At 40.1% G+C, this 134,891-nt stretch overlaps 1 protein-coding gene across 4 annotated transcripts; it reads right to left on the bottom strand.

The window, feature by feature from the left end:
- Positions 1 to 14,900: 14,900 nt before the first annotated feature.
- Positions 14,901 to 66,730, bottom strand: pcdh19 (protocadherin 19). 4 transcript variants are annotated; one of them, XM_085433564.1, is made up of 5 exons: positions 63,429 to 66,730; positions 60,571 to 60,919; positions 38,965 to 39,023; positions 37,019 to 37,191; positions 14,901 to 17,617 (listed from the first exon to the last, which is right to left on the bottom strand). In XM_085433564.1, exons 1-5 carry the CDS (start codon positions 65,573 to 65,575, stop codon positions 17,058 to 17,060), a joined length of 3,288 nt encoding a protein of 1,095 aa, XP_085289690.1. In that variant the 5' UTR covers positions 65,576 to 66,730; the 3' UTR covers positions 14,901 to 17,057. The 4 variants fall into 4 exon arrangements, with proteins under 4 accessions (XP_085289690.1, XP_085289692.1, XP_085289691.1 ...); XM_085433566.1 differs by having other exon boundaries at positions 60,787 to 60,919; XM_085433565.1 differs by having other exon boundaries at positions 60,571 to 60,901.
- Positions 66,731 to 134,891: the final 68,161 nt, after the last annotated feature.

The raw sequence follows: 134,891 nt of genomic DNA, 5'->3' as shown, positions 1-134,891 counted from the left end.
ATTAGATTTATACAAATGACACCTATAAAACACAGTAGTTGTTTCCTTGTTTTCTTGATATAAGTTTTATGTCCTAACTGTTTTGAATTCAACAGATCAGAATTTGAAAATGCAAATGTAGAACTCAGAAAATGGAATCCTTTGGTTTTGGGTAAAAGGTCCCTTTGACTAATCAGTTAAGGAAGTCTCAAAATTACCAATGTATTCTTCAAATCTACTGATGAATAAAATTTGTTATGTGAAAAGCATTCGAATATTATTAAAAAGTTAATCTGAAAAGAGAGGATCGTCTTTTATCACAGTTGTGAATCATTCTGACAGCAGTAGAATAGAAAAAGTCTGAATATACATAGTATTGTTACATAATCAACTATAAACACCTCATTGAGGCAGAGTGAAGAGACTGTCCCAACCTACTAATGTGTCAGTCTCTCAGTAGACTGCTATCTGTTAGCAATGATCTGATGAATTATTAATTATAGAATACATAGAATTCTCACCAGGGAGCTACTCAGTATCCTCACAGCAGACAACCACAGAGGGACATCCAAGGTCAAATAAAATAGGTTTCTTTGCCAAATGTATAAGGATAAAGACATTGGAAAATACCTGTAATTGGTTTAAAACACTGCAATGTGGAAGGCTCCCTGCCAGCCCTGCGGTCATATTGGCTGCTTTTCCAGTTGAATTTCAGTAGCATTAATAAAACTTCAATTAACCATCAGGGGTCCGTCTTCCAGCTCACCTTCCTAATCTAGTTTGATGGAAGCAGTTAAAGCATCAGTAGAGCCTATTTGTGCTTCTTCCACCTTAGCAGTGAGTAGCAGATACTTGTAGTTATATGGTCGACACTGCTTCCAAGCTTTCAAATGTGGAAGGCTGCATCATGTAGTGTCAAACTTTCTTAACCTTTATTCTCTTTAGCTTTTCTAAATAGTTTGGAGCTCTATAAAAACTGCCAGTGTAGACCTGGTGTCAAACTGGTTTATAGGATCTCACCCCTGATGGTTAAATTATTTAGGTGCTTTGAAGAGAGGAACCCAACAAGCCTCCCTAATTGATATACCCGCACACAAACACTGACACTGCTGTGAAAGGGTGTGCAGGTCCTCAGCACTGCAGATGCCTTTTGGGCCTATTTTCATTGTTCTTTCAGCAAATGGGAGGTTTTTAATGAGCGACCACCCTGTTTCTGCAACATTGTCTACAGAACAGCTACCCACAGCTGGACTTTGGAGTCTGGAAGACCATTATGCTTCCTCAGTAAATGAGATGAACTGCAGTAATAGGTTTTCTTTCTGTGCCAGATCAGTTCTCAATTATAGTTTCCTCGTAGTTCTTTTCACACACCATTTGCATCAGTAACAGCACTTTGCTACTCCGCAGTAATGTTTTGTGAAATTATCCTGAAAAAAAAAAAGCTAATTATATTTGTTAAAGAGTATATTATTGATTGCAGTATTAATTATTTTATTCATTTTTTTTCACTCTCTAGCTTTTCTGAGTTAACATTGCATTCAGCATTTTATTTCTTATTTTTGGTAAGAGAAGCAATTGCACTGGTCTCCTTGTTCAAATATAGAGCTGTGTTGAAGCCCAGCTGTGCCGAGTTTGAATCTTAACTCGACGAAAATACAGTTCATATACTGTTTATGTTTTCTTACTTTTCCATCATCATTATGATTTTAGCAAAATAAGAGTTGTACAGTTTCTCTAAAAGTAATTTTGGAAAAACAGGATGTTTACACGTTAGCAGTGGCTGGACAGCGCTATTCAACATATGAATATTAGCTACCTGTGTACACGCAATATAAGCATTTCAGCAGTCAAGAAAATTCAAAAGGAATATCTGTTAGTATTACAGTGTACCTGGTTCTGTTTTTTTCCTACATATTTTATATTTAACCCCAATTAGCTTTCCAGCAGACTCCCAGGAGTTAGCTTCTTTAACGTTTTAATGCTCTCCTTTAAACAAAGAGAAGCAAATTGCCACTTTGGGATCCAAATCACAAAGAGTAATTGATATAAGTTTTCAAACTTATCTCAGTATTTGCAGCACAAGTGAATGCATACAATATGATTAAATTTAAACCAATTATAAAGTAATTTATGTGGTTTGTTTAATGGTAAAAGCTATATCCATTTGCTAATGCTAACTACCAAGTCTATCATTACTTAGCAATAAAAGCTGCTGGTCAACACAGCACTCTAAATCTTGAGACTGGCTAAAAGAAGTTTAATTTATTGCTCTCGGTGGTAATTGTCATGTTTTTATGTCAGATAATTAATTAATTTTTTAATGGAAACACTCCCTGTCAGTATGTGCATGGAGATAGGAAGTGGGTCTTGCAGATGCCAGTTTGTCAAGTGAGGTAAGGCTGATTTAATGCTCCTTCCATATGCTTAATCATGTAAAACACACAAACACGGTGGTGATTTGTTGGCTGCCAGTCTTCCCCACATTTAGGGTGAGCCAGTGGATAGATCTAGCCAACTGGATGTTCCAACTCTGCGTTCCCTTTAAAGCTATTAATCCAGGCCAGTCTTCATGCCTTTGCTTTGCAGTTGTTGATGGTAATAATAATGATAATATTCCAGTTTTTCAATTATTTTTTAGTTAATTTGGCAGTGTCCAAACATTTTAGTGTGTGTAATTACATAGATTAAATCAAATCAAATCAAATCAATATACACCATGTAATGTCCATGAATTGCAGTTTTGAATTTACAATTCTGGATCCCTAACAAGTGTAAATGTGTATGCGTTATGCACTCAAACTCCATTCTTGTTCACTTATGTAAAGTGCTGTGAAGAGCTGGGTTCAAGAGCCACATATATTCAAGGTATATTTAGAGACAGAGTATGGCCATGTGGGTGAACCTCTGTTTGTTGTATGTGTCCTAGCTGTCTCTCAGCGATGTATTTATGTCAAAATATATTTTAAAAAGAAACCCAAGCATAATGCACTGCTACTAACTACATTGTGAGCTTAATTAACATAATTCATGTGTGTGTGTGTGTGTGTGTGTGTGTGTGTGTGTGTGTGTGTGTGTGTGTGTGTGTGTTTAGACTGGAGAAGGAGTATTTAAGCCATTTATTCCAAGATTTGAAAAGGTTAAATTTTCTGGGATGTGGGTCTAACAAATATCAAACACAGGAAATGTCAAAGTTGGTACCCCTGATCAAATGAAATGTCAGAGACAATACCTCAGCTCAAGCCTTTCCTCACTTGGCCCATCATTCTCACATCATTATATTTTTAGTCAGGTATAAGAGGACTTTCTAAATAGGCTTTCTTTCAATGATCACACCTATTAGCACCATATTGTTTGTACTCCTGAATAAAACGGGCTGGGGTCCTTTAGCCCACAGCTAAGTTAAGGTCATAAAGTAAAATTCTCTTGTACTTTTCTCCGTCCTTTGGCTGCCAGCTCGGCTTTCTCCCGTTTCCTCTGCCTGGCACAGAGCCTTGATTCATCCCAGTGTGGACATTCTCCCATGCAGCAACTCTGACTATCAAAACAACAGTCATTAGGCAAATTTGGTTTGGTGCAGGATTACGTTAATTATCATGGAATTATCACTTCATTAAAGCAGGCAGAGATAAATTATCTCTGATGAAACGAATGCAAAATGAGGAAATAATGATCAGGCCCACCAAAAAAAGAGAAAAAAATTAAGAGACTACTTGTCGAAAGAAATCAAGTCGTTGTGTTGCAGAGCGTTGATCCCTAAGAGGAATTGCAGCACAGCACAACATCACAGAGAAAGTGGGGTTTCACAGAGAGGAGCAAGGACCACCCACCCCTTTACCCACTGCAGACACATTTCTCTGTTCAGACCTCAACAGAGCCTGCACTTTTCCTTGCAAATTGCAAGTATCATTAATCATGCCAAATACCAGTTTTAATGAATGCCTGCATAAACCCAGTAACATTCTTTGTTTCCGAGGAAAGTCTTTACTTTATTTTGCTGGAACAGGACCAAGATGTGATTTTACATTTATATATTTTATGTGATTTTATAAAATATAATGACTTTGGTTTTTCTTACATAGCATTTTCAACCCTGGTCAACCACTTTCATATCATTTATTTGCTCACAAAGCAAATTTTAATGTTAGATTAACAAATGTCTGTAATCTTCATTCTTTTTTTTAATACATTTTTTTTACCGATAGGTATTTTTTAAACCAGTCCCGAGTATTTTTCTTAAGAACCCTGTTTTTCCATTTTGCAAGACCAGAGTGGTAAACAAAAAGATAAATAAGATCTAAAGCATTGAATTGTCTTGTGTTAAATTGCGTTTGTAATATAGCCAATTACCTGCTTGTTTGAATTAAATTATTATTTCCACCATGCTCTTTGTAAATAGGAAAAAGCTGATTTTTTGTTATCCCAGTATTGATGTAAATCACTGCAGCACAAAGACACTGGTCTCTGATTTATAATCATGACAACAATCATATTTCTATGGCAGCGTTATGCCAGGAGCCCTGTCATTCCATTGCTTACCAATATCCACTGTGTAAGAAATAAAGTGTCCTATTAAAGCTGGTTGAGAGGAATAATGTGTGAGAATAATAAAAGAAAGCATTGCCTTAAATTATGTTTGACCTTTTATCTCTTGTTTAATTTATTTGTTCAGCCAGTCATTGTTATGCAGGTAAAACAATAGTGATTGCCATTTGTGATGCAGCAGATTTCATTATTCATTTGTTTCTGTGAGAGCATTTTGATTGATTGCTGCTCTACAAGGTGGTTTACTTGTTGTCAGGAGACAGAAAGAGCAAGACTTTCTTATAATCCTGCCACAGTTACTGTCTCTAAATGCACTGAAAAACATTCAATAGGCCATTTCCTTCAAAATGTCTGTGTTAGTGAATGTAGACCCTTGTATAAGAACAATGGCCTAACCTTTGGTTGTGTTTCAATAAACATTAGCTATATCCTAATTCCCACTTCCACTGCTCTCTTATATACTTTGCTGATCAAAGGTCTTGATGAACTGCACCACTTAAGCTGTGATATAGACTTCCCTTAATCCCTTAAGGAGTTCTTAGACTAGAAGTTCTTATAATGGTGGCACATTGTTCCATGAAAATGCTAGTTTGCGTTGGAAATTGGGGTCCAGGTTTATTAGAATCCATCCTGTTGAGTCTGAGAACAAGTTCCCAAGTGAGTTAGAGAGAGAGGCTAAAGGATCCAGATATTAAGGAGTGGAATTTCTAATACTCACACTTTGTCAAACTGAATCCCTGGAAGCCTTTACTGCCCTCACACTCCTGCAGTGTTATCACCCAGGCCTTCTATTGTTGAAGCATTTTGGGGGTAAAAACTCACACAGGCTACTTATTCTTCATGGGGTCACATTAAACAAAGACACATACTCCCTGGGGTTTTCTGTGACTTCTAAAAGCATTGCATTGAGCTGCATTGGTGAGATGAGGTTGAATAGCATTTTCCAAAATGGAAAGTGTGTAATGAACACTGAACTGTGAAAACTGAAGCTCATACACTTAAATGATGCTGCCATTAAGCATGGTGTTTGACAACAAATATATAACAAGTATAATACTGGACATGAACGAGTCTTACAAGAATATTAAACCCAAAGAGGGATCACAGGTGTTGATAAAGCTCCAGTTATTGTATGCGCTACCAGAGAATTGTACCAATACAATACAATCACAGCATGAGATATACACTCTGCTGTGCTGACTATCTTGGTGTCGAGTAGCAAATTACATAAACCACCCACAAGAAATCTGTGAAGATGTATTTGTGATGATACAGCCACAATGGCCAGATCAGAGCACACTTTTTCAAGTTTAATATTTCATTCCAGCCTATATTCTTCTTCTTCTTTAATGTTGAGGACAATTCTGCATCAGACAAATGTACAATAGGCAAAAAAAAAAAGGTCCAGTTTCTTCCAGCAGCTGCCTGGAAGCTGCACGTGTCTGTCGTTGAAGCTGCGAGCTATCCATTTACTTTTGTTGAGAGATTTAAGTAAAACAGAGAACAATAAGTAGCATGCACTCTACACACCGTTCCAATTTCAGCTCTCGGAGTAATCTCTCATTCTTCTCTTCAAAATGGTGAGATCCATTCAGCCATTTTTTGACTACCTAATGGCATTTATTTGCAGAAGCCCTGTGCAAATGTTATGCATATATGTTGTATGCATAACATTTGCATAGTAATAGTAATTCATGTGCATGTTTTTTATTTGTTAATAATTTCCTTTAATCTTTTAGTTGTTGTGAGAAAGACCATTATCGGCATTATCAGCCAGAAGTCCAACATTCTATATTTGCAATAAAAAGAATGAGTCACTCGTGTATCAGACTTGATATATTTTCATCCTTTAGTGGAACTCAGAAAGAAAAAAAAAGTCACAATGTGTGTTAAAGCAGAATTATTCAGGTGGTATATAATGCAAAACAGTGGTTCTTAAATTTCAGCTACCAGGCATTTATCTTTAGTGCTGTTTAATATGTCGCTTTATTTATTTATTAGCCAGAAACTTGGCATTTCTCATCATGGTGTACTGCGTGTCCTTAAAAATGTGAGGAAACTGGACAAGTGGAGGAGAAAAGAGTAAGTAGCTGCTTTTAAATAAGCTATCAACAGCAGCAAATTACAAATAAACTGGACTGAAAATATGTGGCACGAGGTCTGACAGAGTGATGTATCCAGATTTTTGGTTCAAATCGTCATCAATATGTACAGAGAAGGTCAGGAGAGTAGTCCAACAGTGAGTGCTTACACCCATCTGTAAAGCACAATAGCGACATGGTTTGAGACTGCATTTCAGCCAATGGTACTGAGGTTTGAAAAGGTTTTTGTTACATTGTTAATAAGTACAGATTGATTCTTGTCATGGTCCGGGTGTGTGCCAGTGTGTCTCCCTCCGAGCCGGCGTCTCCACCCCTGGGAGGGGCCTCAGTGTTTTTGCTGATCGCTTACATCTGTGGGTAATTAGCCGGGGACTCATAAGGCCAGCGTTCTCAATCTCTCTTTGCCAGATTCTCTGCTAAACATCAGTCAGTGCAGGCCACCACCATAAATTCCCTACGTGTTTTTTTGAATCACCTTGCCTCACTGTATGTTTGTTTTTTGTGCGCCTCCTTTTTCAGCTACACCTAACTGTCAACCCCTGGCGAAGAGCTTCTACTTGGATGCTGGACCTTCTGGCAGTCCCTCAGGCTATTACCAAAATTACCTACCTGCCTCTCTGCCTCCACGCCAGGAGTTTTTGGATTTACACACCCGGACTACTCACCCCTCTATGTCATCTCCGACTTCCGTTGGCAAGTACGCAGTACGAAGGAGGATTCTGAGCCAAACAACATATTCATATGCCTCCTTATCTATGTTTGAACATCTGCATTCTGTTACAGTGACCCCGACCTTTTCCTGGACCCTTTGTGACTTGCTTTCCAGTCCAATCCCCGGAATAGCTGTCCTCTCTGACCCGGACCAGATCGTTATTTAGTTTAACGTCTACGCTCACCTTTTGTTTATGAATATTTTGTGTAAACATTAAACATTATTCTTAAAATATACTTACGAGCTGTTCGGCATCTTGCGTTTGAGTCCTGTCACTCGTCTGAAACTGTCTCGGCCGTAACAATTCTGAGAAATTTCATTTCTATCCGTCCATTCAAAAATTGTTATAATTCTCAAAAGCATATAATTGGTACAAAAGGAATAGTAGCTCACAAAAGAGATAAACAAGGTTATAGTAGAGGAAACAACAGCAACAAACAATAAAGGTTCTGCATTATAAAATATAATATTTGTCTTTATCCTTGAAAGATTTTATTCCCCATTAAGCAGCTCCAGTGTTTTGTTATGAAAGAAATAAGAGTGCATTCCATGCAGTGTCCATTCATTTAGAGTGATTTTCATTTTACCGCCGAGGAGGCCTTGAAATATATGTTATGTTAATTTCTAGACCTTCCAAAATTAAACTTCTTTGACCAAAGTTATTCAACTTGGGGCACTGATGTATTTTGATAATGGCCAATTTTAAGAGCTTTATTTAATCCCCAAAGATGCACGGGTCTAGTACACAACATGTGCATATACAACATGTTTATCTCCTGGCTGATAAAAAGAAATCTCTCTAATGAGTAAATCACAATTAAAAACTCACAGTGTCAAAGACAGAAATGAACGAACAGCTCCGCTTCGAAAAAGCGGAGCTGTTCGTTCTTGCCTTGTGCTCAAGAAATAACTGTCAGCTAAATGGTCAAGAAATTCCCACTGGGCTGGTTTTCAGAAAATAATTCTTTCCTTGTACCGACACAAAAGAAAAGGCAGAAGGACAAACACAGAGAAATGACACTGAATGAATGTTCAAGATCTTTTCAGCTCTCTTTCTCATCACCTGACACTTTAGTTTGCATTTTGTAACCAACCCAAAGGTGTCAGAAGAGCTCCAACTCAAAGTGTTGGGTATACTGCAAAACCTAATGTGCGTTCTCATAGTCATTCCCCTTTAGCTTGGTGACTGATAAAGAATACAGAGTTTTTCAGGCATGCCCGACGCAAAGATTTATGTGCACACAATGGATGCACTGTTTCCCCCAGTGATAAAACCATGCATTGTTTGTCTAATATGCTGTGTTGCGCATTTGCTCAGGGAAAAAAAAAAGTATAAAATCAATATGCCATCAGCTATTTAGTAAATTATCAATAAAACAATTCGAACAGCATTGCAATATGAGTCACAACAAGATAAAAAGAAAGTGCTGAAAACACTCATTTTATATTTTGTGTAGTTTGTTGTCAAAAGATCACAAGAAACACAGCACGTAAAATAACAAAGACCTTTTCACTCCTGCAGAGGTTTTTGAAGATATTGCATATATTTGAAAACTAATCTCTTGTCTGCAAGCAAGCAGACAAGAGAATAGTTTTAACCAGGGGAGCTGACATTTGAAGTGACATGCTCCTTTGGTTTTAGCTTTTCACAGCACATTTTGGTCTCACGCTGGACTGCAATCCATCTTTCTGAATTACAGCACCGGAACAATTGATCCAGTCTTTTTAGTTCCCAGTATATTCCTGTAAAAAGCATCATTCCACAGAGACAGAAAACAGATTGAGATGGACTAAAGAAATGGATTCTCAGTTCTTCTTTTAAAATGCGTACGGTGTTTATACCGCTTATGAGCCAATATTCAAAAAACCTGACATTTTCTGTCACTCCAAGAGGACAGAGAGGTCAGAGAATGTACCTGTGCCAGGGTAAAATAAATCATTGCCAAGCAGAGAGTTTAGGTCAAACAATCACCCCTCTGATAATGCATGTCCATGGAGAGGCTGGCGAGATTCATTGCTGTGCTCCCTCTGACAATAATAGAGGCTTTCAAAGGCCACAGTCTTTAATTTCTAGTCCCTGCTATCAGGGATTTTACCCTCTAGAGAGGGGGAGGTCAACTGCCCCAGTTCCACAGCCCTAGAGCCGACATCCTGGGCATTAAGGGCTGAGAGAGGTGACTAAGGTCAGGCTGTGATTGCTGCTGGAGATGGCATGCTGTCGGGTCCAGGGGCTCATTGGACCCTTTTTTTTTGGGACAAAGAAGCTTTATAGAGCAGCTCCTTGGTCAGTCTTATCAGGCCATCACTAATGGTTATGATATGATCTGTCTAGCATCACTTCCAATTAAAGCTTGCTGGGGGAATGTGGCAGACACTGCTTCCCATGTCAGTGAGGGCTCAGTAGCGCTCTCTGACTGTAGACTATTGTTTGAGCCGCTCATTTCAGTGGTGATCAGAGTTTTGTTGTGACTACCACAAAAGGAAATGGCCACTGGCCAACCCTGTTAGATGTGGTTGTGGTGGGGAGATGGAGAGGGTAATCAGTCTTCTTATTGATACCATGACCGGCCGGCTTCTCATTACGACAAAGGCTAACCTCTCCTATACAATATGAAGCTATAGCAAGAGGTTGTTCTTTTTGTGCAGATAGCAGTACCTTCTGACTAGAAAAATACGTCTCTGAGACTACTTATAATTTCTAAAAACTTTCTGGCCTCACACTATAGCCTCTGAGCTGATATCCCATTCTTGGAGCTTGCCACTTTCAAATGACTGTGACTGCAGCAATCCTTAACGGTGGCAAAGGCTGAACTTTAGATCCACAGTGCAGTGCAAGCCAGAATCCATCAAGGACCTCTTATCTACATCCAGGCCTAGGTTGGAAGTTGTGCAGACTTGGTGTGATGACACATATGAGGCTAGATGAACTCGGCTCTGTGCTGATATGAATTTGCTCAGGTGTGGACCTGGGAAACAAACCATCATCTGTTTGGCAAATGGCCTAGAGAGGATATAAAAATACCCAATTGAGAAAATGCCTAAATACTAATAAAAAAAAGTAGCACTTTCCTTATTATCCATTAATAGTTTTACATAAATTAAGGTGAAAAAGCTTTTTTTCTATCTTGTGACTAAAAAGTCTTAACCAGCTCACCTGCTTTTCAGTGGTAGAAACATTAGAGAAAAGATGTTAACCTTGTGATGTGAATTTTAGTTACATGCCTGATTTAGAAATCTCTTGGCACACTGCAGTGGACAAAAATGAGTGGATTTTCTAATATGCAGACACAATATTTGTGGATGAAGTTACTGAACTAACAAACAAATGGCACCAGTGTTTACATTTTAAGGCATTAAACATCACATTTGATTAATGTTTTCTTTCTATATATTTTTTTTTCATCAATTTTCTGGTGTTTAAAGATTGCAACAGGTTTCAATATGAGATTTAGCACGTTACCTCAAACATGTTGTCGGCTGTCACCTACTTCAATGGTGAACCTCCACCAGAGGTTAGTGAATGGAATAGATGGTCGTAATGAGGCAAGAGCAGCTGCGAGCCCTTTTGATAGAATGAGGTCACTAGAGCGTGAGCTATCAGTGAGCCTGAATGGGGGTTGGTCAGGGGTGTGTCTCACTCAAAAGAACCGGCGACAAACTATTTTGTATTGAAGGAATGTGAGGCTGCAGGCACTCCTTCTGCTCTTTTTCAACGGATGCCTGTGTTCAAAATAAATCATTTTAATTGATCTCAGATTCCCCCTCTCACCATTTTGCTAAATGATAATTGAAACATTAATAGGATGTTAATAGGATGTGTGTCCTAGTAACCTTTTATATAAATCTTACCCTAATGGAGAATATTCTCCATGACCACCATGAATCAAGAGTAATTAAATATGCATGGAAAAACACTAGTTTGGGAATTTCCTGCATTGCAAATAAGGTTTGACTGAGTGGGATTGATGCAGGAGACAAACGTGCTACATGTATTTGTTAGAAAATAAAAAAGGATTACTGCAGTATTGTGGCACCGAGTCTGTTTTTCAGGTTAATGCTAATGAGACTGGGTTCTCTAATATGGATTTTAAAATGCATACTTTGCCCTTCAGTTGGAGGCAGGACTGTACCTTTGGTTCAGGCAAGTTTGTTATGGGGACCCAAGGGTCTAAACACTGCTGAAAGGGCATGAGTAATTCATATGAGTGAGGCAGGGCTAGAATAGTGGTTTTGCCCATGAGGAGAGACTTTAGCTGGAAGAAACAAGATCCTCCTTATAGACTAATGGATGTGTTAGCAAGTGTGCTTTCAGACCAGCTTTCATGTTGGCTCCACCAGGGGGTATAGAGGGAATGGCAAATTAATTATAGAAATGAAGCCAACCTCTTTTCTTATCATAGAGGGCAGCTGTGTGGCATGTGTGTTTCCTCTTGCTTGTTTGCTTCGTTCAGTCGCTACAGTGGCAAAAAGTGTCCTGCTCTGTATCTAATCTCTGCTTCCCTTTATCAATCCATACCGCCTTACTCGTGAGAAAGACCTGCTGTCTGCGAGGGAGGTGAAGAGTGGAGCCTTTATTGAGTGAAAATTTCATATAAAGTGTTTCAGACTTGCTGAGAAAGAATCCAGCTTTGTCTTGCTTTTCAACTTATTTCATAGCTTTTACAACCTTCCACTCAAAGTCGACTAATAAATCAATGTTTCAAGTGGGATCTAGTGTTTCAGTGACATCATACTGTTGGCTGTGAAAGCACATTACCCACCAGTGGAATGTGAGTCTCGATGACAGCCTTCGTGCTCCTGATCAGTGTCTACGTTGTAGTTTTTTTGAGAGACATTTACAGTGTTAAATCTCCTAAAAGTGGCATGTTTGACCCACTGTTGCGGATGAAGGCGCTCTGTCTGAAAGAGACACTAGCACACACACACACACACACACACACACACACACTAGCCTCACTTTCTGAAAGATTCCCAAAGGTCTGCTTTGGAAATAATGGGAAAGAACAACAGTGAATGCATGGAATATTAATGAAGGCTTTAAGCCAGCCTCAGCAAAAACTCTTAATATCAAACAGATATCACATATCAAGCAGAAAGGACATGTGCTGATGTGTTATCGTGCTGTTTTCAAGAACAGCGTGCTGAAATTCACTTTGTAATACAAAATGTTAATGTATTGTGGAAAGACTGAATTGTCTCATAATAAAGAGCCTGTTGCATTCTCCACTCACCTCCTACACCGGCTTACTTATTACTGATATATTGCTGCATGTTGAACATCAGCGTCAAGGATGAACTGAAATTACAACAATTCCTGGCTGAGAAATATCTTCACATGTCTCCGTTTTTTGTTTCAGTCTGAATGTGAGAAAAGTGTTGCGCCACCACTCATTTGTTTGTATTTTGATTCCAAGGACACAGACTTCCTTTGAAATTTTTAAGTCATCCTGGGCAATAGTTTTCCAGGCTTTCCAAAAGAATTTTGTTTTTCTGTGGACACTGACCAGCAGAGATGGGCAGTAACGCGTTACTTGTAACGCGTTACTGTAATCTGATTACTTTTTTCAAGTAACGAGTAAAGTAAGGGATTACTATTGCAAAACCGGTAATTAGATTACCGTTACTTTCCCGTAGGAACGCTGCGTTACTGCGTTACTAAAACCGTGATTTTTTTTGCGAGAATGTCTCATGACAGTGACGTAAGCAAGTGCGACGTTGGTGACAGCAGCTGTGTGCAGATCAACAATGGATCACATATCGAGTGCGGGAGAGAGTATGAGCGTGCAGCGTTTAAAGCGTGGAAGTACTGACCTTACTTTGAGTTTGATTCCATAAAAAGTGACAAAAACATTAGCGTCCATCGTGCGTGGGAAGAAAACTTCTTTTTACAGCGAAAAAACCCCCTAAACTTCCGAGCAAGCACCGAGTAGCTACGACGTGATGGGAAACTCACAGAGACACTCGCGCGGATTCTTCAACTGACCGCAGCACACCTACACCAGGGTAACCCTCCGCCTACCCTGCTCCTGCTTTACAGGTGAAAATAGAGCAACAGGACCGCTGAGTCTTTGACTTTATTTATTTTCTGCTGTGTTTTACTTGCATCTATTTGAAAGAGTGAGTGAAAACACAAAAAATATTTTATTTTATGTGCTGGAATGTGCAGAAAATAGGTTTAAATGTTAAACTAATTTATTCAAGTCAGAGAATGTTGCATATAATAAAATTTTTGCTTGATGCATAAAGTTAAAAGATTAAAACTGATAAAACAAGTTAAAAAAAGAGACTTTTCCATTTGATTACATTTTGTATGATGGATTATGTAGAAAAAGTAGAATTGGGCTGAAAGATCTATCACTTTATCACCTCTTCAGGTTGTAAATCGTGTTTTTAAAAAGTAACTAAGTAACTAAGTAATTAATTACTTTTGAAAATAAGTAATCAGTAAAGTAACGGGATTACTTTTTGGGGGGAGTAATCAGTAATTAGTTACTGATTACTTTTTTCAAGTAACTTGACCAACACTGCTGACCAGTTTGACATATGAATCATTCAAGCATAAAAAAGAAACCTAAATAGAAAAGACGACCAGTGGTATGTCCACACATTTCAGACTAACTAGCAAAGAACCTATTTTAAATAGATTCTTTAGGTCATTTGTTTCTATCAAAAACTACTGCAAAAACAGAATTTCTTCTCATTTCTTCAGCTGAATCTATGAAAAATGCCAAAAATATCACAGTTTTACAAAAAGCTATTAGCTGAAAACTTGGCACATGTTGGCATGTCCAGTGTGTCCTTAAACCAACTGGGGAAACAGGGCAAGTGGATGACAAAAGAAGAAGTAGCAGGGCTAAAAAGTATCTACAGCAGTATCTGAGAGAGTGACACAGGCCCTGAGAAATGCATCTGGCTCTTCAGTCGAGAAGGGCCAGATGGTCTCGGAAATGGTCTCAGTGGAAGCGCGGCTGTCAAGAAGCCGTTCTTAAGAAAGGGAAACAGGAGAACAGGGCGCGGTACACGTACAGTGGAAGCTCTGTCATGGTATTGGGGATCTTGTCAAAATTGATGGAATTCTGAACATAAAGAAGTACTGTCAAATTTGGATCCACCATGCAATACCACCTGGAAAGTTTCTGATTGACAGTGGCTTCATTTTTCAGCATGACAATGATACTGAACACACTGCTGCCAGTGCAGTGAATGTATACCTGGATAGAAAAACACACAATGGAACACTATCAGTCACGGCCTGGCCTCAGAGCCTAGACCTCAACATTATTGAAGCGGTATGGTGTAATCTTGACACAGAAGGAAACAAAAGAAAAAACTATTCCCAAAGACGACCTAAAGAAGTAATGAGAAAGCTCAGCAAAATAAAAAAGGGGAAGTGGCTCAATCCTTTTGCACAGTACTATACTTGCAGCACTGTGATGGATAAAGTTCAGCTGAGAACTTCTTTCAGTACACAAAGACACAATGGTTGTTAAGAAGCAGTGGATTCAAATTTCAGTTCAACCCGAAATTTCACCGGTGTCGAGTAAAAACAAGAAAACAAAGCAGAGAACATTTAATAGTTTAATTATAAGCTGCTGTATACATTCAGTGATTATTCCGATTTTCATGTTGCCAGAAGCCATGGGTGAGACCAGCAAAACATTCAGCTACAGAGATCTAGTTTGTTGTATGCAATTTGTCCATTTTCATTCATATTTTTCCACATTGTACATAGTTTACTGCAAAGCAACATAAAACCACATTGCTGATGTGCAACACGGTTCTTCCAAGACCTTAGTTCCCTCTCGCATGATTCCACCCAGTCTGTTGTGTGGTGCTCATAGTAAGGGAGAGCCCTGCTTATGCCACTGTGGTCTCAACCTTAGCTTTGAGATCAGGAGAACACAGATGGTACAGGGTGACAGCAGTGCTGAGTAAAGCTAATCTGCACATCACAATGCCCTCATCTGAAGTTGGAAAAGTCTTTTTTTCCCCACGTGATTGGGCCATATAGGAAAGCCAACCTATTACACAGATAAAATAGGTGGAACCTCGTTGCAGCCTGGAGAACACTGGAAGCTGTTCTTCCTCCTTTGATACTGAGATGAAGCAACATCCTGCAATCATTAAGGTTGTGTTTGCATCTTTTTTGGTTTCTTTTGCTATCTCACTCTAAGCTCATTGAACTGACACACTAATGTTGGTGCTGAAATCGCTTTTTTTTTTTGTCGTTGTTGTTTTATGTAATTTTTTTTGTCTTTTTACATTTTCTGGTAGCCCACACAGAAACTGGATGGCACAAGAACTGACCAATAAGAAACTCTTTACAACAAGGTAGACTGCAAGTCAACAGTTGCCAGGGATCACACAGTAAACAAAAAAAAAATCCAAGTTTTGAACATAAACAACAAAAAAAAACCCCAAAACAAATCCGGTTCAATATAAAAGCAAAAGACAAATGAACGAAAAGCAAGTTAATTTCAAGTATAACTTACTGATAAAATAACTACACAGCATTAAATATTCTCATTATACATTTTAAATTATTTATAAAATATATTTTGGCATATATGTTTTTTTTTATTTTTGTGTTTGTGTAACAAACGCTACTGTAGCTTCAGTTGAACACCAATGTTTATTCATTTTTTTTCTCTTGAAACAAAACATTAAAGGGATTGTCACATAACAACAGGTTATTAAAAATGATAATAGTAAACCCTATACAGAGTTTCACATAGCAAGACATGAGTGACGATCCCTTCTATCCTAGCCCCATAGTCAAAAGTCAAAAAAAGTACAAGACCAAAGCACAAAGTTCTAATTTGTGCTCCACTGGCTACAATCAAGGTTGGGCACAGGAGATTTCAAAAGCAGAAAGTCTTTTTTTTGTTTCATACAACGCAATTTGATCACAAGTATCTGTCTGTCCCCACCTCCTGCAGTCAGAGCGGCTTGGCAGACAACGAGAGTTCAATCAGCTCCATCCGTGATAAAATATAAATACTGTAAGGACCTCACAGTCTGATGACACGAGGATGTCCTCAGGGACATGCAGAGAAAGTTTCTCTTATTTGTCAGGGACAGGAAGACATGAGACCGGGAGGCCTCACCTTCCTTCTCCTGAATGCACTGCAAACTTCTGAAGGAGTAAATTGATGATATTTTTGGATGAATCCTGTGTGTATTTGTTTTTGTTTATTACAGTGACAGAACTCTATACAAAGGAACAAAGAGCGATTTTGGCAGCTAAAACAGACTGCAAAACCAAAGAAGGCAAATATCAGTTCGTGATACAAAAGTAGTTCAAAAGGCATAACTGTACGTATGAACTGGCACCTCAGGTGTCCAAACATGTAAAGTCCTGCTTTGGGTCGAGGGCTGGAGAGCTCCACTGGCCGTGTCCATGCAGTCGGCAGTAACCTGCCTGTCCACTCATCGCAGGCTGATAGAAAGAAATCTGAACAAAAAGCAAACAAGGAAAAAGTACTGCGACTACAACGAAGCCACATCCACTACCTGGGCCTGAGCACACAACTAGCTGCAGCATACGTCAGTTTATCTTCAGCCCAGGCTGGTTTTTCAATTTTGTATACTGCAAATGGGTGTGTCTCTCTACTGCCACAGCCAGATTTTCTTCTGTGTATACACAGCTATTGCGGGGTATATATATGTGAGTTTACACTGGATGTGTGTATACATGTTGGTGTGTGTCACAGAGAAGCTTGCTAAAGCACAATGTCCTTCAGGCGCTTGCTGCTGGGGGATTCCTTGTCTCGGCCGTCGTGGAGAAGCGTGTTGATCTCCCTTACAGCCGGCTCACTGTCCTTCCCCTCCGGCTGCCGCAGCAGGCTGTGGTTGGCGATTCGCTCTGCGTCACGACATTTAAGCGTGTTGTAGGCAGATGACGGCTTGCACATTGGGCTCTTCAGGTGCACAGGGGAAGTGATGGGACTGGCCGCCTCCCGCCCATTGCCAGCTTCACGAACAGCCCCTCCATTGGCCTTGGGGCTACACACCTGAGACTCCTGAGTCCGCTTTCCCTTTATGTCTCCTCGTTCCACATCTTCAGACCCATCCTTGCCAAAGGTGGCAAAAGTCCTCTTTGTTGTGCCATCCTCATAGTGTGGCACGTCCACCGTGGTGGCCTCGATAGACAAAGCGATGACGTTGCGAGCGTGCTCGGGTGACTTGGCGCGTGCTGGGACTGTAACGCGAGGCATCCAGCAGCGGTCAGAGTGGCCTAGGATCCGACACTCATCCTGGCAGTGAAAGCCCTCACTGGGATCTGTGGGGAAATAAAGAGACAACCTAATTGTTATATTTGTTCTTAAAGTTAATTGATTTTCGTCTTTATTCTGATAATCCCCTCACGATTTAAGTATGTCAGAATTGACTTGAAAAACACATGAAAACTCAGTTAAGCATTACTAAATGATTTTTTTGCAATCTACATGAGCGCAATATTGCACTCCCTTTAACACTACTCCATGATAACTAGGGCTGGATGTTAGGGGCACGTCTAATATGCCAATTAAATTATGAATTGTTAAATCAAAAGTCCATTTGCAGCTGTTGTATAATTGAGTTTTCTGTAGCAACATTAGATGAAAGGCAGGTTTAAACATTGCAATCAGATATCTCACAAAGACACCAGACGAGTTGCGGTGCCGCTGCACGGTTCATATCTCTCTCCCTCTTTGTTTCTGTCATCTGGCGCCGGGTTATAAATATGTAATGATGTTTAACGCTGAAGTGAAAAAAAGATTTGTCTGAGTCTGTATAACTGCGTCTTCTGCATTTTGTTGTGTTGAGGGAAAAACATTTAAGAACATTTCTGCATCATTATAACAACAAAAGGAGCCGAAGTCTCTCAAACTCAAATGCTTTAATTCTTGTTTGTTCTTTAACAGTCCAAAGAGCAGTACTCAGAAATCTCATGTACACATAATTTTGTTTGTCCTCTGTCAATTTCATTTAGAAAATGTTCACGGTGTCACATTTCTAGCTTTAGCAGCAGAACGTTGATATTTTTTGGAAAATTTCAAACAAAACTCATTTTTCCTAAACCTCGATATGAAACCGAACCCCCCACCTGCTTCTTAGGAAGAAACCTGCCACACACATGCACAGTGACATATTTCTTTTCTCCCCTACTGCTTGTTTTACTCTAAGCAAGAGCCATCCTACTTTTCAGAGGCCCAAGGTGACAAGAAGGGATCGTGAGAGGGATTGCGATCGACCCAAATGCATACACTTACATCTGGCAATCGCAGCTTGACAGATCACCTAATTAAAATCACTAATGATCTGTTTTTCTCTCTTCTTTTCTGTACTCATGAGAGGCACCTCTGCTAAGGCCCCGGGGATCGATATTTAAAGACTGGAGACAGGCTTTTCAGGAGCAGATATGCCAGAGTTGTCTCTCATAAAGTATAATCTGATGAGACTGACAGATATGACCGGTTACCATGTCATGGAATAACTGAATGAGTATGTTAGGGATATCACGAGCTGTCTTAAAATTGTGAAGGAATCATCGCCTATGGGCACCGAAATCGCAAGCCATGAGTTACCAATGTCCATATGACAGAAGAGGATTTCTCTCATCATGTCTGTCTAATTGTGCACAGGCTGACATGCACTGACATGACATTCTCTCTCAAATGAATGTGGATGAAGAAATCCCGTTGTCTTTGAAGCATCTGAACTATACTTCACAGTAACAATTTAAGTACACACAATTTAATAATATGTAAAATGCATTTTTGAATTATTATCACCCAATACTATCCAAATTATACGTAACAGGCATAACGAGGCTGCTTTATTTAATTACCATACATTTAAGCTCATTTGATGAGGCCAAGAAGCAATAATGTGTGAAAACTGAATATTTCCCACTAGTTATAGTCCTGCATCTATGGAAATGACAATGAATGCTGATTGGTCCACGAAACTGCAATGGCAGCAATCAGGGAGACAAAAGGCATTGAGTTGGGGGTTTTGTTTAAACATTTCCAATCAGGATGTAATAATGCAATCACAACAGAAAGTAATTTTTTCCAGGTACCAAGAACATAATAGAGGATGATGAATAGAAAAATAAATAAACATAAAAAAGCACAATTTCAAAGCCTTTTTAACCCCGCGTAACTGCTTTACCTGTAACGGCACTTTAAAACGCATTTTTTTAAATATAAACTCGAAGAGGCAATGTAAAGATAATTGTTCACATGAGCATTTAGTGCTCTTATTGAAAACTTTTGTTTTACATTCATTCAAAAGTTGAGCTCTATATTTAGCAATCTGAAATCTCACCAAAATTCTTGTTTGGCATGTTTGACAAAGTAGATCTTTTGCTGCACTGATTAAAAATTTACAAGCATCTCGGTAATGAATTCAATTTCCTCTAAACACTTTGGCTTATTTCTATAGCCTAAAGCACTTTCTAAGGCGTGAAAAGCCTTGAGGCACAAAGAAACATACACAAGTTGTATGCTCTCTACTGCGCCGTGCGTGCAAATGCAGTGAATGCCATTTCTCTCCTTTCCTTTAGGGGTCTATGAGCGAGCAACTGGGTTGTAAATGACATTGTTATGAAAGCCAAGTGCTATTAACACTCACACATCCTGCCTTTCCTTGCAGCTTCATAAAACGCAGATGTTGCTCTAAAAGGCCCCAAAAACTGGAGGAGACAAAATTTAAATGAAAAAAGTGACAGGCCATCGACCTTTAACAAAACGTAATCTCCTCCCATTAAAAGATAAGAGAAAAACAAGCTTGTGTAAGGCAGGAGATGAATTAAAGGCCTTTACAGCACTGCTTAGATTTAGAAGTCAACAAGTACAGAATAGAAGACAGTAAAGGCCCTCCTGCTGTGCATGTGTATTCAAAGTTATCAGGAAAATAAGCTTGCCAATCAGCTCCAGGAACAGATTTAGAGTACGGAACAGAGAAGGATGTCATTGGGAGCATTTCCGATCCACAAAATTAATTACGAAGGGAGCTCCACCAGGAGGTACAGGCTGGGCTGCAGATTTTGTGTGTGTGTGTGTGTCTGATTTGTTCATTTAAAATATTGTGCAATATAATGGTAATAAAGTACAACTCTAATCATGTATCAAGATCACAACACTACTATTATATCAAACATGCTGCACTCTAATGTTGACTCCAAGGTAGTAGAAAGGACTTTATATATAGGATTGAAAATATGAAATTAAAAAAATAAAACATGTGCAAAAGCTAAAGTCTCCTGATAGGACTCCATGTTTTTTCTGTTTGTAGTTATAGCACCAATTTGCATCAACACAGGGTGAAAAACCCATGCTTCCTTCCATCTCATCTTGCATCTGTTACCTGCCGGCAGCCGATTCTGTCCTGTCTATTTGACTCAATCAGATGAAGGTGTCTGAACTTCAGCTTACAGCAGACAGATCTTCAGTTTCAGCGAGGGAATCCCACATCCTGACAAGCTCGTTGCTCAGTTTACCCTTGTGCACTGCGTATAATGATCCCTTCATGTTATGCAGCTGCAGGTGCTATTTGTTTGTTGCTAATGTAGCAAGAAAAGAAGAATCAGCAAAAAGACTAAAATCCACTGACACAAAAGGGAAGGGATGCGTTCACTGAGCGAGACGCCTCCCCGTATAATTCCCTGAGCTTTCGCCAGCTATTCTGCGTCCTGTTTGCCTGACTCGGAAAACGCAAACGCTTATCCCTCCAAAAGTAGCGCACACAGCCTGAAGGTAGAAAATAATGATGTAATCCTGTAAAATCAGCGGCAAAACAGAGAATACCAGTTTGGAGGGGCAGAGACAGGGTTGAGTAGATATGAACCAGATTCAGGTGACAAAATCATAATTCTGTATGTCTTAGTTTGACTACCACAAGACAACTGGGAACTGCAGTATGACACGATGCAGTCAGTTTGGTTTTACAGGATGATAAACCCTAAAAAGAATTATGAACAGCAGTGCAGGAACAGCAGTACGGTATGATAAATCATCTTACTAAGAGTGCCACTTGTGGCTTAAACTACTTTTGTTTGTACTTCCTCTATATGTGACATTTTTGATGCAGAAGAAACAATGCATTTCAACTGATGGTCTTATGAAAACAGATGCTACTCAACAGACATCCAGACAGCATCACAGCTTCCTGTGATGGAACTGTTATGAAAGGAAATAATGTAGACTAATTTAAACCTCGCTATGCTTTACTTATGGCCTCCACAGACTTTACCAATTCCCTTTGATTTCTTTTGCTTGTTTTTCTGTTGTTACCTTATTGTCTTTGATATTAATCCCCATTAAATATTCAGTAACAACGCTACCAAATAGTCTGAAAAGATCAAACAGCACACAACAACACTGCCATTATGCTACGTGCCCCTTTTCATTGGTTGGGAGTACAGGTGTAAAATCCAAAAATCGACTCATAAGTTATAAACACGGTCGAAGGCCTAAGGAGTCAAAATTTCTTGTCGTGTGTGTGTGTTTTCATTTAAAGCTTTTCATTTGCAGCTAAAATGTCCACTTTTCTGGTCTCATCTTGGTATGCCACAGTATCTTTAACAATGAGAGGGCTGTTTTCTAATTGCTACTCCATATTAATTTTCCATCCTGGCAGTCACATGGCAAAGCATGATTAAATCTAAATTGTTACTACAGAGTCTTGATGGAGCCTGTAATGCAAAAGCTGATGAAAGCGTCACAAGGGAGAGAAAAAATACTGCACGAACAGAAAAGACGGTGCCTGTCTGTGGTTGGTTAGAGTTCAAAATATGCTCAAGAACTAACAGGTTTGGTCCTCTCCGATCCTAACACAACAAATAGAGCTTAACATCTAGTCTGTCCTAACTACAGCAAAGGACAGTTCTACGGCCAGCTGAGGCTGAGGCTTGGCCAAGCAGCCTCCTACACTACTCACAAGGGAGAGTCCAAGCACTGCTGTCATCCCAGCCAGCCAATTCAGTCTGTGGGCCATAAATCAGCCTTGAGGCTTGGCTCCTGCGGGAGCAGCAAGATGGAGTGTGATGGTCTTGTTTTTACAAACAGTAGAGGGGCACCCTTACTGCGCCACGTAAGCCATCATTCTCTGCACAGCATCGAGTCCTCTCCTTCTCCCTACAGCATCTGGTTCAGTCACATCAAGCTATCCCCCCCACCCCCCGAAACGTCTAATTCATCCCTCACAGCTCCCTGCACAAGGCCATCCTTTATGCGTCCCCTCCTTTTGTCTTGCTCCTTCATCTAATCAGTTCTACTGTCTCATATACGTTGATGTAATTAAATGAATCCTTCACCCAAAAACCTTCTCTAATTTCTGCCTATCTGTTCAGAATTCCTTCAGTTCTGCCGGTCAAATATTAATTGTCAAGAAAATTAGACACACTGTGTGGCCTCGTTAGTACTGTCTTATGACTGTTAAAGCCGGGGGTTCATAGGGCCGTCGTTCTATTTCTGAGCATTAGTAGCAGTCAATTTATCAAGAACACATTCACTGCCTAATACATCCCGCGCTGCACTGAGTGTCTGACAGCTTGTCACTACTACCAGGCCTACTTATGTCTTTCCGAAAACCTGATGTAAGATGGCAAGTTAACTTCATTTTGAGCCAGTCTTACGCTTTCTGTTCTTTGGAAATGCTTGTCAATAATTGTTCTAAATGCTAGCAACAGTACGTGCCAAATTCTGCAAATTTTTACTTCCACCGTATGCTCGCTTCCCTTGCTGCTGGCCCATCCAGCAACGCTAGAGCTTTCTATAATGGGTCTGGGTATAAAGAATGAATTTCCAAAGTGGTGTTGACAAACAATGCACTTGCCTCTAAATTGGTACAAACGGCATCTGTTTAACAGCTGTGTAACAGCAGCGGGATGAAAAAAGTGATCGCTATGCTGTTTTATAAATCACTATGTCATCGCAGAGCAGTGTTTTGTTCAAAAGCAGGACCACTAGCCAATGGACTGCTTGATGTAGTGGAAACGATGTGAACTGGTTGTCATTATGACATACGTGGGTGGGCTGGTTTCCATTGTCTCACCTTATTGTGGCCTACTCCTACCATAGCTGGCTCCTAGAGGTTGCAGTGTCTCAGGAACAGTTTTAAAGGCTCTAAAAGTATTACCCTCGGCTCGGGTCATGACATAAAGAACATTTGAAGGGGCATGATTTACAGTGTTCAGGTCTTGTTTGAACAGACATCAGAATTTATGCCCTGGTTTTCATATAGTACATCAGCCAGTGACCATTTAACTCTCTCCACAGGCACTCTGGACTAGATTTAACCCAGACAGAAGCGCATAAAGAGCTAAGCCCAGTTGTACACAGCTGTACTGTGTTAAAGAGGCAGTAAAAAGGTTCTTAACACAGGCTCCATCACCAGAACAATACACTTACATGTTCACAGAATTCCATAAAAATAAGGCCAGGATCGTGTCTGGCAGAAAAGTACCCCACGCTTCAGCCACAGTGCCAATTCATACAACATGTGATGACACTAAGTGGACACTAAAATTCATATCATTATGATATCCATATCCCACAATTATTCTGTTCAGGTTTTGCTGTTGTAATCAAACCACCATCCTTAGGGCTAATTGGCATTATTGTTAAAGAACTATATAAATAAATAAATAAATAAATACAGCACTTGGACTTTAAAATTCCAGTTGCATTTCAGATACTGAAAGGTTACTGAAAGCAGATTGGATTTTAATTATATATTTCCCTAATTCTGTACAGTGAATAGACGATAAAAAAATCTGTACTGTACACGTGGTTCTTCTTCTGCGAGATAATGATGCCAACTGCAACACTGTCATAGGAAAAAAGAAATCAGCTTAATAACTTTACTGAACTAAATTGGATAATTTTGTGGACATATAACTTTCCTGAGGAAAAAAAACAGAAAAACTAATCAGGGATATAATTTGGTGATGAATTTCATCAGATAAATTTCATCTCTGGATTGGAAGTGTTTTAAATGGATGATTATTTTAAAATATATAATATGCAATTAAAGTCGAAATTAATCTTAAACTTGGGCTCATCTCATTCACATAATTTGATGTATTTCCAATTGAAAAAGCATTTGGTGGCAGGGGGGAGCTCATGCATGAAGGAATCTTTCAAAGGTGCCAGCAACAAAACTGCAGTTTTCCTAATTGGAAAAGCACTGTAAAGCATTTAAAAAGCTTTGCTTTATTATTACCATATTTTTCTATTATCAAGACAAATTGTAAGAATTGTTAGTGTGTACTATTCTCAGTTCTCTTGGATCCCGACTTTCAAAAAGCAGGTAGCATGTTTCAGAATTACAATATTTGCGTTTGGTTTTTTTAACCTACAAACAAGAAGCAACACAATCCCAATGAGTGATTTAAAGATCTCTTTGTAAAGCGACTGCATCGGCAAGTGTATGCATTTAAATAGAGTGTTTTACCATGACGTGATGCACTTTGCAAAAATCGCACGGTGAATTTTGGCCTTGTAAAGTCTGAGCAGCTAAATTGCCCTTCTAATGACGAGCTTCAAATTAACCTGTACTCAGGCGCTGAATGCCCCCAACAACAATATAATACGCCCCTCAAACTCAGCACAGCAGGCTGCCGGCGTCCCTGTTGCAAACTGCCCACTCCACAATGCCAGCCAGCCAGACCGCCTGCCTGCCTGCCTCTGTCTGCTTGGCTCGTTTCCCCTACAATGCATCTGCAGAGGACATCTTTAAATACACTGGAACAAATGCAGCATTTCTGTGTTTAAGCTTGACCGAGCTAGCGAGCTAATTTGCTCCTAAACCCTTGAGTCTGGGAGAAGCAAAGGGGCACACTCTTAAATTACATCAATGAATGGGGTTGGAGCATAGATGAAAGCTACTGTACGTGGTGAGTGGGGATGGAGAGAAAAAGAGCCGGAGAGTCGGCTTAAGGATAGAAGCACTATGGACTATTGTTATATTTTGTCCAATCTGTAAGGTAAAAACAGATGTCACTGCGATCTATGGCTGACAATTAAATATTCTTCAAGGAAACCAAAATATAAGTCTAATAAAAAAGTAATGGTTCCACATAAGAGAAAAGATAAAGCGCTAATGTCAAGGTAATAGCACACTGCAACACAGAAAACATTGCTTTGAGTGCTATGGGGCTTTTAGTGAATAGGAAGTCCAATTCATTGCTTTATTCACAAATATCAAGGATTCTAACTCTATTTTTATTTATTTATTATTCTTATTCTTGGTGCAAACATTTCTCACAGTGAGAAAAGATTACTTTTTCACCTCTTAAGTGTTATTTCTTTTAGCCATCTGAAATGCCCACTTGTATCCAAACAACTGGGGATGGCACACCGGGCAGAAAACCAATATCTTGGATTTCCTCTCCCTCTGTGAGCTTCTGCTTTGCCTCAAAAGACTGGCCTTACATAATTAATATAAAGTGAACTTGACTGAATGTGAAGCCACATTATGCTAGCCAGGACTGTTTTATATTCCATTTTATCTTGTCATAGAAGTACCAGCATGACTCCTGCTCTCTCGTGTTCTTGTGTTTTCAAATTTTTCCTTCCTTTAAAAAAAAAAGGAAGAAAGAAAAGAAACACATTTTGCAAAATAGGACAGTATGCGTTATGGGCAGGTTATTAATACAGTAAGAGGAGGTGGGTCACCACGGAGAAAAGCGGGTCACGGCTTGGGAAAAAAAACAAATGAAAAAAATAATTACACAGTTTTCTCCACCTGAATAGTCAACATCACTTAGCAGCAAATAAAAGAAATCAGACAAACACAGCAAGGTCTCCACTGTGTTGAGATGCATTAGATTTCCACCTACTGGGTAGAAGAAATGCACGAAGGAGGCCTTCCAACACTTTCTAATGCTCTTCCATTTCTCTGTCACAAAGGCCAATCTGTTTGGCATCTGGGAGGCATTCTGATCCTCTCCCAGGTTCTCCATTATCCACCGCAGTGAGCTTTGCACCATGATACCACTTAATATAAGACAGTCAGAACCAATGTCTGTAGCATTAGCCACCCACCCAGTGCTACACTGTATAGAGGAGTGACACTGGTGAGGCTACAGCTTGTATCTAAGACACAGATCGAAATGGAGGTGGAAGACTGGCCTGAAGAAAAGAGAAAGAGCTAATAAGCACATCTTTTCTGATTTAAGGAACATGACTATAGCATACATAAGGATGATAGCAGGGGCCTGACACAGTGCTAGTAATTGGATTTCTCAGCCCCTGTGCCCACTCGTGATAACATGCTGAGCTGTGACATGAAAAGTCCTTATGTGTGGCAAGAGAGCAAGGTGCAGCAGAGTGGAAGTGACAGGTGTCAAAGATCCAATTCCCCTGCTCCTCTCCATCTTTGAGTTCCTTTTCTCTAGAGACAGCTGAGGAACAACTTGCCCTGTGGTAAAGCCAAACACAAGCTTGACATTCAGTTGCAAATCCAAGGTAGTTAAACCTATGTAAAGTGGAACAGAGGGGGAGGAGGGGGAGGAAGGGTGGTATTAGTGGGGGGTCTCTAAGCACTGTGGGTATAAGAGGTCATGGCCTGATTGCTTGCTTTATTTATTTTCTGATGCTGATGTGAGCTGAATACAGACGAGCACTGGATTTCTAAGATGAGCTGGAGAACACACAAAGGAGCCTGAGACCCCCCGCTGCATCTCGGGGGGTCGTGCAGGATACGGCCGCGGTCCCCTCGCTGTCCTCTCCGTGCATTTGGAACTCATCCTTAACGAGGACTGCACGAGAAGAGGCACATCATTAAAAAAAGCCATTCTGGGACATTCCTGTCCGCCACGTAACAACCGACCTCTCTCATTATCTTTTATCCTCCCCTTTAAAGAGGTGGGGTACAGAGTGGTATAAAAACTCAAATTTGGCTGCCAAGATGCAGCGAATTCTCTCTCTCGTTCAATTATACATAAAAGGAACAACATAAAAAAACCTCCTGGAATTTATCACAAGCATTTTTCTTTATATTATAAACCCTATCTCTGAAACTAAGCAGATTAATGTTAACAGTTACTCCAGTATTTACATGTTTCGCGCTAACCTGATTTTACATAATATACTAATGTGAAATGATAATTAGGTTAATGCCCAGAAAGATATGTGGTAGCCTTAAGCAAATATCTTATTAGCGGCATAATACCAAAATAGAGGGCCTTTGTGAATATTCTTTTTTTAATGCTGATAAATTTACTTAATTTGATTATCCACCACCGCCAGATACACCACAACGGAGAAACACCGCTCTGAGTCAGTTCAGTTCTTGACCTTTCTCACCAGTGAACTAAGTCCAAGCAGAGTGAATCCAGGGTGTGCATGCCAGAGTAGCTCAGATTAAATTCAATGTGATGTTCAGGTTATGTGCTCTAAAATCTGATCCTCACTCAGCGCAGAAGACCCCTTTAAGATAAGCAGTAATATATGCTTTTTTAATCTGAACGACTAAAATTACTAAGGTGCGCATTAATTCACTAAGTCAGAAATAAACAGAGCACAGAGGATTATGAAGACGTGTCGAAAGACAAAATGCCTGCAAGGCATTGTGGAACCTGGTGGCCAAGAACGGGCTGGGGGATGCTATCTGCATCCACACATATCTCAGCAGCTTCCCCCTCTCCATTACTCTGATCTCCCTCTTTCATCAATAGTTTATATTCTGGGCTACTAGCAGCCGCACAGTACCTACCACTGTTGAGGCTGACTCAAAATGTTCAATTACAACACACTGAGCTCATCTCTGCAAGGTCATCTCAGGGACAGAGAGGGGAACACTGACACTAATTGGTAAATGAAAGATAGTAATGATAGTGCTGGTTTTCTATGACTTCCCTTTAACCTCTGCTTAACTACTTTTAGAGTACAAATCCAGTGCGCACAAGCTTCCGTGTTGTTTTACAGCATATGCAAAGTCTCGAGAAGAGAAATCCTGCATTTCTAAAAGTAAAATGTTACAGAATAAATCATTCTCGCTGAATATACATGAGGAGAGCAAACTATGGAAATATTATGGCACTCTGCCTGAGGTAGTAACCTTTTTGTTGCCACGACGGAGAAGGACGACATAACTTTACATATTACCGCTACATATTCCATCTGAGCTATAATGTTGTCAGGAGAAAGAAGGTGATGAGAACTAAGATAAAAATCAGGATGGAGAAGACAAAGGCATCGGGGGTAGACAGTGAAACGAAAGGAAAAATAAAACAGATGAAATCTCAAATGGATTAAGGAGGATGGGAGTGCTGTGTTTTTTTCCCACAGAAAGGAAGTAATAGGGGTTAAAAAAAGAAATGCACATCGCTGCAGCACAGGAGACCCCCCCCTCTCTCTCTTCCTCCCTTACCCCAGCTGCAGTGATAAATGTCTCTTTGTATTCTGGACAGAAAACTGCAGGCTACAATGTACTTGTCAAAAGACAGCTGATTTTCCCCTTAAACAGAGCAGAATATATTCTTAATCTTTCCTTTCACACGGGGAGAAGATAAAAGAAAGGCCTCGTGCCAAGACACTTAAAGCCCAGGAAATCTCCCTCCATTCACTACACGTTTGTGTGGCGCGCAGTTATGAATGTGTTCCTGTGTGTACAATATACGTGTTTGCAGCAGCAGGTGTAGATATAGCATGTGCAACTGCATGCTGTTTGTACTTTTCCTAAATTTCTCAGCATCCTTAATCCCCGCAGTGAAGCCATAGTTCCACTATGAGGGCTCCTAAATGGAAGTCAGTGCTACAGGTAATGGAGCTGATTATAGCTATCTGGGCTGTGGGCCAGCTGCCAGACTCTGCCCTGCCTGGAGGGAGCACAGGCCGCCTGGTGTCTGATATCCTGGGATCCCTGTAATACAAGCCTTGCTTTGGCAGTCACTCTGTGACTATCCTGCCCACTTCCAGCCACACATCAAGGCTCCTTTGAGTTTGTCTATGTGTATAGTATGTCCTCATCAGGCTGTTTACTCAACAAAGTATCAGACTGGAGTCGTACAATTTCAGCAGCAAAGCTGTGGTAAGTCATGCTTTCAAAGGACTCTTGTGGGCTCGTGATAGGACCTCATGTTGTCAACAGAGGATCAGGCTCTGCTGCAGAATTATAGTATCAGCTGTTTTCTAAACAAAGTGTAGAATGCTTCTGGTGGCGAACTTACTCAAACAAACTGCATTCCCGACACAACACACAACAATGGCTAATCAGCTGGGAATGCATCCCCCCCCAACATAAACCTTTCAGCTGACCAGCAGCCAGTAGGGTTAACACAGTAATCCCCCGCCCTTATTTCCACTAAATTTCACAATAAGGATATTTACCGCAGTGCTGGGCATCAAGTGTTAAAACATGGTATGCTAGTCCCATTAATTTATCGTTGCAGGTGGGACAGCACGGTGCAACAGGTCCTTACATTTAAGTAAATGAAAAAAACATCAGTGATCACAACAAAAGACTATAAATGCTTAAAGTCCCTTAAGTATAAAACATACTCTGTAATACTATGAGTGGTATAAACGGAGGTCCACTTCTATTTTATGACATGACAGCGCCATGATTAAGACTTGGTTAATCAAAAATGTGACTTGTGACAAATGCCTTGGTATTTCTTTGTGATGCTCTTTGTGATCTTTGTCTTGAAAGGTGCTGTAGAAATAAACTTTTACTTTACTTTACTAGGGGAGGTTTAGTCATGAAATCCCTGGGGGGCACTTTGTCGTAATGTCTTTACGTGTACCACAACAATCTTTTGGAATTTTTTAAAAAAAAGGCCTCTTTGTTAAATATTGATATTAACAGCTCTACTCTCTACAGATTTTGCTGCTCTAAATAAAATCGCTTATTTTCCTGACAAATTTCCATAACATCTCGAGAGCTTTGTCCGCGGTCAGTTGTTGAAATGTCACCGTCGCCCTTGTGAAGAAGTGACAATAACTTTTACTTTGCAGGTAACAAAAACACGCAGCAACCATGGAAATTGGAAACTGAGTACATTTAAAGGAGATGTAAATGAGTGCATTTCAAGGAGAAATTACATTTTGCATTTGCTGCATTATACTGTGGCGGGGGTTGTGGGTGAAACGTGCAAATAGGGCTCTTTGTTTTGCTGAGTCGACTTTACGTGAAAATAAGGTGAGATAGTGATCTCCCAACCCCTCGGGAGAAAATCACAAAAACGTGTCAAAATAAAGATACAACAATAAGCTAAAACATCAAAAAAGCTCCAAAGCCCTCTGTTTTTATGTAAAAATTAAATGCCTTTATTCTCAAGGCCTTAGAGGGTTTTTTTTATTTTAGCTCATGTGCCCCTTACAAAGAGCACCACAAATGGATGTTTTTTAAATCCAGGAAGGATTCAATTCAATTCTGAAGATACTGAAAAAGATAAATGAAAAAAAGGGTGTTATCTTAATTTTTAATATCATTATTACATCGTAGAAACAACAAAAAGTGAAGTAATGAGCGGCGTGCTGATGTCACCCTCCAGAAAGATCGAAGGTGTAAAATGTTTTAATTCTAGTTATATAATTACAAAATGATTCATCGTACTTAATAACATCAAATCGATCAATTGGCAATTGATTTTTTACAATTTCATTTTAGCACAAATGAGGCTGCAGTTGTTTAGTCATACAGCCCCTGTTTTAACACCGTGTTTAAAATGGCTTGCGGTGCAGGAGAGGTTATGGCATGTGGTGATCTCAGAGAATTATAAGGACAATATCGCGGCTGTAAAAATGGCTGCTGCCTCGGTTCCTCAAACGAGGACCAGAATCAGTCAGAGCCACAAAAAAGCAGGTAGACTGGAGACACGCACACCACAGCTCGGCATCTTGCAATTCACTCTATTTCCCCCAAACCTCTAGTATTTCACTCTTGTGCCATCTCTTTATCTTTCTCCCTCCTCTCCCTCTCTCTCGTTCCCATTCTTTCCCTGATTAACCTTTAAAGACACACACTTGCAGCCTCACACACACTCAACACGCTGTGCACACACTCTCGAACAGGTTTAAAATTCAGGTACTCTCTCCTCTCTCTTTATTACACACTCGGCCCCCATCAACTTCTGCACATTACCTGTTCTTAATCTCCCTCCCTCTGTCTGGGATCATCCTGATCCCCCTGTTTTCCCATCTGCTGTCGATTGGGGCCCAGCTTTGCTAGGTGTTCAACAAACTTGGTTTCTGCGGAGATTATTAACACACCTAGCATGCCACAGCATCATGAATAAGCAATGGAGATCCGGAGCCCTATTTTCTCTCTGCCTCTGTGTTTCCTCCCTCTCTCTCCCCCCTCTCTCTCTTGCCCTGCCGCGTTGTGAACTGAATGCCAGGATTGTCTAGAAAATGAGCTGTCAGTGGAGGGCCTGCAATGAGATACATCAGGCTCATTGTGAGCCCTAGAAAATAATGAACTATTCCCATTTCTCTCTCTGATATGTTCAATACGCTATCCATGACAAGTGCAAAGAGATAAACAGTCCCCTCTTGAGCTGATTAAATACACTGGGTATATTCAGGAGAGCTTTGGCAGAGTGTAGGTTCAGGGGATGCCATTATAGAATTATAACATTACTATATGTTTGCAGTTGATGGTGGAAATTAAGATCCTTTGCATGCCCTTTTTGTGTGTGTCTGCAGTAGCTGAGAAAGAGCAGCTAGAGGTAATGTTGCTCGCAGAAATTTAACAAAAAGCACCACGTTTTCTTAAATTCCTCTTTGGGTGTCTTTGCTGTTTGTATATAAATTGTTGGAGTGGTTTAGGCCTCAGGATTTCTTTTAAATTAGAGGACAAATAAGAGCAGTGTTTTCAGTACAGATTTAGACTCTTCTTCACAGTGTGACACAGAAAGAAAATCCTCAGACCTTTTTTTAACAACACGCAAAAATTAGGCAGCTGTTTTACATTATTAGGTGTAATTTCAATGTGACAGAGCCAAGACTTCACAGTCACCGAATTTTATTCAGCGACGTAAACAAGATTAAAAAAAAAATAGAAAGAAATTGAAGCCCAGACGGACACAGCATGAAATTACATCTTTTTTCTTTAATTCTCCGCAGCTCGGAGGCAAAAATCTACATCCAGGTTGTTCATTACAGAGTTCACTACACCTGCTTGCAAGCACTCTCTGGTGTGCTTGAGCATGCAGTGTGTTTGTACTCTATCTTCCTTAATGCTTGTAATGCTCTGAGCTCTTTGTCACTGTCAGCCATTTTACCTCCACTGGTTCCACATTAGATTAGACAAATCCAAATCAAAATGGATGGTCCCAGCATAGAGTTTATATGTTAATCTGATCGTAAAGTATCATAACGCAACACGTGTCATTGCCAGCCTGAATTACAACAAGGATTTTGATGCTTAATTCAATCAAATGTTGTTTGAGAATCAGTCAAACCCTCTAGCACGTTACCTCTGAGTGAGAGAAAGGGAAAAAAATCATTCCCACCTGTCACAGAGATTGTTTCTTCTTTTCCTCTTTTTATTTTCTCTCGCTAAGACTGCTTACTAGACTCTCAGCTCATCTCTCAATCTCTGTCTCCCTCACACACAGACTCTGGCTCGCTCTCCCCTTCTCGTGTTGTCAGCACAGCCCTGTTCCTGTTGCCTTCCTGATTCTGACACCTGTCAGCATTTTCGTTAGTAGATCAGAGAACTGCAAACTAGAAATGTTCCCGTGGTGAATTTAGGGCAAGTTTGCAGCAGGAACATGTGAGATGCCTTTACTCTTTCTTTAATTCAACAGGGAAAGGGAACTGCTTGACTGGCACAAAGTTGGGAGATGTGGGCTGGAGATGTTTGCAGTCAGTAGATGGAAACAGAAGAGAAAATAAAGATGGAGAGACATATGGAGGGAGAGAGAAAAAGCGAAAGAAAATCAATTAGGAACAGTGAAACCCTGTGGATCTGCTGATGGAAGAAGGGAATACGGAGAATTTTGCAGCCCACGGAGGGGGCTTCCATTCCTGGGTTCCAGCTTCAGGCACACCCCCACAGGGAGCTAACAGATAGATGAGAGATATTCTCTGGAGGTGGAGGCCAAGAAATAAAAGAGGCCTGTTCCCTGCTCTGGCTAATTGAGCAGTCTTAGATCCCTTTGAGTTTAATAAGCCAAGAGAAAGTGATTTTATTTGAAGAACACTTACACGTTGACCTGGATACAATTCCAAAAGTGAGATCACAAAAATCTAAAGCCACAGATCGGACACTGTAAAATGACATCGTGCCCCCACCATTCCCCCCCGCAGAGATAACTCGAGCGATTTAGCGTTACATGAATCTTAATCCTTGAAATCCACGGCTCATCCATATCCATGTGAATTAAAATGTGAGCTATGACAATCAAAGGATGTCAAAAAAATAGATTAAGCCCCCTCTGTCACAGCTCCTTTAGAGTCGTCTCCTTTGCTTCTCCCTTGACACTAATAGTTCTACAGAGCTAAAGCTAGCATGTCGCACATTTCAACCAAATCCCCCCAACTTCACAGACATGCCTATAAAGATAACGAAGAATTCATTTTATATAGCTGCTCTTCTCAATTTATAGTTGCAGCGATATCATTCATTTCTATTCTGTTGGCAGATACGAGGGGGGCCATTACATGTTAAAGATATCTCTTCCTTTATAGATTTTAAGAGATTTAATGTAATTTGTTCTTCAGATACTTCCTTAATCTAATCCACTGGGTAAGGATAGTTAAGGTCAGGTTTTCAAAAAGAGTACATACACACGTCTTTTTAGATTCTTGGCAGCGATTCAGCAAATTCACTCAGATTTAAGTCGAAAGTCTCTTCACAAGCACTTTGCTCAAAGTTACCTTGGTATTTGCTCGTGCAGGAACAATGAATAATGTTGTTGAAAAGGCATTACTGACAAAAAAGGCATACAACAGATGGACAAAAGCCAAATATGAAACTCCTAAATTGCTTTAGGTGGGGAAAATGCCCGCGTTGATATGGTGCCGGGCTAGTTAGCAGCTGAATCTCATCACGCGAATGGATTCCCGCATGAAAGTCAACAAGATGACATGGATGCAGGGCCGTTGTGTAACCGTAACAGATTGTCTCCTGGGCAAACAACATCTTTACATGACACTGGGAATAGTAAACATTTGCACTGTAAAAGCCCGAGAGTTTAACCCTACCTCCCTTCCCGTTTCGGCTTCCTTTTGTTCTCAGTGCTTATCAACACAAGAAAACAGAACAATAAAAAACACACAAAAAACAAGCTTCTTCTTTCCTCAGCTTGTGCGTGTTGTTGTCCTTTGGCAATTGTAGTCTCTCAACATGTTTTGTGCTTTTGCTGGCAGGAGAGGTGCACTATACAACACAGTTACTCCCAGAAGACATCTAAACAGCGGGGTGTTTAGTGAACATGCCTATTTGTTTTCTGAAAATTCCCTCCACTCAATCACCAGAACTGGCAGAACTGGTAGAAACCTTTCTGCCTTTGTACTCAAGACACTTTAAGCAGAAGGGCAGAAAAAAAGCGTGAAAACGAAAAAGCTGGCCTTCTCCTGAGAAACAACAACAACAAAAAAGAAGAGGATATTGTCAAATCCTGATACGCCAGGAGACAGGACCATGCATCATGGCGAACCAGCCCATAATGTCATCCTACCATGCCCTTTACCCATGTAATTAGACCGTTGAGATTGCAATAGAAAGATGATTTCATTTGGAATGTCATTACATTTCCGCATGCGATCTTTGCCCAATTTATTTAATAGTTATAACCGCCCTCTCATTACTTTGTGGTGTGACCACTGCTGCAGAATGACTACCAAAAGCAACGGGAAAATAGATTCCACTGAGGTATTTTGTTGTCGCTAAAGAAAAATCAGAGACCAAACGTGAGTCTGGAGCTAAAAGCGATTAAATTAATAATAAAATAAAGAAAAACCAAACCATCAAATTGTAATTCCAAACAGCAACCTCATTATCATCTATTTGTTCTGGTCAAAGGAAAGGACAGACACTGTGAAATAGCCTGTTGTTCTGTTTACCGGCTATGTGGTGCTGCATTACAAATTCAGGAGGCATGCATCCATTTGGCTGAAACAGATACAATCATTGGTGGTGTTAATGAAAAAAGATCTGCCTCAGAGAGCTCTCCCCACTCGTAATATTCTTCATGTACATTACTTCTAATTGTCTCCAATAATGAGATCCCACTACTAGAAGCATTTTTTAGAGACCCAGGAATTTTTTGCAGGTTCTGAAGTAATTACAGCTGACAACCACTAGTCAGCAGATTCGCTTTTCACTGTTCATTATCGTCTGATGCCACCAGGGTAACACCCAGCACAAGCTGATTCTCTGGTCGTCATACTTCCTGACCCTATGTATTTCTCGGCTAAGTCATTACAAGGTGTGAACTACCAGCCAGGAAGGCATATCCACATGCACGACTCCATTCTTGAACAACGTAAAATGTGGGCTGACTAATGTTATTATTACCCAGTCGAACAATATCAACAGTGAAACTCGTTAGTTAGATATGCCAGGAACCGACAGGAAAGAGCCTACAGATATCCATTGCCGCCTTTTCAACCACACCCACACACTTCACAGTCCACTGACAAAAATAGACAGAATAGATAAAGAATTTATTAAAAAAATCACATAATCTTCATTTCTTTGCGCTTTTTTTTTTTATAAAGTCGTATTCCTTTTCGTTATCTCTTGCTCATTAAAATTTTTTCACTATATGAAGCTACGAAAGAAGAAAGTAGAGTAGTGAGAAAGTACACAGCCTTAGTAGGACAGTGTTAGAAAAAAAAGGAACTAAAAATATGTCAACGTTAAATGAGGAAGGAAAACCTAAATTTGGCATCAGTTTCCAAATTGGGGCAAACGTAAAGTTCCGATGCAAAGGATATCCATAAGAGTGTCCTCAAACGTCCACGCTTTCCTCCTCACTATGAATGAAATTCCTAATGGGGCTATCCTAAAATATCTGCAGCGTTTCACACACTGACTCTTGCGCTGCCATTGCACCTGTGCGTGTAGTGCTTCCTTTAGGACTTAAATACCCTCAGGTGCATATAGTAACATCCTGGACTCCCAGACAGCTATATCCTGCTTTTTTCCCCTCTATCTCCCTCTAACTGACCCACTCTCTACTTCAGTCTGACTGGCAGTAGTTAAGAATGAACATGACCCTTACACTGACTTCTGCCAACCAAGCGGATGTCTTTTTAAATGAATGAAACATCAACATTAATTCCCTGCTAAATGATCCAATTGAATAATGGATGAGGGCACATGGAGATATGTAGATTTCCACCTTCTACCTTTATGAGCCTAATTGCTGCCATTCAAGCACATCTGAAGTCAGCTCATCCTCAACAGCAGACATGGCTACTATCAGTCAATAACGTTGGCTAAGCCTGTATCAAAGGGTAGCCTTCGCCGTCACAGATCCCTCATATTAGCTGTACTAACATCAAAGACAAAAAAACCTGTGATGTTATTCATATACTTGCACATTTGGGACTTCCAATGGGTAAATGCATCTTAAAAGATGCTCCGGTAGCATAAAAACAGTCTCAGTGGCACACAAAAATACACATTGGTCTTATCTTGAAACTTGAAACACATCCCAAACGATGTAGCGATCCTCTAAACACACACGGTGCGCACACACATAAACACAAACAGACACAGATTTTCTTACCTTGGTCTGGCAGCTGGCAAACATTAGGAGGAACAGTCATGTTCAGCACGTCATTGACAGCCGTGTCAACATAGTGTCCCCTCTGGACATCATGTTCGCTGTCGGTCTGGTCGCTCTCCTCATGGCCGCTGTCCTTCAGACTGTTCCCCTCCAGGTCCTTGAATGTCGATGTGCTACATGGGGGCCAGGAGGGAGGAAAGGGAAATGTTGATTAACTGTCACCTCACCTAAAAACATGCTCTTTTTCATCCATCTCTAATGTGATGGTTTGTGACGACTTGTCTATCTTTCGCTTCGTGTCCCTTTTTGTGCTTTTTGTTGCTTTCTTTAACCTGGTGCATTTCCATCAATTTAAAGTGGATGAATACTAATTTACACTGGCTCTAAGTCTAAGTTAAGCACCACACCTTTTCAAAGAACAAAACCTCTTTCCAGCTTCTGTTTGCACTTCCATGTAATAAGAAGGGCGTTTAAATCTCCTGACAGCCTTCTTGGATTAAGTGGACATTTTTCAACTTCATAGATAGCAAACCAGCCACAGGATGTTTCAGCCAGGGACATTTTGGATGGATGCACTGACTTCAAGGACATCGCATTGAACAAACAGGAGGCACTCACTCACTACAATCAAACAAATACTGCAGTAATCAGGAATTCCTGGAAGGAAGATGGATGTAGAAAATGCTGGAAGCATACAAACTGAGCATCTGCCTTGTTTGGGGCTCACAGTCAATAAAGAGGGTGGGGTGTGGGGGCACAATCAACAGCTGCGCAGTAACAGCGTGATTTCCCTTCACTTGATTTCCATCCCACTGGAACAAATTCTGCTTTACAAACAACACTAAATAGGGGTGAATATATGAACACGTGTTCATGCACGAGAGAGAGACAGAGGGGAAAAAACATGAATGAGTTTATGTAAAGACAGACGAGGGTGTTAGAGGTTAGAGGGGAGGAAGAAGACAGACTGAGGAGAAAATGAAAGTAAACAAATGTGCACAAAAAGTGTAAAGGAAGCAAAGGACAGTGCAAGGTAGCTGCATTCCATAGTGCGAGCCTCACATTCTCCAGTGTGGGAGAGAGGACTGCAGTGGAGGTAATGCTGGCTCTCTGATGTTATCACTGTAATTGCACCTGTCCCAGACCAGAGGCTCCCTGGCTCCTGAGGGGATTTCTTTGTAGTATGCTGCAGAGGCCCACACTTGAATGCTCTTTGTTTACATTAATGCAGGGATTCTTTTGGGGAGAAATTGCCATAATGGGTTTTCAAAAGGCTGGGATGGCCTCAAACAAAAGGAAGCCTGGAATGTTCTATAGCTGCAGGTAAGAAGGGAGAACTATAGTTTACAAAGTGAGACTGCTTACAAAACCCTCTTTGGCTTGAGGGAATTGTGAAACCCATCCCAGTCTCCAGTCCTGAATTCCTCAAACCCTAGCCAAGATCTTGGTTTGGGTGAGCTGAATAACAATGCACAATGAAAACATTTATCCTTCTTTCCCTGACAAACGGGAAAAAAGGAGGCAATTATGGTTTTCTTTAAAAAAATATATTTTAAACATAATATGACGATTAGGTAGTTGTTTCTTTTTTCCGTTTACCTGATAAAATTCAAGTTTATGTGTAATTAATGAAGCAAAGTGCATAAGTGTATCACACTTATCTGCAAATATGAAAATCATTACTTGCAGATTCTGCTGCCCTGTGTAATTTAATAATCCGAAAGTATGACTTTGTGCCTCATCCCAACAAGTGTCTACTAAACGCATTATTTTAGAGTAATACTATTTATCCTAAAATCTTATCCTCCCCTTGCAATTATACAGAATGAAGAACATGCAGGAACACATGAAAACTACTGCAACAGTAGCTGTGCACTCATTAGATAAAACAATTACAGATAACAATGGTAATGAGGTGCTGGTAACAATTCCTAATCAAGACATACCTTTTAATGAGGTGGGCTCTGCTGTTCACGTAACTGGAGTCAATGGAATAATTCTCCGTCTGTAAGAGAGTGATGGCGGAGCAGGTGGGGTGGGGGTTGTGGTGGAGGGATGATGGGGGCAACAGAGAGAGGTACTTTTAATAATGGAAGCAACCAAAATAATGTTAGCAGTAATTGGCTTTCAGTAGAGATGTTATTTTACACAAAGGCCCTGGTGAGCAGCCTCGGCTTTCAAAGGGCTGAATCCTATTCTCTTTCAAAGCACACACACAGAGGGGCTGACTGGGAGTTGAGAGCTGAGGAGAGTGCTGCAGTGAGCGCAGCCTCTCTTCTCCTGTTCACCCTCCCTGCTCTCGATCCCTTGCTCCCTCCCTCCACTGCCGGTCAGCCCACTGTCTTTAAAATGGAGTCATAAGGGAGGACAGACTATCATGCAGACAGAGGGAGAAGAAAAGTTTCCCTCTGAACTCTTCACTTTTACCATGTTTGAGAAGACATTAATGTGGATATATTAAATAAATAACTGCGAGAGAAGTAGATGAAATTAAGAATGTACCAGGGGAATCTTAACTTTGCAATTGCAGATGAAAAGGCTTTCAGAATATGCATGCGATAGATCTCTGACCCACATTAGAGAATGCAGTTCAAAGAGATCTTACATTCATTTTTTTTCTTCCCAACATTTATTTAGCAAGGATAATGTCTGACGAGAAGAGCACACGGGCAGAGAAACTAGTGTAAACTAAGCAAGTAGACCCTCCCTGCATCTGCCAAGCGTCTACTTACACAAGGTAAGATGCCAGAAGGCCATAGGATATCAAATCCTCTCAAAGGACACGCTCAGTCCTGCAAAAAGCCGGGACGTGACCCTTTTGACAAGGTTTGATAAGATGCAGGTATTTTCTCCTAAAAGAAAGCGAGGCCCTTCACTTAAAATTCCATTGTGCAGATACTGTATCCTGATAACAGCTGAGTCCATGGCTGGCTTCCGAGGAAAGTCTACAGTGTACCGATATCAAAGCCCCGTTGAAAAAAGTCACCCTGATGGTAAGAAAGGTTAATGCTGGCACCGGAGCGGAGTTGCTTATTATCAAGTGAGCTGCACATTTGACAGAAGCCTGCTGTTGAGGTAGCAGTGGCCCTGCAGCTGTCATACGTGGTGACCAGACAGATTTGGATTAAAACTCAGTGTGCAACTGTGCGAACACTCTCCTTATTAGATGTTAATGGGGTTGAACATTTTGAACTTTTTCAACGTCTGAGTGGAAGTGAAACCCCAATGCAGATGAGTCTGTGCGGTGAGGTTGGGAGGGGCAGAGGAAATGTCAAACATCAGTCCCAGTTTTCTTGGATTTTTTTTTTCTCCCAATAAATAAATAAAAATAAATAAATAAAAGCGATGCTGGAAGATCACAGCGTTTACCCCTGGCGAACGGCTCCTGTGACCTATTTGCAGTTAATGTTAATTTGTTCAGATTGATGCCATTCTCACCTGGCTTTAATAACAAAGTGTGCCGTCGTTATTTGTCAGAGTCTGACACACGTCGTGTCCCTACAGTGGATAAAAACGTTTCTATAGCACAAGCCTGTTTATCTTTAAATAGTCTGACGTGCACTACGTCTGTCTTAAATAAGCACAAGAGCTCCTGCTTGCCTTCTCACCTCCTTTATGCCTCATTATTTTTTTTTTTGCAGGAAAAATGCATGATAATAAGCAACAGTGCAACGTGGGCTTCTGATTGGGGTTTGTTAAATTATGATGCAATATATTTATGCACTGAAGGTTAACATCATTCCTTTTCCCTTTTACCATTTACCCCTAATTAAACTTTAACTCATTAAAATGGGGAAGATAATTCATTAAAAAAAGGAATTTAATTAACATTTTATTATTATCCCATAATTTGAAGCACGCAGTGTTTGTTCCTTTGTATTACCCCTGACTCCTTTTGTTCCTGATCAGCTTGAGTCTTTTTTATATCAAAGGTAACCTGTAAACCAAATAAATCAATAATTAAAGATTTTAAAGTATGCTATTTTTCACGGATATCTGCGTAGTGCTCTATCAGATTGTCTCTGCGCATTGCTGTAACGATTCCAGTGCAGATACTTGATCTGCTACTGCGTTACATTATTACCTACGCTGCATTTTGATCGCAGTGTACACGCATTAAACTGCTTCATCTGCTATAGCGGCTGTGCATCCAGGAAAACAGAAATGAAAATGCAAGGCGTGAGTAACAAGGAGAAAACTTAATTTAAACGACAAGATAGAAAATTTTCTTGTAAATGTCACCCTGGCTGCCGCCTGTAATTGGTGTGGTTAACATGTTCTATGTGAGCATGCCTTAGAGAGGAGTGTATGCCGCTGCTCTCACGCTGTCCCTGTACTGAAAATGAACTGTATTTTTGATAATGCAAATATCAGATAATGATTTTACATCAAGCTCTTTCAAGAGTGTACAACGCAAAGAGATTCCTCATAATATTCTAGTCGATAGTGTTGCATCACCATCTCTTCCACATCAGCTCTTCATCCACTTTACAGCTCCCCATTAACCAAGAATGTGGTTTATTTTCTCCACTTATCAAATTGTTAGTGGAATTAGGCGAACGCCTATCATGTGAAGGCTTATTCTTGTCCACTGATGAGTCAGTTGGTAGTGCCTATTCTGAGGAATAATAGCTTGAACTTCCTGTAAAGAAATGTAATGTCTTCCCCCACATTTCTAACCAACCTCAAATTGGAGGACATGTCAATATATCTTGCTGGGAGGTCAGGTTTCAGGCAAGAGGATGAGGACTGCTTAACTACAGCGAGGATGCCACAAATGGCTACTTAATCAGGTTGGACAATGTGTTGTTGTGATTTGAGCGGCCCCAGTTTGGCGGCCAGAGCCACTCTATCCCCATAATTATTGTTCCGTTTCATCTGGAGGGCTGGAGGCAGGAATGTAGTCCCTGGTGTCGCCGGGTGACTGATAGGTAGTGTCAGCATGAGTGGGGAGCGGAGTGAAAAGAGAGTAGAGAGGAGCGAGAGACGGTGAAGATGGGAGGAAATGGGTGAGACTTGACCTCTGGGAGACTTGCTGTCCAGTTGCTGCAGCCCAATAGCTTTCCCCTTTTCACCCCTTGCTTCTTTCTCTCCAGCAAAACCCGAAGCACAGGGACGGTGGACTTGCTTCTCTGCAGCTGAGAGGAAAAGCAATCTCCTCGCCTAGTTGCTGCCGTAAGATTTGATTTGCCTTCCTCCCAGCGTGACAATTGGTTCTGCAGTCTGGATGCAAGTGTATTCATTGTGTGGGGGCATGGGAAGCACCAGAGAGAAGAGGAGGAGTGGGGGAGTGAAGACACCAGTTGTTACACCAGTAAACACCCGACAAGTTCAGCAGATGTCACACAGATAGGAGAGAAAAAGAGAGAAAAAAAAATGTCACACAGCTGCCCTACTGTATGTATTATTGAGGCTGATATGGCACAGAGTAACATTTAAACAAGGAAAAAACATCATGCACTAATGACATGCTATTTAAAAAAGATGCTGCTAACAGCTATTTGCTTTATACTTAAATTGGTTTTCCATTACAATCTAAAGAAAACAAGTGGAATGAAACATGATATATATCATATATATATACATATCATATATATATGTGTGTGTGTTAAAAATTAAAAATGCAAAAGATTAAGTTTCACTTTAATACCAGAGTAATCAACCTTTTTCTGAAATACAGCAAGAATGACACATGTCCTTGAAGACATTTGGGTGACGGGGGCTTTAAAAAGGCTACGCATCTAAAAGTAAGACAACATGGTTACAGATATGAGCGATTCGCATCTGTCATGGATGCAACTCTAAAATGTCATCAATTTAGCTGACAAAAAACATCCAGCCGTACTCCATGTGGACACAAAATGCTCTTACTGCCACACTGAAATGCACAGTTTAAAGATAAAGAAAAACAGACCAGAGAGAATCTATTACAACTGTCAGATTAAATTTTGCATTTGAGCAGACCTCCACTTTGTGTTTGAGCAGTCTGTGGTTGTGCCTTTGTTTATCAAGGACTCCCTTTGGCCTCACAAGGAAATGTTAAACATAATGTTCCCTGTTATTGATATCCCATTGCTAAAGCAAGGGATGAGAGGGAAGCAATCCGGGCAGGTTAAAGGAAAAACCAGCTGCAATTAGGGAAGAAAGAATGGGTTCATTATCCCTCTAGGTTCAACTAAAAGAGTTGAAAAAAGTAAGAAAGCGAGGAAATTAAAGAAAAGAATAAAAGTTTATGAAAGTGACTGTTAACACATATATAAATTTGGGGTTTTTTAAGTTTATTTATAAAACCCCATATATGTCATATTGACACCGACAGTTTCATATTCCTTTTTTATTTCTTAATACTCTTTTCTAAATGTACACTGCGAATATGAGCTTTCATCCTCTCGCACATACACACCCTCTATCTGCACTTCCCTACAAAAGCACTGCTCCAGCAATCCCTGACTTGCAGGTCTGTGCTGGCGCCCGCTGTCCTCGTCTTTAGGTCTGCACCCAGAAACGTCTCTAAGCAGCTCAGACTCAGTCTGCTTCTTATATTGTTTACCGTGTAAGAAAAAAAAGGAAAGTTTTTCGGCTCCTGAGATGCAATAACCCTCACTAGCTTCCAAACCTTTGCCCTCTAACCCAGTGACCACCATCACCACTTTCTTCCTGATTATAAAATTTCCCATAGACCCTCTGCCATCTGCTAGATTATAGATTTCCCTCTTCCTTTAGAGAGGCCCCGGCCCCTGAGGGAGGATCAGCGGTAAAAAGGGTGAAAGAGTGCCTGAGGCACAGCCGTGGTCCTGGATGAGATTACGTTTTCTATTTCTGCCTGCTTAAAGGGGTCTGCTGTGATGAATACAGAGTTGTTACTATTTAATATTAACTGACTCTCCTGTAAACTCAAATTATACACAATCAATTGTGATAGAGGGGAGCACGTGTGACAAATAACCTGCCACATTGTCTGCATCATTTCACTTCATCAGCCATCAATTCACCCCAAACCCAGAAGCCCATTTGAAAATCAATCATGTCACGAAACTGAGTGATTCTGTGGAGAAAGGTTTTTAAGACTTCCTCTCGCCCAGCTGTAGTTCGTGCATGTCTACACTCTCTGTAACTGGAAAAAAAAGGGTGAAATAAATGCTGTTGCGAGGTCACTTGTATCCATCAACACATTTGTTAAGTGTTCATTATTGTCACAGCAAACTAAATAACAGCTTTTCTGAAAAACAATGACACAGATACGTAACTACGACAGCCCTTCCTGCCTGTGTTTCCTCGTCTTCCCGTGTGAAATTGAGCAAATATTTGCCCATTCAAAACAACACAATCCCCGTCAACCCGTCCGCGTAAAGGACGGGGAAAACGGCCAGAGTCCAATTCTATTGCTTCCTCCACCTGTGTATATAACATCTAAAGAAAACTGCAGACCGCGTGGCCGTCTTCTATTCTGAAACAGAGACAATAGCCCAGACCAGTCTCCATGTCACTCAGGACTACAGGCTCCACACAAGTCCAGTTAGTAGAGATGTGATTAATTATACATACATTGATAGAAACAGCATTCATTATTCATGAGCTGCTCAACGTCAAAGATATTTCCCTCCCTTTCAGCATGATGAAAAGATTTTAAATAATAGCCCCCATTTGCAGATGTCTGCATTCCAGCGGAGTCGGCTGACGCTAAAGAGGCTTAAGTCAGAGCTGTTGTCTTACAGGGAATCACTGCTTGGGCCCAACATGTTTCAAACTGTTGGTGGCTGTTTGGTTTCCTGGGGGGGTGCTTTTGTTTTGCTTTTGTCTGCTGCTTTTAAGGCTTTCCGATGGAATTATAGCTTCCAATTAGAGCGAATAGGTGTCTACTGCCTCAACCAGCCACATAAAAGTGGATAAGGTTTCATTCAACACCTGTTCAGCGTTCAGGGCTGTTCAAGCTACGTGCATGTCACAAAGAAAACCTGTGCTTCTCCATGACATTAGGATCCATGGTTTTACATAGTAAATAAGGGGGAGGAAAGAAAAAGCCTCGACTATCAATGCTGTTTCCTCAAAGAAATCGGCTTACTTTTCTTAAAGCCTGTGGAGCCCAATCAAACTCAAATGGCAGGAACTTCCCCTTTAGGCAAGTCTTGAGGGATTTTCTTTAATTTGGATGTCAGACTGAAAAGTTTTCTCACTCCTCTCATCCCAAAATCCGTTAATGTGTGTATGGCGCCGCATGAGAAAGGTAGGTGGTGATTTTCTGAATAGACTCCGCGAACATCAATGAGAACATCTAATCCAGGTAGACTTTATGGTTTCCGGCCCTCTAGGAATAAGCATTACAAACACATGTTTTAAGCAGTCATTTAGTTTCTCTGAGAGAATTACTAGATAGCAATTTCACTGCTCAGTTGTGGCCTACATTAGCCAGTGTTGAGTTAGTTTGGGTGGAGGGGAGGCGGCTGAATTAGAGCACAAGATATCCCCAAAGGTTCTCCCCACCTCCCCTGGGCTGGGCCTTAAAAAGAAACACTCAGAAACACTGCAGATTATGTAAACACATTCTGCTTAAATGCTTACGTGAGAGCAGTGACTGAATAAACAGCATAACTTTCAGTCACTTTCAAAATCAGTAAACTTGGAATTCATTTTTGAATAACTTGATGCACATGACGACAGAAGTCTATCAATGTGCGTGGCGAGCGGATCAACTTGAACTCTTGCACAATCTCACTTAGCGGCATAAAGGCGGCTGCCAGTCACATCGGTGCTGCTGTAACCTCTCTTGTTCGTGTTCTCGCTCTCTCTTTTTTTGTCTTGCTCACTGTGACAAGGCATCTTTGCAGACATTTTAGTTGGATGGAGATTTGCAGCAGCTCATTACAGACTGGGAGGCTCTGTGAGCGGATGCAGTCACTCGGAGATGGATTGAGTGGGTCTGTTTATTGACATGCCTTAATCTGACACTGGGTAAAGGGAATGAGTCACCGCCTCCAGACACAATACCACATCACAGCCACTCCAGCAAATAGGGAGGCAGCACCTAGGATACAAGTGGAACTTCATCAGTGCTCATTAATCCAACAACCCCAGGCCACTCGCTCAAACAAACCATGTTTACACTGCATGTTGGCTGGATGGAGGGGTGATGGAGCTTTTCAAAGGGCATGTGTGCAGGTGCTGAGAACTGCACACACAAATGCGAATACTGTTGCTACACGTACACATATGCACAAACACACGTACAAACAGGTACTCTAGCCTCAAGCTCATGAAAAACGTTCCCGCCCTCATAACCCACAAGCCCCCAAACACATTATCTGTGTAGACCAGCTGCTAAAACTCACTTGATGCACTTTGTCTCGCACATCAGAGCTGGCGCTCAGATCAGGGGTTACTGATTGGGCTTGATGCCAAAGTATGTAGAGCAAAAAGGGGCTTTTATTTAACGGATCTTTTAGCTTTTGTCAGAGATGGGCCACTCCTATCAGCGATTCGGCCACGGAGGCCTAGTTAGCATTTTGATCCTATTTGCTGGTGCTCCAGTGTGACTCACATCTGGTGATAATATTTGGGATGAATCCTTCTAGACAGCTATCGGTGCTGGGATTGACAGCAGAGTATTAGCCGCACGCACATCTCCGCTGCATCTGTAAATCCAGCTTGTTAACAGGACTGTGACAGACTGCCATCAGGACGGAGACGGAACAAAAACAACAACTAATGCTTTGTGACGACACCAGTGCTTGTTTTCCATTTCACCACTAATGTTCAGTACAATGTCTAAATGTGAATTCTTTGTCTTTTATATTTGAATATAAATTTATGAAAAAAGTTTAAAAAGGAGTAAACAAGGAGCGCGTGTGAAACGCATAAGCTAGTAACTAAAATAAACCTTTTTTTGAAGAAACACACAGGCGCACAGGGAAAGCAGGCAAAGGGGAATAAATACTATGTGAGTCAGAAAGAGAATTGCACGACACGGATTTACATTAAAACACTTTGTTTTTCATGCAGAAACACACACACTCACACGCACACAGAGTCGCAGTGGGGCAGAAAGTCTGAGCGGGGCCTGATGTCTGCTCCACTGGGGACTGGGAGCGCAGCAGCTTGAGAGCAGGGCCAGTGGATAGGAGTCCAGATGTAGCAGCCTTGACCCACTCATTTGTAAGGGAGGGGTAGAGTTAGGATGGGGGGTATTTCAGCAGCTGAAACACACAGGGATTAGCCACAGTGACTTCATTTAATTTAATTTGTATTAGGGCCGTCTTTGGGGGCAAACATCGTTTTTAACTGCGAGGGGACATACGGGGTCATGGAAAACAGCAACAGACGGTGGATCTCTGCCTCCTACCCCCGCAGTGCATCAACAGGGGAACGGGACGCACTGTATTCTCAGACGTACAGACACACACACACACACACACACACACACACGTACACACGATTACACACACATGCACCTGAGCAAATGACTTGTTTCCCTCAAATTATGACTATATTATCAAGTCAAATCTCTCAAACTGACATGCATCTTAAACCTTGCATCAACCTTTCCATAGCTCAATTTCTTGAAATGAAGGCCTTTAATCCTTTTGTTCTGCCACCATGAACAACATGTAGTAATTTTCGTTGCTTATCAAAGCTCCGCTCTGTGCAGTTCTGTGCTTGTGTTTGTGTGTGTTGCAAACACTAAGCTGTTATCTACCAAGAACATATCTTAGGGGTGGATGTTTATCTGTGCTGATGCAGATTGGAGGAGTTCTCTTTGTCTCAGTGCAGTGGTACATAACATTATTTGTCTTTTGTTTTTTCATCGTTTATTTCTCCAAGGCTGATATAGTTTGATGTCCTATAGTGGAGAAATCCTTTTAGTTACCCCCAGGCATCTAATGTGCTTTTACTTGTAATCTGGGAAAGGCTGAGGGGGAAAATCTGTGCACAATCAAATAATTTAACTCCCTTTTGTATTCAGTGCAACATGACTTACAATGCAAAGTAGAAGAGGAAAACAAATCCAGTAAGTGAGTGAGTACCCAAGATTCCTCCTTACAATTTACACTAGCTCTGTGGAAAAATATGGCACCGATCAGCTATCAAGTCTGCTGTAGCCAAAGCCTGCGGTCATGCAAAAGCTTCCTCTCAGTCTTGCGCAGGTGATGTAGTCAGAGAAAAAGCTAATGTACCATGCACTGGGAGAAGAAATTTTATTACAAACACCGTCAAAAGAAAGAAAGTATATCGCCTTGTCTGTGTGAGACAGAAAGGACTGTACTGCTGGAGCCTGTTCAAGACTATCAGGCACTCGTTTTTCCTCTCTCCCCCAGCCCCTATCAAAAGATGTTACTGTGTAAAATGTCAAAGAAAAAAGAAGCAAGAGAAGTAATCTCCGTCTCCTTTTTGATCGCAAGTGGAATAATTGGAACCCTCTTAGGCTCATTACAAGAGTTGCCCGCCAGCCAAAAGACGGCTCCAACTGCCCCTCTTCATTCATGTTAGAGCTTTGAAAAATATTGCTTCCTCTAGTAACAACTCTTTATGAGATGCAATGACTAGAGGTCCTGGTACCTACATTAACGAATAATCCCACAATGCCTTTGAAAATATATCTTTCAACTTCTACTGTCAAACATCAATTCTGAGCAATGGGAGGGAAACAGCAACAATCTGGCTCTGTAATAATGTCATTATGCATATTGCACAGCACTTCTCACCATTACCCTTTTTTTTTTTGGCAGTGCTGTTCTTCTCAATTACATAAGTTATTCCATATGTATCCCTATAACTGATAGGCTGGTCTTCATTGTTATTACAACTATGCTTGTAATTATCGTGACTCTAATTACTATTACTGTATTACCCAAATTAACCTTATTCTGGGTTTAGATCACCCGCGCTGACGCTAGCCAAGACATGCCTATGAAGAATGGCACCAATGCCCCTTCAGATAAATCCAGTATAATTAGCTGTGTGCCTTACAGGGCCTGTGTGATGGTAATAATTAGAGCTACTGTAGCAAAGGTCATGCAAAACAATTTAGAGAGGATGCTGGCTGCTTGTGTAATGGGAGGAGGAAGGCGGAGCTCCTATTCTGTCTTTCAGAGATCGAAAACGTATAGCTGTTACTTTACCTCTGCATTTGCTCCGTTTTTAACCAATGCTCTCAAAATAATAAAAATTGAAACCCCATTTTAATGGCAAGTAGACTTCCAGCTAACACAGTTTAAATGGATCCATGATTAGATTCGAGGAAAGTGCTACAGGGTGTATCTGTTAACTGGTATCAGCGGAAATCGATTCGCTGCCTTAGAGGTGTGATAGCCGCCCCATCGCACTGTTGTTGCATCTGTTCATTAGTTTGAGTTTAATGTGTTTATGCTTACCCTTAGTTATCACTATTAATTGTGGAAGAGAGGGAGACGGCGAGAGATGTTCTGATCTACCCAAGTGCACAGGTTAATGAGCTGAGTCAAAAATGTTGACACAGAGGTAAACAAGTACTCACACCGAAGGTTCTTCTATTTCTATGCTCCCCCCATGTGGCTTGGCTCTCTCTGCAATTCCCAGATTGCTCCTAAGCTGAGAGCTCAGGGTTCTCAGTCTTGATCCATCAGGAATTCACTCTGCTCCCTCACCTCGCCACCATCACACCCCGATGAGATAAGTAACAGCCTCGTACTCAAAAATAGCATCTCAAACAACACATATGCTTATGTGTGCTAGATTGGTCTCCATCCCCTGCTGCAAAACACACACCTCCTCGTACTCCCACAAGTCTCAACAACACTTCTTTAGCAAAGAGGGATGCAAAACAGCCCTAAAGTGGTAGTATAAGACTTTTGCTGCAGCTACTGTCTGTCACCTGAACTATCACTGTTTTGAAGTTGATTTATTACAGCAAAGTGCCTCACATTACTGTCGACAAAACTGGGATGTTTTTAAATTTTGGCATGCTTTACCTAGCTTTTTAAGAGCTCGTGATTTGCATTAATTTGCACACAGCACTTAGCTAATAGTTCAGAATTTTGAAAATTACCCTAATTTGCTTTCTAGATAAATTAGATGATTTGAAAACTACACTCGCTCGATAAGCATGAAGCTCAAGTAGAAGACAGGTAGCTAAGCTTGCCATTAAGACTGCAAACAATAGGATCTGTCCAAAGGGAAGCCACACACGCTTCGAAAACATACAAATCAACATCTTAGTGTTTGCTTCTACAGGAAGTTGTGAGCTCATATTTTTCCTTCACACATTGCCTTACTTCCTAGCTTTCCTCTATGTATGCCAATCAGATATATAGTGATATCAAAACAAATAATTTAATTAATAATAAATGCAGAAAAAAAACTAATCCATCAATAAATATTATTACAGGAGCAAATATTAAACACTATACACCAGGTGGGAGAATTAAAGCTTTCTGCAATCAAGTACCATTTTAAATTAATAGTGAAACTACAGGAAAACTCACACAATCCTTTTATTTGTCACCTCGATCATTTTATCCTGATATACGTTCGGATGATTTCTGAGGCAGTCTTGAATCCACATTTTTCAGCAACAGCGACTGAAGCCATTGTGTCATATAGTTAATAAATGTGTGTGTAAAAGTACTTGACTGCAATACAAACTGCACTCATCAACTGTTGTTGGATGTCGAATTAATTATTATTATTATTTTTAGTTTTTTATATATTTTTTTAAATTAGAGTCCACACACTAATGGAATTCATGCAGTGGAAGAAGAGGCATACACCAGGATCCATATGTCTTTGTGACAGCAGGGATTTAAAAACTGTAAATTGTGATTATCATTGATCTCATTCATCAGATGCCTAATCTCTATGACTCACATCCACACTGGCCCCACTGGGTGACGATGAACTGTCCACCCCCACATCTGAAGTCCAAAAAAAAAAGTGTTGAGGAAAGCAGCGATAAGCGGGGCCTTATCCTTTTAAAGACACTCCCGTAATCCATCAGCGGTGGGAGGAGGGGGGGGGGAGGCTTCAGCTTTAAGGGACTTAGTCTGGATTATAGCTAGTCCTCCAAATTAAACCAAAAGTCAGCTTTCTGCAGTTGCTCATGCAAGCTGGCAACTGGCTTGTTACCAGCTCTACAAACATGGCAAATGATGAAGGTCTATAATTAGAACATTTTCTCACTTAGCCACCAGATAAACTAACAAAAGTAGCACAGCAACAAAGCCTGACCCATTCCCCACTAAAGTGACTATTCTATCTTTCTGTCTCTGACCTCCTGTGATTTGACTCGTACCTGACTCTGGTTGCCGGCCAGCTTAACTACAGACAAGCTTCTCAACCAGGGCAGGGCTGTTACGTCCCCATTGATGCCACTTCCCACAGCAAAACAAGGCCAAATCTGAGGCTTAGAGGCTAAAATAATCATTACTGGGTTGCAAACAAATGAAAAGTCAGAACACTACTCCCATGTCTGCCTCCCTCTGACATTCTTTTGGATTGATTTTTGTCAGATATACAAATTCATGCTGCAGTAATTTATAGGAATATTTTAACATGTTGGGAAATATGCTCATATGTTTTTTTTACTGGGACTCAAGATCATCGATACCATTCTCATGCTAGTGCTTCCCAGATGAAGTTAAAGCAAGCAACTGATATGCTACCTGGAAACAGGGAGCCTAGTTCTATGCAAATGTAATAAAATGTGTATGCCACCAATGACAAACCTCAGAAAGCAATGTGTTATATCTTGTTAGGTCCATTTACTGAAGGAAAAAATGCAAGCAGTGGTAAAATGACAGTCGTAATCTGCCTTTGGCTAAATCTTAACATGGAGCAAATATATATTAGAGTAGTTTTTCTTTATTTTCAAAGATCCAACAGTCAATTTTGTCAAAAGATTTTGCAAACTGATTCTTTTAAGGAGACTATTTCACCAAACTGGGAGGACAAATGTTTCCCTCTGTTTACAGAGCGAACATGTTGTGTTCATCTCTGTGCATGCACCTACATGCATTGTGTTGATACATCAGAGTCTGCTTTGATGTAATAGTCCCCAAACTTGATAAGAGCACTTGAATTTACCTCCACGGTGACCTTCCTGCTTTATTCCCCCAAGGAGGAGTCAGTCTGTCATTAAAGCACAGAAATTATAAACAATCTTTAATTTAACAAGTGCAGACATGCTGGCTTCTCCGTTCACTAGCTTCCCATAAAACTGAACTAGGAACAGCTAATCTTGAACTAAGGAGGTTACTGGGGAACATGCTGCTCTCGGAGCAGTCTGACAGAGGCCAAGTGCTTTTCATTCATCTACTTGGCTGCCTGTGCTGTGGTATGTCAAATCATGGACGTGAGGGGAAAGTCAAAACTGTTGTCCTATTGTGCTCCACGGCCAGACGGCTGAACCCTGAACATTGTTTTATAATGCCAAAAGAGAGACCCGAGATGGGGGTAAAGTTGTTACCAACTCCCATGGAAGACAATAATAAATATCAGTGGTACTGTTTTCATCTTCCACACTCAGCCCAGAGTAGATATCTAATTTATTCCCAAGCATTTTTGCCTTTATAACTTGACCTAATCTCACTCAAGCAAAGAAATGGATTCCCATCTTCTCTAGAAAATGGATATGGGTGTAAATAATATGCCTGGACACTTTCTGAAAAGCCTTAATCCCAAGAAAACAAACCTGATTGAAGCAGGCCCACCTGATTTGCGTTCAGGAAAACTAGATAATCAAAATGCAAAACAGCCTTTGATAGAAAAATTAGCCAAGTTCTAACATCAAATCCCCTACAAACAACATCAGCATATTCGCCTCCTGAACTTTTATTTGTATTCAGTGTTTGGGTTTTTAATGTAATCACAGTGCATTCGGGGCTCCATCAATGAGCTATTCTGATTTGCGTCAGGCTGAATCACACTAACTGCTTAGAGGTCTGCAGACATCATGAATGAGAAAAGGACCCACACACTGAACACATTAGGGGTCCTACCATCGCCTTAGACAGAGGTACAATGGGTAAGGGAGGCGAGATAAAGGAAGGGGATAACAGGGGTGAATGAATTGCTGACGTTGATCAGGCAGAGAAGAAGGGCAGAGTGGGAGAAAAGAAAAGAGGAGGCCCAAGACACTGGCCACACAGGGCATGAGGGAATGGGGGGCTTTGAGAGGCCTACACTCGGTCATAGCCCATTAGCCCGGTTGGGTGAAAATGCTACAGCTCATTACATGCTCTGCCTCTGTTGTGTGGATGAACAATGCACAATTACGCTACCCTGCTGCTTCTCTAGCCATACTGCTGCATGCCTCTGAGGCGGCTGATATTGCTGCTATAGCGGCTCGCTTGCCAACAGCCCCCGTGCTCATCAAACATCCCATACATGGACTCCCTAACGCAAATTCAGGTTTATGTGTAGAAACAAAAGTGCTGTTTGAATGTGCTAAAATAAAAAGGGGAGAAGCAGGAAGGTCTACTCACCATCGGTGTGCACAAAACAATGGCACAATGCAGCATTTGTGTGAGTAATATAATGACTAATGTCTAATCCACCTTCCTTAAATTGTATTAAATGCCAGACAAGCGACAAATGGATAATTCTTTTCTTTTCTTTTCACAAAGTGTAAGACTTATCGCGAATCCAGGTGCAGTCTGAAAATATAGATCCAAGTGTAAGAAAACTAGAGTCCCTGAAACTGCTGTGACAATATCTGCAATGCAGTGAATAAGTGAGCCCAGGATTCATCTATCCACCAGCAAATTGGTTCACTTCAAGTCTTGCTCCTTTCCACTCTACAATTATGCATGCAGAAGTTGACATTTAATCTGATGGGGGAAATGCTACATAAGATCCTCCTGCTCCCTCTTTGTTTTAGGCAAAAAACAGGACACTTGGAAAGGTCATTCTTCCCTGGTGTCAGAGCTGGCTGCTTGGAAAAGTTTCTGTTCACAGCGACTATTGTTATGTTTCACAGAATCCCTCCCCCATTTCCCTGTCATTCAAAAGGCACAACATCAGCACTCAAGAGAAAGCCCTGGGAACTCTTTTAACAATGTGGTAACAAGTCTGACAACCCACAGTTCAACTAAAACAGGACAAGGGGAAAATTAGAAGCCCGATATCTATGAATTTGAATTAATACCTTTTCTCTGTGCATTTGGATAAAATTAGTTTTTGGCACACGTAACGGTCATTACAGGAGAATTGTAATTACTTTTTTCTCACTTTGTTTACTTTCCCAAAAACATTGTGCTTTTGTTGTTCAATAACACATCTGGAAAGAAAACAATTATTTTTCCAAATATGGATGGCAAGCCCTTTGCTATTCTTATCTGCAAGAGGGAGCAAATATATTGAAGCAGTGTCTATGTTTTCTTCCAGTGCATGCCAGTAGACATTGTAAATATGCTTCTGTTTTAATATTCTTAAGCCACAGGGATGGCAATCGGCACATTCCTCTTGACACACACTGAATGCAACAAAGAAAATAATATTGTGAGCAAATAGATTTCACTTCTGGCCATAACAAGTCTTAGGGTTTGTATTTTTTTAAATATGTAAGCTGACCTTTCCTATCCTATATTAATGTAAATACAGACATTTCCACAAAAGGCAGCAAAATCTGAATTAACGAGAGAAAGTTTTTTTTTTTAATAATATTTTTTTATTATTCTTGTGCTCCCGAAGCTGTGTGAAAAGTTACCTCAGACTTGTATTACTTGATTTCCATGTTTATTTCTGAAAAACCTCACCCCCGCTTTGTTTCACACTCGAGAACAGCCAGACTTGGAACATAAACTTTGCTAAAAAAAATTTTTTTAAAGTGTGACCTGCTGGAATGACCACTTTAAACGTCTCAGTAAATCACTGGTGATGGTACATTTGCACACCTCTGTTGTCCTCCTCGTGTTGCAGGATTTCCACTTGAGAAAACAAAATGTGGCATATTTGTGTCAGAGAGCATAATTTGAAAAATACAAAAAAACAACAACACCAGAGGAAACTCATTTAAATGGGTAATTACGTCCACGAAGCATCGCTTGCAGGACTTAACAAGGTGCGTAATGAGGGTCCCCTTCCCCAGCGATAAACGTCATCGCCTTGTCCATTTTCTTCATTTTGCCATTTCTCATTTAGGGGTGGACCCATCAATGTACGAACCCAGTGCTGTCATACCTCTTTTAGCTGACTGAAATTAGCATATGACTACAACCATTACCTAAATATTTTTGTTTCACAAAAACCCCTTTGGTTAAAGGATTTAGGGGGAAAAAAGCTAAATTAAAGTGTATCTTCCTCAAATTAAGTAAAATTATCTCAAAAGATTGAGGAATGATTATGTCGACATGGTTTTCATTTTTTTTAGCTGATTAAGTAAAATCATCTCAAAAGATTGAGGAACAATTACGTAGATATGCTTTTACTTTTCTAGCTCAGAGTAACTGTGTGCGTGCAATCTTCTGACACGTGCCTCTTGCGGTACGCGGTTATTTGACTCGAGATTTTTAACTGCTGAACGAATCTGACACGCCTCAAAGGATTGATTTTAAAAGACCGTCGAGATTTAAAGGAAAGATATCGAGTGGTGCAAAACTCAAAACACCGTCGTTCGTCTGTGCCACGGAGCACATTCACGAGTCCACAAATGTAATCATAATATTTGTGTTTTCAAGGGGGAAGAGCATCTTATACATGCAATAAAGAAGCGACATGATTGCTATCTGTATCGCGGTTAATACGATTTGGGCAATAAAATCTCTTCCTCATCCCAATGCAGTATTTTAGACAGAAAAATAACATGTTTCAGGCTGCAGCAGTACAGGTTGAAGAAAATCATTGACATCCTATAAATAGATATCACCCCCTTTTCCCTCCCACTCTGTCTCGACTCGATTTTTCAGGCCTTGCCATTTTTCTGCAGCATAACTCCCTCTGTACAATCTTTGCAAGTCACATGTGGTTAAGGATACATGCAGTGACATGTGTACATCAGATGCTGTCACTTGTGTGTTTTGACTCTTAAACTCTTTTGGCTGGATGCTCTGATCCTGACGATAGGGCGGCAACCCGGCGGGGCTGGATGCTCTGATCCTGACGATAGGGCGGCAACCCGGCGGGGCTGGATGCTCTGATCCTGACGATAGGGCGGCAACCCGGCGGGGCTGGATGCTTCTGACTGGCTGCCTGGGGTTGTTATGTCATTTCATTGTAGCTTTGCGACATCGAGAATGACACGCGGTGATGGGGTGTTGCGGGTTAGGGTCAAGGCTATAAAAACCTAACCAAGCGTAAAACTAGCACTAGTTGTACATGAACTGAAAACCATCTTGCTGAGTAACGCTGCTCTGTCAGCTACAGCTTGACCAGTTTGGCGAATTAATTACAATCAGATATAAGAGGCCACTAAGCACATCACATCACACTTTTAATTTTCTTTGACAGATGCTGCTTTATTTCACTTTATAAACACTGACACTTGAAAAGCACAAGATTTCTGAAGTCTCTACCTTACAAATCACCTCTCTAAATAATTAACAGATTCAACTGCCACTCAATCAGTGAGCTTCTGAGGCTTTTGTAGATGAAACGATTCTTTTTCAAACGGTCTGAAAATAGGAGACGTTAAAGAATGTAACATACCCCACCCAAGTCTTCCAACGCATCAAAAAATAAATAAATAAATGAAATAAAATGCAAGATCAAGGTGTTATGTATCCCTCCCCTTATTGCACGACATCTGTATAACTGTCATTTTCTCTTTCCTAACACGATTAGTCTTTGACAAGCTATTCAGAGTTGCAGAGGTATATCTGTGACCAGAACTAGACACCAGTAAATTTGTGACACCAGAACTGTCCTGTGAGATCAAACACTAAACATGACACTAAAATAAAAACATTTTAGCAACATTTCCACGCGCCGGCAGTACACGACACTAAAAGTGTACTTTAAATGCAAAATTCACAGCATTGTTTGATTATTGAAAATATGAAATATGCTTCTCACTCCTCCTTCTCTGAGATTTCTGAGTCAGTCATAATGATGTAAATGATAATGTCACAGCCCATATTTCAAATAAATGTGACACTCCATAAGAAATATTGTGTGTGCCTGTGTATTCACGAGTACATGTGTGGGGGGAGATTGGCAGTTTCAACAGATGTGTAGTATGCACTGACAGCATGACATCTATTTTGCATGCTCAATATGACACGTCTGAATGCTCCCATGCATATTGTCCCGATGTGAAGTGATAGCAAGGGATGTGCATCCTCGCTGGAACCACTCCCTGTTGTCTTTCCTACATCAATATCAAAATGTCTTCGTTACTAACGGGAAAAACAGCAAGACAGATACGCAGATCTCTTTCTTTTTTTTTCTTATTTAGCATACTTTGATTGACTGCGAGTGCAAACACAAAAGGTACTTTTTTTTCTTGTTATATAACTAAAACTTGGACAGTGTATTTGAAGGGGTGTGGTGGGCATATGGATTGCTGGGTTGTTGGATGACTGCTTCTGTTATCAATCAATTTATCCTGTAAAACATACTTTTGACCGAATGCATTTTACACTGTGTAACACAATGTCAAATCGCTTTTTTCTTCAATTTTACACATCACCTTGTTCTGATAAATCCTCCCTACAAAAAAAAAGATCTCTTACCTGAATAAGGCTAATCGATGAAGTAAGACAACTCATTTTCCTGCTATACTCATTATCTGGAATCACAGGTGTGAGGAGCCTTAGTACACATTACAAATTCAAAAACACATTCTAGCCAAAGGCTATTTCTTTACTGTATAATTGTCTCCCCCACCAAGTGATTCACTATAATTAAGCCATGGAAGACAGCTCTATTCTCTTGTGAGCATTCATATTAGTGCTACTACAGGCAGGTCTAACAAACATCTCACAGCTGATGCTTTTCCAAACAATGGACAGTAATGTTTAGGGATGTATATGGATGATATACTGGTCCACATTCTCACGAGGGAGAATGCAATATACACAATGCAACTACAGGTATGAGGCCTTTGGGGAGACCTGTCACTGTTATCTTGGCAAAGACTGCTGTAGGTGTGTGTGTGTGTGTGTGTGTGTGTGTGTGTGTGTGTGTGTGTGTGTGTGTGCCAGCATGCTTTGTCTAACGCAGGAAAAGCTCGACTCCAGCTGCTCTGACATAAGCAGGATTCTCGCTGCCCCACATGAACTAACAATAGAGGAGAACTTTCTATTGATCAAAAGCATAAATTACAAACAGATACAAGCCCATATCCTGTTTCCCTCCATTAACAAACCAAATCTGACAAGGTTCTGATGGCTGATAATTTTAAACTACACGTTTGGAAAATAAACAAATGCAGCGACATCACTGTGCCGTGGTGTAAAAACAAAGGATAAATGAATCATGGATAATTACGAGGTTGCCCTCAGGATGAAAACAATTTTTGGGGACAAAGCAGCCTTAGTAATCACAACAGTGCAGCCACTCGTGTGTCCTAGCCAGTCAATGGGATATGGGTTGAGGACTTGTGGAGTCAAGTGGTTTCAAGCCCAAGCTTTCTCATTGTAACAAAGCAATTAACAGTCATCCCACTGCTGTTTGTTTGTGCTATAAATGGCATTGTAATTATACCAAAACATTCTTTTTTTAATTTAAGAGTAACATTTGTACATCCTGTATAGCCTCTGTCTCTTGCAAGTGTCACAATGAGGAGCCAAGAAAACAGTGACAATGTCATTGTGCTGGGTTATCTGCTGGGGGACAAGGCATGCTCTTGATACTGTTTTCTTTACTTAGTGAATCTCACACACACACACTCTCTTTTCTCGGTCCAGAAAATGTGCAAATGTCGGGTCAAAGAGATGTTTGTCAACATCTAGTGGAAGAAGGAGAGAGAGGGAAGCTGCATGCTAAACAGCCCCAGCCTCTATTAGGCCAACTAACTGCCTCCAAGAAAATGAGAAAACGTGGTCGAGGCTCAGACACCTGGCACTAAGACTCAATATTCACCCTGGCTCACTCCTTATCTCTTTATCTGGCCTCACACAGCTCTATCAAGACAACTCTAAGCTTTGCATATGGAATCATCAAAATCAATCTTTCTCCTTACTTGCTCCCTCTCCCCTTTTTCATTAGGTGAAACAAATAAAGGGTGTCCTGATCCTGCGGCAAACGGGCTTTTATTGGATGCTTCAGCCAAAGAGACAGGATGCTGTTCAAGTTTTTGTTTTTTTACCAGGTTAGTGGATATCTTGTAGATTTTTTTTTGAGAGAGAGAGAGGGTTGTGTTGACCTGCATAGCACTGCCTACCAGCTGCCACAATCACAGAAAACTGGTCACTTCATGTACCTGCTGAATCCCACACCTCTGCCTCCACTGACACAACTACATTTTTCATTTTTTCCACCTGTGTTATTCACACACAGACACTTGGAACCAGCTCAGACAGGCTCAGTAAATCAGCATGCCTGTAAGTAGGTCTCATTGACCTCTCACAATCCATTGGTGCCTGGATCTTTCAGGATCATCCAGTCAATATATCAATATCCATCTTGTGTTCCTTGTTTTAAGACCCCCTACCCCCACCTTCTCCTCACTGGAATGTCAAATGGAGACTGTAACCATCCTTTACAAGGGTGTGTGTGTATATGTGGAGCTTGCCACTAATATGAGTGGGTGTGGTAAATACTCTGATACAAGTACACACACATACAAATCTAAATGTCCCCCTCTCCCATGGGATTGAGGAGAAGTGGGTCATGAAGAAAAAAAGAAAGGTTGACGACAGAATCCAATAGATGAGTTCATACATACAAAAAGATCTATAAACTAAGGATCAGCTGGTCGGCATACACCTGTCAGCTTGAATAGCCTTTCAAGTCAGACCTTCACTGCTCTGCTGGAGCCATGCATGGTGTGTCAGGGTAATTCAATGGCTGGCTGTGCAGAGCAGCCATGCGGTAATGCTGTAGCCAAATGGACGACATACTGATTTAAGCAATGATTATTCTTTCTGTTAGCACCTGAAATGCTGTGAGGTAGAGGTGATTAGCCAGGTCAATACATCTGGCAGGTGGACAAACTCCTGGTTTTTTTTGCAATTGCTCAGCACATAGAAATAAAAAAACAAGTGGAGTAAGAGATGCCAAATAATCCACTTTGTTAGGCCTCCAACTTCTGCTTGGCAAAGCACTCTCATCAAAGGACAGCTTCAGTGCCTCAGCACCTTAAAATGCCTTGAAGGATTCCTCTCAGATCGACTGACATATTGCCATTTCAGTGGCTCAGCTTTTCCATCAATAATAGACCAACATTTCACTGGCACTGTGTTCTTTGGTACAGTGGAATGCTACATATCCCTGGACCCTTTTTTTTTTTAGATATTTTTGCCCACATATACCTGTTATTTATTATCAAGCAAACTAAATGCTAAAATTACAAAAGTAACAATTTCTTTGTTTCTCCTAAACCATTGCATTTAATCACAGGAATCAGTTTCAAATTTAAAATGTATTCTAAAGCCAAAGCAGCCCAGCCAAGGATCAAGGACAGAGCACAGTGGATTTTATCTCACCTCTGGCAGTGGCATGCCGTTGATGATGAGGTCTGGCTGCTGCTGGTGACCCTGCCCTGTGAACGGGTGCTGATAGCCATGGTTGGGAGCTGCATTGCGTGAGTTCTGGTTCTCCACGTTGAGGAAGGTGCTCTCAGAGCGCCTGCAGCCCAGCGGCAGGGTCTGCTGGTGGTAGTCGAAGTAGTTGAGCGAGGAGGTGAGAGATGAGCAACTCACCACATTCATCTTGTCTGTCTCTTCAACGTCTCGGGGCACCAGGCGGATGTCGTTCTTGCTCAGCTTCTTCTTTTTGCTGGACTTCTTCTGGTTGCCGTATGAGTACTCCGCGACCCTGCGCAAGTAGAAGAAACTGAACAGACTCAATAAAGCAGTGTTCTGCCTTCCCCCTCCCCTGCCCATATGGTCAAAAAGTTTCCCCACCATGCCAGCTAGGACACTGTTCAACCATGGGATAATTGCCCTTTTCCAAAGGTGGAGCAGCGCACGTAAGTGACTTTCCACTCGAAGCTTGCAGTGGAGCTGTTATCCCTTGTTTGTTTGCATTTGCATGCTCAACAATTGACATGTCACAAACAGGCAGACAATATGCAAACATGCCAAAACCACAGAAGCACAGCAAAAAGAGCACACTGATACCGAGCAGCATCGGCAGTATATGCAATCACATTCAAAGCACACATCCCACACTAATTCCATTTTTTCTTTCATTATCAAGGGAGCCCACTAGCAACACGGAGTGCAGGAGAACTGCAGATTCAAATTCATTTAGCTGCTCTCAGTGGCTGCTGCAAACTTGAACTGAGTATTTTGACTTTAACGAGAGCAAATGAGCAACACAGCCATGTTTTATCAAAGGATTCTCAGACTGGGGGAAATATCCATTCTTCACACAGCCCTGCAGTTTTCCACAGGAGAACAGATGCCAAATACTCTGCAGTGATCAGTGCAACCCTCACTAGACATATTCAAGAAAATATGTGATCCTTTTTACCACCTGCATTACCTCAAAGACTGGAAAGGGTCATTTTTAACCTTATGGCATGGGGGGTATGGTTTGTTTCCCACAATAATTTGATAACAAAACTATAGCTGCCAAGGAAATTGAATTACCTGAATGTATCCGATCCTTTCTGATGTCAAACATGTCTCTGCTTTACTAGGCCTCACTGACCTCTGTTCTTCTCTGAAAGGCAGCACTTATCCTCTATCATTCCTAAAATCACACTGACTAAGAAGGTGCACCACTGTAGTTTGTCTTTTTCCTTTTTGTCTTTCAGATTGCATCTTGAAACAACCCCCATTCTGCTCCTCCTTGATTCAGAGGAAAGAAAATGGGCAGCTGCAAGGGTAGAAAATGCTTCATCGCTGTTTCATTTATCATTTTAACATGTTTTCTTTCTACTTTGTGCCCACAATGAAATCTGGGAGGGAAAATCTTCAGAGTCAGAAAGACTGACAGAGGACAAGCAATAAATTGGAGACAACTGCTCCTCATATTCGAGGTGGCGACTGAGAAGCAGAGCACATCAGTGCTGATTAAAGCACCCAGCAGGGATAGTGTCGCACACTCGGAGAGCAAAGTACTGGGAGCAGTTCTGAATTTTGAATTTGTTGTTGTCTATCATTGGGGTTTTTTTCTCTGAAGAAAATGCACAACTGACATTAAAAAAAATGTGAGAAATGTTTCTGTCGAGATGTCAATAAATAGATTTCCCTGTATTTCCAAACAGGCTCAAATAAAAACACGTTTATAACATTTTTCCAGGAGATATTAGTGTCTCTTGTTAACAATTAAAAAAAGGGGTCGACTGTGATGGAGACATAGTTTGTGATTATGTTTTCCTCTTAGAACTCTCTAGTCCAAGTCCAATCTTTGCAATTAAGAGTGTTGAAACACGCCTGTGATAATTTCAAGGGAACATTTTTTATACATATATGTACATCATTTGTAATTAATGGTGAAAAAAACAACAACAATTATTCTTAAGTCAGTTCTCACGTTTTCATGACCACCACTGCTTAAAAAAAATTAAGTAACTTTAAATCAACAAAATAATGTTTGGAGCAAAATATGATTATAGCTTCAGGTTAAATTCTCAAATCCAATCTATATGTAAATTTAGTGGTAATGTGGCACGGGGAAATCAAAGCCAGAACTGATGTTCAGACTGATGAACATAACAGAATATCCGCTATGCAAGTTGAGGAACACAATAATCTGCTCCTTTCCATGAAGCAGTCTTCATAGTTAATGAGTGGGATATGACTTACATACTCTCATAGAATCTAAACTCTTTTTCTTTTTATGTTATATTTATATTTACATTATTATACTTTTTGTAGAGAAAGGCAGAGGGGAGCCTGAATGATCCTTGAGGACTATCCATAATCACACTAGATTAAAGCTGATAACAGCCAATCAGCCACGGTGGAGGTTAAATAATAAATGTCTGGTTCTGCTATTGAGCCAGTGGGGCGTTAATTGTCCGGCAACACATCCGCAAATTGAACATGACAGTTGAACCGTCATATTTATGAGTCAATTGGTTACAATGAAAGAATTAAATCCATCAATCATGTTCCGCTAACACGGAACAGTGGGCCTTAGCGAATGTTTCTGATTTAATGCAGTAGAGATTATTTAGATATAACTCAATTTCAGCTGTGGAAAGAAATCTGCTGTCCTCAGATTAGAAGCCTTTACATGCTGCATAACAAAAGCAATGCACTGACAACTGACAGGTTCAAGCGTGACTGCGAACACACAAAATGTCTCTCTCTCTCTCTCTCTCTCTCCCTCTTGCATACACAAATCTATACATCCATACACACAAGCACGCACGGGCTTTAGTCAGTACCTGCAGTTGTACGTCCGGATCTCCTTGTTATCCCTCTTGCACTTGACCGCCACAAAAATCATGGTGATAAACAGGATAGCTGCGATAGAGCCCAAGGCGATGATGAAGATGAGAGACAAGTTGACAGGTCCTATAGACTCCTGCGCGCTGAGGTCTGGAGAGAGGTACACCACTATATAGGCCGAAGAGGACAGGGAGGGCTTGCCGTGATCCCTCGCCACAACTGTGATTTCGTAGGTGGATTTGGCGTTTTCCCCAAACATTTTGGTGGAGCGTATCTCTCCGTTCACCTGGTCGATTTCAAAGAAAGTCCTGTCTCCCTCTGAGATAGTGTAGGTCAGCCGCCCGTTCTCCCCCTCATCATAGTCGTCAGCTTTAATTTGGGTCACCATGTAACCCTTCGCAGCGTTTCTTGGGATAGAAACTTCCGCTGTGCCATTAACCAGCGGAGGGTTTGTCATAACAGGTGTGTTGTCGTTGACATCCAACACGACGATGCGCACTGTTGCGTTACTTGATAAAGACGGATTGCCGTTGTCTCTGGCCAGCACTTTGAAATCAAAAGTCCTAGTGTATTCATGATCAAACGACCTCATTGAATAAATGCGGCCTGATGGGTTTATGCTGACATATGTGTTTACATCCATGTGCTTAATCTCACCAGGGACTATTGAGTATGAAACGGTGCCATTCATCCCCAGATCAGGGTCTTCAGCTGATACTGTTAGCAGGCATGAGCCAGGGAGGTTGTTTTCCATCACCATCTCTTGATAGTGTGGCTTAAGAAAGTGGGGAGGGTTGTCGTTTTCATCTGTGACTTTTACTACCAACGACTTTGTGGCGCGTAAAGGGGGGATGCCACTGTCCTCTGCTTGGATGGTCAGGTTGTATGTGTCCTTTTGCTCTCTGTCCAGCCTGCCATCAACAAGTATAGTGGAAAAGCTCTCATATTCTTGTAGTCTGAACGGAACATTACCCTGCAGCCTGCACTGCACTTTGCCGTTTGCCCCAGAATCCTTATCTGACACCCTCACCAGCGCAATGACATATCCACGCTGCGCGTTTTCACTAACTTCCACCATCTCTGTGTTCAGTGAGAGTAAACTGATGACAGGTGGGTTATCGTTAGTATCCATCACATTCACGGTGACTTTGCAGTGAGCTGGGATAGAGTTTGGACCTAGATCTTTGGCTTGGACGTCGATTTCATATATTTGCGTCGTTTCATAATCCAAATCACCAATGACAGTGATAACCCCGGTTCTGGGGTCAATTTTGAAAGCATCCCTCGTTTTCTCGGTGACGTAACTGTTGAACGAGTACAAGACCTCTCCATTAGTGCCTTCGTCGGGATCCGTTGCATTCAAGTCTATGACTAATGAATTACGGGGGGAATTCTCCATCACATTAACTGTATACACTGGCTCGTCAAAAACGGGGTTGTTATCATTAGAATCAATTACTTTAATATTTAACTGGACCGCACCTATCTTTGGTGGGTCTCCTCCATCTTCTGCGCTGATTTCATATGTATAGTGGGACTGAGTTTCCCTGTCTAACGATTTTTGCACAACAAGCTCAGCAATTTTCGACCCATCCCCTCTGGTCTTTATTTCTAGTCCGAAAAGCTCATTTGGAGTGATAGAATATGATTGCACTCCAAAGATCCCCGAGTCCGGATCGCTTGCCCCCTCTAGGGGAAACCTGGTACCAGGGGAAGCATTCTCAGAAATTTCTATGTCAATGTGGCTCGTAGGGAATCTGGGTGCGTTATCGTTCAAATCCTCAATTTCAACTTTGATGACACAGATCTCCATAGAGTTTGACATCACTTCTAGGGATATAATGCACTTTGGGTTTTGTCGACAAAATACGTCCCGATCTATTTTCTGTTGGGCTGTAAGAATTCCTGCTGGACTCAGTTCAACATATCCAGGATGTGAATTGGATATGACCCTCAAGTACGGGGGCTGCGGTGCAATCTGAAATCCTTGCTTTAGTGCGTCGTTTGTCACGTTTCCTATCACTGACCCGGCCCTCATTTCCTCGTTTATTCCATACTTTAAATTGATAACAGCTTCAGTCCCGACCCAAAAAAGGAGGAACACAGCAGTTAATTGTATTAATTCCATCTCCTTCGTTTGCATTGTACCTGTTGACTTTTCCTGTGCCTAACAAAGACCTTGATAATTACGCACAGAGGTACACGTCAGAGACAACTGGAAAAAATTATGCAAATTAACCATCTCATTAAAATGTCCAAAAAGTATCTGAGTGATGAAGATCTCGTATGTATGAAAATTATATCTAGGTGTGAAAGCTAAAATTCTAACAAGTGCCTTAGCCTATTTCACTCTCCACAGGCAGGGAACATCCTCTGGTCTACTGCAGCGGACGAAACACTGGGGACGACAGATCTGTGAAAACATGCTGAATCTTCTCACAGTACTGATTTAGTCGAATAAATCCGTGCTGCTCTTATCAAGCGGCAAAGTGGTCTTACACAGAACTCGTGCGATGAATCGTCCATTTTCAAGTGGGCTGGAACTAGAAATAAATGTTCGGACTGCATAGACACAAAATTCCTTTGAGTAAGTCCACAATTTAAAAAAAAAAACTTCTTTGTTGATAAAGTAAAGGAGCTTAAAAGTCCGTGTTAGATTTTCAGCCTTTATCCCAGTCAATATTTAAGTCGCATTTTGAATAAACATCTTGTTTTGTGCAATTTAATACAGGCAGTGGTCAAATTTCCTTATCGATAGACAGCTATAGGCTTTTAAACTGCACAATTGATGAAAAAAATAAAATAAAATAAAGAATCAGCAGTCGCAAAATTATTCAACAGCCTAAGTCCGGATAGCTTTGCTTAAAAAAAGAGGGTGCAATTGCAGGAATGTCTCATCACATCACTCAAGTCCCGATTACCTTTTTATTTCCAGCAGATTTAGTCTTTCGTCCCCTCCGTAAGTCTTCAAGCTTTTACTTACTAATTGATTTCCTTCTGTGTCAGTTGGAAAAGGCTTCACATATCCCGATTATTAGTCCATGCAACACAGAAAAAAAGAAAAAAAAAATCCGATGAAAATGTAGCCAAAAGCCTGTGGGAGGAAACCTTGTCAGAGCACTACTGTATGTTCAAAACGCATTTCATGTTTAGCTGCAGCAAACTGAAGCACAGTCGCCTATATCCAGCCTGGTTGAGGCAGAAAAAAAGAAATCACTACTCGTTGCCAGAAGGCTGTCTAGTTGACTCCAACAAGCGCTCCTCTCGCTTCACTGGTGCACACTGGCGAACTCTCAGCTCCGAGGCGAGCGCTCGGTCTGAGGACCCGCAATCCCCTCAGCCAATCAGGGGTTACACAGGAGGGCTGGAGCTGCTGGTGGGTGGGGCAAAGTACAGCAATGAAACGCGGCCAACTACCTGTTCTCCTGCAGATGGACGACTTGACGGGCAATTACGTCGTACACGCCGAAACACGAAGCTGAGTATTAGATGATCGTTAGAATGCGGTTCCAAATGTAGGGTCTGGGGACCCATGGGGGTCTTTGAAAAGACTCCCACGAATGCCACAGACAAGAGTAACAGACTAATTTCTTCCAGCAGAAGCGGAGAAGCGAACCCACGGATAAGTTTTCACAGATTTGCCCCTGCGTTCCTTTCTACTGTTGTGCTCCATTAAATGTAACAAGTCATATTTTACTATACAGATCTTCAACAGGAGAATACTCGCTCTTGTTTTTGACTTTTGTTAGAGACAAGAGGTGATACGTCAAGGTGTGGTCACCTCCGTGCCAGAGCAGACATCGAAACTACTCGACAGTGTTTACTGTTGGCTTATGCTGCATATTTTAGAGTCAGCCACGGCCTGCTGATCTTATAGCCCACAACCGTTGCAAGTGCACGCATCGTGTTGCATCATTTAGACCCTAGACGTGGCTGTCATGCATCTAATGTTCTGAACTTCAGCAACACCGGGCACCACGGTGAGGCAATTTCCAATAATGAACAAATATTATAGGCCTAGATGATGGCTTCCATGTAACAACAAGCTGGGGGGGAATCAATAGTAACTCAGATTTATATAAAATAAAAAGAAATTCTCAAGCTTTTACCCCACGAACGGTCACAGCCAGTTGTCTGTTTCATACCTCCTTGATGCTAGCGTTGTTGTATTTTTTTTTTATCGCTATTAGTTCATTATTTTGTTAAATACTTTGTAATGAACACGAGAACCATAGAAAGCCTACAACAGAGTGTTTTTAATTATAGAGATAATGATTTTTATTACGCCATTTAATGGCTGTAAATATTAAACCTTTTGTTAATAAGGCCAGTAATGAGTTGGGTTCACCGTGACCTTCATCCTACCTACAGCTAATGGTCATAATGGAACAACACATTCAAGGCGCCCGTTGTGCTATCTCCACAATGGGTAATTGACATTATGGCTCCATCTAATGTGACCAGTTTACCACCATTAAATCTCAGCCAACACAAGCAGGAAACTATGGCAAGAAAAAAAGGATTGAATATGAAGTTTAGTCGTTCTGCACATATTGCAGACTGTCATCGCCCTCCTTGAAATCTCACTCTTTTCATTCAGATGGAAGCGACACTCGCTTACAGCCGGCCCTTTGCACGCAGACACGCACGCACACCTCCTCCCATGCAGCCAGGCTGCTTGCCTGACTCTAACCGGCGCTCAGCCGCCATCACATCCTGTCTAGGGCTGGCAGATTTCAAAGTCACAAGGGTGACACCTAGCGTCCGCAGCCTCCGCTCGATTCTGTTATTCCAGCTTGTCCATTTTACCCCCAGACTGTTTCACCCCCACGAAAAACAAATAGCGTGCCACAAGAATAACAATGAAGCACATCGGCAAATCAATTCCCTGTCTTTATTAGAACAGAAGTCTAGAGTTTGACCACAATTAATATTCTGACCAGGAGGAGAATTAGTTCTGAGCCATATCCAATCATTGTTATCGATATAGGGTTGTTGAACTGTATGTGGAAAGGAGAATGCGGTCGTTGTTTTGCAATGTAAAGATGTAATTTACCAAATTCATTTATGTTTCTATTCACAACAAAAGCTTCAGCTGTGTCCGTTTAATAAAAAATCAAGCTACAGCAGCTTCACTGAGCCTGATTTTGTGTACTCTCTTGACCAAAAACCCTTCAGAATACATGGATATGAAAGAGTACATTACTGTATCTCCCGCACCAGAACAGAACAAATTTTTGTCCTTAGAAGTTTAGAATTACTATCAGCTCCATACTCTTTAAATGTTGAGATTAAGAAAAAAAAAAAAAAAGAACCACTTAATGTTTAAGCGATTCAGATGCCCTAATGTCTTAATGGACGTCTAAACTTCTCTTGCACAAAGAAATCACATTTTGACAAAAAAATCAAGTGTGACCAACTTGTTTGCTTTGCTGCAACATCTTTAAGACGTGTTGCAATTGTACAAAGACGGTGCCAGTAGAATCTTTAAGCTCATACATTGTTAATGTTGAGTTAAACAACCTTAGGCAATGGCAAGGGACTTCTTTTCTCCTCCGGGCTTTCTGATCACTGTATGTGCAAAACAGTGGAGAGGACGCTTTGTATTTCTGTCAGTCTGAGGTTATGATGCAGAGGCTTGTATTGTTTGCTTGATTGTAAGTAAAAAAGAGAGAAAAGTTCTTCACAAAAACTGTCAATTAAAGTAATGAGCAACTTAAAACTGCTGCTTTGATTGTGCTCATATATGGTGGAAAGTGGGTGAGCAACAGTTTGCAATAAGTGAAGATGGACTTATTGTTTCTTGTGTGTTTTTTAGGTGTTAAGAGATTGACTTACTAATTGCAAAAGGGCTTGAGTTCTGCCATCAACCCAGTACAGTAAGGTTAAAGAGAAAACCTTAAGTATGAAAATTTTCTGATTGAAGAGCTGCAGTATGTGGCGAGGGCTAAGAGGTTAAAAATGTTGGAGATGTTTCTCACCCTTCAGTTGAGTGCTGTGTGAATAAACGCAACAGCACTGCCTGGAGCAGCAGGGTAGATCATAAACTACAGCAGTAATTTAGCCACAATGTATTTCTTTCTCTCAGAAAGCGATGGCATGTTTCATTTATGAGCTACAATCTACCTCAATATACTTCCTGCTGTTGACGTACCTTTGTGTCTTTTATTGATTTTACAGCTACATTAAAAATCCTTAAATTTTCTGTTGTGGGTGAGTGATGATGCATTGTCTGCTTTAACATTAGTGTTTGGTTTTTCTTTAACCACAACAATTACTTGTTCTGTAAAAAAAAAAAAGAAAAAGAGGAGAACTTATTGCGAGAAAGTAAAGTAATGTGTTTACTTGTCCACCGATTCATTAAACTGTCAGTCAGGCTCAGGAGCACACATAATATTCCAGCCTCAGTTCTCTTTTACACCACGTTACAGTCTTTTTAACTCTGAAACAACATATGATACATTTACCATAAAAATATATATTATACATCAAAATAGGAAAGTGATAATCAGTACATTTCAACACCTAACAGAAAAGATAGAAAACTATGCCCTTATTTGAGTCGTGACACATCTGTGTCACAGTTTAAACTCACGCAGCATTTATTCTTGATAGAAACTATTCACCACGAGCTGCACTGAGTGTTTCATTTTATACTGGCTATTAATAGGTTTGTGATTCGGAAGAAAATTCAGTCTTTTTAACCAAAATATCATTTTCTTTTTTTTTAAATGTAACATACATTTATTTCCTCACATGTATGTAGCGCCGTGTTGTGTGTGAATTAAAGCTGGGTGGAGATTAATTCTTTAACCTGAAGTCTGAAGGCAGAGCAGTCTTAAATCCAAGGGAATTTCACAACCTCACATCACTTTTGAGTTTATTTGAAGCATTTGTGGTGGGAAGCTTGAACCAGTCCACACAGAGAATGACTGATTTTATTTGATAACCTTTTTTTCTCCTCTGCTGCCAAGGAATGGCACAGATCTATAGTCTGTCCCTGCTGCTTGCTGGGAAAGGAATATCTAAGCTTCTCTGACAGATGCTGGCATTATCACCTCGATGTCCTGCCCAGCATTGGATCTTGGCCCATGCACAGCAATGGACTTACAGGAGCGACCATAGGACAGCAAAGACAGTGGTACATCGATTCAGACTGGGCAAGATGGCCGTGCTTATTTTGGCTGGAGCTGAGGATGATGTTATTATTATGGTCCTCACCCATACGGCTTCTCAAAAAAATTGATTCCTCCTGAGCACCCCTTGCCAGAGGCATAAAAAGGAAGGGGAACTGACAAGCTTAATCTATGGACCTCTCGTCAATGACGATACGCCCTCCACTCCATTCCACACTGTGCCTGTCCATGATACATCAATTAGTATCAACTCTCACCATCCATCTGAGTGTTCACACAGTCCCTTGGGCACACCAACATGGCTGTGTGCACAATGCAACGGCAAAATTGACGGGTTTTCTGCTTTTCAGCAACTTTGTTTTGTCTGAAATGCTGGTGGCTGATGTGAGACTTTTAATTGAATCGCATTTTGAATCCGGAGTTTACCAAAGCATTGGTATGGGACCCAAAAGTGGCAGATTACAGTGGCTGCAGCTTTGTTTTATGTCATTCATCCTGTTACCACTCGATACCATTTCCCTCCCTCCCAGTCACTTCTCTGCAAATCAGTGAGTGGATATAAAATGCAAGTATTTCTATGGCATCATACTTTCCTCTCTTATTTGCTGGAGTGTTGTCATATAGCTGAAAAAAACCCTTGGATTTGTGACTTTCGCTGACAAACATTTCAGGCACAAACATTATCTCATTCTTTAAGAGCTGGTGTTCACAGATCTGATCTTATGCCTTCCTGTGAATGTCCAAGGCTTCCTTGAATAGCCTCCATCAGGTTTAATGGAAATACAGCTGTTTCCTTGCTTTGCTCAATACAAGCAGAAAATGGATTCAGATGGCCGTGCATTAGAATGGATACGGTCCTTGTTATATACAGATGCAAATGAATGAAAGGATTGTTGAATGTGGCTGTTTGAAGTTGTAGGGTTGGTTGGTGGGGCTCCGGATCATCAAAAGCGGCATCATTTTAATATGCAGTTTGTTGATGTTTAAACAATTAATAATTTGTAACCCAATGACCCATTTGCTTCTGAATGAAACATATTTAAGAGAAGCTTATTCTATTTATGCATAATTGGTTTAGCTATTTATGCTGTTAGATGGCAATTAACAGACTTTGTGTAGAATCCTCTCATGTTCTCTCGTGGTTTCTATTTGAACGTCTGTATGATAAATAACAGTTTAAATGCTTTTTTGTTCAAGTGGAATTACAGTTTTAGAACATCAGCAATTCGTTGTATTAAATTATGTTTGAGTCTGTTCTTATTGTAAAATTACTGTATAGTCCGATGAAGTGAAATATAAACAATTTGTTGTCATTCTAGTTTACTTGATCATTTTTTCCTCTTTTAAAATTTTGAATGTAGCCCAACAGGTTGGATAATAAAGGAATATGCTTGTGTAAACTTTAGAACAGTTAATGAGATGAAGGATAAAATCTGAAAAATATAAAGTACAGGGCATATAGTTATTTTTTTTCCATCTATTGATTTTCTCATTTCTGCCTGATGGAAATCCATTTAGAAAAAAGCAGGATATACTTTACCGACCATTTTTAGCCTTACATCAGTCATATCTGCCATTATAGTAGCATTCCTCCAAAATCAACAAAATGCTTCTTTTTAACATTTTTCTTTTTCCCTTGACAAGCATTGACCTCTACCTATTCTTTAAAACATTTCTGTATTGGGAAATCAAGTATTTTAGAGCTATGAATGCTTTAGGCAACCTGAGCCGGTAAAGAAATACTCTTTCGTCAGTGTGCTTTGGACCAAATCTGCCTTATTGATTAAAAATTCTAGAGCTTCATGTTTTTGAATCCTTGATCATTTGAATCATGATATTTAGCATCTCTTTCCTGTTTCCATAGCATGAAGCACAATAGGCGCAATCATGGGCACAATACCAAAAGATTTCCTTTTGATCTGATTACCACAGCGTGCAAAATCAGTTGTCTTTGTTAGGTCTAGGCCTTTTCAAGGAGCAAAATACACACACATCTATCTATCTATCTATCTATCTATCTATCTATCTATCTATCTATCTATCTATCTATCTATCTATCTATCTATCTATCTATCTATCTATCTATCTATCTATCTATCTATCTATCTATCTATCTATCTATCTATCTATCTATCTATCTATCTATCTATCTATCTATCTATCTATCTATCTATCTATCTATCTAAAACAACAAAGACACACAAACCTAAGGCTTTGAATGGACAATAGACAGGATCTGTGAACATGTGTTCACGTGGTGTATGGTCAATTAGCTTTGTGCTACTGTGTTTATTCAGTGTCAGCTCTGATTAATAGGCACAACATGGTGGATAGAACACCTGAAAATAGTGTGTGGTGCCTGGGTGGGACGTTGTCGCCATCTGATACCATCTCAACAACATGGCACTTATCTTGTCGCCCCCCCTCTTGGGGGTGTTTACAGCTGTTTTCTCGTCAAGACAAATTAGTTTGGCTGCGTACCTTTTTTCACCCCCTCAGAGTGAAGCAGTGAACGGAGACGTCATGGTCACTAGGGTCTGGCTGTGATTCTGAATTGATGCATGTGTGGCCGTGATTAGCTGCGTTTAATAGGTGGTGACATATGCCAGTGTTAAGTAAATGTGTTGATTGATCTTTGCATTCACTGCCTGGGGAGCCAAGAAGGGAAAAACATATTGTTGGGCTTTAAATTCCTCTCTAATCTGTCCATCTAATCTAATATCCAAAAATGTTTTGAGCTGCTGTGCCTGACTTAGCCGTGGTAATGCGTTAAATCCCGACTAGCCTTACTGGACTGCATGCTCTAAAATGCGACAATAAGGTTATATTCACAGATGAACACTTCCCTCCACAGCATGGCCACACTAACAAATAATCCTCTCTGCCTACCATTGCCTTGCTCTATCTTCTGCAGTGGTTTTCACTTAAGACAGAAACTTCTCACTTAAACAATTGCTGACTTCCTTTTGACAAAAAAGTATTCATTTATTTTTTTTCATCAAATTACATTTCCTTTTTTAGTGACCATGACAGTGCTGTTAGCAAACCCCAGTGGGTAAGCACAGTCACCCCTGCAGGCACCCATATGTTGTCTGTGTGATAGATGCAGTAGCACGCAGGAGGGTCATGTTTATTGCTTCTCGTAATGTGCCACCAGAGGACTTTGCCCTATCATTGTGCCAGTTTAACATGTTACACTTCAGCACCCTAATACTGGGTTTGAGGAACATTTGATGGCACAGGGTACAGAAGGCTAGCCGCAAATTAGTAGGTTTGTTATTTCAACATTAGCTTGTCAACACCTCATCTTAATTTCACAGCTGAACCATATAAATGGAGACCTTGAACGCTTTGGCTGCTTGTGTCGAGGGGAGATAGGAGGTGAGAGTGCGTGTGGGTGTAACCGCACAGGCGCATTTGTGTCTATGCCACTATGTATGGATGTGAGTGTGTGTGCGTGCCAGCATGTGTCGAAAAGGCATTCTCCTCCTCAGAGACATGTGAATTCAAAATAACAGACACAGAGATAGAAATAGAGGAAGAGAGACAGCGAGAGGGAGCGAGAGAGAGAAAAAAATAATCTCATGCTATGTTATCCTGCAAAACCTGACAAACCACCCCCGAGACTGATCTGGCTTAGCATTCAGTGTGGTTAGGAGCTTGTTTGTGCTCCTATGATTGGAGCAGGCTGGCTAAGTTGGCTTCATAACAGTCCAGTCACAGTGGAGCCCCAGTGGAGTCATGCTGCCTGAGGATGGCGGGCCTGTCTCTATCTGACCACAGATATCAATAAAGGCAGCAGTGCAGTCCTCTGGGAGGCTGGACAGTCCAAAATTTCTTCCCTGAAGGAGGGTTATTAATTGTCTCGATGTTGTATGTGGTCTGCTTACACAACATGCTTTTTTTGTTGAACATTTTGAATTCCAGGCATGTATCCCAGAATGCAATTAGTCCCCACCATTAGATCAAGCAACACATGTCTTCTTGCCTCGTGCCTGGTCTGGAATTATGGTGAGGGGGGGGGTGGGGAGAAAAGAAAGAAATTAGTATGGAAATTAGCTGTCTTCAAAGCCTTTGGCGTTAAAGGTGGTGTAAGGTGCTACAGGAAGGTGGCAGTTCCCTTTGCAGATATCTGGGTAACAGAAAATGTAGGGATACAGAAGGATTGGCTTCCGTGGGAGACTCATCCCCCTGTGCAAAGTGCGATTACTGAGATGGCACATGAAAGGCAGTTCATGCTGTTTAGTATACTTTAATTGTGCATTCAGTACAGAGTGGTCTGGGGTAGCAGATTGTATTTTAGCATCACACACCGACTTTTGATCCATAGAGGGTTGGAGCTCCTGAACGTTTGTAATGTTTACCTAATGGAACCAAGCCCAGGCCTGAGAAATGAGTCTGGTTTGCATTCGCATCCTTCGCTCACTTTTTTTCTTGGTGTTATCGTTGGTGATAAACTAGCACAAATTCAAAATGCACTGCAGTAAACTGTGGGGTCTCCAGAGCATCAGAAGATTTATTTAATTTTTTTTTAAAATCCAATGGATTTAAACCATAAAATCAACACAGCAATTTATAAGTTTGAAAAAAAATCTGACAGCATCTCTGACATTTTAATTTGGTGCGTTAAATATGAGGTTGACACTTACAGAACACACACGGGAATAAATGGACATAGTTGATGAAAAAGTAAAACATTAAGCCATTAAGCTTGACATCCTTCTGGGGAGTGCAAAAAGGAGAGAAATGGCAATAAATAAATAAAAAATAAACAGAACCCCCAATAGTTTCAAGGGAACATTAAAACTTTATTTAGAAAAATGAAGAAAATTGGCAAAACAGTTTTTCGGCAATCAATTAATGAAGTCATTGTAGTTTAGACTTTTATGCATATTACTAAAACAGGGTTGGTGCCAGTTAATGCTGGAGATTGGAGATATTATTGTCTTTTTAATGTTACTATTGTATTACATTGTTGCTTTTTAATACCATTTTTATATTGTTAAGCACTTTGTGCAGCATCGGCTGTTTGAAATGTGCTATATAAATAAATTTGACCTTGACCTTGAGATCGGTGTGGTTTTGAGATGTGATATAGTCTGTACTGAGCATTTTACTACAGTGAGGTAATGTGTTAAAAGTGTAATAGTGGCCCATCATTTGAAGCATGGGATGTTATGATTCAGATATACGATAATTGTATGCTGTGCTTCAGCAACATTTTATAGTTTTATGGAGTAATGCTTGGTTGTTGACTTGTTTTCACAACCTCTTAGTAGCTTATAATGGAGATAATGTTTGGGGTCATATGCTTATTTACACAAATTGAACTGAAGTGGATACAAATTTTTACTCTTATGTAGACAGTCAGTTCATTTGAGCAATAAAAGGTTGATCCCGCATGTTGTTTTTTAACAGCATCCAGCGTCACATTTGGATGCGCGCACATACACACTCAGACAAGCCCATGTAATAATGCACACCTTACAGTAAATACTGTAAACAAAGGGTCTATCAGCCTGAGACCTGAATTCAATTTTAACACTGCCCCCAGCTGAACTAGATCTCACACAGTTGAAATCAATCAGTTTCTTGCAAAAGTTAATGAAACATATGAGAACACAGGAGTCAAATCAATGAAAGTGTTTTCATGCAGGTGTCTTTCAGCGATTCTCATTTCACAGCAGCGTTACAGTATGCCCGTATGCTAAACTTACTGGCATAATTAACCATAGACTAAGTTAATTAGTGAGTTAGGTTTAGGTTCAGTGGCCAGCAGCTAAGCTCTGTGCAGTGAAGTATTTCAACTTGTCAGCAACACTAAAGGTGATGAGGTGCACTTTTCAAAACATTCCCGCACTACTCAAAAACAGCAAATCGCTTTATCAACCCAATAATTGAAAGAAATAAAAAAACCCTCATATATTAGCATTTCTACTTAAATGATTTTTTTAATAGACTAAATCCACTGCTGCTTTTTCAATTACTGAAATTAGCTAAAACTTTAATATTTAATTCTAACAATTCTAGAGTGGGTTTACAAAAGTGTCGGTATTTGTTTATTGTGTACTTACTTTCGGGCAAACAGGAGATATTGCAGCTGTCAGAAAAATTCTCACTCTTGCACTAACCACTGGGAGGCTGATGCCGGTATTTTTCTCCCTATCAAATGCTCGCTTTTATTGCCAGTATAATAAACACATGCAGTACTACGAGAATAAAACTAGTACAGGTGAGTGATGTTCACAAATGGTGCTGCGTGTTTGTAATGTTTTCTTATTGTTTTCTGCTTTCTTGTTATTGCTTTAATATTTCATTTCCCCCTTTATTATTTCGCCATATTTGCTATTTATGGAACAGGGGTGGTAATTCCACTGTTTTCATTTTCTTGCCGTCACTTGTTCTTTTCTCATTATGTATATTTGCGCTGGTTGAACAAGAAACTATTGAATACAGACTTCTGCCAGTGCAGCAGTCAACCAACAAAACACTATCAGTTACCTATTCATAGTGATACAATGCTAAACAATTCACCTTTGACTCAAAGTGCACAGTCTGCCCGGAATACTCATGTGCTATGCCCGCAACGCAGTGCACTTTCATATCAGCATAGAGAAGGGACCAGTTAATCCAGAGGGTTATGATAGGAAAGTTCTTCTTTATCCACCTTAAGATGATCCTGCTTTTGCAGTCCTGCGTGGCCCCGATAACAGGGAAAAGCTGAGGAGAGAAAAAGTACGCGGGTATGCGTTGAATGTACATGCTGCAAAGGGCCGTGATGGCTCGCCCACAAAAAACATGGGGTTTTGTTACCTTTGTGTTCACTGAGGAACATAGCAGATGAGCACCAGGTTGTAGTTGTGACAGCAGTATAAACACATACTGATGGGGGAAGTTTAACAGTTTGACTACAGGAGATGTTTGAAGAAGTTGTTTTAGCCGCTCTGTTGTCGGGCAAGACTTAATAAGGTGGGCAGCAATAAGAAAAATGGCTGGTGTGTGACAGTTGCAGAGTGCATAATTTAAAAGTACCCTGCGGTATCGCACAGGATCTTAGCAATGAACTGGAGGCTAGGAAGCAGAAAGGTGCAATCAAATGATCGAAGATGTAAACAATACACTATTTTTAAAAGTTTGAAAAACAGCAAAAGCATAAAACATTTCTGTTAGATGTCAAGCACAAACAAACTGAATATTTACAGACAGTGTTTGGGAGTGACTGGTTACATGTTGAGCTGCAAAATAAATGTCACTGTAATCAGTGTCAAATATACGTCATTTAGTTGCCCCTTTTTTTGCTTCAGCCTATTAATGTTAAGAGGGATTACAAGGAGCTGTCTCTGTTCACTCCTAAGCACGAGGTCAAATTTTGAGTGATGTTTTTTTCCCTCTCTGAATTTGCACTGCCTCTTATTTGCTAATCAAATCATTTATCTAAGCAACCACAGTCGGCTACGCCAGTGAAAAGTCAGCCACACCAACATGTTGTTGGATAAAGATGCCTTTGAGTGCTAAAGATTCCACAATATTTTCCTTCTGAAATCACAAAAGCTCTAAAATTACTGTAAAGTGTAAGTCTTCTAAGCGAAACACCTGAATAGCACTGCTACTATAATTAGAAAATAAACGAGCATCAAAGAGGGTGCGCTGCTGCTCTGCAACATACAAAATATTGTATTTCCAACATTTCACTTGCACAGTCAACGCTCAGGTCCCAGCGAGTTTTACCTCCACTGCTGCCATTCAGCGTTCACTCCCACAGTGCATTGATCCTCTTGGAACATAGCCAGAGTCCAAAGAGCAAGAAGAAAACTGTTGAGTAGCAATTCCAGAGATGTCCCTCCTTTCTTTAAGAACTGCTGACATCATCTGCATCTCGTGACTTATATAGCTCTCATAAATTCAAATACATAGTTGGTTAAAACACATGAGTAAGACGAAACAACTCAGGTGGAATACAAACAGCGAGGCTTCACAACCAAATCATGAAGCAGCTCCTGGGGAAGCAGGACACTTGAGTGCGGACATCTCTCTTGCTATCTCCTCCCTCTCTCCCTCCATTTCTTTTCTCCTTTCTATCCCTGTCTCTGGCTATGGGGAAATTACCCATGAATGAAACAACTGTTGACACAAAGAGAATTATTTTTTTGCCCTTGCTCCACTGTACGGGCAGTGGATTATGAAATCCTGTGATCCAACCTCAGTCCTCAGGCCTCAGTAAACATTAGCTGACACATGGGGGAAAGGAATCCCCATAGCCTCGGGGCAGGACTGCCTCTTGCCAAAGTAAGCACCACCATCCGACTACATAGTAAAAGAAACAATGAAGGCAAGAGGTTCTTAAGAGCAATTATCTTAACTATTTGGGTATTAATGGCCTTAATGTGCTGAATAGAAAAAACGTGAACATGTGGCAGAGGTAGAGACTCACATTTTATGTGACCTTATATTAATGAATGTATGTAATCTAGGGGAACTGCTCATCCACAAGAAAAACAAACAAAATGTTTGGAAAGACATTAACATGACAAAAATACACAATCATAAACAACAACATGCATGTTTTGAAAACATCACAACTGGTTAATAGATATTAAAAATATTTACGTTTAATATGGAAACACAACTATGTCTTGAGCTGATCTGGTGATATTTCACTTTCAAAGAAGTAGAATTTCTAATAATTTTTAAAGTGTGTCTGAAGGTCTTTCAAAGTTTTTGTTTGGACATCGGCTACTTTTCCATTCATTTCGGTCCTGATGAATGTTTATTTTTCTTTGCTTGCGTTTTTCACGAGTCTTAAAAATGACCCATGAATCATTCAAGCATTGAAAAAAAACTCTTAGATCTTACACATAACAGAAAACTTAGCAAAGAACCAATATTACATTTTAGGCACATTGTTATTAGCGGCCTGTTGCATAATTCGCTCCCATTTCATTAGTTGAATCGATATAAAATTCCAAGGATAACACCGTTTGTCAGGCGTTAAATAGTATTTTTGCATCAAAAAATATGCTGTGCACTGTGTCCTTCAAAATACTTGAGAAAACTGGACAAGTGGTGGACAAAAGAAGAACTAACAGGCTTTAAAACACTACCTCAGAAGAACAGCATCTGAAAGTCATGTGCTGAAGAAATATGGGGAAAGAAATCCAGCAAAGACCTGACACAGGACGTGAGAGATGCATCTGACCCTTCAGATTATCCATCTACTGTTTGCTGAACGCTCATCAGAAATGGTTCTATAGACGCATCGCTGAGAGGAAGTCAGTCTTAAGGATGAGAAAAAGGTAGAAAAGGCTGGGATATGCTGAGTTATCGAGGTCAGGTCATATGGAAGTGAGGGGAGAGGTAAAACAGTGAGTGTCTATCATACGCTATCTGTATAACATGGTGGAGGCTCTGTCATGGTTTGATACTGGCAGTGGTGTTGAGGATCTTGTTGAAACTGATGCACAGTACTCTGCAGAGGCTAAGAGCAAGACATGGCTTGACCTTCGTCACCTGCTTCACCAAAAGTATGTGCCACTTCCTGCCACTGCCTTTGTGAACGTTACACTTTAAACAAAACAGACCACAAGCTTAGCAGAATAGCAGAGCAAATGAGACAATGATAGACCAATCAACTAATTCACACCGCGTTAACAATAAAACTTTAATTTTGCATTTTTACAAGGAGTAGTGAGGCCAATCAGCACATTGACTACCCAGCCTCATTGAAAGCTCACTACTCCAGTGATAGATAAGGTTGTAATAAGATATAGTGAAAGCCAAGCAACTAATCTGATATTTCACCTCAGTGAAAGATAGGAAAGATATAAAAACGTATTAGGAGTGGGCACTAAGAGGATTAGTGTATGGAAACGGATGTGTGCTGCCGTTTTAATCCACTCATGCTTAACCCTTTGAAGCTGCCCAATCTGCTTCACCCAAACAATGATTATTTAGTCTTGCTTTTTATGGAACCGTTGCTCTTGTTTCAGACCAGCAGCTCTCCAGACACACACAAATCCCTCCCACTCATTTAATTTGATTTTGTATGAACGAAGGGAAAAAAAAACAGGTGAGCGGTGGACTGACAGAGCTCAGGTTTGATTAAGATTCTCTGTCCTGTGACAACGCCGCACGGGACTGTCTCCAGTGAATTACTCTGGATTGATGATTGACATTTAGTGGTTTTGCAGCTGTGTGTGTGTGTGTATGTGTGTGTTTGGCTGTGTGTTGATCTATGTTGATCCTGTCTGTGCCACTGTCCTTGTGTGTGTATTCATGCGCATGTGTGTGTGTGTTTAACATATGTGTGTGTATCTAAATATGTCCCTCTCTGTATACCAAATGCTTGGTGGCTTAGTGCAACCTAATCTAACATAGCCACACTTTGAGGACACAAGATTAAGTACAACCTGACTGTGGAGGGCAATTAATCTTCCTTCCACATACAGGCAGCAGCTTAAATTTGGTGTGGGCATGAAAGGTAAAAACACACAAGGTTGACCTTTCCAAGTATGTTAAAGCTGGTATTAGTTTAAGGGGGGGCAGTGCCGCTGAGGAACCTTTCAGGGCGATCATCTCTGTCAAACTGAAGGCCTCACTCTGAGAGAGACAGATGTTACACAGGATATGAGGAGTTGAGCCCAAAAGCGATCCTGTTCAGTCACAAAGGTCTGCCCTTAAGGGTGGCTCCCAGCAGCCCACCTATCGTCACTGTCTGTTGGGACATGACCCTGGTGACTGCGAGCTCTGAGGAACTGCATGTATGTTACAAAAGGGCACGGCCATTATTAAATCATAGTCAGTGGTGGGTGGCGGAGACTGGGAGAAATAACAGGTGTCGATCTTCATTAAATGTGATCTGCCACCTCTCCAAATTCCAAATTATTCCCCTATTAAGAAGAAAAATGAAAGCAAAGATGCTCCCTGAATTTGACATCCTAATTAATTACTTCCTTCACACTCATACTTCATGTCACCTTGGAGCCCTCGTGTGTTTTGAATTGCAAAATTAGTAAAGAGAGTTCACTATAAAATAAAACTTTGGAAATAGCAGAGGGTTATGAAAAGGCAATACTTTTAATTAGTATATTCAGTTTAATTATCTGTATTTTCACATCACGTCGTTGAAGCGCAAACATGCTGGTTTCGAGCATGCCACCGAGTTGATTGTGAGGCATAAAACTCCAACACCCGTGATGGCAGAGCTCACTGACGACGTAATTGGCTATACTGTGAAATAGGCTCGAGTTTTATTATCAAATCAGTTGTGGTGAATTAAAGTAGTGTCTTTCATCCTGTCCTCTCACTTGTTATTTAGTCCCAGCACCACCACCAGCACCACCACCGCCACCACCACCAACCCTCCGGCAATTCCATCCCCAATTGTAACAGGCAATTTCATTCTTACAATCAATTACAGGTTGATTGTGAATGGTCCACAGTGAGAGGAAAAATGTGAAAAGATTAGAAATATGATTTGACTTCCATGGCTAACTGAAAAAATGGGGTGAGAAGCGGTTTTATGACCGTCTCTTGCTGACCCTCTCTTCCTGTCAGACACACAAATCACCACAGTATAAACTTCTTTACAAGCCCAAGAACAGATTTTTGCATAAATTTCACTTTCCAGAGTAACCAGTGTCCTTGTGAATGGCACAGTGATAGTTTTGCAGCATTACAGATGGCTTGATATGATGAACTCAAAAAAATCCCCACTTCCTTCATAATCATGTCTGCAACATGACAAGTGAAGAATGCCGAGCATCATTGCAAGACTTGGCTCCCTCCACGTACAGTTGTACATCAACTGAAGCCTCTCAGGGTGATTAACGCTTGTGATGCACTGAATCGGGTTGCCCAGAAAGCATCAGAGCTTGATAGAGCGGGACTCAAAATCCTTTTCTTCTTTTGCCTTTTAGGACGTTATTTTCTTCTGATGATCACCAAAAATATATTTCCTCTGTGAGATAACAGTGATATTATATTATCAGCTATTAAAACTGTTATATTAGTTATTTGAGACAAAATATCATTGGACACTCAGTGAAAGGATGCACTCCCACGGGAAATCTGTGAATTTATGTTCCATGCAATTTGTGAAATTTTGAAGTTAAAGGGTCCCTATAACCTTGGAGAACTGTCTGTAGAACCTCTTATTCAGGAAACGCTCTGGAAGCTACTGCACTTCTCACTCTTCTTGTGTCCCCGACTCAACTGCTTAGCAAATTGTCAGACAACCTACAAAGAGAATTATGGGCCCTGAGGGGTCTTGGGGAAATTGCACCACTGGCAGTTTTATCTGGGGGAGCTGCAGGGCCTAGACAATGCTCCACTTAAGTATGATGACAGACTAGAGGGGATGTACCCAGGCCCTTTCTATAAACTTCACAAAACCCCCACAGCTGAAAACTAAAAATCCTGCCATCCCCTGCTGAAGCTGTCGCTATAGGGCAAAAGTCAACTATAATAAATTTTAGCTTATCAGGCAACTTGAAAACAGAAAACATATATTATTTCTGGATGTATTCCATTAGCAAAGTAAAGTCAAGTTTTGCCAATCTATAGTTTCATAGCATTAAACAAATAGTTTCTTTAACCATTCATTTGGATGGTGTCAAGCCTTGATGAATTCTGCATGTGAAAATCATCCATTATAAGTGTGGGCTCTTGCAGGAAAACAAATCAAAATCAAAGCCCAAACCGCTGACTTACTCGATGACAGACTGCAGCCACGGGTCAGCATGCAGCGTCTGATATGTTTACATGAAGTGTGCAGTGGGGATTCGTAACAGAGCACGACAACCTCTAAATGAACGTGAGTCACATTAAAGGGAGCATATTTATTTGAAGTGATTATTATCACGCAGACTGAAGGTTTCTGCTGGTATCAGGAGGAGACACCAGAAAGACACAGTATTATTCTGGTAAGTTAACATATTGGTTTGACATTTCTGATGCTGCTGTGTGATGTTGGTTTAAAAACTGCACATGACAACAGATATGAATGAATTTCCATCGAACTGTTTCTTTTATAATGACTTGTTTATGAAGGTGTTCCTTACATGGCTAATCTCCTTTCACATTTGTGAGAAAACTCCACCCACAGCTCCTACTAAATGCATATTCGTCTTATCTGAAATGGGCGCTCCCTGTGTGCTTTGTGCGGTGTATGCAGAAGTTTCTCATTAAACAAAGTAATGAACAAGTGTATCAGTAGCAGGTTAGTTTTTTTTTGTTTTGTTTTTAATCAAAACCAGGAGTGGAGAAGTAAACCAAACAAGCTTAATATCTGTCTGACACAGAGAGCTAAGTAAGAGAACACTGGACTTTTCCCTTATTACAATAGAGTGAGAGAGATAAATAGTGGAGCGAGGCTGACTGTGTATGTGGTGCTAGTGCAGCCTCTAGCTGCCTGACCCGTCCGTGGTGATGAATAATAAATGAGCAGGACAGAAGCAGTTACCATTTGGAGACAGTTTCCTGATGAATGATTACTGGCTCCATTGGGTCTGTATTTGCATAGGAGATGAAAATGTCGAGGGGAAGACACATGGCTGTTACTGTAGTGGAGCTATAATACTTTTGACTGCTGAGAAGGCAACTCTTCTAATGTTATAATCAGCTAGCATGGCTGGTCATAAGAGACCACACATAAAACAGACTAAGTGAAGATGGGTGAGGGGCACATGAGATGACATTTCAAATGAGATGTATTTATCTGTTGTGCTCTTAAATTGGTTGTCTGCTCCAGCAGAAATTCCGATTTATGTTTATACTATTCTGTACAGCTGTTCCTTTAATAACCCCATTCATTACCATTGTGACAGTGATTAACACAGTGAAAAAAAATATGCATGTATATCTATATCTATCTCTCTCTCTCTCTCTATATATATATACACATACATATATCAAAAACACTAATGAGGTTTTGCAGAAAATGAAACAAAACCAGTTGATTCATCCTTTTGCAGACAGATAAAGCCTGACTGCCACTTATTGTACTACAGCAGCTATGCCACTGTGCAGCAATATCTACTAGCGCTGAAGTGAGCGAGATAAGGATTTCATGGTCATCGCGTCAGCTCACAAGGCAGTTGTGGTGCTGCAAGGGAGGGTATGGCTTCTGGCTGTTCCTGCAGGGCAAGATGAGAAGTGTCCCTGTCAATGTCAGAACTCTGTTTACACCTCAGAGCAGCCACCTATGCCACCACTTCTCGCCTCACCACGCAGAATCTTGCTTGGTTTGATCATCTTTTTGAGTCAGCTTAATCTTGTCAGGCTTGACAATGAAGGCTAATCTCCTCTGTTCTTCTTAGCAGTGGAATCAGCCTACAGCTCACCCTATTCAAACAGGGACCAAGATTCCCCCAGAATCCATAATCATTTCTACGAGGGATTTTTGGATGTATCAAACATTCTCAAGTAAAAGCACTGATCTGCATTCATTCCTACCATAAGCCGGCCTGGCTGAATACTAAACGTCCCTGCTAAATTCTGAAGGCCCCCTTTTAACAGTGCCTAAGATATGCATAAGGGGGGAGAATAAGAGACAGAAGTCATCTTCTTTTCTTTGTCGTTGAAAGGAGATGAAGAGACAAGTGTCTTTTAGTGCTCTCAGGGTCGGTTGGTGCTAAGAAAAAGATAGAGAGGACAGGAAAAGCGCTAGAGAGTAAGAGAGAAAGCAGAGAGAGAAGGTGGGAGCCATCATTACCACAAGGCTACTTAAAAATCCTCCACTGAGGGCACTTAATAGAACCATTTGTAATAGAGGCTTCCTTTCACGATACACTATGTCTGCAAAGTATGGAGACGCTCTACATGTGGGTGGATGAGTGTAGAGAGTACAGAGTGGATGTTCTGCCCCCCAGATGTTTGCCTTCTTTGATAGAAAAGAAAGTCAAATGTATTCGGAATGGTGTGTACTTTTGTCTCTAAGGAATGTAATTAGCATTAGTTGTCTAGGCCACAGCACGGACGGCTCTCCTGCTCTAGCATTTAGCTGCACCTGTAAAGCTCTTTTCATACATGAACTGAAATATTGTGAACCTTACCCTTGAAACGATATGTTGTATGATGTACCCTTCACAGTTCGATTCGGCTGGTTTGGAAATTAAACAGACTTTACCTTGCCAGCAGTGTGCATGCATAAACTGATTGAGGGCAAGAATAGAACCAGCAATTGTTTGCTGCATGTGGCCAATCACGTATGAAAACAGCCACAATGAAGCCACCCTAATAATTACATGTATAATTTGTTTTTCACTTATGATATGATATGTTTCTAAATATATCATATCATGTCTGTCTCGTTTTATAATGTCTTGCTATCACTCAATCTCTAAATCTTGTCACGAGGATTTTGTTGTCTCTTGACTCTTTGATTAGTCTTCTGATAATTAATTATTTCAGTATTTATTTAAGGACAAATGACAAAAACAAAATGGTTTTGATTATGTTAGAATATTTTCTGTGACAGATTTTGAATCGCTGATTGGAAAAGAGTGTGTGCGTGGGCTCTCTCCGGGTACTCCGGCTTCCTCTCACAGTCCAAAGACATGCAGTTAGTGGGGCTAGGTTAACTGGAAACTCTAAAGTGTCTATGTGACGTGACAGACTGGCAACCTGTTCAGGGTGTACCCTGCCTCTCGCTCTAAGACAGCTGGGATAGGCTCCTGCCCCCTGGCGACCCTGAAAAAAGGATAAGAGGAGGTGAATGGATAAATGGATGGATGATTGGAAAAGACAATAAAATTTGTCAAAGTGGGTTGTGAAAAGTTATAATGGGCAATTCTAAAATCCTAGATCACAAATAAGGAAAATAACAAGTCGAAGGAATTGTATTGCAATCATATCTTTCATGCAACACTCCAAGCAACGCCCCTTTTATTGCCTTTACACCTAACAAATTTATAGCTTCTGTTTAAGCAAAGACTTCATCATAGTGGTACTGTGTTACTTGGAAGCACATGATTTCAAGCTTAATCTGATTCATGGATTCATGGTGGACACTTGCCAGCAGTTAGTGGAAACAACTGAAATATTTGCTGAGGCAACTCTTTTAAAAACCATATCAAATTGAAAAAGAAATGAATAACTGTGGCACAAACACAGCTTAAGCCAAAAAAAGAATTCAGAGGAATTATGTTCAGTGTACAAGTGAAACAAGCCACACTGTATCTCCACTCTTCTCTAAAACATGTAAGGTTTGGTGAATTATTTCTGAGCACGCATTAATCAGTCTTGCTGTATGCACACTTAATACATCACCAGCATGCACACATTTGTACTGCATAAATAGTATGTTCCAGCAATTATATTTCTAATTATAAGCATGGATTTTTTTTTCCCCTTGTGAAAACAGCCCATGCAATAAAGACAAATAGTAAAACTTTGTTCCCAGTAATTTTAGGCTTGCCTGTACTGGTTAACATTAGCACTGCAGGTGAAGACTGTTCTGTTTTTCCCCACTGCTATCACTCAGATAGAAACAGAAAAACAGAACAGTCTTCACCTGCAAAGGTAACATTGTGAACAGTTCAATAACTATTTCTCTAGATGTAATAAACTAATCTGTTAGCAAGTGGTCCCTATTCACTTTTTTAATGCTGACTCTGTGGTTATCAGGCTTCCCTAGTCAGACTAAATCATGCTACAATAACACCACATAGTTGATTGACTTCATTTGTTCCGTGCAACCGTCAAAACCCCCGATGGAGTATCTTAGCACACTAATGTTAGCAGGCTAAGCAGTGTTCACTAATGTTACCTGTTTCACTGTGTTAAAACTGTCCCCTCTAACCCTGAACAAAACCTTCTGTGTGTCCATTTCTGACATCTCAGGAAACCTGTGTTAATTAAGGTTAAGGTTCTCTTCATGAATTCAAGGTTTTCTTAGTCTGCAAACAGTTTGTTTCCAGGTTTGAGATTTGACACCACTGCTGGAGCTGCAATTGCACAGATCCTCCCCAATTGTTGCATTAAATGGAACGGCGGCTAAGCTGTCATCCCTGTTGGACAACGTCTCCCACCCCATGCAGCAGACTGTGACAGCACTGAGCAGCTCCTTCAGTGGGAGACTGCGGCACCCACGGTGTGGGACGGAGAGATTTCGCAGGTCTTTCCTCCCCACTGCTGTCAGACTCCACAACAAAGACTTTAACTGAACAAACACACACATCCACACATGTGCAATAACACTAAGTGCAATAATCCTTTCTGGCATCGTTGTATTTTTACTCAGTTGTATATAGCATTCGTATTCTATTTTTATCTTATTGTATATTTTTATTCTATTTTATTCTACTGTATATAGTATATTATTTTATTCTATTCTGTACAGCTGTGTACTGTATTTATTCTTATTGTATTCTAATTTTTGCGTCATAACTTTTGCACTGTCCACTTCCTGCTGTGACAAAACAAATTTCCCACGTGTGGGACTAATAAAGGTTATCTTATCTTATCTTATCTTATCTTAAAAGCAAACTGAAATGAGAAAATTGTACTCCCTTCCTTCCATTCAGACATGCACAAATTGTAGGAAGATACTTTTGCAATTTGGCTTCTACTATTTATCGTATTTTTCCAGCTTTTTCTTAGCACATACAATCCACTGTATAAATAGTGAACTAAGTAGATCCTTCAAATCACATAAACATTGTGCTAGACCTTTAAAAAAGAGAACAACTTGACTGATGATAGAAAAGCTGCAGCTGCTGGAAAATGCTTGTGCTGTTTCAGTATAGGGTTAAGATATTTAAAAGGATGTTCTCGAAAATAATTTCAGCAACCTTTAACCATAAAACTTACAATTAAACGCTTGGTTTGTTAACAAGAAGAGCATTTTCTTACTCAGAAGGTGGTTTGAAGTGTTGCACTATTAGGTGGCTGTTGGAAATTTGGGGTCCTTAGGGACTAATAAAGCGCTCTACAAATACAGGCCATTTTTTTACCATAAAACCGTCCTGATTTAAAATTAAATTTCAAATAAATAATGAAATTAAAGTAAACAATTTTTCAGAGTGAATATCATTTTATGAACAACCATCCTTGACAATACATCTTTTTTTGTTCACATAACCATGACTGAAAGTAATGTGCTCAATAAAGATGACCAAAAAAACAAAGCAATAAATCAAAACAGAGCATAAAAGGCTTAAATGGGAATGCAGCCCTAGAATCTGACGAGGCGCCTCAACTACAGGATAAATGAATTCCTCTCAATCTGGTGGCATTTTGTTCGTCTTTGGAGCCGTATTTGACTTACCAAGGAGTGACTCATGGTTATGGGCTGTCACCTTTCTTGTTCATTCTCAACTCCAGCACTTTGAGATCCAGCTAAGGAAAATGCCACCTCCAGAAAAGTCTTCTCCATTCTCACTGTTGGAATACAGCTGTGAAGGTAAGTATAAAAGACAGCATGTATGTAAAGGAGAGCTTTGTTGGGTGGTGGAAGAAGAAAAATGTTCTGCTTAGTGTCTGAGGTACAAGTTAATAAGATATATTCAATGCAACTGTGTAGTTAAGATTCTATACTTGATTGTGGCGAGCTAGCCTGTCCAAATAAGTCTAATTTATTCACAAATGCTCAAAAAAATGTAATAGTATTACTTAATACCATTAAGTTGACAAGACAGAACATGCAGAAGCATATTCTTAGGTAGCATTACAAGAGTAAAGACTGAAAAATTTGAATGGTTCATCTATGTTCACACATTTACCCGTTGTACTCTGTTTCATTATTTTTATGCATCAAACCAACTCATTTATGGTACTGCTGATGCTAATGTTGTGATTCCAACCCTAAGTTACAAGAGTAAAGATTTATTGAGGCCCTACATGCAAATTTTGTCTCCAACCGTACAAAATGGACAATCATGGGGCCGTGGCATACATACTGAACTGCTCAGCGCCAACACGAGATTGCAGGGTAGCCATTGTGTAGTGACGTAAAAGTTTTCTTTTCCAGCAGATCTCCAAGCCATTCTGAATTGAAAGAAAAATCGAATAATATTCAAAGTTATCGAGTAGATTAGCAGAGTTTATCAATTAGTCCCACCAATCCTACTTTCAATGGCTACATCATTTAAAAAAAACAAATGTAGACTGAAATGAGAAGATTCAGATAAACTAATATTTGCAACTGAAAACTAGACAATTAAAGTTGGTTGTCAGTGGTAGATGGTAGTTATTTTTAGCAATAACTATAGCTATAGCTATCTATTTAGGGTTTTTTTTCACTTAACTCCAAAAAGTAAATACAAAAGGTCCAAAGAATAAAGATAAAAGTATAAAAGTAACTCGAGTGCTCATAATATCCATCGGTAAAAAAGTGAAATATTAGTTGGCTTTGTTTCAGTTTAAAATATGAGTACATTCCCACTTGGTATTCAACACATTTTGTCAAAATGTGCTTTGCTGCGCTTATGGTTGTAAAACGGCTTATCTTCAGGCTAAAACTGATTCACACAGGCAGCAGAAAAAAGGAGTATATGCCACAGGTGATTACTGGAGCTAAGGGGTGTGTCAGCTTCTCTCCTTCAACTTTGGCCCTTGTTCTGAAGCAGGCAGTTAAAGCAACGAGCGGGAGTTGGCGCCACAGGTTGAGCACTGAGGTTAGATGTCGGAAGCGCTGGTCTCTTCTGGCTTAGAGGCGTAGGTCTGTGCAAGCATGCAAAATTGGCTGTGAGTTCAAAGAGAATCAGTGAGAGCGGGGAGTTGAGGTGAAACCTGTTATTTCTCTCTCTCTCTTTTCTCCCCCTCTCTCTGTTTGATTCCAACTCCCTCTCTCAAGCCTTTTCTAATGATGACTCTATCTGCCTCCCACTGGAAGGCAGAAGAGCAGCGGCCTCAGGGCCTGCAGCACTAACGTATCAGCATCGCAACTCATGCTTTCCTCTATCCGTTCTTTTCATATCAACCCTCATTGAGCTATTTAGCCTTGAATATGAGCAAGTGGAATAATTTAAGGATGTCAAGAATTTTTTAAAAAATCCTGTCTTAAACTCACCCGCGATTATCTTTTTTTTTTTTCCGCCTTTTTCGAAAGCTGTCAAATAGATATGGATATGAATGTTAGATATTTGGAGTATAGTTGATGGATCAAATTTAAGCAGCAGAAAAACATTTGATCTTGAAAATGTGGTGGTTTATTAACAGGAAAAAACTGGGGAAAGACAAACCCGCTGATTCATGGAATATTCTTGCAAGAGAGAAAAAGAAAATCCTGATGCCTTTCACCATAGGCATATAACACAGCCTAATTATGCTTCTTCTTTGTAAAACCGAATGCATTTAGTGTTTCAAAATTATGTTTTTTCCCCATCTGCTGCCAATTAGCTCCACTACAACAGTGTAACGGGCAGATCCCATCCTACTCAGTGCAGGTGCTCCTATCAACCAGCACAACTCACAAGGGCAACAACAAAGATGAGAGCCCTTAGTGGCTTTCAACCCCTAAGTACTGCCTGTTATGTCTGTTTGAACAAATGACCAAGCCAAAATTTATCAAACCATGCATTAGTGATAGCAACACAAACTAAATAATGGTCAGTCAAAGAATGAGACCATTTTAAAGTTTATTTGTTTTATTTTTTTTTATTTCAAGAGCTTGGTGCTTTTGCAATCAAGGAAATGGTGCAATGGAGTTGACATAGTGTATCTCCTCTGTTCAAGTTTTTTGCCAGGCTAATCCCATCTATATCCAACTGGATGAAGGTATGATACGTGATGAATGATGTAGTCTGTTTATTTGGTGTCCCTTGAAAATCAAAACTGAACTGAAACCAATTTGTTTTTGCACATTTGTGTGACAATGCCACCATCTCCAGCCTTCAAAACAATTCTGAGCTGTTGAAGCATGCACTGTAATGTGATAGAGAGCATCAAGATGTTAGCAGGAGATCCTTTAGGTCCTTTCCGTGAGCTGCAAGGTACGGCATAAATGGACTAGACGTGTTTCTTTTCCACAGACGCCACAGATGCTCGACTGAACTGAGATCTGCAGAATTTTAATTCCTCAAACACTTTGTCATGCTCCTCAAACCATTCTTTATCATTCTCTACCACAGCCATCAGGGAATACAGTTGCCTTGAAGGGGAACATAGTTTGCAATAATATTCGGGTAGCCGGAACAACAAAAGCAATATTCATATGAATACTAGGACACAATTCTTCCCATAGGATATAGTGCCGACATTGCTTCCTGAGGTAAATGGCCCACAGGGCTGTCCACATGATGTGAAAGAACAGCTGATTCATCAGAACGCCTACATCTTTCCTTGCTCCCCTGTGTGGCTTCGATGCTCATGTGACCATTGCAGGTGCTTTACTGTAGGTGGTGTACAGGGGTCAGCATGGGCACTCTGACTAATTTGCTATGCGGCCCTACCAGCAGCATGCTGTGAAGCACTGTGTGTTATGACAGTATATTAAACATAACATCAAGATTTTCAGCTTTTTATGCTTCAGAAACCATTCTATGATGGACAGGATTAGGATTTTCAGTAATTTGTTGTACAGTCTATGTTCTCCATGAGCCATGGTTAACCACGAAGCTATCACATCTGGCCCTTCTTTGGAGACATGTCCATTTGGGACAAACTACTGTAAACCAAGAGAACTCCAATATCTTTAATCAAATGATTATGATGATGTACATCTTCTCTTCACCCATTATTGGTTTTACTGTCGTGGATAATTGGTAGACTATCAGTCTACTTTATAAGGACAATGGCAGAAGTGGACTAGAGCAAGTACAAGACTGAGAAAACAGTGTTAGATAACACATAATAAATCTGTTGATTATCTAATCCTAATTATACAGAATGGTTTTCTAAGAATCACTTCTATTAGGTTACAGCAGATTTGTAGACTTGTGCCAGAAAAAGACAAATTGTAGAATTACTACAGAACAATTTTAACATGAAATTATAACATTAATCAAGTAAATCCAGGTACCTAACAGTTACTAGCTTGGTCCATGAATACATAAATCCATGCAAACACATAAAATGTCTAAAACCTGCTGATGGCAAAACAACTTTACCTTGTGCTCATCTTTAAGGTCCAAAGCAATATTGAGTCATTTTATACCTTGAAAAAATAAAATAGTGTAACACAACGCTACTTAAAACGTGTTGTTTATAAATGTAATCTGTGGTGCAGATTAACAAATGCTTTGCAGTATTTGAGAAAAGTTGATAAAGTAGCTGATATTGCTCACCATCGGGGGATTTTAGAGCAGTGGTAAAGAGAGAGGAGCTGGATTCTATATTCTGTCTGCTTGTCACCCATTATAATGCTACTTTAAAAAAACTTCACAAGAGGTCCTAAACTCAATTAATTGTTCTCTTTGTAAGTACTGCATTACTGTGAAGAGTGCAAAAAAAAAAAATTTCACCAAGACACAGGAATGTGTTTGTATGTGTGTCCTTGCACCATTCTTACCCAAGAAGTGCTTTAGCCTATTACTTACAATGTTTGGAAAATGCTTGTGGGTCTGAATTTAATTGAAACCCAATTAAAATCACAGCATGAAAACTCTAATAATAGTCAAGGGCTTGTCGTTAAGAATTGAAGTTCATAGAAAATGCCTCATTTCCTTCACACTTCCAATTTAGTCTAAATTTTGAACAGGGGCTAGGTGTACAAAAGCCAGAAGAGAATGCAATAGCAAAAAGACACCCAAAACAAATACCCTGTTGCATAGAACAACTCAAACTGCAAAACCTCAATTCATCCAGAACCCTTTGTCAAATGACCTTGCCAGACTCAAAGGCAATATGAGTAGCAGGTTCTTGGCTGTGATATCTGAGTGCTTACAAGAAAAAGTACTTGTGTTCTCATTTCCACCGTGACCATAGCCTTTTTGGTCCAGCAAACAAGAGTTCTTTTAAAGGTTGCACTCAATTAAGGACTCCCAGTTGGGCAGTGACCTGACAGCTGGGCAAAGTATGCACTCATTTTACTCTACACTTCTCACTTGCGCACACCTACAATAAAAAAACAACAAAAATAAAAAACAGAAAACCTACAAAGAAAATGCCAGCTCTCTCTGATTCAGTAGTAAATGTATAAAAACTGTGAGGGGAAACATTTGAATTCCAGATACCTGATGTTTGATCAAATACTTATTCCTTAAATCTTGCATGTCCAGTTTTTGTTACATTAAAGTATAAGTGCATACTGGTCAAGTCTGTCTTATAGCATCCTCCCCACTGTAAATACAGTTTTTGGCTCCTGCTTGATAAGATGTTACATGTTAATAGAGCTACAAAGAAGAGATGAAAAACAAAATTCTCAGTGTTGGGAAACTCATTCAAAATCTGAGTCAAACATAACCTGAGGCTTTTGGGTAATTTAAATCCAGTGGGAGTCTTTAAAAACTTCTCTCTTTTCAGTCTAAAATTCCCTCTATGTGTTTCCCAGGACAGTCCTTGCTGAGGTGCAGTGGGGGGACTGTCAACTAAAATATTTTGTGTGCTTTAAAATGTGTGATAAAGGGTAGAGTTAATGATATTATAAAGGCATTATACATGCCCATTTTGGTGAATACATTTTTAAATTATGGGAAAAGCTTAAAACCAACAATTAGTTCATTTGTAATTATTTATTTCTTTGCATGTTATAAGCTTTGCAAGCTATTTAAGTATAAAAATGGCGGGTTTTGATAACAATTGCACCTCACACGTGAAAGGAAAACTATGTGTCATAAAAGGCATCACCTTTCAAACAGGGTAACCCCAGAGGTTGTATTTTCCACCAGGCAAGGCAGACAACAGATTAGGGCCCCAGGCCAGTGGGATACCTGACAAGCTTTAAACTACAGCAGTGGCCATGTGCAAAGTTTGTGAAGGCAGTAAGAGAGGCCTGACCGCCCTTAGGGTGCCCCACCAGACTCTCCATTCTGTTTAAACAACCCTAATGGCAACAACAAAAACCACTCAGTAGAAACAAAGAAGAGTTATTTTTCTTGGAGTGGAGGTAAAAAAAAAAAAAGGGAAGAGGAGGAAAAAAGCAAGACGGTGGTGAGTGGAGCAGATAATAATGATTAACTTTAATGGTAAATAACTCAATACTACCAGTCAAGCTTTAACTGTGGGAGAGCGAGAAAGAGACATGAATAATGTAACTTCCATGTGCACCACATTATTTTTAGTTTACTTTGACATTTAACATTATTAACCTAGAGAGCAGATGAGTCTAGAGTGTCCAGCTCTGCTGAACATACAACTCAGACTCGGGACCCTGCCGTTCGACTTGTTAGCACAGCTAGCAGGGAAAAGGAATCTAAAAGCTAATACTTTTAGCTTTTTTGTACTAAAACTGTTAACATATCATAGCCGACAGCTTGATCGCTGGCATTGCTAGTGAAATAAACACGGTATCTGACATTTACAGAGTAAATGTTTTACCTGTTGTTTTATAAAACAGATTCATGACCTGCACTTTGCAGCACTGTTTTTTGTTTTCTTTGTTTTTAATGTAGCTCAGCTGCCCAGTTCATTATCAAACCACTTTCTTTTTTTCTGTGTGTCCTTTGGGCAACACAGCAGTGATGTAATCAGCCTGGTGTTTAAATAATACTGATAAATGATTAGATTAAATTTAAGTGGAATAAGCCGTATCTGATGAATACTATGAATGGTATAGGCTTTGGATTATTTGGATGTGAACATCATTATTTTTACTAGTAAACCTTCAAGCGATGCGCAGGTCAGTATTCAGCTCTCAAATGAACTGTCAAATGTACAAATATATACAATTGTGGGATTTTTATAAAATATTTATATATATCACAGGTGTCGGCACTCACAGTGTCCTACACAATGACTGGGCCACGCAATCTAAGAAGAGCCAGGCGATATACAAGCATACATATATATGCTACGATCATTATACAGTATGATTCTTCTTAGCAGTTACAGAAAAGCGCACTTATTGCATTTCATATATTCAGAGTTCATTCAGTTTTATTGAGCAGCACAAAGACTTCAACCAGCTTTCCACTTTGACAAAAACTCTTCCCTTCTTTAACTCTATAAGGAGTAACGTGGCTGCAGGCGACTGATAACCTAAATAGGCCAATTCTCTTCAGGTCAGCAAACAACAGTATCATCTACAGGTGACAAAGTCAGTCCCGTTGCACCCACTTGTTCTACTGTAAGTACTGTGTTTTGTTTTTTTAATTTGATGGTTGTAATGTTGCCTAACTTCACAGTTTCCATCGGATGCAAACTCAATAATCTTATATGTTTAAAGATGCTGCAGCATTTCCTTATCAAAGAAACTTCAGTGTGCATGGTTCCACACACACTGTTGGCTTTTTCCACAACCTTAATACTAATTATTAGAATCACAGAACAAAGCAAAACATATTGAATTTTTTTTAACCCCATTCATTCATCTGTACATCCATTTTTTCTACATATCCAAGTCAGGGTTGTGGCAGAGCTGAAGCCTTTTTCAGCTGCCACAGGTCAAAAGTCAGGGTCCATCCTGAGCAGGTGACCAGTCTATCATAGGGCTAACACAGAGAGATGGGAAATTAATCACGTTCAGAATCACTGCTTAACCTAACCCCTTTGACTGTGGTAGTACGCAGAGAGAACCCACACAAGCACATTGAGAACATGCACACTCTGCAGAGAAAGGCCCCTGACATCCAGTGGATTTGAACTCAGGACCTTCTTGCTGTGAAACTACATTTTCCCCCACAGTAATAGATTAAGTTCTAGTGCAGTAAATGAATGTGCAGTAACGCCATAGAAGGAATGATGATTATGCCAGGCTTTTACATGTGATGAAGGAAAGATAAGTCATAACTTTCCTGTGTAAATGAACATATGACTAATTGCAGGGGCCATTCTAGCTTTAAAGAGTGTGATATCACACACTTGAAGGTTTTGTGTATCACCAAACATTATAGGCAGTAATAAATGTAGCAGTAGCAATACATGTATCTTCTTTACGGTGAATATTTCGAAAGCAGTGCAACCCCCTTTAGCAATACATATAGCACATGGTGAAGTACTGTATTTGCTGCTGTTTGATGGAGAAGGCCAGCCACTACCATATCTCACTTGCACCAGCACCCTGGGAATCTAACAGTATTTCAGGCTCCACTACAAGATGCTTCTAGCAATGTACCAAACAGAGAATGTATGGTTTATGAACAATGTGTCTGTGTACTTGATTTCCTATACCACACTGGCCCCTCACTTCTTACCATCTCACTGGCCTGCCACACATCCACACACAAAACAAAAAAGAAGCCACTAAGATTCTTCCAAGTCATGGAAGTACAATGTGGTATTCACTTCTAAAGTGACTCATAGTTTTAACAAACAACAGCATTGCTACAGTTTGAAGTTTATTGTGGATGGAATAAAGTGGAGTTGGGCTGGCTGCCATCCATAAGTGCTAGTACTAGAGTGAATAGAGCGGATGTGTTGCTTTAAAGCAGAGTCACTCATGGATGGGGTTGTTCCTATCCACAGACTATTAGAGACCTGTTTATCAGTGCAGCTGCCAATCAGGCGAGGTTCTGGTTTACCCATTTTAATTTGACTTTGTAAATGCTACATAGTGTATAGTGCATTATGTACTTCATTATGCGTGGCATGTACTCCCTGATCCCACTCTCACTGTGTTTCTAGAGAAGCAGTGGGTAAACTGAATGCTACAAGATTTCAGTACTCTGTGCAGATGGTTGCAAGTGTGTGTGCGCGCAGGTGTGTGTGTGTGTGCATCAGTGGAAGGAAGAAAAGACAGACACAAAATAACCCGTCTGATATACAGCAATAATATATCATAGGCTTACTGATAGCATTAACACATTTTGTCAATGCATGTACTATTGGACGATTTGCTAAGCAGATGTCCAGTCGCAACTTGCTATAGACTGAAGAGCTTGGATTTTTCTACCCTCTCTAAACTCTTTTTCTGGCAAATAAACTTACTGCCTGCAATAATATTCAGAAGATGGAAGTAGTCACCATGCTGCCGCCCACTGGTTAGAGGAGTCCCATTGGAGTTTTTTGGCCGTCACAGTCTTGTTTTGCCAATCTACAATTGTTGTGATGGGGAAATAGATAACAAATAACTCTGCCACCTTAAATCACAGACTACTTGTCACATGATCCAGTCATGCAGATCCAACTGACATTCATCTTTGCATAGATGTAACACATGGCCAATGTAATGCTGTGCATCCTATTGTCACAACAGTGTGCATCTGCACAGAACTACAACTATGCCTTATGATCATAGTGCTCTAAAAAATTAAAATAAGAACAAAAAACCCCTAAAAGTGCACTAAGAAAATAATACGAGAAATGATTTTCACCCCCAATGCCTCCTCAATGATTTATTCTGTCCAGTGACATTTTTATTGTTATCCCCTTTCTTTTTAATAAATAAACAGACAGGGGCACATACTTTCTCATTCTTCAATAAGAATAAGCAATAGATAGAAAGGTGTGGTGGAAACTCTACAGTGAAATAACACAAGGTTAACACAACTAACCTTGAAATGGGCAGTTTTTGATTTTAATGCAGTTGGATAAAGTTAAACTGAACTCAGCATTCGCTTGTTGACAGGTGACAGATTTCACTGTCTGTCGCGATGCTTACACTGTTGTATAAAATGAACATTTTATCTCTTGTTGTCACTCTATTTGTAAGGCTTGCAAGCACAAAATGAAACGTGCTTGGACCATAAATATAAAATGTTATTTTTTTATCTCATTCTTATAACAAACGACTTACTCATTTAAAGTGTGTGTCTGTGTGTGTGAGCCGGCATGCGTGTGGATTGTCACTGCTGTAGTTAGTGCGTTCTGTTCCTTCCAAATATAACCAGTTGTTACCAATGTCAGTTGCACAGTGTATAATTACATCAGGGATTTCTCATATTTCAAATTCATTTGTTTCTCAACACTGTGAATGCAGGCCTATAATGTAATCTCAGTAGGAATTTGGACCAGGCTTGCAGTGGTTAATAATTCAGCTCAGAGCTGGAGGCTTGCATTGAGGTGAACCATGCAGCAGTCTTGTTAAACATTCATGTTCTCAGCTGTGCCTCGGTCCTAGAAGGCATTTGACCGCTAGAGCGATAACTCAAAAGGTAAAGGCTTCTCATAGATATTAATATCAATTTGATGTCTGTGGTGTCTGCCCCTACTCAACAATAGGGCTGAGCTATTCAGCATCTCCACACTTTCTTTGTCTATCAGTTACAAAGAAAAGAGTCTCTGTGTTCTTGCAGGATTCATGTACACTTGCATGTGGTTGTTATTGTTATTATTAGTATGTAGCAATGCCCAAGTTCTGTCAGCTTTCTTGGAGAGTAACAGCAGTTTAAGAATCACGGGACATCTGCCAAATGACTCCAAAGCATTCACAAAAAAAAAAAAAAGAAATAATTACATGGTGTGACAACAAGCAAGGCTAATGCACTCCATGCTCATTATCATTAGGACATGTTCTCAGTTGGAGGCGCTTTTTGTTTCTGGCAGGTATTATTTAAAACGGGAAATGAAGAAGTTTGTCATTCATTATAGTCGGCAACAATAAAGATTCAACAAGGCTACACTAAAAATGGGACTGGAATAAATTTAGACTGTACCATCCTAAGTGACAGCTGCTACACATCCTTTCAAGATGTAGCATTCGCCTTTTTTGGAAGTGGGAGGCGGGGTGTTAAACAAGAACAAGGAAGGCAATAATTGTTTTGGCTTTTGCTGGGGAGCAATTTTGTTTATATGTAAAAGTACTGGTGTATCAATATCAATAATGGATGATGGTTAAAGAGATTAAAGACTGGATTTTTTTTTCCTTCAGACTGTTAAAGATATAGTACAGCATCGTTGAACTGTGTCTCCTTTACTGCAACCCAATGCGTACTCATCAATCATGCTCACAGTACAACAACACAAATTAGTTCTTTTTGGTTGGCAGTGATTTATTAGAACGGCAGCTGGATATGCAAGACTAAATTGTTTTTCTTCACTTTCATAATTCATTTAATTCTCCAAACAACAATTTTCTGGCAGGTCAGTGTTGTGCCCAGGGTTTGAATTTTTCAAAGTGGTAGCTGATGTAATTGTTTTTTTTTTTTTTTACTCCCATACAAAGTGAACTGAGCCTGTGGCCACTAGTAACAACTTGTATGTGATGCAGGCAATTTGACAGATTCCTTTTTATCAACTTTTCTTTATATGTACCTTTACAGGCATCATGGACTATGTTCACCTCCAGAGTACAGACAACTAATTATAACCCAAACCAGATAAACAACATACATGGCTGCAAACAGCAGGTAGCGACCCAGTTCTGTTCTTTTGGTAGATCAAAACAAATATATACATGACACATCACATTAATATTGTATAAACAAGATAAAAAGCATTTGCTTGTCATATGCTTCCCAGTTTCCCATTTGCACTGTGTGCAAATGTCAAATTTTGCCAAAGTCAGTGTCACTCAAAACCCCCCCACAAAGAACCATAAAACAAAAGGATGTCAGGATGGGGGAGTTAATTACAGAAATAATGGTGTGCAATGCATGATGGGTTAATTTAACTTAAATTGATATTAACAAATCACAGACAAATTCTAACAATTCTTCAAGTCACATTTAAACTTGTAACCAACATTCCTGTCTTTCTCACAAGTTCTAAACATAACAAAACCTACATTTATATGATAGAATTGTTGGTTGTATTGCAAGAGTCGATATTACAAAGAAAAGAGACCAGATAGAATTTTGATAATCATTTAGCAGATACAGTGGGACTCTCTCCCTCTGAGTTTGAGATCTGTGGACTCAGTGATCTCTTAACTAAACCTCATCTTTTTAGACTTGTCTTAGTTGGCTGTTATTTTGCTGTGAAGCACTTTTTGATCCTTGTCTTGAAAGGTGCTATATAAATAAAATTTCACTTACTTACTTACTTACAAACATTTGCAAACTTAAATATTAAAGCGTTTGATAGTTACCGGTATGTCTTCTCAGAGATACGGTTAGGCAGGAAGGCAATCACTGAAAGTGTGGATATGAGCTGCAGGATTCTGCCACTTGTCCAGATGATCTTTCAAACAAACCACATCTCCAAGTCCTTACAGCAACCCCAGCTGACTCTTAAGCTGAAATTGTTATTTGCTTGCAGCCACTACAGATAACAATCTGGCTATGTTCATACATTAAGGGTTTATCTGAAATGTATTTAGGTGCAGATCATTTAGATGTAGTAAACACTATATATTTCTTAGTAGATCAAAACGTAATAAACCACCAATGCTTTTGCTGCTAACACATGTTGCTGATGCAACCAAAGCCTGTATCGTTTTATATTCTCTCGTCTTTCTCCTAGATTAAAACAATACACATGAAATGTGTAAACATGAATACAATAAATGTAAGCACGCTACTATATCAGGACATTAAATGCTTGTAATGATGAACTGAAACCATCATCTTTTGCTAACCCAGTAATTTCAATGCTTAAATCTATCTGTTCAATCTTGTTTGAACTTTGTCACTCATTCATAAGATCTTTGCTGTCAGCAGAGGCCATGGCCAGCGTATGAAGATGCCACTGTCATCTCTGCTGCTATTGATCTGAGTAGATTCCAAGTAAACTATAAGGTTGTTGAATATACTTGTAAGCACTTCAGTTCCATGACTGCTGAAAATATTTAGACACAAACAGATGTAGCAGTCTTCAAACATGGGTGCTGCATTTATTAGCATATTAGAACTGAAAAATGTATGCATGACTGCCTGAGCCACTGGTCTGGCTACAGTTATGTTAAATAAGGTTGCCTTTAATATATAATTTACACATCCAGCCCTCATATCTCAAATGTATATTCTTAACATGCTGGTTCACATTAGGCTTATAGCAGAATAAGAGCCAGTACATTTCACTAATTTATCTTTTAGATCCCTATTAATAAATATTCTAAACAATGAGGAAATGAATATGTTGCATGCATGGTCATGAGTTGAACTGGTTTATTATGTGGTATCACATATGCTGGCCACCAGTAGCATAATTTTACACAGAATATTCAAAGACACACGTTCTCTGGCGCTTTGAGCTGCCCAGCAGCCTGCATTTTCACTTCAAGCCTGTCAAATCTAGATATGTAAACACACGAGACTTTACACAGCAACAAGGGCACGGGGAGAGATATCTATCACATAGATGACACCCCAGGATTGTCTTTAAGCTTTCTTGGCGTTGCACACATAAATTAGCCTGTGCCAAACTAGGATCAGTCAATTATGCTGGGGGTGGTGATTAGTGTTTGAACACAACCGTTTTGGAGGTGGGGATTATCCCTGTCAGGCAAGAGAGGACCCCAACCTTCACCTTTACAAGGTGAAACTCTTGACTTTAGCGAAACGTAGAAGTGAGACAGACATTTGAGTTTTGCGAGACCACTAAATACAATAATAAACTTTAGCATTTTTACATTTGCTTTTTTTGTTAGATGTAATCACCTACAGTGGTGATTCAAGGTGAGTCCACAGAACTAGAATTCTTTATACCTATAAAGTGCTGTGAAACAAGTAAAAATTGACTTAAATTCAATATAATGCTGTAAACAACAGTTTATTGCAGCTACAAACTAATACATGTCCAACACGTCACTTCACAAATCAGAAGGTTTTGTTTTGGGTTTTTTTTCTTTTTATGTAATTTTCTTTGGACTGAAAATCAAATTGGTTGAACAAAACCAAATGTGTTTTTGTGAGGGGGTTCTAATCTTTTAACTATAAATATGGTTGATGAATTAATTAGTTGCTGCATCTACAATGATTAAGTCTAATAAAATATTGCTTCTTTTGATTGCTTACTCTTGGGCTTATGAAAAATAGGGATATATTTTAATAGGAATTGCATTTATTTGGTACTAATATGCAACAGCAAATAAATTGTGTGAAAAGCTTTATATACAATGTTACATTCACAGGGACAACAGTGGTGGTGATGATGGCATGACCAAAATTATTTCACTCTGTTCACTTTGACTTGGTTGCTTTGCAGGCAGGGAACAGTGACAACTGATTCGGTCAGCTGCTGCTTTTAAAGTATGACATGGTAATAAAATGGCAATAAGACAGAGTCAGTCTGCTATTAGTTTGAGATTGAGTGGAGTCGAGATGGCAATACTATGGAATCTATTTGTGAAAACGCAGAGATAAGCTTTGATAAATCAGCAAAATTTGCCATCTGTTGCATCTGTTGTAAAACAGAAACATTAACTACCTACATTCAGAGTCCAGCCAAAACTTTAAAAATTTAAACAGAAATTCAGAAATTCCTCCACATGGTGATGTGGTTGCAATAGGGCAGCAATTTCAAAGAGGACCGCGAAAGGGCATAGAAGTGCAGCAACCTTGGTCTGAATATAACCAAAAAACAAGCATTTGCATCGAGTCAAATCACCCCAGACAAGTTGCATCCACTGGCACAAACGGACTCATATTGACTGCAACGTGATGGCAACCTGTCTGCAGTACCACATGAAAATTATTTGCTAATTTTTGCCAATCTATGATTGATTGCAGTGATTGCAGTCAAGTCAAGTATGAGTGAGGCATAACGTGTGACTAAATAAAAACACTGCCTCCACATATGACTTCTGTGTAGTACAGGAACTATACAACACTGAGTGATTATGTTTCTTTCATAGCAAAGTAACATAATCACTTAACATAATTTAAATGTCTATTTTTTACAATAACGTGTTTTCATTTTTATTTGTTATGATGTATCCATTTTCAAGTTTCTGTGCACTTGTGTATCTGCACTGTTGTGATTAAGCAGCTTGCCTTGTTTGTTTAATTTTGTTGGATTTTTAAAAAAAATCTGCAACAGTGCTTGCATTATTTTACAGTACACATCAGCGCTGAATTGGTAGGCTTGCCAGGTTTTCATAAGACCTGCTGTTGTGAAACTGGGGGAGATTGCTGGGTTTACACATCCTCTGCGCAGTGTCATTTTTTGCCATTTGGTGAATGTGGGTAGTGTAAATTTCGCTCCTTCACTCATTTCTTAGCTCTGTTTTACAGAATCTGCCCTACAGTGCTCGCTCTCCACATGTATTATAGTACTTCTTTGTTTAGTATAAGTCATGGAATTATAGATTATTAAAAGGTTTAGTTTCCGTGGCAGGTGGTGCAATAAGACAAATTTATTCACCCATACAATTCTCCATTACAACATCTCTCTCTATCTCACTTTCATTTATGTGCACTTTTTCCTCATCCCATCTCACACTTATCTTCCTGTTCCTTCCTCACTTACAGTCATCTAATGCTGTTTATCTTTCTTAATCTACTGTATCTGTTCTTCGATCGTCGTGCTCATTCACCCGCATCCACCAACTGATGCAAGGCAAGGTAACTCACGGGGGAATTAACAGGTGAAATGTATGCTCTATATTTCAAGCACTGCTGTGCTGCATTACTCCTTTTCCTGTACACACCAAACCAGTATCGTTCTCACATTGATCACACCAGAAGCTTATATAATCAACATTTGACATTTTTTAAAACAACTTTATATTATAGAGGAGAAAGAGAGCTAAGCGCCTTTCCCCCATAACTGCAGGAGATTAAGGTAATGACACAGGAAGACAGGAGGAGACAGGTGGCCTCCAAGAAGTCTCCTCCTATTTTATACAGTAATGAAATTGAATTATAAACCTCTACTAATCTCTCCCACAAAGGTCTAGAAGATATTTTCTACCTGCAGGCATGTCAGTAGCCTGCAATCAGCACATGGTTTAAATTAAGAAGTATTTCCTGCTCCAAATACTGTGATTTATCATGTTCTATGTGAATTTTGCTTTTCATTGAATGCTATTTATCTAATCTTACATGTGACATTTTACACTAAATCCCAAAATCAAGCATTTGTTCTTTATATTAAATCACAGTTTGACCTTTATATGAATTTAAAAATACTCAATGCTCTAATCGAACTGTCCTTCGTAAGCTAAAACCATGAATTTTTTGGCTTCATTATGACAGCTTGACATCTCAGTGGCAGCTCGATTATATCCCCTAGCAACAGGTGATGGGGCTGTACTCACATACAATAGCCTTTTCTCCACACAGTGATAACCATTGTACTCACACACACACACACACGCAAAGCATTTTGTACAGTGCACAACGTATACTTTTAGCTCCATATGATTCTACAGGGGGGTGAGTGTCAAGCTCCATGATTCTCTAAATTTAGTTCAAGGCCATGCCAGTCAAGGAGGTGAGCTCATAACTGTCAAAGCCTGTGAAAAAGAAGTGGAAAGAGACAAGGGAGCACACACCAGCCTGCAGATGCCGGCTGTATTATTCTGTATGGAGGAGCCCCTCAGCATGTTTATACTCATTCAGTGAGACAGCTGTGGGCATCTCAAGCCTGCCTATGCCTATGCTTCTCCTAGACTCTCTAAGCCAGCCCCATTCATCATCCTCCAACAGCCCTGCTCTAATTGGGCTGCGTCCCCACCTGCTGTCACTCACCACCTCCTCCACAATGTGCCGGAAGAGATACAGATGTACCTGGTCCGGTACAGCCCTGTCGCAGCTCACCAGTCTCTACGTTTGAATCAGAATAGGGGCAGTTGTGCCCCAGCAGCTACGCTGAGCTGATCCCAGGCACTGCTCTTTCCTTTTCACCCAGTCAGTACCTGACTTTCCCTCTATCCACAGTGGTGTGGAAGCCCAGTAATGATGTGGCCTATCATTTTAACAGGAGACAGGGCCACAACACTCTGGAGGCATTGTCATGGGTACCTCTGTCCTCCAGAATGGGAAGGGTATTAGATATTTCTCTTCATTGACATGACTCTTAAAGTTTGGCAAGGACTAGTTTCATAATAGCTCTTGTCTTATTTGAGTGGTGCCTGCCACTTCAGATAAGACTTGGAGATACCCTTTAGCTACCCAGCACAGCCAGAAGACATCTAATGAGCCTTTGAGATTTCCATGCTAAACCTACCATAAAATGTCCAGTGTGTGTCAAGACGTGGCTTCAATTTGTTTGAAAGAAACTCCACGGTTTGAAGTTTCAGCATAATAGACAAGACAGCAACCCAAAGTCTCATTTGTTCAATTTGATTTTATTAATAAATAAAGGATTACACTTTTGCTCAACGGAAGATTGGTTTAAGATTTGTAAGGGCTTGAATTGGTCTAGTTGGACTAACCATGAGGGAGATTTGCATTTGTTCACTCTGCGTCTTCCTTGATCCTGTATTCTGTATACTTTAACCTCCTGTCAAGCATTGGAAATGTCCTTGCCTATTTCCATTAGTAGCCAACAGAAATAAGAGGAGGAACTTTATGTGAGTACAAAATGACACTGGCTGATATCTAATGTTTGGACATGCTCAAAGGAATTTTGTATGTTCATTAACCCTGTGACCCTATTTGCATACAAAAAAATGTAAAGAAGAAAAAAAAGAGTGTAAAATGGTTCTTCTGCTACTGTGTGACATTAAGGGTTTGCTGTATATCAATGTAACCAACAAAAAAGGAAGATGCATTTGTTGTGAAAATGTATTTGTCGATTCCACCATATGCCACTCATGGAGACACGAGCATGATATATGGTAAAGATAGAAAATACAAACTGTGACTGTGGAGTCCACGGTTGGCATTAAGGTCCCGTGTGTGGTTGGATTTTAGCAACAGAATCACTTTGTTCATGCTAAGGAAAGTTTTTTCTGGATTAAAAGTCAACCTTTTAACAACTAATGTAAATGCCTGCATTTGACTACCATCAATCATTATCAAAAATTGCATTTGGTACCATTTTTGATAGGTCTGAAGCTGACAGAACTGCAGTGAAGAAACTCGTGTATCCTTCTTACTATTAATTGAATATGTTCTTTCGATGTGACCATATGCTGCTGCCATATCCTGTCTCCCAACTTTTGAGACAGGAAAGTTTGAAATGTCAATTTTTATGTTTCAGGCTACATAAACATGAATACTTGGCTGCTTCCTGCAGACAACATTACGGTTTAAGTGATCTAACCCTAATGAGGCGTCAGCCGTACAGACAAAACACAGGATGTTGACTTTGATTGTAAAAACACCAGAGCATCATTTCAAGTTGCTTTGATGCAGAGTGCTCTGCAGGCAGCGATTATGTGATGAATCACTCAGTAAACTAAGAGTCCCAGGGTCTGTAAAATATAGCACTCTTGTGAAACATGGATTTCCAGCTAATCAACTCCTTGTTTGACGTATATCTGTTAATTGTCAGCGGTGCACAAGTATCTGTTAAGTAAGTGAATAATTTTGAGGGCACACTTTTTTAACGAGGTCAACAACCTACTCGAGTAGAAATAACTGAATAAATATTAGTAATCAAGCTCACTGACATGATTTCATTTATTTTAAAACAATAGAAAACCACATGCAAACATTATCATTGCATTTTTAATTGATATGTCTTTTTCCCTTTTTTTAGTATGTCCTAAACAGTCTTGCAGAAGACTGTTAGTTTTATCAGTATTGGCTGAAGCAGATCACTAAGAAAGACTGTATTAATTTGCAATGACCTTTACCTCAAAGGGACAAGTTAATCCAGGCTATGCCAGCAACAGGGCCCCGTACCACCACACAGCCAGCGGATCAACTCACCACTGGGTTCAGTAGTTCCTTTTTTTTGTTTAAGTGACTAAACGTGAATAAAATGCACACTGATTAGGTTAATGTTCTTATCTTTAAGTTAGATGATAATGGTTGTTGGGTGCATTACCAGAAGCAATCAAAAGCTGCTGTACGTGCTGCATCTATATCTTATCTGAAAATATGATAATGGAGCATTATCATCATCATTAAAGCCAATACTGGTTAACTATATTTTGCCATTATTCTTCTTTGTACAAGGTGGCATGCTTTATTCTGATAGAATGAAGCTAGGATTCATGTTTGTAAAGTGATCAAACACCATAAGGCTACTTCCTTTGCACCGATCTACATAATTTTCATGTAATTACGGCCTTCAATCAAAACTGCTTATGTGTGTCAGACAGAAGCTGAAAGAAAGAAGGTATTTCCTACATTCCTCATCAACTGTCTTGTTTATTTATTTATTTAGGTTCTCTGCAGATGTCTAAATACATACAATATAATTTATCACGATTATGTTACTTAACATGTGTGGTACCCTTACGGATGGTATACTATATAATCGAGTCAAGTTTAAGTCTATTATGCATGTAGGAATCTCATTTGGTCAGTGTAGTAATGTACACAAAGACAGTAAACAGAACGGATAATGGCAAAGACAGTACACAAAACAATGCATCATCCGAAGATGATACCTCCTCATCATCTGCTTCTACCCTTCAGTAAACACATAAACAGACTCACATACACAGGAAAGAAAAACAGCTGTGCAAGTCTACTCCCCACGAACAACACACACATACAAATAATCACATAAATAAAGGAACATGTGACAATAAGGCATATGCAAGGATGTTCTATTCCAACAATACACATGGTGCAGTCAGCAGCAGCTGACTAACATGCTAATAGAGGAATGAAAGATTGCCTAAAGAGGACATGAAAAACTACACATATGCTAATTTACATATGACAATAGACTTACATTAGTTTATGTTAGCTAACTAGTGACAGAATCGATAACTCAGAGGAAAATAACAACACTAAAACTAAAAATCAGTTTAAGGAGATCACTTTTGGGCTGCACCTGGCTGCAACAATGAGTTTTATGTTAATAAACCAAGGTTATACTGTCCATTTTCACTGTCTGTCTATTTAGCAGTAAGTGGCTCTATGTTGTTTGGCTAGCTGCACTTAAGTGAGAAAATCCATCTTTTAACCATAATGCTTGGGTCTGTAAAGCACTTTGTGAATTAGAACACAAGAAGAGTATGTTTGAATCACCAGACTCCTCACCTGGCCGGATGTACCAGAGCAGATGTTTGCATGATCAGCAGTCATGCAGTCAGTGCTATTTTATGCAATAAAATATTATCCCTTTTCCCAACACAACCAAGCAGTTTACTACATAAAAGGGCTACTACAAAAACATGAACTGATTTTTAGTTTTAGTGTTTTTGGTTTCTGGGTCAGTAAAGTTAGCTAACTTAAACTAATTCAGCCTATTAGCCACAACAAACCAACATGAGGTCATGTACCATCCTGACAGAAGATGTAAAGATCTGCAAAGTGTGGTGCACTCGGCCAAACGCATCATTCAATCAGAGCTCCCTGACCTGCTGTCCATCTACACCAAGCGGTGCAAGTCCAAAGCTAGGAAGATTATGATGGACCTCTCCCATCCCAACAATCACTCACTGTTGAGGTCTGGGAAGCGCTTCCACTCCCTTAAGGCCAAAACAGAGAGAATGAGGAGGAGCTTCTTCCCCCAGGCTATTCGGGCCCTGAACCAGGTGTAGGACTGGACTCTCCCACACATCACATCACCACACGCACCACCACACATTTCCTATAATTTATAATCTTTATAATCTCTTTCTGCTATTTGCACATTTTTTACTGTAAATTTCTAAGTTAATTTGTAAATTTTGTAGTAACCTGTAAATTGTAAATACAGTAAAACTTTTTTCTGTCATTTAATGGTCGGGCATTGTACAGCTACAAGCATTTCACCCCCATATGGTTGTGTGTGTGTGACAAATAAAATTTGAATTTGAGATGGTGCTTAACATGTTTTTAAAATGTTAACTTTAAGCATTTATTTCTTAAATCCAACTTCACAGACTGTGTTACATCTATGTCAGTTTTTGAGAGCAGGGCTCCATGATGTAGCCTTTATATGTTTAGTGCTTCATGACCTCTTTGATTTGTTTTCATTTCCATTATTCTAGACCTCTGAAACAGCTCCACAATAGTGGTTCACAGAACACCTTTTATCTGAACTACTGGTCAAGTTTTAGAACACCTGCAGTTGTAACTGAAATTGACATACATTTATATCTACATACATTTGTATACTGCCATATATTTATGTATTTTTATATGCCCCTTTGGCTGTGATGCCCTATTTACATATGCGCCACTGACACATCCCTTTTAACATGTCAATGGGGCATTTCTGCGTGGAGTTTGCATGCTATTCCTTTGTCTGTGTGATCCAGGTTTCTCATTGGTGTTCGAAATTTACAATTGTTTTTCGGTCATTGAACATGCCATGGCGATGTTGTGGTGTAGCACAGCGGTCCCCAACCCCCGGGCCTCGGACCGGTACCGGGCCGCGAGAGTTGAGGCTCAGGTGTGAAATGTCTGGTTTTCAGGCCTATAAATTCTGTGATTCTCCAAACTGCTTAAAGGACAATTTACAAACAAACAACACAACAAACTGAACTGATTAAAGTGATAACTCAAATTGTGCTTATGTAATATCTGATGTATTGTGTAATGATTTGTTGTTTTGTGCTGTAAGTCTTTTTTTTAATATGTTTTCTGTTCTTAAGTGAGTGTGGTGTTAACTGTGAGCTGGAGGTCTAATACTATTATGGTGGAGCAGCTACTGCCAACGTCCTTTGAGAATCTAATTTCTGATGAGATATAGATATTTAGAATTCTTTGTAACCTCTTGCCAATAAGACTGTATGAGTTTAGTTGTAGTGAATATGAGAGTATAGATTAGTGAACTGCCCAAGGTCAGCAGTCCTGACTACCAAGCATTAAAGTTTGGTGTAAGTACAGATGCATTACATCTATATGTGTTGTCTCTATTCCTCCCATAGTCTAAGAACAGACATGGGGTTAACTGGCAATTCTAAAATTACGGTGGCACCTCACATTAGTTGATGATGCCTGATAGCAACTGGTCTCTATAATTATATAAGCATTCCCTGATCAGATGCAAGTGGTTACCAGTCGCTCTGAAAGTGATTAAGACCCAGTCAGAGGCATATGGCGCTCCACCGAAAACTTCCTTCCAATTGTCTTGGTCGCTAGCAGATTGAATTTAATTCATTTTTATACAAATAGTGCCGAGTTACAATAATAGTTGCCTCAAGGCACTTTATATGTTAAGGTAAACACCTTACAATAATAGAAAGAAAACCCCAACAATCAAACAAGCCCTTTTAGGAAGCACTTAGTAGCTTTGTGCAAGCACTTCATTCAAAACCCACAAACAAACTTGGTTTGTATTTTGGGTTTTTTTGCATGAAAATTTTTCAGTGAGTAGCTGCCATCCAGAAACCACTCACCAACTGGTTAGGGAATAGCAACTGGAAGTTCCTAGGGCCTTCTGACATTGGTGATAACCTTAATCTTAGCCTCTGAGGTCATCAGGCTCATACTGCAATTTGCAGAAGAGTTTGGAGAGTTTTGGAGAGGCAAGAAGGAGAATTGGCACCTTCAAGTTTGCGGCCGTAATTCTCAGCTGAAAAAAGGTGAAATATCTTCCACTTGGGGAGCAGTTGTTTCCCTTAGTGGAGGAGTTAAAGTACTTAAGAGCCTTGTTCACAAGTGAGGGAGAGTGGAGCAGGAGATTGACAGATGATGAACTGCTGCAGCATCAGCAGTGATCTGGATGGTGTACTGGTCTGGTGTAGTGAAGAGAGCTGAGGATAAAAGTGAAGCTGTGAATCTATTTTCCTTTCCCCACCTATGGCCACAAGCTTAAGGTAGTGACCCAAAGAATGATATGTGGATATAAGTGGCGGAAGTGAGCTTCCTCAGTAGGGTCTGGGCTTAGTGTTACAGACTGAGGAGCTCAGTCATTTGGGAGGGGCTAAGAGTAGAGCAGCAACGCCTTTACATCAAAGGGAACCAATTGAGGTGGTTCAGGCATTTGGCTAGCATGCCTCCTGGGGTGCCTCCTAGATGAGGTATTTTGAGCATGTCCTAACAGAAGGAAACCCCAGGGCAGATCTTGGACACACTGGAGAGATTATATCTCTCAGCTGGGTTGTGAAATGCCTTGGCATCTCCCCTGGGAGCTGGAGAAGGTGGCCAGGAAGAAAGGCGTCTGTTTAGACTGTTGTAATGGAAGATGGATGGATGGATAGTTCCATTATGGTTAGGGCTACAGCCATCACCAATGACGACTTAGTCCTCACAATTGAGTCTTTTCTTCTAATTATCTTGCTGTTGGATGAGCCCCAACCCACCAGTCTCTCTCCCTTATTTTATTATCTACTTTGTCCTTTTACCTGAGTTTGATTACATTATTAAATAGATTTTTTTTTCTTATGTAGTTTTCTGAATGAATGATTGGGCGTAGTATCACAGTTTGCTCTGTAACAGCTTTGTGCAGCTGTTTTCACATATGCAATGAAGCCCTCAACCTTTTGAGGCATTACCCAGCGGAGATGTACAGTGGGGCAAAAAAGTATTTAGTCAGCCACCGATTGTGCAAGTTCCCCCACTTAAAATGATGACAGAGGTCAGTAATTTGTACCAGAGGTACACTTCAACTGTGAGAGACAGAATGTGAAAAAAAAATCCATGAATTCACATGGTAGGATTTGTAAAGAATTTATCCGTAAATTGGGGTGGAAAATAAGTATTTGGTCACCTCAAACATGGAAAATCTCTGGCTCTCACAGACCTGTAACATCTTCTGTAAGAAGCTTTTCTGTCCCCACTCGTTACCTGTATGAATGGCACCTGTTTGAACTCATCATCTGTATAAAAGACACCTGTCCACAGCCTCAAACAGTCAGACTCCAAACTCCGCCATGGCCAAGACCAAAGAGCTTTGGAAGGACACCAGGAAAAGTATTGTAGACCTGCACCAGACTGGGAAGAGTGAATCTACAATAGGCAAGCAGCTTGGTGTGAAAAAATCAACTGTGGGAGCAATCATCAGAAAATGGAAGACATACAAGACCACTGATAATCTCCCTCGATCTGGGGCTCCACGCAAGATCTCATCCCGTGGGGTCAAAATGATCATGAGAACGGTGAGCAAAGATCCCAGAACCACACGGGGGGACCTGGTGAATGACCTGCAGAGAGCTGGGACCACAGTAACAAAGGTCACCATCAGTAACACACTACAACGGCAGGGAATCAAATCCCGCAGTGCCAGACGTGTTCCGCTGCTGAAGCCAGTGCATGTCCAGGCCCGTCTGAAGTTTGCCAGAGAGCACATGGATGATACAGCAGAGGATTGGGAGAATGTCATGTGGTCAGATGAAACCAAAGTAGAACTTTTTGGTATAAACTCAACTCGTCGTGTTTGGAGGAAGAAGAATACTGAGTTGCATCCCAAGAACACCATACCTACTGTGAAGCATGGGGGTGGAAACATCATGCTATGGGGCTGTTTTTCTGCCAAGGGGACAGGACGACTGATCCGTGTTAAGGACAGAATGAATGGGGCCATGTATCGTGAGATTTTGAGCCAAAACCTCCTTCCATCAGTGAGAACTTTGAAGATGAAACGAGGCTGGGTCTTCCAACATGACAATGATCCAAAACACACCGCCCGGGCAACAAAGGAGTGGCTCCGTAAGAAGCATTTGAAAGTCCTGGAGTGGCCTAGCCAGTCTCCAGACCTCAACCACATAGAAAATCTGTGGCGGGAGTTGAAAGTCCGTGTTGCTCGGCGACAGCCCCAAAACATCACTGCTCTCGAGAGAAGATCTGCATGGAGGAATGGGCCAAAATACCAGCTACTGTGTGTGCAAACCTGGTAAAGACCTATAGTAAACGTTTGACCTCTGTTATTGCCAACAAAGGTTATGTTACAAAGTATTGAGTTGTATTTTTGTTATTGACCAAATACTTATTTGCCACCCTGATTTACGAATAAATTCTTTACAAATCCTACCATGTGGATTCATGGATTTTTTTTTCACATTCTGTCTCTCACAGTTGAAGTGTACCTCTGGTGCAAATTACTGACCTCTGTCATCATTTTAGGTGGGGGAACTTGCACAATCGGTGGCTGACTAAATACTTTTTTGCCCCACTGTATGTGAGAACACACATGTCCTTATTAGTCAAATCAGGCGTTTAATAAGCCTATACTACCAGGTTTTTTTACTGAGCCCATTTGAGAATAGATCCGTTAATTGTCTTGAGTATTCATAACGAGTGAGTAGGCGTCATGTATACTGCCTCCTGAATGTCTACCCAGGCACCACCCCTTGCCTGACCAACCAGAGCATTTCCCACAATGAGAATGCATCTGACACAGCCTCGTTTTGTGTGTCATATGTCATTTTGAATAGGCCCAGACCTTATTTTCTGATTCTAATTGAATTAATGTGTCAAAATGCTTATGGGATCTACAAAACGGTAACATTTTTCTTTAACCTAAGCAAAAATTAGCCGGAAAGCTGTAAGAGAACTGATTTTTTTTTTTTTTTAAATGCAGAAAAAGGCTTGTTTTTTATGGATTTGGATGTGTTTTAGATTTTGGTGACCTCCACCTTGGATAACTTGTGTTCTTCCTCTATACTGGAGTTATTCAACAGACTTCAACTTGAAAAATTTAACATTTTCAAATATTTTTTGAGCAATTTCAGTCTCCCAGTACCAAAAACTCTAAAAAAACAAACAAAACTGAGACAAAATAATATTTTTTTTGCACTTTATATTAAAACAGCTGTTTTGTTGTTAGCTATAAAATTATATTTTTCTATTTAAAAGGCTTTTGTTGATGTTAGTGTTTTTTTGTGTTGTCTCTTCTGTAATTACCAGTTTGCTTTGGTTTATTGACTTTACAAATAAAATATGTTACTATGTCAAGTTCAAGGAGTGCAGAAGTGAATAGGATAGGGTCTGGTCTTCGCTGGAAGGAAAAAACCCTTATGCTTTAAGTGCTGCTCACTCTGAGGGCTAGTGTTGCACATGGAGATATGCTAATGAGGACATGCTTTGATTGGGCCACCCACGTCAGTGACTCCGGCTGACAAAGGTGCACAAGGCTGCATCCGCCAGCCTCATTAAAGCCCTGTCCAATTATAGAATAGTAATTGATCGTCTGCTTTGTGTGTTTCTGCCCTCTCTCCTTGTCTCCAAAGTATGCTCGAGGTCAATTTAAAATGCATCAAAGCTGTAACATGGTTAAATCCCCACAGACAGTTGCTGGCCTTCCTTGGCTTTTTGTTAAGCTCATACAAGCACCTGCGTACTAAGTGTTGTCCTGTTTTCCAGTTTATCACTGCCTCCCTTCGCATCGGCAACACGAACTGTCATACTCTGGGGACGGTGAGGGTGAAATATGAAGGGCTGCTATTTCAGTGCATGCAGTATAATGCATCTGGATCATTATTTTTTCTGTAAATAAGGCTAAAGTTTAAATAGGTTTTACCTGTGCTAGGAATAAAAGTGTGAATGAATAACAAATGGTACGGCAAATTAAAGTAATGGCTTTTATTTCGTTCATGTTTTTGTCTTGTGGTTGGAGTATGATGAAGTACAGGGACCTGTAAGAGTGACTGTGTCAGTCAACCATGCTGAAATCATACTTTGAGCAAATATTCCCCACCCTACCCATCCCTCTGCTGATCTGTTGTTTCAAACTGGGAGAAATGATTTGTTGTTTTCTTTTAGATGAGATGAGACAAGGTGGCGTGGGATCCTGAACTCTCCAGCACAAATAGAGAGAAATAAACATCGAAGCGTACTTGTCACAGCCACCGACAACCATCAGGATGTCGAAACAACACAGGCACAAACACAGCGATGCCTTCAGATCTCCATATTTAGACACAGGAGTTGTGTGTAAGCAGAGAAGCAGCAACTTTCAGCAGATTCACAGAGCCTAGGCTCTCATACTGACAGGGACTCAGTTCAGCTGATTCTCGAGTCAACCAGTATCAGAGGTCTGATTTATCTCTCAATTAGATCTCTCCTGCTATATTGCCTTGGTTCTTCATGATTTGTATGCCAACCAAGATGGCTCCACTGCTGCCCCATTATGAATAGAGACACTGTCTTGTGTGGTCTCATTATTAAATAAGTAAGGGGATGGAGGAGGCAGACAAACGTTTTTAAGCCTTGTCGGAGAAGACGCCATGGCCATTAGAGCCTGAGCATTAACAACAGCGAGAAAGAACATAAACCAGATGAGGGATGAGGGGTGGAGTTTGGGGGGTTGGAAGGAGGTGGAGAGGCAATGAACTGGCTGGACAAGAAGGAAGAAGCTGTAATTATGGTAATATTGCCACCTTGTTATTATTGTCTGTATTGCATGAGGTCTCGTTGTGAAAATAGCTCAGTAAAGACAGAGTCAGTGATAGTCATTTTATTTTGTTGAGGCCTTACCTAGTTCTCTGTTGTTTATGCAGCTCTTTCTGCAACATTTCTCAATGAGGATTAATCAAATTCTTCACCGCATCAAAACAAAGGAATGATAAATGAGAGATAAAAATCATCTCTTGGCTTCATAACAGCCTGGGCATCCTCAATGGCAGGACCGAATGCATTAAATGCAACATGAATTGTCCCTTTATTGATGCCATTCATTACAATGATGAAACCTCTTGGTAATTATCAATTTTGTTTAAGCACATCTGAGAGCTTTGTGTGGCACTCTAATGGATGCCACCGGTGAAGCCAGTCATTCAGATATGTGTCACCGAGTCATTAAGCCGCCTTTGAGGGAAGTCAGCAATCTGATCCATCATGACAATAATGAGACAAAGATGAACTCATCAATTTCACTCTCCCAAGTACTACGCATTGCTTATGGATAACAGTCGCTCTCCCCTCTTCCGTGACTCAGTCTTCTTGCCACCATCTTTTCACCCTCTTTTAACTTCTCCACCTCTCCACAAGTGTTTCCGTCACCCTTTAAGTCTAACTCCATCATCCAAAACACTTTGTGAAAGAGAGATAAAAAAGATCCAAGAAACACAGAGGACCATAGTAACAGAGGAAACAGATGGATGCATCTCCAGCCAATATGGCTCCAAAGCTGGCAGAATGATTGTGTGCTTTATTTGTGTGGCTTATTTGCTAGCACCTTATTCCTTGTGCATCACAATAAAAGTTTTTAGTAAAGGAAAAAAAAAATGTGTGCATAAATAAAAACTTTTGTCTTTGATGTTCTCCTGAGAAGATTTTTGATTTTTAATAAACAAAGGTTTGAAACTCGAAACTGTGCTGTGCTTTCTCTGCACAGGAACAGGGTGAAGACAAGACACAAGGATAAGAGTGGTTTGACAAAGTTAATTTGTTTTTCTGTGTTCATCTTCATCTCAGGGGATTTTGTGGATCTAAAAATGCAATAAACTGCCTTAAATTGCTTTGTTTTGATATGAATTTTCTTCGTACGGTCACACGGTTCTTGATTCTTCATACTCCATATAATACCTCATCTCAGAAGACTACCTTAATATGCAATTGTTCATTTAGCCTTAGCATATTGTATCCACCTATGACCTCAGGCTGCTCCACCAGTTTCCATTTCCTCAATCCGCAGTTCCTTATGAAGCTGGCTGATCATAACCAGCACTTAATGATTCATGAACAGAGAAACTAATGGAGTACTTTACACGTTGTAATCGAATGAGGCCATTATAGTGAAGCTAGCTGCTTACTGGGGACTTTGATCAAAGAGAGAGTCAGGATATGATCATGAGATGCATCAGATGTGGATAGATGGCACAGACTGACATCAAGCTTTTGGAATGAGGTCTACATTAGCATGTCTTTGAAAAAGAGGGAGCGTGCCGGTCCATATTTACTCCCAGGGCTATGTCTCATGAAAATGATGTCTTCCCCAAAACAGACTCTTGAAGTGGCTAAAAGCATCTTAAAATCTAGAGAAAGATACATGACTATAAAAACAAACCAAAGAACAGATAGGACTATTTCTCATAATGCTTGGGTAGGCTTCTTTTACAAAACACGAAGCAGAAACCATATGAGAGCTATAAAAATGACATAGGAATAAAAACTGCTTAGTAAGGAAAGAAGAGACTTAAAGAAGTGTGTGAGCGTCAGACCTCCTGCCCCAAATCCACGCAGAACTGCATCCTATTTTTACCTTTATGTGGTATTATAGGAACAAAGCACGTCTTTGCGTCAGAATGTAAACAACCAGTTAAAGAAAAAAGTAGTGTCAGTTTTCTTGGTAAAGATGTACATTATTCACAGAAACAATAGGTTGCTTGTCATGAAAATGTGACCATAGCTTATTTTTATAGAAGCTGTTCAAAATTCTGGAAATTTATTTCGCTGTCTTTCTATGTCTACCTAATAAAGTCTTGGTAAATTGAAGAGTCTCTTTAAGCGTTTAAGCACATCACAGCTGTTGTTATTTTATTTTCTGGTTCGAAAAATAAGATAAAAATGTGAGATTTTTTTCCTCTTTTGTTTGCAAATTTTACACCTACAAACCAGCTTAAGTCTGTGTTCATTCCAGCCACCAGCCTTTTGGAAGAGCTGTGAAAGAAATTAAAATTTCACAGCATTTTAATTTTGATTATTTTCTGTAACGGTCAGGATATGTTTATGTGCGATTCTGGACAGCCTGACATGTCTGCACTTGCATGTTATGGACTTTCTCCACTTATACTGTGGGAGTAATTACATGCACACATGTGAGCTATGCACAGAACACCCAATAAATGTCAGACACCTTTCATACATTTACCTTATAAAGCTTAAACCAGTTCTCACGTCTGTATTCATGCACGAATATACACACTAACACACATTCACCTCTCCTCCTCTCTCCCTGTCTCTTGCTCTGTGAGCGACATCTCTTAGCTTTGCACCCACTTCTTGGGTGCCAGCACTTGTTGGAAGGAAAGAAGTGTTGACAATTGTCTTCTCCTGCCTTGTCACCAAACAACTTTGTCACACTTCACTGCCAGATTAATTCTAAGACATCCCTGTCAAGAAATGACATTTAATTTTCACACCTCTTCTCTCTGCTATTCTTTCTTTTATGAATTTTATTTTCAAGCACACCCCCAGTGCATTAACTGTCTGGGAGTATCGATATTCTGACAGTATGGAAGTTTTTAACTCAAATGAACACTCCCACTTTCTTTGTCTTTCTTCCACTAACAATGTATTATGACAAAGGTAGGTTAGCTTTAAAATCTAATGTCACCGTGACACTGCGTAGCTACGGTAAAACCTAAAGATGCTGCATTATTTGGTCTTTAGAGTTAGCTGACTATACGTTAATCCTTTTGTTCTATTTAGCTTTGAAACTTTAGCCCCTTTTTAATTTTTTTTCTTTTGAATTAAAAGCAATAAGGACGAAGGAGTGAATTACCAGTACTTGTTTTTTTTAGGTGAAAAGATTCATGTTCCAGTCTTCTGTGCTAAAGCGGTTCATTTGTTGCTGTTTTCTGTCGTTGAAAGAGCAAGGAATAAACATTTTCCCATTTCTTTCTCAGCCCTTTAAATTAAAATGCTGCTCCACTTCTTAGTTTTCATAAGATTAGGACAGAGTGCATGCCCCAGTCTATCTAGTTTTATCCTTCCCATTACATGTAGGATGAGAGCTTAACTTCCTAAGGGGTTCCATTTTAGACAGGATCAATAGCCAAGTGCTCGCTGGCCAAAGTGACTTCGGTCCTTAAGCATTCAGTCTTCTGAGTGTCCACATGAGCAGAAAATACAGCTGCGCTATCTCGACTCCATCTCCTCTCCACAACTTTCATGCTGTTATGACAGGTCTTTTTCATGGTATAAGTAGGTGACTGGAGGGAACAGATCCAAATGGCCAAAACATCCCCTGGTTCATTATCAAGAGGCCTAGAATTTGAGATTATAGGTGATTACACTCATCCATCCCCTTTTCTGAAAAAAAAAAGAGAAATCTGTTTAATCCCCCTCTCTGGTCCAGCTTCGAAGGGCGCCCAGGGACGGCTGGCATCCATCACAGCCCTAAAAAAAGCGCAGAACATACGGAACCAGGAGGAGCCCTGGCCCCGGCTTGCAGGGAAGAAGGCCAGTTGGCGAGCGAACAAGAGGTGCTGGGTCTGATTGGGCAGAGGGAGACGCCACTTGGCCACAGATCACAGCGGTCAGTGGGGACATCATTGGCCTGCCGGCTTGTGTGGGGAGCTCTCATGGAAAATGGAAGGGCTGAGCAGGGAGTTCAGTGTTGACCTTAGAGTCTGAACTGCAGTCACAACACATTGGCTCTCTCCTTCCAACCACGGCTCCACCATCTCTGACAACATTGACTGACAGCTCTCAAAGCTGCATGTTTGCTGCTCTCCTACACTTTTATGGATTTTCAGTGCACACTGGGTTGGACTGAGTGTCTTTTCTTTATGTTTTTTCTTCACAGATTTAAAAATAAACCTGGTACACCTGATTTCTTTTAAGTGAAGCACTTTTAACAGAGGGACTAAACCCACATCATAGGTCTGTGACCTCATTGTTTCTTCTTTGAAAGTCCTTTGATTCCAAGTATGGATTTATGGAATGGGAGCCTGGTGAGCACACTCCATTTAAAGTTTAAATTGATATACAATATTGATTACCTAGAGTTATGTTCTCATTAAATTCTGCCTCTCAGGTCAAGTTCACATAGAGCCCCTCTCTCCAGAAATTTCATTTAAACAGAGCATTGAGCTTTTCACTTTTTTTTTTCAGCTGTGAAACACCAATAACAAGATTTTCCCTTTTTTTGGTTAATTTATTTTTTCCTTCCGTTTGTGATTTCATGGAAGTGTGCAAAGAAGAGAAAGAAGGATATGAGCTAACACTGGGGAGAGGTTAGCAAAACAGTTTCAAGCTGTGCAAATCTTCCTGAATGAAGTTTAATTTGTTTCATGTCAGAATAGAGGTGTAGATTCAAATGTAACAAATTAAAATTGCTGTTAAAAAACCTTTTGTGTAATGTGCCTACCAGTGTAAAGAATCTGTCCAAATATGCATTTAAAGAAATATATTGTCGTGTGGTAGACAGAAAGCGTGGCATTCCTTGTTTTCAATAGGAGAGCAACAGCAAATCCATAAACTACCACCTACTGCTCTGCAGACAGAATTTGACAAGAAAAGCTGAATCCTCCCAGCTTCCACCTTTTACAGAATAAAGGATAAACAAGATTGGGGGGGGGGGGGGGGGGGGGGGGGGATGTAGCCAGATATGACTGTGCAACAGCTCTTCTTCTTCTGTCTTCTGATAAACATAAATCTGTGAGTAGACCTAAGTTCTTTTCATTTTCTTCACAGTTCATAATTTAAGCTTACCCGTGAATTTTGGCTTAGTTAATTCAACATAATTGAATCTTTGCAGTATTTATCTAAACCAGTTGTGCAAGCTTACATCTTCACATGAATCAAAGCCAGGATTCTCCACACTGCTCTTTGCCATACTAAAGATGATAGCAGGCATTTATAATTTCAGATATGGTATTGATTAAATAATTAGATCTCTGGCACTATTTTTATGTTTTGTGACAAATGGTAAGTTGCATCTGACATGGTATTCATGTAAAAATCCAAGCTTTTTTTTTTTTGGGGGGGGGGGGGGGGGTGTCTCTAAATAACAATATTGGAAGAGATAAATGATAACTTTTCACACTCTGTGAAAAACAGAGAGACCTCACTGATTATTCGGTGGTCTAACACTTTCACACTCAAGTTCATGTTTTTCATCACCATCATCCATACAACAACGGTTCTACATTAAAGTCACCCTCTATCTCGGATTGATTGATTTTCTTTGTTCTGTTCTTGTGTAGGAATGGGGTTGAAATGCATAAATTATTGTGGGCTGATACATGTGGTGGCTTACACTAGAACTAACAGTAGATATAGCATGATATACTATTGTATCATTTTTGCTGTTTGCAGCCAAATTCACCAAAACTTGCACAAAAACTGTTCTTCTAAAGTCTGTATCTCATCAGCAAAAAATAAAAAACACATGATTTTACTGCATTTATAATATATATATATATACATATATATATATATATATATATAATTTATTGACAACGATTTGTGAAGCCTGGGGACTTAATGATCTTTGCAGATCTGCAGTACAGATTAACATGCTATTTGTTCCTGCTTAATTGTCTTGTTATTCTGACACAACAGCAGATGATCAAGAAGTTGAGGTGACCGACAAAAGTCCCTTTGAACCTCACTTCTCAAAAACAACTTGTCTTCCCTCACTGCTCTCCCCACCTGTCAGTGAAAGTCACGTAAGGACTCTTTTTGCAAGGTGTCACAAACAACCGAGATGAGGGCCAGACCACACTGCTGGGAGGAGGAACAGCCCTCTGACCAAAAACGATGCTCATGATTCATTCATTACATCGTTAACAGTTTCCAGAGTGTCAACAGCTCGTCTTTGAAGTGATAATCTTAACATTGAGGGTGTCCTTGAATTTCCTCTCTCCATTAAAATAGTTAATGGGAAATGATTTCTATAATTCAGCAAGGAGGAGTTCCCTGAGCCTCCTGTTAGTTAAACCATGTCTAATAAATCTTTAGGGGAAAGACAAAATATGGTAAGCTCCTAGAGAGCCCAGGGCAAATTTCTCTTAATTAGCATTTGATAACATATTTTCTCACACTATATGGATGTTTTGGTGGGTTACTAGCTAGAAAAATATAGTAAGAATACAGTACAGTACTGTATATTTTTCTTAATTATGAAACATAGCGCAGTGCTACTTTAGATTTAAATTCTTATTAAAAAACAATACTTTCTGTGTGGCGTCCCAAGTTTATTCTGGAGTATGAAAGCACAAAATTTACAACGTTAGTAATAAAGACATCATTAGCAAGAAAAACAAGCAGTTTTGCGACATATAGTAAGGTCACTGGTTAGATTATTTTGGGACTCACTCTAGTATTAGATGAAGAAACAGAAGCATCTGACAGAGTTAAAATCTTCAAAAGGTGGTAAGGTCACTAAGATGCTTTTATCAACTTGGACTGCTGAAATATCACGCATGGTAACAATAATCAGCACCTAAAAAAATAGCACTACGGAACAGAAACCAACTGAAGCACTGGTGCAGAACTCTCCGGGTGCATGACACTGTACACGCAAAACAAACAGCGTCTTTAATCCCCACAAAGCCCAGTGATGACACATGTTTACACTGTAACAACAGAGCGTTCTAACACACTGCATGCAGAAATTATTTTTGAGTTGAGAGAAAATATGATGTTGTTCAGACTAATAAAGTCCACAGACAGAGGAAGTTGACATGGTTGGATAAGTAAACAGCACAGACTTGAACGTAAAGACTGTTTTCCCCTTTTCCAATTACTGAATAGGCTTCTTCTCCGTTTGAATGGAATAGCAATATTTCAAATAGACTGTAATTTGAATTATTAAGATATTTAAACCAATCTAAATCATGAACTGTGAAATGATTTCAAGTTTGTATTTTCTCTGAAACGATTTGTTAAGACAAGGACTATGTCGCACTGCCGTGATGGTCTCAGAACCATTCAACAGTGAGCACTGACATAAAATTCACTTTATGTTTTAGTTTTGGAACTTTTTTAAATGAAAAATACTTAATGATCATGACCTAGTAATTAACCTACAACAGATACACCAAACCTTTGATGAGGAGTTCAGTTATTTATTAAATGAGCTAATAATGTGGATTTTGTGGTTGCAACATAAGTGGAAGCGATGATAGACTTGAAATTAGTTACAATTATAAATTGCTTGTGTTACTATTATACTGTATCATGCTTTGAAAAATGAAACTTTTTATGGGGATTGATGATAGCCCATACTCTGCTGGGGAGGGGTCATGGCATTTCAATGGAGTAAATAACAGAATTTAGCAGTCAGTGTATATTCAATGTTTGTTAGAAGATCTGGCATAAGGGCAAAAAGCACAAAAGGATAAGACCATCAAAGTCTTGGACGTGTAGTTCCCTTCAGATTTAGTGAACAGTTGTGTTTAAACAAAGGAAAAATGATAAATAATCAAATAACAGTATAAATACCAAAACAAAGCAGAGTTAAAATGGAGTTAAAATAAGATGAATATTATAGGACCACCCAGATCAAAATCCAGCACATCACCCAAAAACACTGACTTAATTTCAGAGTATTATTCACCGTGTGGTTTAAAGCAGCCAAGAGCAGAAGTTACAATTCCCACCGTAAGCATAATCCATGCTCATTTCAAGCTTATGTTCTAAAGGGGGGGAATTTAAACACAGGCATATGGTGATGATCTTGTATCATACTCACTGATCCCAGCAGGGGCTCTAATCGATGAAGGACATGCTCTTTAGATGTACAAGTCTGTTTTTTTGCATGAAATCCAAAAATTGAGCTGAAAAGGAGAAAAGAATTTGTCATTGTGCTCTGAAATCCCAGGTACTGAGCAATACAGCCATACTGTATGCTTTTAGTCATTTCATATACAGTGATTAAATTATCTGTATGCTTCTTTCTGTTCACATCAGTGTGAGTAAACACTGACTCACATTAAATGTATAGTCAAAATGTATTTTGAAGAAATATGATAAAGGGGTGTATAGATGGTGATCTTTTATTGTCCCCAGTTTTCTTACAGATATGCTTCCCATAGGACATGGAGTATGTTTAGTTTAGCTGGAGGTAGAGGCTGATTCAGAGAGGGAGATAAGCTCTGCTCTTCATAACTGGGCCATTTAATCCCTTGTGACCCAGTCTCTCTGCCTTTGGCAAACACATCATTTTATTGTGACCCTAGATGGCAGCCAAACAGCCAGCCTATGAGGCATCAGTAATGAAAAGCACTAATTCCAGCCTAGTGAACACAAACGCAGAGGCCCGATTCATATTCATGTGCTGAGCTTCTTCCTTGAACTTTGTGTCAACCCATTCATCCATTCACTGCAGTCAGACCACCCCTACCATATAGCATTCTCAATATACTTGACACGCAGAAGACTCCCTCAAGGTTTGTCTCAGCTATTACAATTAAGCAGCCGACAGCAAAAGGGGTCGGGAATGATTAAAGCTTTTCTCTTTTTGTGTAATAAAATCCTTTTTATTCTTTGAAAAGTATTGCTTTTTTCCCAGTCTGTCACAATCCTAAAGTTAGGGGCTCAACACAGGATGTGGGTTTCAGGCAGGTAAGCTAACAAAAGATATTTTTACTAACGCTGAAAAGACAAAAAGCACTGCATGATACTGGCAGGACAGAAGTCCAAAAAAGTAAACAAGTAAAAAACTATGACGGCAGGAGATAACATGGCTGCTGAACAGAGGTGGGTAACCCAACAGTTAGATATCGATCAAAAAGAAGTCATTTTAATACAGGATAAAATAATAAGGGCAGGAAAGGAAAAATATCACTATGGAAAAACAGACAACAGACAAAAATAGGAAGTAAAATCAAAAGAAAACATCAAGACAGAATAGACACACCAAGAAGCACCAAAGACATGGAAAAGACACTAAAAACATAAGGGAGGAACAAAGGAAAAGCTTCTGATGACACCACCTTATGCTTCTCTAGATGCCCTATAACTGCCATATACATTCACAGAAAGCTTTTGACCTTTTTGTGGTAAATTGCATATCTGATCCATCCCAAATGCTCTTTCTTAGCCGAAAGCTGGAGATTAAGAAATGAATCCACAATTCCCCTGTTCAGCAGTCACACATTTAAAGGTATTATGCACCGGGAGACTTTGCATGTAACAAAGTGTGTATTCTCAGCCGGGTGCATTTGTGGAGGCAAGACGTGCCAGCATGGCTTCATAGCCCATGTCTGGGAGATTCCAACAGCTGTTTCCATGAGCCCGGGGAGAGAGAGAGCGTCGAGTAGGATGCCTTCTGCCACCACAAGCTCCTCAAGGTGTTTATTAAAAAAATGTTAATGCCATCAGCATAACACACACATCAAGACTTGGTCCTTGTGACAAGGATCTGGCAGTGCCCAACTGTTTCCACTTGTGGGATGGTCTGGAAGTGCATGCTGGTTTATCACACCCACACAGCAGAAGGTAGGCAACATACTTCTCTGAAGTCCCCGAGGCCACGAGAGATTTAGTTTAGATGTCTTAGATGTTTAGATGACATCTCCAGCACTGAGAAATATTGATTGAGAATCCTAAATAAAAGGGAGAGCTATTCAAAAATTCACTTTAACACAAGTGGGTACACACATGCTGACCACAAACACACAGTCTCTTTCGTCTTTCTCCCTCTTTTTCTCCAAATCCCAGTATATAATGTTTTAGTCATTTCAAAACTATTCTTTAATTCATGCAGACTGTAATGATATGTCAGCCAGCTCAACCCATGGTCCTACACCGATTTAGCCATGTGAAGTGGAAGACCAAGTTAAAGGGGATTTAAGTAATTTATGACTTCTATCGACCTCTATCGGCAACTGAGGAATTGCATCAACATCCTTGGGTCTCCTCAGAAGGTTACAGTTACTTGTACTGGAGAGAAATATAAAACTCACAATTTCATCATAGAAAGGTCGCTCATCCAAAAATCCCAAAATGTCTGGAAAGTAGATAATACATCATATCACAATATTATTTAAGGCATTTGTTCAATTCAACACTTATAAAACTGTTGCAAAATCCTAAATGCTTGTTGAATCATCAGATGTATAAATATCTACCTTTAACATGCAAAACTTGCTGTACCCAAGCACATTTGTGGGAGTTACTTCATTGAACTATAAATTATATTTCAGCTGGAGATAATGCCATATGTTTATCTCAACACAGATGCAATCCTTTTTTTTCTGCTAGTTCCCTGTCACTTGAAATAAATACTTTGCATGTTCCCATGCATATCAGTTCCCTTTCATGCAGGTAGCTGGAGTCAACACAGTGTACTCAGCTTTCAATGAATAAATAATTTAGCTACATTTTAGTAGTGACAAGGTTTGAAGTGTAAATCTATGGTTTTCTTTGCTGGTTATTACTGAATAAAATTATGCATTAGTATTAAAATTCCTTAGATTTTATTGAATTCAGTTATATAAAATAAGCAATGAGGAAGGTGAAAGAAAAAGACGACAACATATTTAGACATGAAATCACAAAATGAGCTGTTATTAGCTTTCCTTTTTTTACATTCCAAATAATATCGACCTGCCTGTTTGTGAGGGCTCTGGGTGCATGCAGGTAAGCAGCAGTGCAAAAAAGTATTTGCTGAAATGCAGTCTCGAAAACATCAGCTAACATTCGTTAATGTTTCAGCCTGTTATTACATTTGTTGAATTTATCTACAGCCCTAACTAATGACTGCTACATGAAACAGGAAGTTTTCAACCACTAGCTTTTTATCCATTATCAAGATATCCTGGCCATTGCCCCTAGAAACTATGTCAGTCACCCTGCTTATTTGTTCTGCAAAAAGGGTTTTAAATTTTATGTGGCCTGAAAAGCTAATGTTAATTTATGATGCTAAAAGTCTGCTAAAAGTCTGTCTAGTCTTCCAGCTATGGAAAACAGCTTAAAAATATACTTCATATTATTGCCCTAAATTAATCTTCTCGCTTGTTATTAATGTCTTTCCACATGACTTTAGTCGGATTCAGAATTAAAGACTACGTTGATGAACATAAGGCATTGCCATGAGCAAAGTCATATTATCCAAATTTAAGGGTTGGCTGACAAGATACTTGACATGATCTTGTCCCCGTTGGCTGTGATTCAGTTTACCTGAGGGCGAAAAAAAAAAGCAAAATCCATTGCCAACAAATTCAATTAAACTATTTCTGTCTGACACGTGCTACAGAGGTGCAGGAACACTGCTTTTAGTTTTATGTGCAGGTAAGATTTTCTTTTTGATGTGCTGACAGACATTTCCTGTGGAGCCCTATTAAGGCAATTATGAAGGCTTTCAGCTTTGTTATAATATTCCTAAATAATATCAAAGCTCTTAATTACTTTAAATTGTTGCTAAGAAAGTGATATTTCCACATATATAAAATTGTATGCTCAAAAGAAAGTCTAATTGCTTTTCAATTTTCAATGGGAAAAATATATTACATATCCTAATGGCAAGGTGATTGTTGGGTTAATACACTACTATAGAGAGAAAGAACAAAAAGCACACCCACGCCAAGCACAAGATATAAAGAGGCTCGGCACCACTATGTGTCACCGCAAACTCGCAGCTCTTACCTTCTTTAACAGTGTCATTACTGTGACATGTGTAAATATGCAACGTTAGTACTAATGAGAACAGAGAATAGCCTACAGCATTGTCAGTGTCATCATGAGTGCCCTGATGAGCACAATGCTGTATGGCAGACGCTATGTCAGAAGTAACACGGACAGTTCATTCAACACCGTCTGACTATCAGCACTAAGTTGAGAGCTAAATTCATCAGTGTGGCGTTAATTAATGCCTGCGTGATTGAATGTGGAAGGGACGCATGGGAAAGATAATACACACCTACAGGTACAATGCTGGCTGCACTCAAAGATATGATGATTCATTTATTCCTGTCTTCTTTAAAAACGGACATGCTGGATTTTTTTTTTGTGTGTGTGCGTGTGTGTCAAATGCTTGCTGAACAAAACAAGTCCTTTTGACAGAAGATTAGCAGCCTCTTGGTGAAAGGCATCATATTTGCATTATTTAGACAGCTCCAAGATGCATCCACAGTGGACTACAGAGAGACAGACATGAACACATGTTGTTCCTAACTTTGGCTTTTTGATTGTAACAGGTTGGTAAGGAAGGAGACTATTTGAAACTGGGTCTCTGGAACACCTGCTTTGAGGTTAGGGTTAAATGGGATTGCTCCCTTTGAATCATTTTGATGACCTACCGCAGCTGAGTCTGCAGGTTGTCTTGCTTGCTTTAAAGAGTATTTTGTGCCTGAGATTGAGTAAAACTCGGGGCTTTATCTGACTCGCACACACAAGCGAGTATGCACACACACACACACACACACACACACACACACACACACACACACACACACACACACACCGCACCTTAGACACAGACTGGATGGTAGGTGACTGTGTAGGGAAGTCTCTGAAGAAGGAGCAATTGGTTTAACCAAATTAAGTCTTTAAAGGGATGGAAGATTCTGGGAAGCAAGTGTGACATTGCTAATTTAAGAAAACAGAGAAACAAATAAGTCACCAGGATTGCTTTGATCTATTACATTCAGGCATCAACAAAAGATTCTCCATCTTTCTTTTTATAATGTAAACAAATAGAGTAAAATTTTACAGCATTAAATGGAAAACAGAAATAAACAGTGTTAGTATTGTTATACCTGAAGTATACAGGAGATTGATATTAATACAGACTTGCCTAGATATAAATTTACAAGCTAAAGGCTAGTAAGTGTTCAGAGATTCAGTTATTTCCCCGTTAACCTTTCAGTTCCCAGCAGATTTGTTGTGTAGTGTAAAACAGAGCTTGATTAATGCTGCTCAGGGGCTCGTATAAAAAGTGTGACCCCATAGTCGCTTGACAGTTGACATAAGGTGACCAAAACAGCAATGACAGCTTTCTATTTGTATGGATTTTTTTTCCTCATAAAGATTTCACACCAGCTTTATTTTCATTGTACTTATCCATCAAATGCGTTTGGGACAAAATGCAAGTCATCGGAAATTATCGGCTTGATCCATCAAAACCATACACCATCTATCAAATCATTGTCTTTTAAATCCACAAAAGACCCCGGACAAATTTCCCTATTAATATGCTTGAAAGTCTCAAATAACACCATATATTTGACTGTTATACACTAGAAATATATGTAGAGACTCATGGTCTACCAGGCTGGCTGATACAAACCCAAGGCACCACCCCTGCTTTTCGCTGTTTATCACCACATGAGCTCCATCTGTACTCAAAGCCTTCATTGGTGACATGTGGCCTGTCCATTATTGCTCTATTAAAAGCCGTGTGTGTCAATGGGACTCATGCTGTTCCATAGCAAATAGGCGTCTTGTATTCTGGCGGAGAGATTAACAACATCAAGCACAGTGACTTCTTTTAATGTCAGTCTTCCTTTGATACTTGGCACTTGCATTTGGGTGTGATTGAGACTAGATCTTACACAAGTAAGAGTATGATGATACTCTATAAAAGAGGGTGATGCCCCTGACATTTGAAAGAGCTTCTTTTGACTGTGTTGGCATGATAATTATTTAATAAGAAGTTTTCTCAAGTTTGCACTTTCTTTCTGTTTGTGTCAGGTTGTCTTCGGCTTCCATGACAATCTTTCACGCACCTTTTTCCCCCCCTCTCTTTTAAAATCTGATCTTTTTGTTATACTCCTAAACTAATTTGCCTACCAGCTTTCACTCGTGGATTTGAAAATGAAAATTGGCGCATAGCCTGACACATACCAGCACATGCACAGTCACAAAGGCAAACAGACATGCAGCACTTTTATTTTCACTGTATTATTTTTATCTCCCCCGGTACGTCCTTCAGTCTATTTTTTGCCATAGCCTGCTACCACCTGAAGGGAGGCAGAAAGGTGGTAATGGAGGGCTGACTGAGGCCTGTCACTTCATGCTCTTTCACCCTAGGGACTCTGAGTGGGAAAGTAATGGCTAGGCCTGCCAGATGTAGCAGTCACTTTTAATCAAGTCCATAGCTGTCACTCTGCCTGTATTGATCCCGGTGAAATCCCCAGGGAGGCTGCAATCGGACCGGTTTCTACACCACAACAACTTTTCTCTCGCCTTTCAAACAACTCCCCATGTGGTGGCATCTTGGCCAGGTTAATCATAATCCAGATTTGCCACGAAAAAAAACAAGCAAGCGCAGAAAACAGGATTGGACAAGGTCATTGCCCCTGCTACTCGAACACAGTCTCCTGGTGCATGTCAGTATTTCATGTGAAACAGATATCTGCATATTATCCATGTCACTGAGTGTCTTTATGTCTTCGGTAAGAGTCATGCACGAGTATGCGTATCTGAAGACAGCATGTCAACTGTATTAGTGTCACAAGCTTAGTGTATTAGAGAGCTTGAGTATATCATTTAATCTTCATATTGTTTGGATGCAGGGTTTGTTTAAAATATCATTGAGGTTAAGTAGACACTGGGAAGTCATATTTGTCTTGTTTTCACTTCACTCAACGGGAAATCATGCTATTGTGAGAGAGAGTGAGAGTCGGGATTTGGCACCTGGCTCTTTACTTTTTTTCAGAGATCTGTTGCAAGGCTCTGGTTTTATTGTTCATTTGCTGAGGCCACAGGGGCTGACTATTACTGGGTCATAACTCGGCGGGATGATGAGGGATGAATTCTAATGTGGATCCATCACTGATAGGAATAGTAGGGAGGTGGTAGAAATGATGGAGATGGAGGACTCATGGGCTAAATAGGAATAAAGTGTGTCATGGCCACACATGCAATATAAATAGGTACACAACATAGAAATGCACATAAACAAACGTGTACGCAGGTGCATGAGCTGTTCTGGAAATATAAACCACGACTAAGAATGTCCATGTTTACATTTAAGCACAAATGAGACTGAGTGTGGCTGTGTGTTGTAGACTTTAGTCCAAAGATAACCTAAGAAAATTGCATCCCACAGACAACAAACTGTGGTATGGGGGTCACTTTTCTTTCTTGTGCAGCACTTTTCTATTTTTTCACTCATCTCAGAAAAACACTGTTTGTGTATAAGGATCATAGCTTCCTGGAAAAGAGAAATGGGAGAGCAGTTGCAGAATAATCTGTTCCACCATCTAGACACATGGTTGATTCCATGTGGTAAACCTTACTGACAGATCCTTGGAGTAAGAGTAAAAGGAAAGGTATTAGGCAATGACATGTGAAATAGAGGGCAGACTGTCAAGCCCCCTGCATTGCAGATGTACTCCACTGCGCAATAGTGGACAGACAACGCTGAACAAGGCAGTGTGAAGACACTGTTTTAGTGTATTTGGTAAAGACCCTTTACAAAAATCTTCTGAATTATAGCTTCAAGCTTGCCACAAGAGGAAACTTGTAACCTGATATTAACAAAAATTTGTGTAAACAAAAGGACAAATGATAATGTGAAATGATCAATCTGACATTTTCTAACTACAAAGCATTCAGAATGTGCATTTTCTATACTGAGGAGGTTATGGCAACTTGACAATTATTGTTTTATTGCTGCAGTGATATAGTTCGCTATTCCCAGCTTTCTATTAGGGCAGAATAATTTCAAGTTGTAGATTTTTAGTTCAGTTTGGATTAAACTTTAATGATCCCTGCAGGGAAACTGGGTTGTTTCAGCTAAGGAGAATAAGATATAGCTAATAATAATAATGATGCAACAGAGAGCACTGGGAATAATTCAATAAGTCACCACAAGCTGAACTTGCAGAACATAATAGGGGGGATGAATAAAAATCATAGAGTGTGTGCAATGGAGGGTTGATGTGGATGTCCCTTGTATTGCTTTTTATTCTGACTATAGGCGAATAAGTGCAGCCACAAAGTTTTTTCAGGAATATAAATATGTATGTGCGAATATAAGTCAGTGTCATCATGTTTAAGATACAGTGTCAAAGAGGATATATTTTCTTTTTTATCAGAGTATCTCATTATGTAATGCACATCACAAGAAATTGCTGTAGTCTGCACAGCTCCAGTATAATACAAGCCATCTCTGGTGACTTGGGGAGAATGCAGGACGAGTGGGTTCTGTCTTTGGGATTTGCAACCGAAGTATCAGCCCTTGCTTTCTTACAGCACACTGTTGCAGAATCCCTCTCAATCCCCCTCATGGTGGAACAAAGATTTTGCAGTGCAGCTCACATTAAGTCAGCAGGAAAAACCAACAAAAAGGCACGGCTCCTCCAGCGCCTTCTGTCTTTTCTGCAGGAAACAGACCAATGGCTCTATTAAAGCAGCAGCGGCACACACCCTGGGTAAAATAGCTGTCAGATTTGTCACTTTCAAATGACATACCTATTAGAAGCTAATAAAACCCCTGAGCTAAGTTGAGCCAGCCGACACAAATCAAGGCTACAATTCAGCAGAAGGGTGAGATGTTGAGGTGAAAGAGAGGAGAATATTTCTTCGCTTTTGTGTAAGCTTTTGTTTGCCTGTTCGGTTGCTGTCAAGTTAGACAATGCAGTTCCTGGAGAGTCTAATCGATGCTGCAAATGTCAAAGACTGGCTATGGTTGCATGAGGCCAAAACATGACTCGCTGTGTGGTGTTGTTATCTGCTGGACAAGGACTTTGACAGCTGATGCCTAGTCCTGGGGTATGAGCCAACATCTACAGGCTAAGCTTTGTCTTATACAGTGAAGTCTTCTTATCCACTCGATGCCAGTGATCCCCCTAATCTAAAAGGTGCTGTTAATCAGGAAAATCTCTCTCCTCTGCCTTCTTCTCTGTGTGAGGTACGTGTATCAGTAACAGCAAAGCTTTTGTCAATAAGTGGCAGGTATGTTAGCCATGTAATTTGGCAAGCATTGGATTTACAGTTGTAGAGCTTTGTAATTACTGCTCAGACACAGTTGCTTTCATTTTGGTGGTAATTATGTTTGTTCTTTGAAATCTTCATCACATTGATTTGTTTACATAAGCTGGAATCTATGCACACATGCACGCCCATTCACAAACATACACGCTCAAATCCATTGTAATTCAGGGAGTATCTACAGTTTAGATTGCAGTGTCATGTCATTAAGACAGCCCCCTCCCAAGGGTACCATTATTGTACAGATGCACAGTAAAATACACACACACACACACAAAGAGAGTGAGGCTACATTAATTGGGTTTACTCAAGAGAGTAGTATTTAAAATGCATTGTACTGAAGACCAAAATCGAACTCCCAAGCCTTCACTGTTGTGACGTAAGTTTTCAATATATCATTGTAGATTTTATCGCTGCAATAAAAGTAGATTGGTCACAGTACAAAAGTCTTTTCTAAAGCAAATAAAATTTCACTAGCATTGAATTAACAATGGGAGTATATAAATTTAATCAATCAATACATTGATTAGCAATTATACAATGGCGGCAGACCTGAGCATAAAAAGAGTGAGGACTAAACTGACCATGAAAATAGACGTGCAACAATGAGCTAGGTATTAAGGAAAATTAAGATTTTGTGATGCACTACTCCATAAAATTAAAGGAACACTTTGAAAACACATCATATCTCAATGGGGATATAATGATACGGACTTTACAATTCATTGTTTAATGAAAATGAATATGAAAGACACCTCAAAAATCGTATGGCAGATCAGTCTATTTTGCCCAAATTTCACTGCAGCAACTTAAAATTTTACTTGGTAGTTTGTATGTGCTTGTATGTATGCCTGACAACGCATGCTCAGTGAGACTAAGAGCATGCGTCCATTCCATCCCTCAAGAATGGATGGTGTCCTGAGGGATCTCCTCCCAGATCTGGACCATGGCCGCATGAGCTTCTGGAAAGTCTGAGGTGCAACCCGAGTATCAGATCGACCAAAACGTAATGTCTAGATTCAGGTCAGACAAACGCGGGGGACAGTCAAGTTGTATCAGTTCCTTCATCCTCAATATATGAGGCTGGGCGTTGTCATTCAGCAGGAGGAAACCAGGACCCTGACAATGGGTCCAAGAATTTCATCCTGATAACTAATGGCACTCAGGGTGCCTCTGCCTAGTGTCTAGAGGTCTGTGCCTCAATCCATGGATATGCCTTCCCTGACCGTCACTGACCCACCACCGGTCATGCTGAACAACGCTCACGTTCTTGTAGCGTTCTGGGATACTCAGTCTGTTGCTCCTTGAACAAAGGAGCAGAGACCAGCCCTTCTGATGGGTTTACTTACACTGAGACCTTGTTGCTAAGATGTCATTACCTACTAGAAAGAAACAGTGCAGCAACAAATCTTCCAAGCTTGAGTTCTTGGGAGTTAATGGTTCTACTACGGCATGTTGGGAGGAATAACAGAAATCAAGCTTAAAAACACATACATACCATGCCTTTGTCCTTAATTATATTTTATTTTCAAGATATATTAACTGAAAAAGTTAGACTACTGCTTACAAAACTTTGAAGTTACAATTCATTCTGTTTTGATTTGATGAAGTGAAAACCATTTACATGATTTAGATAGTTAATATAAAAGCTCATCATTAGCTCATCTTTATGTGCTTCTTTGTGTCTTTTAATGTATACTCTAGTTCAAAATATTTTTCAACAACAGTGCCTCGGGATTACCAAATACAACGAAAGAACATCCATTCTATCTCTATCTGTTCTATCCCAGACTTTTAGTGCCAAAGAGAGAAACAACTGGCCTGTTGCTATCCATCTCTTCCTGTACTTGAGGGGCTCTAGGTGATAAATTCAACTCTTACCAAAGCCCACTGGCAAGACACCAAGCACATGTTGTCCCAGAACAAATGCTTTTAAAGTGTATATTGTTCAGATTTTAGTGTTGTGTTCAGCATCTGGTAC

Source organism: Copadichromis virginalis, linkage group LG2 (assembly GCF_057382275.1).
Source record: "Copadichromis virginalis isolate Kocher_CV1m ecotype Utaka linkage group LG2, C_Virginalis_male_GT1.1, whole genome shotgun sequence".
In the NCBI taxonomy this organism is placed as follows: Eukaryota; Metazoa; Chordata; class Actinopteri; order Cichliformes; family Cichlidae; genus Copadichromis; species Copadichromis virginalis.
Note: the sequence above shows the minus strand (reverse complement) of the source record. Positions and strands in the feature narration are given on the sequence as shown.

Excerpts from the sequence above, each read along its gene's own strand:
- pcdh19 (XM_085433564.1), bottom strand. The coding sequence starts at position 65,575 with ATGCAAACGAAGGAGATGGAATTAATACAATTAACTGCTGTGTTCCTC. Across the intron at positions 60,920-63,428 it reads ATCCGGACGTACAACTGCAG|TTTCTTCTACTTGCGCAGGG; the intron begins GTACTGACTAAA and ends GAGTCTGTTCAG. Across the intron at positions 37,192-38,964 it reads AGAGCCCACCTCATTAAAAG|CACATCGACATTCAAGGACC; the intron begins GTATGTCTTGAT and ends GCCCCCATGTAG.